Source organism: Elephas maximus, chromosome 16, assembly GCF_024166365.1.
Source record: "Elephas maximus indicus isolate mEleMax1 chromosome 16, mEleMax1 primary haplotype, whole genome shotgun sequence".
Lineage (NCBI taxonomy): Eukaryota > Metazoa > Chordata > Mammalia > Proboscidea > Elephantidae > Elephas > Elephas maximus.
The window spans coordinates 55,421,701-55,560,518 of record NC_064834.1 but is presented as its reverse complement, the minus strand read 5'-3'; the positions used below and the strand labels follow the sequence as shown (position 1 = coordinate 55,560,518).

At 42.1% G+C, this 138,818-nt stretch overlaps 2 protein-coding genes across 4 annotated transcripts; one reads left to right on the top strand and one right to left on the bottom strand.

The window, feature by feature from the left end:
- Window positions 1–28,703: 28,703 nt before the first annotated feature.
- Window positions 28,704–81,989, top strand: COL17A1 (collagen type XVII alpha 1 chain). Of its 2 annotated transcripts, XM_049855047.1 has the most exons (57): window positions 28,704–28,890; window positions 34,648–34,710; window positions 36,802–36,846; window positions 37,886–37,990; window positions 39,016–39,147; window positions 41,361–41,408; window positions 41,914–41,949; window positions 43,014–43,061; window positions 44,620–44,763; window positions 46,071–46,229; window positions 46,879–46,950; window positions 48,607–48,678; window positions 50,037–50,105; window positions 51,187–51,348; window positions 51,742–51,822; window positions 53,002–53,046; window positions 54,575–54,751; window positions 55,379–55,597; window positions 55,921–55,950; window positions 56,326–56,352; window positions 57,843–57,869; window positions 57,998–58,060; window positions 58,802–58,906; window positions 59,600–59,662; window positions 60,185–60,220; window positions 60,742–60,795; window positions 61,043–61,078; window positions 61,620–61,655; window positions 62,327–62,389; window positions 63,467–63,502; window positions 63,783–63,854; window positions 64,725–64,751; window positions 65,828–65,863; window positions 68,016–68,051; window positions 68,315–68,395; window positions 69,525–69,560; window positions 70,128–70,205; window positions 71,134–71,187; window positions 71,320–71,361; window positions 71,526–71,567; window positions 72,328–72,396; window positions 72,778–72,804; window positions 73,196–73,228; window positions 73,324–73,389; window positions 73,724–73,774; window positions 74,301–74,426; window positions 75,015–75,152; window positions 75,646–75,714; window positions 76,052–76,192; window positions 76,690–76,779; window positions 76,877–76,987; window positions 77,531–77,677; window positions 77,998–78,363; window positions 78,939–79,076; window positions 79,322–79,384; window positions 79,520–79,600; window positions 80,146–81,989. In XM_049855047.1, the coding sequence occupies exons 2-57, from the start codon at window positions 34,659–34,661 to the stop codon at window positions 80,196–80,198; spliced, it is 4,515 nt and encodes a 1,504-aa protein (XP_049711004.1). In that variant the 5' UTR covers window positions 28,704–28,890; window positions 34,648–34,658; the 3' UTR covers window positions 80,199–81,989. The 2 variants fall into 2 exon arrangements, with proteins under 2 accessions (XP_049711004.1, XP_049711005.1); XM_049855048.1 differs by lacking the exon at window positions 53,002–53,046.
- A 3,201-nt stretch (window positions 81,990–85,190) lies between these two features.
- Window positions 85,191–134,358, bottom strand: SLK (STE20 like kinase). 2 transcript variants are annotated; one of them, XM_049855049.1, is made up of 19 exons: window positions 134,024–134,358; window positions 123,330–123,494; window positions 121,566–121,614; window positions 121,079–121,228; window positions 115,735–115,807; window positions 115,379–115,573; window positions 114,757–114,838; window positions 112,486–112,614; window positions 110,271–111,623; window positions 106,607–106,737; window positions 106,317–106,440; window positions 104,717–104,896; window positions 102,232–102,324; window positions 94,607–94,736; window positions 93,847–93,971; window positions 93,124–93,312; window positions 92,430–92,555; window positions 91,451–91,564; window positions 85,191–87,117 (listed from the first exon to the last, which is right to left on the bottom strand). In XM_049855049.1, exons 1-19 carry the CDS (start codon window positions 134,171–134,173, stop codon window positions 86,971–86,973), a joined length of 3,705 nt encoding a protein of 1,234 aa, XP_049711006.1. In that variant the 5' UTR covers window positions 134,174–134,358; the 3' UTR covers window positions 85,191–86,970. The 2 variants fall into 2 exon arrangements, with proteins under 2 accessions (XP_049711006.1, XP_049711007.1); XM_049855050.1 differs by lacking the exon at window positions 102,232–102,324 and having other exon boundaries at window positions 85,194–87,117; window positions 134,024–134,357.
- Window positions 134,359–138,818: the final 4,460 nt, after the last annotated feature.

Genomic DNA, 138,818 nt, shown 5'->3' with positions numbered 1-138,818 from the left:
TCTCCCTTTCTCTCTTTCTTTCCACGTACACACACACTTTTCAGACACAGTGAAAATTTTTATTTCAGATTTTTTTTTTAATTTTTGGATTTAGTGTTATTTAAAAAATCATAACAGGAATACCAGGATAACCTAAATTTCATATAATTCATTGACTTTTCTGCATTGGCAAAAATTTTGGTTACATGTAGACATAGCTAGTATATGTATTATATACTATATGTTTTTTTTTTAATAAAGATATGAAAATATACTTTTAAAATTAGGATAAGGTCCCACTTGGGTGAGAAATTTTGTAAAATCCAAATGGTTGAGTTGATTTGTAATGCCATTAGGACAAATTAAACAAGCTAAATTTAATACAGTTTTATAATGCAAGATAATCTAAATTCTCTTAACTGGCTTTCAATAGTTCCTGTGATATTTGCATGTAAGTTGCAAATCACCTTCAAAAACTCTTCTCTAAGTTTCTTTTGTGGAAAATTCAAGTGGCATCTTGTAAGTAGTATCCATGGTAGAGCGGTGTTTTAAAGCTCTGTCAATTCATAAATTTCTCTCTCAGAATAATAAACTATTTCTACTTCTTTTCTATGTTACCTAAAAGTCTCATGTGGAATTCCACTTAATGTGTAATTGCTTCACTTGTAGAGACTGATAAAGACTTTCAGTGCCTCAATACCAAAGAAACGGCCTTTGTGGGTAAACTGTTTAATATTCTTTAGCCAAGATAAGCAAAAGAGCATTTTATTTTCAACCCCAAGATGAAAGAGCCCCTGATTTATCTATTAGGCGTGCCTGAGAGATTGCCTCAGTAAGTAGGATGATAACTTACAATATGAGTATGGTGGTCAATACTATTATACGTGTCGCCGATTCTGACTCCTAGTGACCCTATAGAACAGAGTAGAACTGCTCCATAGGGTTTTTAAGGAGAGGCCGATGGATTTGAGGAACTGTTGACCGTTTGGTTAGCAGCCGTAGCTCTTAACCACTCACCACCAGGGCTCCGAAAAAGTAATTGTGTCAGGACTGGGATTCGAATCCATGCCTCCAGGGAAGGCTGTGACCTGAATGCAGCACTTTAGACTGCTAAGCCATTCTGACAGTAGGTAGCATTGGTGGGATAAAATCTTTCTGTATCTGACAGATAGAATGTTTATCTGGTAACCAATATCCAGGATAGCACACTGAACAAGCCTAAAGAGAGCCCTTCACCTGAAGCGCCTATCCTTTTATTCCATGAGACCTGGCATTTTGTCAAGTCCGTTAGAGGCAGGAGAAGCAAGAGTGTCAATGATTCACTGCTATTTTTGGGTGTGTTCCTTGGGAGAAGAATAGAGTGATTCAGGATAGCTTAATCATGGTGAGGGTGGGGTTAGGTTGGGGCGTGGGGAGTGGTAAAGGAATGAGACAGTGGAAAGGGAATGGGAATGAAAATATTGCTCAGGGCCACATCCTTCCCAGATCCTTTATTTACTCAGAAATGTGCCCCCTGCGTTCATTTGGAGAAAAAAGGCATTAGATGTCAGCAAATCCTTAAGGAACAGAATGTCTTATAATCATCTTTAACCACATTGAACTTTGAGAGATAACAACCCCCAAGATAATTTCACAGGTTTGAAATCTGTTTGAAGTGCCGGCACAAAAAGTTAACTCAGTTTTCTACCCTTACCTCTCATTACTGTTTCAGCCCTGAGGGTATACGAGGTTTCTTCTTGATGTTTTTCAGATGGGAGAGGAAGGATGTCTAATGGTGCCGGTAAAATAAGGAGTGAGAGACCATTCTATGTTCCGGGACACTGCTGACATTTATCCTTCTTCTTTTTCACCCCTTGGCCAACTTTGATGATAAAGATAGCTGTAAAGAAAACCTGAGAATTAGCCTAACCAGGACTTTTTAGGACCAGTTCAGGATTGAAACACAGTCTCTTCCCCATCAGTCAGGGAAAAAAAAAACACTAGGTCTCCACTCCCGAAAGCAATGTAAAATGCCTTAGATCTTCATCATCAATCTTTACGGATAGTACAAACCCCACAGAATGCACAGACCCTGACCATGAGTCCCCAGTGAGGATCACTGGGAGAGGAATACTCCAAGATGTGGGGGATGGGCTTGAGCAAAGGCAGGCACCTCTTCCTTCATCTCCAACCCCCCTCCATCTTGGAGATTGTGACTAGTGCCAATATCTCCCATAATGTGTCTGAATTATTCCTCCGATCAGTGATATCAACATTCCCCAGTCATCTAGCTCCATCACACATCTGTGGCTACCAATAAATAATGCGTGAAGTTTAATGACGATGCCAGTGACCCTCAACTGGAAAATTATATCACTATTTTTCTTAGTGAAAATACATTTCCCATGGATAAGAAACTGGGGAAACATAGGATGCAACTAAATTCACCTTGGCATGGTCCTCAAGGACTTCACCAGCTATTTAGACTTTGTTAACATAAGATTAAGACAGGTAATAATACCTTTCCTTCAACAATGTAAATCTCTAACTCAAAGTATTCCCAACTCTCCCATCCCCCCAAATTTCCCCTCATTTGCAACTCTGGTTATAGCATCCGTCAAGTGCCCACATCATCTCAGTTATTTTGGATTTAATAAAAGTGACTACCTCTGAGTCAACTTGTCATTTTCTTACAGCCATTTTCAACTCTTTTCTTTCCTTTTTTAAACATTTCATCAAGGGTTACTTAAATAATCATTTCCAACATCCCATGTTGTTGTTGTTAGGTGTCATTGAGTCTATTCCAACTCACAGCGACACTATAGGACAAAGTTGAACTGCCCCGTAGGATTTCCTAGGCTGTAATCTTTACAGGAGCAGATGGTCAGGTCTTTTCTCCCACAGAGTTACTGGTGGGTTTGAACTGCTGACCTCTTGGTTAGCAGCTGAGTGCTTAACCATTGTGCCAGCGGGGCTCCTTCCAACACTCTGTATACCTGGAAATGATGCTTAATCTAGCTCCATTGCACTGTTTATCCTTTTCCTTACAATTCATTGTTGTTGTCAGGTGCTGTTGGGTCAGTTCTGACTCGTAGCAACCCTGTGAACAACAGAAGGAAACACTGCCTGGTCCTGCACTATCCTCATAATCATTGCTATGTTTGAGCCCATTTTTGCAGCCACTGGGTCAATCCATCTCACTGAGGGTCTTCCTTTTTTTTTTCGCTGACCCTCTACATTACCAAGCATGATGTCCTTTATCCAGGGACTAGTCCCTCCTGATAACATTTTCAAAGTACGGAAGACAAAGTCTTGGCATCCTTGCTTCTAAGGATGTACTTCTTCCAAGAAGTACTATATTTCTGGCTGTACTTCTTCCAAGACAACTTTGTTCATTCTTCTGGCAGTCCATGGTGTATTCAATATCATTCACCAACACCATAATGTAAAGGCATCAACTCTTCTCTGGTCTTCCTCATTCATTGTCTAGCTTTCACGTGTATATGAGGTGATCAAAAATACCAAGGCTTGGGTCAGGCACACCTTTGTCCTCAAAGTGACATCTTTGCTTTTTAACACTTAAAAAAGACCTTTTGCAGTAGATTCACCCATAAGTTGTTTGATTTCTCGACTGCTGCTTCCATGGGTGTGGATTGTGCATCCAAGTAAAATGAAATCTTTGACAACTTCAATATTTTCTCCATTTATCATGATGCTGCTTATTTGTCCAGCTGTGAGGATTTTTGTTTTCTTTATGTTGAGGGATAATCTGTACTGAAGGCTGAGGTCTTTGATTTTCATCAGTAAGTGCTTCAAGTCCTCTTCACTTTCAGCAAGCAAGGTTGTGTCATCTGCATGACACAGGTTGTTAAGGAGTCTTCCCCCAATCCTGATGCCCCGTTTTTCTTCATATAGTCCAGCTTCTCGAATTATTTGCTCAGCATACAGATTAAATAAGTATGGTGAAAGGATACAACCCTGATGCACACCTTTCCTGATTTTAAACCACACAGTATCCCCGTGTTCTGTTTGAACAACTGCCTTTTGGTCCATGTACAGGTTCCTCAGGAGCAAAATTAAGTGCTCTGGAATTCCCATTCTTTACAATGTTACCCATAATTTGTTATGATTCACACAGTCAAATGCCTTTGCATGGTCTATGATGACTTATAAATCTCTGCACTTCTATGAGTGCTGAATATTTAAAACTCGACCTCTATGTTGCCGAAGATCTGCTGTGAGTGGAATTCATACCAAGTGCAGGGCTAACACCCACCAGCAAAATGATCTTCTGAGGCTTTTGAAAGAAAGTCTTTCCATTTGGCAGACAGTGTCCCATGATTCCAAAGAACACAGGTTTGGTATTTGGAGCACAGGTAACTAATCACATTCATATTTGTTAAGCAATTCCTATGAAACTATAAATTATAAGCTGCTCATAGTTTTGTTTTGTTTTTTAAAGCAAGCATTACTACACGTCGGCACTGTCTGGAATGCTTCCTTAGCCCAACTGTTGGCCATAGAAAGAGAGTATTTTGAACCTGCACAGACAAGTTTAAAATTCTTGTAAAGCTGCAAAAATTTTAATATAACAATAATTAGCATAAAGCTTGTACAATTAAAATACCCTAAAAGGAATGAGTCTGAGCCTTTAGCAAGATATTCCTCTTTAAAAAAAAAAAAAAAAGCCATTTTCACCAGTGAATATTATTTTCAATCAAAGCTGTTTTCCACATGGTTTGAAGAGATGTAAAGCTGACTTTGTTTCATTCCAATAATTGTCTATAGGGCTAGCAATTTATTTTCAATTGCTAGTTTTCAGGGTGAATCAAACAATTTTACCCACCAATATCACCCTGTCTGCTATGAATATTTTCCTTTTTCACAGTTTGAAAGAATCAGACTTCCTATTCCTCTCAAACCAGATAGAATTCTTCTGCACTCAGTATGGGATGAAGCCCCCAAAACAAACACTAGGAAGAGAAGTCATGCCAGAAAAAATTCAGAGATATCAAACAGAAGATGTAGTGAGCCAAGAACCTGAAGTGACTTGATTTTGAGGAGTGAAAATAGCATGTTATCACAGGTTTGCCAGATTACAGGTAAGAATCATGTGGGCTAATGAGAGTATTTAACGATGCTGAAATTAAACATTTGCATACTAATTAGCAGCTCTCGAGGCAAGCCTTACAAGCCCATCGCCTTTCAATCAAGCTGAGATTACAAGAAGCTTCCTTGGACCACTACAGTCATGACTCCAGTCAGTCCTCATCAGTGTTTAAACATTCATGACCAAGGATTATGCAGAAGCAGGAGAAAGAGTAAATAGGGAAGGGAGGGGAGGGAAATGCCTTTGCTACATGTTTCTTATCCTAAAGCAGAAAAAAAAAAATTGTGTTTTAAAACATCCTTTTTCATAACAGATCACTGATTGCTAGGCTTGTTTACGGGAATTCCACAAGTTTAACCTGGGTTTTGAGGTCCAAGTAACAGATCAAGCAACATGATTCCTGTCGTTGTTAGGTGCCACCGAGTTGGTTCCAACTCATAGCAATCCCACGTACAACAGAACGCAATGTTGCCCAGTCCTGTGCCATCCTCACATTGTTGCAGCCACTGTGTCAATCCATCTCGTTGAGAGTCTACCTCTTTTTCCCTGACTCTCTGTTTTACCAAGCATGATGTCCTTCTCCAGGGACTGGTCCCTCATGATAACATGTCCAAAGTACGCGAGATGAAGTCTCGCCATCCTTGCTTCCAAAGAGCATTCTGGCTATACTTCTTCCAAGACAAATTTATTCGTTCTTCTGGTAGCCCATGGTATATTCAATATTCTTTGCCAATGCTGTAATTTAAAGGCACCGATTCTTCTTTGCTCTTCCTTATTCATTCTCTAGCTTTCACATGCATATGAAGTGATTGAAAATATTATGGCTTGGGTCAAATACACTTTAGTCCTCAAAGTGACACCTTTGCTTTTTAACACTTAAAACAGGTCTTTTGCTGCAAATTTGCCCAATGCAATATGTCATTTGGTTTCTTGACTGCTGATTCCATGGGCATTGATTGAGGATCCAAGTAAAATGAAATCCTTGACAGCTTCAATATTTTCTCCATTTATCATGATGTTGCTTACTGGTCCAGTTTTGTTTTCTTTATGTGAAGATGTAATCCATACTGAAGACTGTAGTCTTTGATCTTCATCAGTAAGTACTTCAGGTTGTCTTCACTTTGGGCAGGCAAGATTGTGTCAACTGCATAACACAGGTTGTTAATAAGACTTCCTCCAATCCTGATACTGCATTCTTCTTCATATAGTTCAGCTCAGCATACAGATTGAATAAGTATGGTGAAAAGATACAACTCCAGTGCACACCTTTTTGATTTTAAAACACATAGCATCCCCTTGTTCCGTTCAAACGACTACCTCTTGGTCTTTGTACGTGTTCTGCATTAGCACAATTAAGTGTTCTGGAAATCCTGTTATTCATAATTTGTTATGATCCACACAGCTGAATGTCTTTGCATAGCCAAGATCCATCCAACATTAGCAATGACATCCCTCGTTCCACGTCCTTTTCTAAATCCAGCTTAAATTTCTGGCAGTTCCCTGATGGTGACTGCTGAAACCGTTTTTGAATTCTCTTTAGCAAAATTTTACTTTCATACGATATTAGTGATACTGTTCAATAACTTCCACATTCCGTTGGATCACCTTTCCTTGGAATGGGCATGAATATGGATCTCTTCCAGTCAATTGGTCATGATTTCTTGGCTCATTTAATTTGGGATAAATTCTGAGAAAGTCATGATTTTCTTAATGAGAAATGTACACTTCATGTTGTTAAGGCCTTTTGATGCAATTGAATAAAAAGGATTATGGAAGTTCAAGTTTTTATGATTAAGAAGGAAAAACTGTAAACATGCATTACAGAAACATGTGTATGTTCTTGGGACTGATGGAATATTATAGTAAGCAGGTTAAACCTAATTATACCTTGTAAATTAGTCGAGCCATATTTTACAATAGGTAGAATTTTGAATGAGTAAGGATGCAAAGCCACAGACCTTACTTATTTGAGTTTTCTTTTTTATTCCAAAGCTTTTCTTTGTTGATTTTTGTTGTTGTATGAAGTGAATTGGGAATGAAATAGACTGTGGTCACAAATTGTGAAGGTGAGGTTGCTTAAATCTGTACTAAACATGAGATAATCATGGGCTGTCAGTTTAAATTGAGAAAAATGGGGAAACCATTTGGGATTTTTGTTTGAGTACAAGTTTTGACAAATACAAATGACACACATTGATGTTCACAGCTTTTTTTTTTTTCTCTGATTCATTTGTTCTCATGGAAATATGGATGCAACAGGGGATAGGACTGAATCAGAACATCTAAATGCTTTTCTGACCCTGCCTCTAACAATTAATGAGCTCATAACTTTGGCAAGTTCAAGGCTATGGCCTCAGTTTTCTTAACTGTGAATTCTGAAGAGAAGGGCGATCTTTTCCAGTTCTGAGTTTCTTTAATTCCAGCTTGGTACATTTTTGTACACTTGAAATTACTACTTTCCACTGTTCCTTAGTTTGCAGAGAGTTAAACAGTTACAGGTAAAATTCCCTATTGAAATAACTATTATGATGATACTGTGGAACATGTGCTAGGTGCTATAGATGGTAAATATATATATTCTAGAACTTTAAAAGGCAAATGTGACACAGGAATTTATCACCTAAATTCAATCGAGCCTGCCCTGTGCAATATTGTCAGATAGAGGATTTTTTTCCTTCAACGGCCTCTCTTTCTTGCTTCCAGCCCTCCCATATCTTTTCAGTCCCACCCTATCCAGCCCAGGGCTTCGAGTTACCTCCCATTAGCCACCACTTGGCAGTGCCCAAGCCTCCTAGTTGTGCTGTCTACTTTTACTGTCTTCTGGAACTCATGTCCTTGCCTTTATTTTCTCGCTAACACTTGATGCATACAGTAAGTGCTCACTAAATGGTTTTTTTAATGAATACATTTAAGAATGAATGGATTAATTATTTAATTGGTAACTTGAAAAGTGAGAATTCCAAACAAGTAAGAAGAACAAGTGACAGCATAGCAGTCTAACAGGGAGGAGGGGCTGGGGCAACATTACAAGCATGCAGAGCTCTTGGTGGGCCCTTCCAGTTACTTACAAAGCCTGTCCACTGAAGTCACCCTTCTTTAAACAAAAATAGGTGATCAAAAGGTAAACTAACTACCAATCAACACAGCCAAAAGGCTAATGAATTTAATGGCCTGGTAGGCAAATAGTGAGTTTAGGAAGATCAAATCTTATTTTTAAAAATCTCCAGGGGTGAATATTCCTCTACGTAACTGATACCAATATTTAACAAGCTCTCTGGGAGAAATCTGTTCCCTCACCTCTAATCTAAGCCTTTCATGCGTGCATGTCAAACCCATTGCTTCTATTGGACCAAGGAAGCACTGTCTTCACCACGGCAGAATTTTATCATAAAGCTGTGCTAGCTTTCTGGATGATACTCCCAGTCCTCTTTGGGTGCCTTTGAGTTGCTTTATTTACAATGGAATGTGTTTTAACAGGTTTGTCTTTTCTCTCCCTCCCTCACCCAATCTTCTTGGGAGAGGTAGTATAATTTGCAGTCTCTGTAGCCAGGGAGTGCAGTTAAGGTAAATCACGTTCATGAAAATCAGCTCATAATTCAGCTTCAGGAAAACAAATCAGATACTGCAGCATTAAGTAATACATGTCGGGTAAAATACAAAATATACCGATTTTATTTATTCTGCTAACTTGTGCTATTTGACGGTAGCACAACTTCCAAAAAAGTAGGAAACGTGAATCTCTTCAGGGATGACATAAAAAGATAAATACATTTTATTTATCTGGAAAAACTGACATTACTGCTTTACTTTGCCCCATTTGTTCATTCATTTTTTTTTTTTTTTTTTTTGCCTAAATATGTCCTGTCTCATATCCCTCCTCCTTGACTTCACTACTGCTGCCTGAGATCAGGCTCTAGTCTGAATGTCTGCAGTAGCCTCTATCTCCTGACTCATAGGCAGGCACCACTTCCTCCATCCCCAACCCTTCCTCCCACTCCCATCCTTTCTCCTCCTTGCTGCCAGGATGATCTTTCTAAAGATTAAACTATTTAACCCCCTTACTTAAAATCTTACAATAAATCCCTGCCATCTTCAGCATAAAATCCACTCTTTGCCAAATCACTCACGCATACCTCCTTCTTCATCTCATGCCGCTCTCCAGCACACACCCTGTACATCAAATTTACTTGCAATTCCCATAATAAGCCATACTCTTTTCCTTCTTATCATCTTGCTTGTTCCTCTGCCTGAAGACCACAGGCATGTACACACACACACACACACCTCCCCCACCTAACTCCTATTCCCACCTGTCTTAGTTATCTAGTGCTGCTATAACAGAATCACCACAAGTAGATGGCTTTAACAAACAGAAATTTATTTTCTCACAGTTTAGGAGGGTAGGAGTCTGAATTCGGGGTGCCAGCTCTTGGGGAAGCCTTTCTCTCTCTGCCGGCTCCAAAGGTAGGTCCTTGTCTTTTTGAGCTTTTTCTCCTGGATGATTTTCGTGTGGCTTGGCATCTCTACCCCATCTCTGCTTCTTAGCTTGGCTGTTTAATCTCTTTTATATCTCAAAAGAGATTGACTCAAAATACGCCCTATACTAATCCTGCATTATTAACATAAGAAAGACAACCCATTCCCAAAGGGATTATAACCATGGGCATAAAAATACCCGTTTCCATAGATAGGACAGAGTAGAACTGCCCCTGTAGGGTTTCCAAGGATGAAACTGGAACTGTCACCTTTTGATTAGCAACTGAGCTCTTAAGCACTATACCACCAGGGATCCTAACCACACACCTAGAGGTTAGGAATTGCAACAGATATTTTGGGGGGACACAATTCAATCCATAACACCACCTCAATACTAAGATCTAGAGTCAAAATTCTCACTCTCTCTCACCTTGATCCCAATGTTCTATGCCCTCCCTTCACTCCCCTTCGCTTCCCCTACCTTCTAGAGTTAGATGCCTTCCCTCTTCCACAGCGCCTGTGGGTAACATAACACATATTTTGTCATGAGTTATTTCAGAGCAGGGACTCTCTCAAATAACTATATGAATATGAAAATAGCTATATGAAAGCGGATGACAATATCTACTCCATTAAATGTGATGATGCAAGTGAAGCACTTAACGAGGAACATGGCGGGTAGTGACACTCAGTATAATGGTGATAGTGGTAAAGGTGATGGGGGTTACTTTAAAGCCAAGGAGGGAGGGAGGCGGGCAGGGGTAGTCAAGAGAGACGTTTGATGAGAGAAGTTTCCTTATTCCTTTCATTTAGCCAATTTTTCTCTTTATACTCCAATAAGAAGAATGGCATCCTGTGAAATGGTTCAATGTGTTTCACAGGTAAAAGGGTAATCCCAGTGATTAAGAGCTACAGCTGCTAACCAAAAGGCTGACAGTTTGAATCCACCAGCCGCTCCTTAGAAACCCTGTGGGGCAATTCTACTCTGTCCCATAGGGTTGCTATGGGTCAGAATCAACTCAATGGCAACGAATTTGGTTTGGTTTTGGTTGGCAGTTTGTAGAAAAAAACATTAAAATAAGGATTTTACTTTAAAATTTTTTTTTCGTGTGCACTTTTCTTAAAACTTTAGTGTCAGCTATTAGATGTTTGCAGGCAACAGAATGAATAGGCGGCAGAAGAAGATTAAGAAGAAAGATCAGTAAACTGATTTATTTAAAATATTTATTCAACAGTCAACAAATATTTGTTTTACACAAGGTTTTCTTTCTTTATGATAACTTTTCTTACTGGTGTTATTGCTTCTACCTGACAAAATTAAATCTGGCTTAATTTGGTCTTCTGCAAAGAGCACCATGGCTTTCCCACGCTCAGCCATCTGCAGAAGCACATGGGCTGCTGCTTCCATCATCTCATTGTCTGCAGCGTTGGTGTCCTGGTTTTTAGAGCATCCTTAAGACTTTACTAGAGTATCCACGGAGAGCTTAACCATTCCTCTCTTAACCCCTTCTCGTATTAGTAGGACCCCGCTTTATAAATGTAGAATTTTTTTTAAGAAAACAAAATCTTGGTTGATACATACTTTTGTTATTTGTGGTATATACTATGAATATAGGAGCACTGTATATGAGGAGTCACTGTTTATGAGGATATCTCAAAGAGTGAGAATAAGAAGAAATGGAAATGTGAAGAAAACACGTGCCACTTTTGCCTATGCCCTATACCAGTCATCCTCAAGAAAAAAGAACTGTGTTATTCACAGGTAATTAATGAAGAAGGTAGCTGCTGAAACTTTGGAAAATACAGAGGATTGAATCTTTGACTTATCTTCCTCTCAAAAATCCTCTGAGGCTCAGAGCAACTTATCTATTGCTTGTTCTCAATAAGTAGGTGAGTCCAACACATTTCTAGGTATTGACTGGCACAACTGATTTCTGAGGAGCCAATCTGCCAAATAGCCTTGAGCAGCCCTCATTGCATGGTGCGGCGCAGTGTTATTTCTTCCATGTTTATTCAGAGGTATAGAAGAAAAGGATTTGGAAATCTTGTTGTTGTTAGTTGCCATTGAGTTGGCTCTGACTCATGGTGATCTTATGTATAGCAGAATGAAATGTTGCCCATTTTGTGCCATCTTTGTGATCATTGGTAAATCTCATTATCCAGGCACAGATAGAATGGCTCAAAAGAATATGGCATGAATTTTGGGACCCAAGCCTAGGCTTTACCATGGGTTTCACCATGCTGAAGGCCTAATAATAAACAGTTTGAGCCAAGTCTCATTTTGCAAATAATGCTCTAGATTCAAGGAGCTATCATACTCAGAAACTTAATTATTTGTGCTTTTTTATTAGTTGATTGTCTCAACTGCTGGCTTTATTGCTGTGAAATGAATCTGACATGCTGACAAATATCAGGAGTAGTGCTGTGGCTTGAATTATGTGTGTCCCCTAAAAATGTGTGTCAACATTACTAGGCCATGATTTCAAGTATTGTGTGGTTGTCCTCCATTTTGTGATCTGATGTAATTACCTGTGTGTTGTAAATCCTAACCTCTATGATGTTAATGGGAGCCCTGGCGGCACAGTGGTTAAGAGCTCGGCTGCTAACCAAAAGGTTGGCAGTTCATATTCACTAGCCACTCCTTGGAAACACTATGGGGCAGTTCTACTTTGTCCTATAGAATTGCTATGAGTTGGAATCCACTAGATGGCACAGAGTTTGGTTGGTTTGGTTTTAGGATGTTAATAAAGTAGGATTAGAGGCAGTTATGTTAATAAGGTAGGACACAATCTACAGGATTAGGTTGTATCTTGAGTCAATCTCTTCTGAGACATAAACGAGAGAAACAAGTAGGGAGGTGAGGGACCTCATTACCACCAAGCAAGAAGAGCCACAAGTAGAGTGCATCCTTTGGACCTGGTGTTACTGTGCCAAGAAGCTCCTAGACAAGGGGAAGGTTGATGACAAAGGCTTTCCCCCAAAGCTGACAGAGAAAGCCTTCCCCTGGAGCTGGCACCCTGAATTCAGACTTCTAGCCTCTTAACTATGAGAAAATAAATTTCTTTTTGTTAAAGACAAACAAAAATACCTAGGAAAGATGTGAAAAACTCTACACAGAAAACTTAAAAAAGAAATACAATGTGTTTACAAACATATAGGCATATAAACTATAAAATACATAGAATATAAAATATTATTCTGAGAAATTATAGAAAACTTAAATAAATGGAGGAATATATAGGGTTTCATAAACTGAAAGGCTATATTTTAGAGATGTTGATTTTCCTCAAATTGATATATAGATCCAGTGCAATTTCAACATAAAGAAAAATCCTGGCCAGTATTTCTGTGCATGTGTGTGGAATTGACAGGCTGATTCTAAAGTTTAACTGGAAATGCAAAGTCCCAAGAACAGCCAAGATGTGTTGAAAAGAATTTTCTCTGCTAGGTATCTTGACATCTAGACAGTGTGGAATTGGAGCAAAGAGAGATGAATAGACAAATGGAACAAGTAGATTTCAGAAACATATCCATGCCTATGCAGACTGTTGATTTATAACAAAGGAGGTGGCCCTGCAGAATAGTGGGGAAACCAAACCAAACCCAACCCAACCCATTGCCGTCGAGTCGAGTCCGACTCATAGCGACTCTATGGGACAGAGTAGAACTGCCCCCATAGAGTTTCCAAGGAGCGCATGGTGGATTTGAACTGCTGACCTTCTGGTTAGCAGCCGTAGCACTTAACCACTACACCACCAGGGTTTCCGAATAGTGGGGAAGAGGATGGTTTTCTAAATTTTTTTTCTTTTAATTTTAAATAAAAAACCCTTTACCAAAGTTACCACTTATCTATTGTCTATTTAGTGTTTTTCCATCCCTATCCCTGACCTCCTTCATAACCATCAAAGATTATTTCTTTTTGTGTGTAAACATTTTCATGAGTTTTTAGAGTAGTGGCCTCATACAATATTTATCCTTTTGTGATTGACTTATTTCACTCACATAATGCCCTCCAGATTCACCCATATTGTGAGATGCTTCGCAGATTCATCATTGAACTATGGTCTTTTTACTAAATGAAGCTGAGCCAATTAGATACTCATATGAGAAAAATGAAATGACCTCTACCTCACACTACACACAAATATCAGGTCCAAGAGTATTACAGATCCAAATATGAAAGATTTAAAAAAAAAAAAAAAAAAGATTTGTTTAGGAGATTTATTGGAGATCTTGGAGAAGAAGCAAAAGGTTTTTTAAATAGGACATGAAAAACACTGGCCGTTAAGGAAATGATTAAGTGAACTGTGTTAAAATTAAGAATTCTGTTCATCAAAGACAGTTAAGAAAGTGAAAATGAGTACTAGACTGGGAGAATGATCTACAACACATAACTAACTGATAAAGGGCTCAGATCCAGAATATACATAAAGAACTCCTACAAATGAATAGAAAAAGACAAACGATCCCAATTAAAAAATGACCAAGAGACTGGAACAGGCACTTCACAGAAGGTGATATCCAAATGACCAATAAATATACAAAAAGTAGCAAACCTCATTAGTAATTTGGAACATTGTAATCAAAAAAGCACAACGAGATACCACTACCAAAACCAAACCAAACTCACTGCCATCGAGTCGACTTCAACTCATAGTGGCCCTATAGGACAGAGTAGAACTGCCCCATAGAGTTTCCAAAGAGTGCCTGGTGGATTCCAACTGCTGACCTTTTGGTTGGCAGCCGCAGCACTTAACCACTACGCCACCAGGGTTTCCGATACCACTACACACCCACCCAAATGGCAAAAATGAAAAGACTGATCGTACTAAGTGTTAGTGAGGTTGTAGAGCAACTGGAACTCTTATACACTGCTAGTGGGAATGTAAATCGGTTAAACCACAGATTTTCCGTGTTGAGATACATGTATGAGATAGATATATATATATATATGAGATATATATATCTCAACACGGAAAATCTGGTATCAGCTACTAAACATATATACCCTATGTTACCTTGCAAGCCCACCCCTAGGTATACATCCAGCAGGAATTTCTTGCGTATGTTCAACAAAAGACATGTACAAGAATGTTTGTAGCAGCATTATTCATAATGGCTAAAGTCTGGAAACAACTCAAATGCCATCAACGTAGAGTAGACAAATAAAATGTGGTATCTCCATAAGACAGAAAACTGTACTGCAATAAAAGTAAATTACAAACAATATGGATAAATCTGAGAAACATAAAATGTTGAGCAAAATAAGTCAGACACAAAAGATTATACACTATATGATTCTGTTATATTAATTTTGAAAAAAACAGGCAAAATTAATTTACAGAGTTAAAATTGTCCTACAAGTTGGTTTTCTGAGGTGCCGGTACTGTTCTGTTTCTTGCCCTAGGTAGTGGTTACATGGGCATGCTCATTTTGTGATTATTCATTGAACTCTACATTTATGATTTGTGCACCTTTCTGTATGTGTGTTATTCTTTCTTTAAAAAAGTAATAAAAACAACACAAGCAGCCCATCAACCAGTAGCTTTCTCTACATGGTTCATGTTTCACTCCTGTTTTGAATTTATGAGTTTTTGAGTTAGACAAGCTTCACTATATATTATATGTTAGTTACATTATTATATATATATTGGGTTTTTTTAATTTTGTTTTTAGTTTAAGTTGGAATTTGATTTCTTAGTTTCATATAGTTTCCTTAGTGATTATTCTTCCCCACTGCTGAATTTTTTTTTTTTCTTCTTGCAAATTTCCTCTTACCCAACAGCCAATGGCTTAAGGAACATCAAGATATGGAGGTAGGGCTAAGTGCCTGGGCAAAAGATGTCACTTCCCAGGCCTAAAATATCAGGGATACCCTACCTTTCATTTGTCTTTGGCAGTTAGAAGATGCGCCAACATTCTAGTGAAAGATTCCATTATAATGTTTCAGGAAAGACCTGCCATGGGTCATTCTGCCTTCAGCCCCTACACTGACAATTGCTGAATCACACTCTGAATCAGCACGAGACATGGGCCAGGAGGTGCAAATTCCTGTTGTTGGCACAGTCATCTCAAATAGCTTAAATCCACTGCCTTCGAGTCAATTCTGACTCAGTGATGCTGTAGGACAGGGTAGAACTGCCCCATAGGGTTCCCAAGGCTGTAAATCTTTACAGGAGCAGACTGCCATATCTTTCTCCCACCAGTACCTGGTGGGTTCGAACTGCCAATCTTTGGGTTAGTAGCTGAGTACTTAACCACTGTCCTACCGGGGCTCCTTTCCTCAAACGGCTCAGCAGACAACAACATGTGGATATTGACCATACCGAAAACCAAACCAAACCTGGTGCCATCGAGTCAATTCCGACTCATAGCAACCCTATAAGACAGAGTAGAACTGCCCCATAGAGTTTCCAAGGAGCGCCTGGTGGATTTGAACTGCCAACCCTTTGGTTAGCAGCTGTAGCACTTAACCACTATGCCACCAGGGTTTCCATATTGACCATACTCAACCAGAAAACGTCCTGGCAGCAGATTTCTTTTCTTGCTGCTCTGTCTGCATTCCTCAGTGCATCTCAGATGTGACTAACATTACACAGGAAAGGAGGGTAACGTTCTCATCTGCCTTCTTTTGGAAAGAGGAAGCAGGCAGTGGTGTCATCTAGTAAATACTTAGAACTAAAGGGATATCGAATAACTGTATTTTGGACTTAGAGTGAACTTTGTTGGATATGTAACTATGAGCACTGGATTAGCATTAAACCTCCTTTTAAGTCATTGAAAAGAACAAACAGGAAGTGTTTATTATACTTTGGAAGAAGATAAAACAGGTATACTCAAATGTGTTTAAAAACAACCCCCCCAAAAAGTGTTACATAAACACAATCTATAAATAGAACCGATGAAATCCGAAGTCTGGAGTAATAAAGGTAGATCAGTGTTGTGTCCTTTGCACAGGAGTTCTCAAAGGAGGCTGAATTATATTTTCTTCCTCTATCATCTACCTTTGTTGTTATTTAGAGATTTGTATCAGTTCATAAGTCTTCTTTAAAAATACCAAATATATAGAAGAATTATCCTTTTCTGAAACACTCTTACCTGATAGTATGTCATGATGTGTGAGTTCAGGTGTGACTGCAAAGGCCTTTGAGACACCAACAGGCCTCCCAGCCTGAGGTCAAGACAAGCCTATCCACTGATGATATCCTTAACGCTGTTTTGAAAGAAAAAAAAACACTGGCAATGGAATGCAAGGTTCATTTATCGAATTAGCATGTTTGAGGGAAGGATGATTTGTGGAATATTGTTGTTGTTTTTGTTAGGTGCCGTTGAGCTGCTTCTGACTCATAGCAACCCTGTGTACAAGAGAACAAAACACTACCTGGCCCTGCACCATCCTCTATGCAGCCACTGTGTCAATCCATCTCATTGAGGGTATTCCTCTTTTTTACTCACCCTCTACTTTTTTCTACTTTACCAAGCATGATTTCCTTCTTCAGGGACTGGCTCCTCCTGATAATGTGCCCAGGGTATGTGAGACAAAGTCTCGTCATCCTTGCTTTTAATGAGCATTCTGGCTGTACTTCTTCCAAGACAGATTTGTCCGTTCTTCTGGCAGTCCACGGTATATTCAATATTCTTTGCCAACAACATAATTTAAAGGCATCAGTTCTTCTTTGGTCTTCCTTGTTCATTGTCCAGATTTCACATGCCTATGAGGAGACTGAAAACACCATGGCTTGGTCAGGCAAACCTTAGTCCTCAAAGCGACATCTTCTTTTTTCAAGACTTTAAAGAGGCCTTTTGCAGCAGATTTGCTCAATGCTGCTTCCACGGGCGTTGATTGTGGATCCAAGTAAAAAGAAATCGTTGACAATATCAATCTTTTCTCCGTTTATCATGATGTTGCTTATTGGTCCAGTTGTGAGAATTTTTGTTTTCTTTAAGTTGAAGTGTAATCCATACTGAAAGCTGAAGCCTTTGATTTTATAGGTAAGTGCTTCAAGTTCTTTTCACTTTCAGCAAGGAAAGTTGTGTGTCATCTGTGTATCCCAAGTCATTAAAGAGTCTTCCTCCAATCCTGAAGTTACATTCCTCTTAATATATAGTCCAGTTTCTCAGATTATTTGCTCAGCATACAGATTAGATAAGTATGGTGAAACGATACAACCCTGACACACACCTTTCTTGACTTTAAACCACACATTTGAACAACTGCCTCTCAGTCTATGTACAGGTTCCACATGAGCACAATTAAGTGTTCTGGAATTGTGGAATGTTAGGACCAATCTAATAATGAGCTTGTGCTGTGGTGAATTTCTTTTGCTTTATTAAAAATGAATGTGTTGTTCTACATGAAAATGATTCTTGCCTCTGAACCCCCATTTTTTTAGGGCAATTCTTTGTGTTGTATAGGATTGTACTGAGCCCTAATTTATGCAATTGTCTAATTTCCTTGAGAGCACCATGCCTGAAGGCACCAAGCTGTGTTGTGTTTTAATACTCATTTTTATTAGAAACCTACAGAAAATCCTTAATAGAGTTAGCATGGTGTAAGTTATTTATTTCTATGAGTATTTTACTATTTTGTTCAAAAAGATTGGAACAAAGAATATGCTTCAAGTCTGTGGGCCATGTGTTTCAGCAGGAAAGGACCTCTTGCTGTTGGTTTTCACAACCTGCCTCACGTGCTGACTGAAGGAGTTAATCCACAAACTCTTTCAGTAAAACTCCTTTCTGGTGAAAAAAAAAAAAAAAAAAATCTCTCCCAGGGATGCCAGAAAGCCGGAGTGTATAGATGGATACTCAGCATGTAAAGACAACTGCCTTAGGGATAACATGTAAAAATCACAGGAGTCTTCTAAGCCTCTTTTTGGAACAAGAGCTGAAAAAAAACCATTTCACTAGAAAACACTCTTTTCATAGATCTAAGCACCCTTCAAAACTACCAGATGTCAGCGTGACTTTACCAACCCCTCAACAATGATGGAATAGTTCTTATACCTTCCCTGTGGGCTAGAATGTACCTCCCACAAATAAACTCAAGGAGTGGCTGTATCTTGCCTTTACCTGAAAATGTCTTGAGGTTGTATTTATGACATGTCATTATTCAGAAATCAGAGGTTCAAACTCAAAATGTGCTGGCAACAGAATCTCAAAAAGAAAACATACAATAATTTACAAGACTGTAAAAACTCCAGGACCAGAAGAACAAGCAAAACCTTGTCCCTTGGCTTACCTAAGGCAAGATAGGGAATGGTTCCACATGAGCAAAACAAATGAACCTCAACCCCAGACCGTCATTTCAGAGGCTTATCTCAAGAATTATGAAGTTAATAACGAGAAGTCTAATCACACTTTTTATTTTTGCCAACTGTTACACAAAATTATATTCCATAGCAGAAAATGGCCTAGCTGCTGACATTATCTGTGTGTGCAGGAATGGCTGAAAAGCCTTTCCCTTCATCAAATTCAGAAAACACTAACCCGAATTGAATGCAGTCAAGAAAATGCTTGAGTCCTGGACAGAGCTGGAGAAAAATGTAGAACAAAATTCTACAACTCACAAAAGAAGACCAGACTTCCTGGCCTGACAGAGACTGGAGAAAACCCAAGAACATGGCCAAAGGACACCCTTTTATCTCAGTAATGAAGTCACTCCTGAGGTTCACCCTTCAGTCAAAGATTAGACAGCCCCATAAAACAAAATGAGACTAAATGGGCACACCAGCGTAGGGGCAAGGGCTAGAAGGCAGGAGGGGACAGGAAATCTGGTAATAGGGAACCCAAGGTCAAGAAAGGGAGGGTGTTGACATGTTGTGGTGTTGGTAACCAATGTCACAAAACAATGTATGTACTATCTAACGAGAAGCTAGTTTGTTCTGTAAACCTTCACCTAAAGTACAATTTAAAAAAAAAAAAAAAGATGCCAAATTAAAAAAGGAAGAAAGAAAATGCTTGAAAGAAAATGGAATATGATGGAAAAGGGTGCTAGTTCTTCTTTGGAGCATTCTAAATTCATTCTATCCCTTCCTGATTTGGAGGGAAAAAAATCTGAAATATTCTTCTTATCCTCCTATTCATCTACCTGTTTCCTCTCCTCTTCTCATTTCCCCCTTCTCTTTCTTCTTTGTTTCCTTCATGGTTCCTTTTTAATTATTTGCTCTCATACTTCTTTTGTATTCTTTTTTCCTCACTTCTCTCCTCATACAACTTTCAATGGATATTTTCTGGATACTTATAGTGAACCAGATACTGACCAAGCCATGCAGGTACAAAGATGAATACAATGCCATCGTCATGGCAGAGAGGAGGGGGGTGGGAGGAGGAGAGAGAAATAATGGGTCAGATGCTTTCCATGTTGAGCTTGAAGTATCAGCAGGACATCATGTGATTCTAAAATTTATATAGAAAAACTAGGGAACTAGAATAGACAAAATAATTTTGGAAAAAAAAATAAACCAAAATTGGAGGACTCACACTTTCTGATTTCAAGACTTACTATACAGTTACAGAAATCAAGTCAGTGTGGTATTGGTGAAAGAGTAGACATATATATCGATACAACATAATGGAGAGGTCAGAAATAGACCCACACTTACATGGTCAATTGATTTTTGACAAATTTGCAAAGACAATTCAATGAAGAAAAGATGATCTTTCCAATAACTGGTGATGGAACAACTGAACATTCTCATGTTAAAAAACAGTCTTGATTGTCTGTGGGGACCATGGTCTCAGAGAATATCTAGCTCAATTGGCATAACAGAGTTTATAAAGAAAATGTTCTACATTCTACTTTGGTGAGTAGCATCTGGGGTCTTAAAGGCTTGCGAGTAGCTAGCTAAGATAATCCACTTGTCTAACCCCATTGAGAGCAAGGGAGAATGAAGAAAACCATAGACACAAGGAAAAGATTAGTCCAAAGGACTACTGGACCACAACTACCACAGCCTCTACCAGACTGAGTCCAGCACAACTAGACAGTGCCCGGCTACCACCACTGACTGCTCTGGCAGGGATCACAATAGAGGGTCCTGGACAGAGCTGGAGAAAAATGTAGAACAAAATTCTAACTCACAAAAAAAGACCAGACTTCCTGGCCTAACAGAGACTGGAGAAAACCCGAGAACATGGCCCCCAGACACACTTTTAGCTCAGTAATGAAGTCACTCCTGAGGTTCACCCTTCAGCCAAAGATTACACAGGCCCATAAAACAAAACAAGACTAAATGGGCACACCAGCCCAGGGGTAAGGACAAGAAGACAAGAGGGAACAGGAAAGCTGGTGATAGGAAACCCAAGGTCGAGAAAGGAGAGTACTGATGTGTTGTGGGGTGAGGTTGGTAACCAATGTCGTAAAACAGTATGTGCACTAATTGTTTAATGAGAAGCGAGTTTATTCTGTAAACCTTCATCTGAAGCATAATAATTGAAAAAATAATAATCTCGATCTAAACCTCACACTTTATTCAGAAATTAACCGAAATAGATCATAGACGTAAGTATAAAACTAAAGGTAATAAAACTTCTAGAAGAAAAACATAGGAGAAAATCTTTGTGACACTGGGTTAGGCAAAGATTCCTTAGAAATGACACCAATAGTATCAGCCACAATAAGATTTAAAAAAAAAAAAACCAAAAACGATAAATTGGACTTCCTCTTTGAAAATTTGCCTCCTGCATAAGGCAGAGTTGACTCAACAGCAACCAACAACAACAAAGCCATAGACTGGGATAAAACATTTGCAAAAGGCCTACTTAACAAAGAACTTCCATCCAGAATGTGGAGCCCTGGTGGTGCAGTGATTAAGAATTTGGCTGCTAACCAAGAGACTGGCAGTTCGAATCCACCAGCTGTTCCTTGGAAAACCTATGGAACAGTTCTACTCTGTTCTATAGGGTCACTACGAGTCTGATTTGACTTGACAGAAAAGGGAGTATCCAGAATATACAAAGAACTATCAAAACTCCACAATCAGAAAACAAAGCGATTTCAAAAATTGGCAAAAGAGTGAATAGATACTTCACCACAGTGGCAACTGAGCACATGAAGAGATGATCCTCGCCATTAGTCCCTACAGAAATGCAAAGTGAAGCCACATTGAAATACCACCGCACACTGATGAGAATGGCTAAAAGCAAGCAAACTGACAATACTGACATACCTGGCTGGTGGGAAGGCAAAATGGTGCAACCACTTTGGAAAACACTTCGTCAGTTTCTTATAAAGTTAAATATACACTTACTGAGCCACTCCTAGGTATGTAACCAAAAGAAATGAAAATTTATATTCACACAAAAATCTGTACGTGCGTGCTTATAGCAACTTTATTCATAATTGACAGAAACTGGAAACAATCCAAATGACCACTGATACTTGAATGTGTAAACAAATTGTGATCTAGCCAAACAATGGGATATTACTCATTAATAAAAAGGGACCAACAGTACATATAACAATGAGTCTCAAATGCTAAGTCAAAGAAGTCAAAATCAGAAGGCTACAGACTGAATGGTTCCATTCATATGATGTCTGTAGGGATAGAAAACAGATCAGACATTGCCAGGGGCTTGGGGATAGACTACAATGGAACACAAGGGAATTTGGGGGGGTGATGGAACTGTTCTATATCTTGAGCATGACGGTGTTTTCATGTCTGTATTTGTCAGCTCTTAGAACTGCATGCTAAAAAGGCTGAGTTTTACTGTATTTAAATTATATTTCAATAGACTTTAAAAACATTGACCCTAGCCCGAAGGAAAAAAAGTCACATCTAATTCTGGAAAGTGCTTAAAACACCAGGGTCCTCACTGTTGTTATTTTATGTGCCGTAGAGTCAATTCTGACTCATTGCAACCCTATGTACAACAGAACGAAACAATGCCTGATCCCACACCATCCTTGCAATCATTGCCATGTTTGAGCCCATTGTTGCAGCCACTGTATCAGTACATCTCATTGAGGGTCTTCTTTTTCAATGACCCTCTACTTTACCAAGCACGACGTCCTTCTCCAGGGACTGGTCCCTCCTGATAACATATCCAAAATACCTGAGACAGTCTTGCCATCCTCACTTCTAAGGAGCATTCTGGCTGTACTTCTTCCAAGACAGATTTGTTCTGTCTTCTAGCAGTCCAACGGTACATTCAGTATTCTTTGTCAACACCATAATTCAAGGTATCAGTTCTTCTGTTGTCTTCCTTATTTATTGTCCAGCTTTGCATGCATATGAGGCAATTGAAAATACCATGTCTTGGGGTCAGATGCACTTTAGTCCTCAAAGTGACATCTCTGCTTTTTAACACTTTAAAAACACGATAAAAAGAAATGGAGTCCTGATGCATGCCACAATATGGATGAGCCTTGAAAACATTATGTTAAGTGAAACAAGTCAGTCACAAAAGGACAAATGCTGTATGATCTCACCTATACGAGATAAGCAAATACATAGAAAACAAAGATCATTATTAGTGGTTACCAGGGATTGGAAGGAGGGTATCATGGACTGAATTATGTCCCCCCAAAAATGTGTATATCAATTTGGCTGGGCCATGATTCCTGGTATTGTGTGATTTTCATATATGTTGTAAATCCTGCCTCTATGATGTTAATGAGGGGGGATGGGTGGCAGTTGTGTTAGTGAGGCTGGACTCAATCTACAAGATTGGATTGTGTCTTGAGGCAATCTCTTGAGATATAAAAGAGAGGAGCCAGAAGAGAGAGGGGGGACCTCATACCACCAAGAAAGCAGTGCTGGGAACAGAGCACATCCTTTGGACCCGGGGTCCCTGCACAGAGAAGCTCCTAGTCTGGGGGAAGACTGATGAGACAACAGAAAGAAAGTCTTTCCCTGGAGCTGACACCCTGAATTTGGATTTACAGCCTGCTGTGAGAAAATAAACTTTGTTAAAGCCATCCCCTTGTGGCATTTCTGTTATAGCAGCACTAGATAACTAAGACAGAGGGGAAAAGGGAAAGTTTTCACTCAGGGAAGACTTTAATGGTAGTAGAATAATTCAGAAAAGGACAGTGATAATGGTTGTACAATATGAAAAAGTTATCAATGTCATTGAATTTTACATGTAGAAATTGTTGAATTGGCAAATGTTTTGGTGTGTATGTTTTTACTGAAATTAAACAAAACCCAAAATCCATAAAGTACCAGGGTCCTCAGCACACAGCTTGGCAACAACTGATACAACAGTAGTTCAGAAACTTTTTGGTGAGTATTATAACCAGTGGAATGTTAAGTCAAGGAGTATGTCAGGCAAAGAGGCCTGATTTTCAGCTTGAGTCTATGTGCTAGAGACATACCCACTAGGAAAATAGTAGCAACCACAGTCCAGATAATAGGGTGTGGTCTTCATTTCAACGAAGATAGTCCTTGTGTGGACATGCTTTGTGAAAACCGAGCCAGTCTTCTGAATCATAGCCTACAGTACGAAAGAATGCTCATCACCTGAAGCAGGCTTTTCACATCTTTGGGCTAAAAGCCTTAAAAATTCCAGTAATAAATCCATCTGTCACATGGCTGTTTTGTTGAATTGTTTTCCTTGCTTCCCAATAGGAAACAAACCTTACACAAATTTTAAACCACTGGTCTATTTATAGTAAATAATTCGCCTTTGAGACCACATCTTTTTCTGTGATAAGGATTGAGTTTTTCGTCTCCTTGATTCCCCTGGCATCTCTCCCATGTCATTTTTGAGAAGACCTCACGCAGATCATGTGGCTTGCCCCAGTTCATAGGGAGGCTTAACACTGCCAGGGTGGGCAGGTAAACGTTGCCAAATTTAAGACTGGAAATGACTCACCACACCGACAGTAGGGCTTTCATTTCTTCTATTAATAGGGCAAAATCTTTTGGAATCCAGGGAAAATTTTTTCTATAATTATGAAACAGTACCTACTACGGTACTAAGGCTAACATGTCACTTGTATTTCTTTGGCTCATTGTTGTCTCTTGATAAAACTAATCTATAAATGTTACATTGTTAGAAACAAGTTACAGATAATTTAGAAGGGCATGTGTTAGAAATGGAGCACTGGAGGCACAGTGGTTAAAGCATTCAGCTGCTAACCAAAAGGTCGCCGGTTTGAACTCACCAGCCTCTCTGCAGGAGAAAGGTGTGGCCATCTGCTTCCCTAAAGATTTACAGCCTTGGAAACCCTATGGGGCAGTTTTACTCTGTCCTACCAGGTTGCTATGAGTTGGAATCAACTCAATGGCACTGGGTTTGGTTTGCTTTTTGAATGTTAGAAAGAACACATGGTGGTTTTAAGCTAACTATACTTATCTCATATGAGTGCTATATCCTGATATCCTAATGCTTAAATGCTTCAAAACATAACTTTTTTTTTTAAACCTACCATGCATAATGTGTTAGGTAGTGAGTACTGGATAGGGGTAAGAGAGTGTGCAAACCGAAGGGAATCATCTTCTTCTTTCTTTTTTTCCCATGTTCTCCACCAGAATGTAAATTCTAACAGGTGGGGTTTTGAGGAAGGTAACTTGGCAAAGAGGAGAAGCCAGTGGTTTGCTTGGAAAAATCTCGGTATCATCCTAGGCCCACCCTTTCTTTCATCTTAGCAGCAAACAGTCACTAAATGTCATTGTCTCTGCCCACTCTCCCTGGAATTACCCTCTCATTCCCTTTTCCTTTTTCATCTTTGCCATGCTGTAGTTCAGGTCCTCGTTATCTTGCACCTGAGCTATTGCCACTGTGCCCTGATCAGCCTATCTACCTCATCTCTTTCTTTTCTAGTCTACTGTCTACATTGCCACCAAATTAAACTTTGATTGTCACAGCTCTCATCATTTCATTTTTTCTTCTTTCTATATTTCTCCCTCAGCCCTGGAATGACATAGCCACTCCCCAGATAGGCATTCCAGAATCCCCATGATCTGATGGACATATCCTATCCTTCCATCCTCTCCCCATCAACTCTCCTTCTTCACACCAAGTTTCGTCATTCACCAAGTCTTACTCTTCCTTATGTCTGTGCCTCTCGTACTGGATTCTGTGCTTGAATTTCCATCTCCACCTTCCACTTCTTAACACCACCCACCTTTTAAGGCCTATAGCTGGAAGTGAATTTCCATAGTTCTTAACTCTCTTATGGTTTACCACCTTCTTCCATATATTGTAATTATTTGTGTATGTGGTGAATATATTAGTATCTTTTTTTTTTTACATTGTGCATTCCCTAAAGCCAAGTTTTACATCTCATCCTCACTTGTATCTCTATACCCAATACATTCTCATGTAGACACTCAATAGAGAGTTGTTTATGGATATGGATAACTGAATGAATAGATCTGAAGCCGGAAATGGAAGAAAGGAAACCAGGCCATTTTGTTATTAAAATAAAGGCAGCAAACAACACAGTTGCAAGACAATTCAAGAAGCAATATAGACAGGAAAAGCAGGAGACCTTAAAATCACATCTGAAGGGCAGGAGTTGGCTAGTTCTCAGCTCCATCTTTCCAAAAGTCAAACTGCTGCATAAACAGTAACGCTCTGCAGTCATTTACAGGGAAGTCTTATTATCCAGGAGCACATACTAGCTAAAGAGAAAGCCAGGCACAAATATGGTTTTCTAGCCTTAGAACTATGACAAATAATTATTGTACTATGTTTATATTAATATGTAACGATTATTATTTTTTTTTAACAGTGGATTTCCTGTCTAACAAAAGAGATGAATCAACAATTTTAGAAACTGGAATTACCTTTTTAAACATAAAATTTTTTTTCGTGCCTCCTTTTCAGTAAATTTGACTTTTTATTGCCTCTTAGGAAATGAAGACATATGTCCCAAAGCTTTCAGTTTCCTGCATTAAAGTGTCATAAGTATGTTATATCATTATCATGTGATGTCACTTTATGAGGGTCACAGAATAGGTAGAAATCCGTTTATAGGGTTTAAAATAAACAAAAAAAGAAAAATCTGCAACTGCAAAAGTTAATACACTCACCCTGATCACCAAAAACTGGCTCCGCACATTACTTTTCAGAAACACATCAGTCACATAAAGTGGGGTCCGCCTGTACTCATGCTTCTCAGCAAGTGATGAGAGTCTGGTCATTTGGTGCCAATCTGTGCTACACGTGAACAGACATCCTTTCTTTCTCCCCAACCTATTTAAAAGTCAATAGATGATTTTGCAAGCATGAATACTTTTCCGGTTGCCTTTTAAGAAAATTTTGTGTCTAGTCAATCCAAAATTGATTATGTGACTCATTAATACACCTCCATTCAGACAGGAAGCAAGAAACACCTTTCCGGTGTCTTAGTCACTGCTATCCCCTAAATCTGTCTCTTTGCTTCTTCATTTTGGTGAGAATTTGACTGTTTTCTGGCTTATTTAAAGCATTAAAAGACAATTGCTTTAGTACCAGGCACATGGTAAGAATTTAATACATAAATGTTGAATGAGCATAAGGTTTCTTTCACTCCATATACCAAAATACCAGGTTAAGTCTTATTCAGAGTTTTGTCAAGCCCACTGAACTATAAACACCTAGTAACTAGAATGTAAGCATTTGAATTCTTTCTATTTTCTTTTCCCCCAAAACGCCTAGCACAGGCTCTGTAAAATACTCACGTATGCATGTATCAACATGCAAGAGCATGCACACACATGCATTATTAGCTATTGAGTTCACTTAGAGGGTCCAGGATTAGTTAACTTCAGGGTTTTATCTACCAATATACTTTTCCATTGTACTTGGAAGAATACCAATATGGAATCTAGGAGGAGAGAAAAACACCCATGCTGGTTCTGAGTAAATGCTGATCAGCACGTTTGGTTTTACATAGTAGTTAAATAATTGATTGGTCTATGGTTTCTGAGTCATAGTGGACAAATTTCTATCTAAAATTATCAATAAATTATTCCAATACCACGGTGCTATTGACTGAAACCATCCCCATTGTTCAGATGGTTTTAGTTCTTAGTTAAATTTTCATTTGCCCTCAGCCTGATTTTATTTTAATATCGCCTATTTTCTTTAGTTCAAGCTATGGACATGCTTAATTTTTAATAATACACAAGGCAATGGGAAATGAGGGCTCAAGGGTCAAGTGGAACATAGACTCTGCAGCTTATTAGATGTAACACTTTGGCCTGGCTCTTAAGCTCTCTGAACTTCACTTTCTTTAGCTATAAAATGAACATAACAGTAGCACACACCTCTTAGAGTTACTGTAGGGATTACATGAGATAACGTATGTAAAACTTCTGGCACATAATAAACCTTAAGAAGTGTTAGTTCCAGTCCCCTTTCTTTCCTAGGATCAATAATCCAAACACACAATGCCTCTTTAGAGTTGCTCCCTAATGTCAATTAAAGAACAAAAATACTTCTCTACCATGACCCACAAGGCCTTGCATGATCTAGCCCCTACCTACCTCTCCAGCCTCTCTTCCATACCACCCTCCCCTCTCTTGATGCATTTAAACATATTGGTGTCGTCACTGTTCCTCAAGCTCACCATACTTCTTCCACCTCAGAGCCTTCTCAAATACTCTTTCCTCTGTCGAGACTCTAGAACAATCTTGATCTCTCCCTTCACCTGTGTAAGTCAACCTTCATCTATGGGCCAGCATTACTACATCCAGTTATCTCTTTTAAAAACTGAACCTTACCTTACCAATTGTTCAACATTTTCTGTCATTAACATTTTATTACGAATTAGTTCATCAACTGTTTTTTCCAGATGGCCTTGTTCTATTATGGGTCAGAATGGGGGAAAGAAGGCATGTATAGGGGAAACAGTTCTTAAATATAAGTCCTGCCAATTTCACAGTATTTCTAGGACTCGAGCAGAGGTCCTCCAAGTGCCTAGATACATCATAAAGCATGGACACTGGGACTTTGAGTATCCCATGATACTAAGAAAGGGGAATAGTACTTTATGGCAGTTCTGCAGCTATAGAAGATAAGAGATAATAAAGTCCTTTACACTGAACCTTTGTTCCCTTTTCTGCTTCCATAAGTGGTTAATCTACCTAGCCTGGCAGGAGAAGCTTTCTGTCTCCTGTAAAGTTTGATTCCTGGAGGTAGATTTTTTTTTTGATCCAGCAAGTGTCAGATAATTGGAAGGGTGGAGTAACGCTGTAAACCATGACACACCTTTGTCAAGACTTGTTTGGCTGCAAAGAACTGAAAGAAACAAGGGGAAGAGAAGGAGAAGTGAACATTTTTGAAAGATCACTCAGCTTTAACACACCTTGGCTGGGTCTGGATAAAAAAAGTGTGAGCCGAAAAACTTCTGGAGAAGAGAGAGGAGGGATTTATCCAAAGTTGCTTCTCATTCCTTCAAAATCTCAAGCTAGGTAAGTAACAGGAGACTTTGACCTTTCTCTTTCTTTCCTGGACTTTGATTTGTGGTTTGCCATTTAGAACTTAAAATGTTTGTTGGAGAAAATAAGAAGAAAGTTCTGTTGTTTCAAGTGTTCTGGTTTTCGTGGTTAATTGGTCCTAAATGATTACTTTGGTTTATGCGTTCTGTTTAGGGTACGTCTTTTAAGGGAACAACAAGAAAGGGCCCATTAGGGGGAAATACAGAGCCAATTAAGAGATACTGGGCTATAGTGGCAAGATTTTTTTTTTTTTTGTATTGTTTACAGTATTGTAAAATGACTTGTGTTAGCTGGTTTTGTTTAGAGTATTAAAAGATCTTATGATTCCTTCTCTCTCAATGTCAGTCTCTCTCTCCTTCTCCTTTAGTCTCCCCTTCTCTCTCCTTCTCCCTTAGTCTCCCCTTCTCTCTCCTTCTCCCTTAGTCTCCCCTTCTCTCTCCTTCTCCCTTAGTCTCCCCTTCTCTCTCCTTCTCCCTTAGTCTCCCCTTCTCTCTCCTTCTCCCTTAGTCTCCCCTTCTCTCTCCTTCTCCCTTAGTCTCCCCTTCTCTCTCCTTCTCCCTTAGCCTCCCCTTCTCTCTCCTTCTCCCTACGTGAAAGCAGAGAACAGCTGAGAGGTGAAGTTACAGTAGATCCTAGGCTAGGGCAAGCCTCTCAGAAACTGCCCCTGCGTGACGAGAAGAGGGGCAGTGCAGCCGGACCTCTGTGCTGACAGGCTCCATTGAGCTGCAGGGCTGGGCAAGCGCTGCTGTTTATCGCTCTCTAAAATTACTGTTCCATAAAGTTGAATCTTCTGAATAATTAGTCCAGAAATTTCCTGAAGTCAAACATGGAAGAGAAAGAAAATTTTGTCTGTGTACACACTCTGACTGGCCATCTTGGGCCCAAAGAAATCCCTTTGGGGTAAGAATCACCAACTGAGGTATCTAACTGGACCATATCCGCTGCTAACTGGCAAAACACCCCTGCACTTTAGGCAAAGCCTCAGGCACATCACTTCTTTCGACAAAACAGCTAATCGGTAGTAACCTAATAGTTGGATTTATGTCTATAAAAAGTAGTGAAATTTTAAAAAGGCATTCGTTTGCAGAGCAGAAATATTTCTTCTCCCCTGTATGTTTTCTCTTAGAGCTAAGGCACAAACCTAAGAGGAAAAATCTAAGTCAGAACTAAACTAAAAGAGATGTCCAGCCTCTGATGGACACCCTTCAGAGATTCAGAGGGGACCAACTCCTCTCGGCCCCTGTGATCAGAGTTTACATGAGGACAATTAGGGTGAACAGAACGGCTTCAGACATGGGTAGAAACTCCTTGGATCAGCGAAACTGATCAGACCTAAGAACCAACCACGTTTTTAGATCATGCCTGACCAAAAAAGTCAATGTCTACATCGTTAGGGTCATTTGCCATTATTAACGAGAGCGGGGCTTAACCAAAACCATTATAAACAAGCCAGCATAATCACAAAGCTAGTCACCTATTCCCAATCAGTCATGAAAATCAAGGGTGCTAAATGCAGCAAGTGGGTAAAGCCATTTCTGGGATGTCATAGAGACAAAAGCCTCTGAGGCAACCAACCCTAGAGTACTGGCTTTGCTGGTGGTCAGACTGCTTGGCCCTCAGTGTTACCTAGTTAATCACCAGTGAGTGGTTTACTCACATTCTGGCAATTTTGTTGCTGGTTTGTTTTAAAACGCAAAAGGGTACAGAGACTGACATGGTAATACCCTGTTGCTATTGAGTCGATTCCAACTTATAGCGACCCTATAAGAGAGTAGAACTGCCCCATAAAGTCTCCAAGGAGCGCCTGGTGGATTCGAACTGCCGACCTTTTGCTTAGTAGCCATAGCTCTTAACCACTGTGCCACCAAGGCAAGAGCTATAAAAATATATTTGTGATTCCTTAGCAGAGTATAAGAACATTTGTTCTTAAACTAGAAAATAGAAAAGCAACCTCTTCATTCTCTTCTCTGTATCAAGAACCAGGTGTTTTATGAATCACTGGAATAAGATAAGACCAATGTGATGGTTTAATATTGACGGCAATGGTTTGTCTTTGTTTTCATGTGTGTAAAACCACATTATCATCATCTGAAGAGCTATAGGTAGATTAACATCATTTAAATGAAGTGGAAAGGGAAAAAAAACTTATAAAAATAGAAAAATGGTTTCAATGTGTGGGATTTTGTTTGTTTTTTGCATAAAAAATGGGATTATTTTTAAATCTTAAAAAGACCGCTACATATGAAATAAACGTGAAGCAGCCCATTAGAACCATAGCTGGGAATTTGTATGTGTTTAAAATTGAGAACTTGAATGATCTGCTCACCCTGTTTCTAGTGAAGTGGCCCAAACATTCAAGAAGTTGATGTCTTTTAATTTCAGTTATGATATTTGATGGTGCTTCCATTAAATAATACTTTTGGAAGATGAGCATGTGGTGACTACTATTAGGAGAGGCAGGCTCAGGCACATACCTGGGCATGGAACTTTCCCCTCCCTAACGCCAGTGCAGAGCCAGTCACACTTTTTAAAACTTCCAGCGCTTAAAATGCTTAAAAAGGGAGTCCGTAGGTCCGTGGAATGAGCCTAGCCCAGGCTTGTGTCTCAATGACAACTCGCTTATGAAAAGTTTTCTCTTTTGTTTGGTTTAAAGGAATTCCCCCAACACATCACTGCCACCTCAGGCTATCAGTCTAGCAGAGGACTTTGGCAAAGCCAACCAAGGCTGATCTGTATACTTTAAAAGGCATGGGAAATAATTTTGCATGGCTGTGGGACATACAGCCATTTGAGTGGCTTCCGGCCCATAAGAAGGCAAGAGGCCCATCTACCTGTACCCACAGGGCAGGTTCATCTGTAGGGTGCCTTCCAGTGAGAAGCCCAAGAGCCCTGGAGGAGCTCATATGATTTCCTAATGGGCTGTCTCTTCCTACCCTCTGGAAATTGAGAAACCCTTCGCTTTTTGCTGCAACCCTGTTGCCGGGACTTAGAGAAAAAATGGGTGCCTAGAAATGCCTATTATTTTTCCCGAGACCAGAGAGAACAAGAACCCAGTTGTCGTGTTTGCTGCCCGGGGATCAAGAAACTTATCTAACGGAGCTCTTATCAGTCAGCCTTACTGGTTACAACTGGAATAAACTCAGCCAGTGGCCAGTCCCAAATTTACAGCTGCCAACAGAAACCTTCAATGAAGGTTCAGAATAGGTGATAACCTGTGGGAATTTCAAGCGCCTATGGACATTCATAAGCAGTTCTTTTCAGGGTAATACTTCATATAAGTTTAGGTGCCATCCTAGAGAGCCAGAGGCCAGGTGCATTTAAATGTTTACTCTTTGAAATGCCTTCTGGTCCACAGCTAATGCCCAATTTTTTTTTTTTTTTTTTAAGGCAGAAAAAAGAAGGGGAGGGGGCAGAAGGGGTCTTTAAAGGAACCAAAGACAATTAATACTTAAAAGATTTCAAAGAGAGTGTCCAGTTGCACATTAGTTTGTGTGACATAAGTCATACCAGTTATACCTGGAAAGCAGATATAGTCACAGGCAAGGGTGACCTTCTAATGAGACTGGACCCCCTTGTTAAACTGTTTGTGGAGCCCCTCCTCTTGGTTCTGCGAAACATGCCTGTAAAGACAATCTGTGGTTCCTCAGATCCAGTCAGAATTTTTTCCATGATGTCTCATTCCTTGCCTAGAGCTGCTTTTAAGAAACAGCAATGAGCAATAAGTTGGCACACTCGACCAGGCCCTGAAGCTAACTGTGCCAGTCTTAGTTAATTCCACCAGTAGTTGACCGGCTTGTTGTATTGTGGTCTTGGTTTTTGGTGGGGAAGACACCCACAGCCACAATATGACTTTTGTGGGTGCTAGACATTTTTGCCTTTGTGGGCCCCTTCCTCTTAAATGTTTTTAAAAAAAATTTTTTTATAACTGCACTGATAAAAAAAAAAAAAAGAAGAAGAATATAATCCAAGTTGGTTTATATTTATCATTTTTCCTTCTGAATTTAAAAGAAATTAAAACATTTTTGTGGGTCCCTAAAAGAATCGTGGACCTACATACTGCACCCACTGTGCCTAATGGGCGAATTGGCCCTGAAGTCACCAGGCAGGGGAAGAAGACTAGAAGAGAGATCTTCAAGCAAGGGATTTCCTGGGCAGAAGTAGCTGACCCCTGAATCTCGAATCCAATTTCAGTTGCCACCAAAAGACAAACTAGGAGGATAGAAATTTAGTGGAGGAGAGAGAACCACAGCAAAAGCCAGGTTTCAAGTCCTTCTGGGACTAGGCACCACAGCAAAAAAGATCCCAACTGGGACAGAGATCCTTGTTGTGCTTTCAGGTGTATTTAAGTCTTAACACCCCTCCACCACCACTACTTCCTCGTACCCACCATGCTAAAGGACATGCTTAAGATCTTGATTATTTTCCTTTTCAGAAGGGGAGCAAGCATGAATGGAGAACACAGACAACACATATGAATATGTATTAACCTATGTATATCTATAGACCTTATACATATTGTCTTCATATATTTTTCCTACTTTTTTCTGTATATAAGCGTATTAGAGCAGATTTGTTATAAAGTGAAACATTCACACCTTGAAACGCATAAAGTTTTGTACCCACGTAGGATATGACAATTATCATGATTTTTATCCTGATTTAAATCCATCAAACATCATTATCACACCCAAACTCTAAATAATGAAACATGAATTTCTTGTATTTATAGAATTCCATACAAAACAGTGAACATTATGGGATACATCAAAATGAATTAAGTGATAACACTAAGCGTCTTGACAGATATGCTTCAGCTATTTATTACCTTGGGAAAAGAATGGAGGTTTTATAGTCAAACAAAGATCAGAGCACTACATCTTCTATGTAAAACCCTTGATGCTTAGCAGGGGGCAGTTTGATCAATTTTATCCTGGCGGGGGGCGGGAGGGGGGGTGGTAAGATTCCAGTACCAAGGACTAGAATCCAAAGTGAAACTATTACATTATTCTCTATTATAACTGATGACAAGAAATGTGTGTCATGGATTGAATTGTGTCACCCCAAAATATGTGTCAACTTGGTTAGGCCATGATTCCCAGTATTGTGTTGTTGTCCTCCATTTTGTGATTGTTATAATTTTCCTATGTGTTGTAAATCCTAATCTCTGCCTGTGGTTAATGAGGCAAGATTAGTTACGTTAAAGAGGATTACGGTGGGATGTAACACCCTTACTCAGGCCACATCTCTGATCAATCCAATGTAAAGAGAGTTTCCCTGGGGTGAGGCCTGCATCACCTTTTATCTCACAAGAGACAAAATGAAAGGGAGGCGAGCAGAGAGTTGGGGACTAAATACAACCAAGAAACAAGAACCAGGAGAACAGCGTGTCCTTTGGACCTGGGGTTCCTGAGTGGAGAAGCGCCTAGTCCAGGGGAAGATTGATGACAAGGACCTTCCTCCAGAGCTGACAGAGAAGGGAAGCCTTCCCCAGGAGCTGGCGTCCTGAAGTCAGACTTTTAGACTAATAAACTGTGACAGAATAAACACCTGTTTGTTAAAACCATCCACTTGTGGCATTTGTTATAGTAGCACTGTATGATTGGGACAACGGGTATGACTCAATTCTAGGCATCAAGTTCCTGAGCCTTGGCTAGAACAATAGGGACACATACTTATTAAAAGCTCCAGTAAGAGGCATAGCTCTTTACGGTTTCTGGGTTTTTCCCACAGGAGGCTATGGTATGGAAGTAACCAAGAAAAACAAACGAGATGGCACTGAAGTCACTGAAAGACGTAAGAGCATCAATATTCTTTTAAATTTACAATTGTTTCATTACAAAATTAATAAAATATTTGGAAACGGTAAATAAATCACCCATAATTTCATCATAACCACTGTATCGCTTTTTAGTGTTTCCCTAAATGGTCTCTTCCCTCCCATAAAATGGATTTTATTGATTTTTACTTTACTATACTGTGATCAAAATCTGTCCTACTTTTTCTTCTAAGATAAAAATTGGCTGCCATTTTGATGGGTAGTTTTCATAACCAGCATTTTTAATGGCTGTATTATATTCCATTGAATGACTTAACTGTTTCCTTATTTAGGGATACAGGAAAACAGAAATCTAAAAGTATAATATTCCAGTTATTGCAGGGGCAAAGTTGGAATGACACCAATGTCATAGTCAAAATCTAAACTAAAAATTGAAAACAGACACACTTCTTTTGTGAAACTGTCAGAGTAATAAATTCTGGGACATTTAAACTGTCCCTCTAGCAACTCCAAGTTAAACCTGTAAAACCAAATCTGTTGCCATCCAGTCGATTCCAACTCATAGCCACCCTATAGGACAGAGTAGAACTGCCCTATAGGGTTTCCAAGAAGTGACTGGTGGATTCGAACTGCCAGTCTTTTGGTTAGCAGCTGAGCTCTTAATCACTACACCACCAGGGTTTTCTAACTCTTAAGTTAGGGAATTTCTTTCACTTACTCTAGGACTTTCATATATCTCTAATAAAAACTCCTGACTCCACAGACTCGGAACTCTCGGTTAGGAAATAATCTATTTTTATGTGTCAAAGAATCTCAAAGGTCTCCGCAATGGGAAGTTTAGTTAAAGCACAGGACTATTTTTCAAATCAAGCTGCCACTTTAGTTTAAAGAACTATTCCCTTTAACGCACTGCGTGCTGTTTCTGCTGTGTTCATAACCCCACGTCCCTGCTCGAACAACCAAACTAACTAGAAAACTGCAATATGAAGAAGGAAAGAGCAGTAGACTAGTATGTGACGGAGCAGCGGCGAGCAGCAGAGCTTAAAGTGACCCAAGATGATCCTGCACCATCTTCTTCCACCCTCTTTACCTTCCATCACCCCTACCAACACTGATGTGTGTGTGCCCACCACACATACAAATACAAGCGGGGAAACACACACAGTACACACACACACACACACACACACACACACACACACACACGGGAGGTCTACTTTTAAGACCGGCGACATCAGCTAGATAAGTACTCCTTTATGTCCAACATGGAGGCAGGGAAGTCACAGCACAAAACTGGCCCCTATGGCTTTGGGAATCTACCCACATCCCCATGCTGCTGCAGCGCAGATGAGAGAGTGACTCAGGAAGAGCCTTTCAACTGGTGTTTTAAAAACACCTGATTCTTTTGTTGCCTCCATAGAGACTTACCATCCCCAAAGTCTAGAGAAACTCAACTTTGAAAGCAAAAGGAACTGGTTCTTCAAGGCTGTCTTTAATGCCCATCTATTGTTGATTTTACCAAGTATCAAGTGTGACTTATCCAGACCTCCCTTCCCTACGCATACGTCTGTTCACATCTCCCCACACTCAGGGGTGGCCCTCAAGATTTTATAATGAATTATGATGTCCTTGAATTGCCCCCAGATGCATGAAGAAGCACAAGGTAATTATCCACTTCACAGTGAGATCAGACAGGATCGTGTGTATGGGTCCTGGCTCGGCTGGGTGACCATTTGGAAGGAGCAGTGCAGAGAAACAGAGGGCCTCAAACAGAAGGGCCTGGTCGCCCTTTGAGGTCAAACCAGACTGGATACAATTGTTGGATGAAAGGCACTGACACCAAGCCAAGAAAACTCACTTTTCAAATCAGGGGGTAGCTACTTCTGGTTCTAAAGGATATAAACTTATTTTCCAGGTACATTAATACCCATTGCTATTGCACAAATTTTACGTAAAGTGGGTCACAGCACATATCTTAAAGCACAAGTATACAAAAATTTATGTTCAGTCTAATTTTATGTGCTTAGCTAATAGATATTAGACCTAGCCAAAACATAGGGATTTCAGTGCATTACATAAGATCTCACCTTTTCTTTGTCTTTTTCTAGTTATCACTGAAACAGTAACTACAAGACTTACATCCTTACCACCAAGTAAGTGACTCTGTCAACAGTTTTCTTCTCAGTAGGTCATGTGTGAAGGACTCCACACATATCACCTTCTCCCTGGCACTCACTCTCCAGTCAAGCAAATCTAAAATATCTGAAATCTTTTTTTTTAAAACAGGTATATTAAGAAATAATTTATATACCATAATATCTACCAGTTTTCCATGTACAATTCAATGATTTTAGTATATTTATAAAGTTATGCAACTAGTACTACAAACTAATTTTAGAACATTCCATCACCCTGAAAAGAAACCTCATGGCCGTTAGCAGCTACTGTGCATTTCCCCTTTCTCTCCCCTCGCTTCCTACCCAGTAAACCCAGTGCCTCACTTCCTAGACACCACAAATCTATCTACTATCAGTAGGTCTGCCTGTTCTGGACACTAAAATATCCGGAATCTTATCCAACCTGAAAATGAGCAGAGGGAAGTGGGGAGAGAACAACCAGACAGGGCTCTGTTTGAGTCCCCCCTTTTCCAGGATGGTCCTGAGATTAAATGGATTCTGTAATTAAGAGATCTGGCCCCTAAGGCTCCGCCCAGGGAGCCTGGCTCAAAGGTGGTACAGGGAGACCGCCCATCAGCAGGTGAGGTTAGAGAAATGATGGGCTGCCAGCAATCCAGAGCTGTCTCTGGTCCCTGTCTTGGGCTGTGTCTGGAGCACTGACCAAGCATTTGAAAAAAGCAAGCTCAGCCTAGGTCCTGGCCTAAAGGAGCTTTTCATCACTCAGCTGCCTTTCCTAATATTTAAACTTTCCTATTGAGGAACTTACTATGCTCTATCCAGAAGACTTTTTTAAACATGGTAGAGTAGTCGCTCTTGACATTTATATTAAAAACAAAGGAAACTGGAGCCTGGCAGGTTGCACCTTGCAGTATAGGACAAACAACCCTGGGAAAAAGACCCCAGACCGAGAGAGTCCTTGGTGAGAAGTGAGGGAAGACTTCCCTGGGCCAGGGACAAGTTGTTCCACTGGCCTGACTCCATCCTTAAATTGACACTTGCTTCTCATTTCTGGCAGAAGGGGGGACCAGCAATGGCTATACTAAGACGAGCTCTCTTGGTGGAGGGAGCCGAATGGAGAAACAAAGCCTGATACACGGCAGCAGTGGCTACATAAACTCAAGTAAGTGCCTGTTGGTGAAAGGGGATACAGACAAGGAGAGAGCAAGTCCTGCAAAGGAGGGGGGGTAGGCAGTGCCCTGAAACAGTGTCAGGAGAGGGACTATCACAGCAGCTTATCATCCATTTCTGTAAGCCTCCAAACGAAGAACAACCCAGGGAGGGTGCGACTTTTACACCATCAGTGTTGGAAGCCTGCTTAAAATGTGATCAACTTCCACTAAGTCCCTAATAGAAATAACAATAATGAATTAAGAAGGCTTCATGGGGGTGACTGTTTTCCCACTGAATTGCTCACTTTAAGTCATCTCTATAGAGAAGTGTGTGCATGTCTGAGGGTTTACAATTTGAATTAACAACGACCAACAACAAAAGAAACTTGATTGGGCTACTGTTCTAAGGGAGTCAGTGTGCAAGTTTCCACTGGGCAAGCATCCAGCACAGGTCCATTGTTCTCAATACAACACATTCTTTCATGGTAGCTTTCAAACTAAAACAAAACAAAGCGATGCAAAGCAAAACAAAAAACAAGCACACACACAAACGCAATCCCTGAAGCCATTTTTAAAACCTTTAGTGTGAAACTAATGGAGAAGACCCAAGACATAAACGGCCAGATTGACCAAAAGAAGCACCTGCCCTTACCTATTGTGGAAAGCTTCCACGTTTGGTTATAGTCTAGTCCACCCGAGCAGTAGTCTACAATTAAATGCTGGGTCCTCAAGAAAAACCCTGCCAACTCCTCTCCATTCCCACACACTGTAACCAACTACATAAAGGACATCCTGCCTTTCAGTGGTCTGTTGGGGCAGGGCAATAGCAATAATGCTACCTGTCCATGCCTGAGCAGCCATGGCAACCTTGACCCTTTCAGTTGTGCTCTTCTGACCTCCTTTGGCCCCTCCTATAGGGCCCTCATATAGTCATGGGCTGCCTGCCTGTACTTGATTAACATAAATGAATTTCAATAGCCATTTGATTCATCTCTGATGAAGTACTATGAGGATTTACGCTTTTCCCCACTTGTAGGTGGAAGCACAAGAGGCAATTCCTCCACGTCCAGTTACAGGAGAGCTCATTCACCTGCCTCAACTCTGCCCAACTCACCAGGCTCAACCTTTGAAAGGAAAACTCACGTCACCCGCCATGCAACATACGAAGGTATCAATCCCACAGACCTTAGAAGAGACCCATTCTCTTCCCCAAGTAACTTCACTCATCCTTTGAAGACTCAAGTATTGGCTACTTGTATTCACCTGTGTCTGCCCCTTTACCTTTCTTTCCACTCTTCCTTTATTTATTTTATGGACTTACTTTACTTGGAGATTTTCAGTCATTCATCCATCCCTTTATTCATTCTTCATCCAACTAGTATTTTGTCAAGTATCTACTATGTGCTTAATACTGTGTGGAATGTCTTGATGGATGCTTAAATGAATCAGACATGGATCTTGCCTTCAAGGCACCTATAGTCTGATAGACAAGTTAAAGTGATAAATATAAAACTGTAATGCAAAGTAGAAGGGGGTTATTATTTTCAGCTGAGGAAATCAGGAAATACTCTGTGGAGGAGGTGGCATTTGAGCTGAGCTGTCATGATGTGTAAGATTTTGACACTCAGATGGAGGGATGGGTAGGTCAGGCTGAGGGAGCAGCAGCAGAGCAAGAACTGGCAGGGCTTGAACAGGGAGCAGCAGCAGGTACTTACGTGGACAGGAATTAAATGCCAGGCTAGGATGTTTAGGCTTTATTCCGTAAACAATGGAGAGCAAAAGAGCCAATCATATTTAAGGTGCAGGACTAGAACTCTGGAAGCCATGTACAGGATGGACTGGTAGGAAAGAGACTAAACACAGAGTGACAAGTTAGAACACACTGTACAACAGCCCAAGAGAGAGAAAATTTGGCCGGGACTAGAGTGGTGTGGTAGCAGAAGCCCTGGTGGCAAAGTTGTTAAGAGCTCAGGCTGCTAACCAAAGGGTCAGCAGTTCGAATCCACCAGCCACTCACTCCTTGGAAACCCTATGGGGCAGTTCTACTCCGTCCTATTGGGTTGCTATAAGTTGTAATCGACACGACAGCACACAACAACAACAACTGAGTGGTAGCAGTGGGAGTGGAGAGAAGGAGCTGGAGATTGAAGGTATGGTTAGGTAGAATTGACATGTTTGGCAATTGATTAAATTTGGGGGAAAGGGAGCAAATTGAGCCAGGTATTCCACTAAGGTTTCAAACACAGGTGGTTGGGCTCATGGTAGTGCCATCAATTGAAACAGCAGACTCCACATGGGTGAGTGAGCTATTTTATCCTGAAGTAGAGCGGAGGTGACAAGCAGGTGGTGGGATGTGTAGGACTTGAGCTCTGGGAAGAAGTCAGGGCCAAGATGCCCAGTTGGGAATCATCCATAAAGAAATTAGCAGAAGCCCAGGGAATGAAGGCGTTTCCAAGGACAAGAGTATAAAAGCAGAAGGGAGCAAAAAAAGATAAAGCTGGGGAAAGGAGAAAGATGAGCCAGAGACTCCAACGGGAAAAAAGAGTGAGTGATGGTCTGGGGAGACCAGAAACATGACTCCTTGTTGAAGCCACCGCAGGAAGTACTCAGGGTCAGGAAGGAGGGCTTTTGGGTTCTGTTGCTACGATTCCTGGGGTTCCTAGTAATCTGCAGGAGCCATTTTAATGGAAAACTGAGAAGCCAGGTGGCAAATGGGGTTTAATAGTCAGCAGAGATGAGTATGTCCTGTGAGGGAGAGCTCCCAGTAAATTACTTAGGTGAGTTGGAACCCCAGACCCAGGGATGCTGGCCTGCTATTTCAGGAGGAGAGCTGCCAAAGGGTGTTTGGAGCCTAAAATCCAGGCAAGTTGACACTGGCCATGCAGTGTCACCACAGTGCTTTCTGATGGTTCGTCCTGAATGGGGGCTTGAACTTCATTTTAACGAGGTCCATGTTCAGGATGACCATCCCAAGGTCAGGGGTGTCCCTCAAAGTTTATTTGATGGGGAAAGTCACCTGACTAGCTTCAGTACAGGCCAAACGCAGTTGAAGAAGCAGAGGGGAAAAAAAGGAAGAAAAGAATGAAGGGAGGGCAGGTGGGAGGGAGAAAGAAACCTCTGGCTTTCCTTTGTTCGTACCTTGTCCCACTGGAAATAGACCAGTGAACATAATAATGAAGTTACAAATGAATCCAAATAGGCAAGTCATGTTTTAAATCATGCCCTGGTTCATTTGAAATGTCTGCTGATGAGCACCTCTCATTTTCCTCCTAAAACACCGAGGGCTGTGGAGGTTAAGAAAGAAGCAATCGGCCACTACCCAGCCTCTTGAAAGCCTTATAGGCCTAGGTGTTCATTTGTACTGTCTTATCCTCTCTCCAGGGAGCTCCAGCGGAAACTCTTCTCCCGAGTACCCTCGGAAGGAATTTGGTATGTCCTTTCCTTATCTTGTGAAGAAATGGTCAGATGAGGCCCTGGGAAAATGCCTAGGGGGTTAGTGGACATCATGAGTTAAATGGATTCTACTAAAAGAGTTTGACCTCTGCTGAACTCTTTTCCTTTGCTTTTTATCCTGAAACATCTTAAGGGAACTGTCAGCCACATTAACTTGCTGTCATAAGCTGGTGACACTACTGAGATAGCAAGTTATTTATGCAAAGCTCAGGCTTAGACAGATATGCCCCTACAGCCAAACAAACAATGCTTGTGGGGATTTTTCCTTCCACAGGATTCACAGAGTCCTCCCAGCCATGAGGACCAGTGTTAGAACACACATTTATTATTTATTAAGCACCCACTACATAAAGGCTGCTATCTGGATATAAACATACCGTGAAAACAACCCTCCCAAATATTTCTACCTCCATGCCCAAAATACTCAGCATGCCACCTCTTACATATGCCTAAGATTATTTTTTGTTTGTTTGTTTCTCAGCATCTTCTTCAACCAGAGGACGGAGCCAAACACGAGGTAAGCTCCATCTCTGGGTTCAGTTCAGCTCATTCAACAAGTATTTTCTGAGCAGATGCTCACATGTCTAACCTTGAGCTAGGAAGTGTGAGGAGGACAGGAGAACAAATATGGCATGGTTTCTACCCTCAAGGAGCCTACAGTATCCTGGGAATATTTTGCTGACTCTATCAGGATGGAAAGGGTAGTATTTGATAGTGATCTAAACATGTGGACACAGGACTCAAAGCCCATGGCAAATGATCTGGGAAATAGCTTGTTGTGCTATGGATTATCTAGAGATGAGTACCATGTCTAGTTTCACTTCTAGTCTCCTGGTTGACTTTAATGAGATGTGCTTTAATTGCCCTTATGCAACAAAACTTGAACAAAACCCCTTCTTTTTCAAACTATTCCATGAGACAGACAAAGGTCTCCATGACAGTTTCACAATTTCCCCATCTGTCTGTAGACAGGGACACAGCAGAGAAATGCAGTCCTGGGAAAAGCTGCCCTGATGAACTCGAGTGAGGGTGGCGAGGAGCAGCATGTGAGGCTGTGCTAAAGAGCTTGGGGATTTCTCGGATGACCAGCCCATACTTTCTGCGGCCTTCTTCTCATCAGTAACTTGATAGTTAGGAAAATACCAAACACCCACGTTTTAGGCTGAAAGTTCAAAGATACCGATTCTCCAACTAAAGCTAACTAATAACATTAAACTATTAACTCCCAGCCCTTCCCATTTCTCAGAAGTCCAAAATGGGTAATTAAATGCTCTAGATTTTCTAATTCTGTCTCCAGTGCCAGAGACACCAGGAGGCAGGACAGAAACTTGTTTCTGCCAACAGTGAAATGCCTAGTGGGGAGAAGGGTTGGTCATTGTTGATTGAAATGGCGCCTCCTTGGGATTTCATTAGAATGTCTCCATGCGGCTGGGAGGTCTGGGATTGGCAGCACTCTTTCTGGGCACACAGAGGTGTCCTGTTCTCAGAGCAGCCCAAAGACTTGTCTGCACTCACCTCAGTGCTGGGGCTGTGATCCAAGCTCCTTCATTCACAGTCTTCTCCACCTCTTCCCTTGTACAGAGAGCGAAATCCGAGTTCGACTGCAGAGTGCGTCCCCATCTACACGATGTAAGTGGTCATTATCCTGCTGAAAGGAAAGACTCCAGGGCTACCACCTAAATGCTAAAGCTGTGTGTGTGTGTGTGTGTGTGTGTGTGTGTACACGTAAGCGTGCACGTGCCCATACGTGTGCATATTCACGCCATCATAAAACATTCTTTAAGGGCCTTTTGTGAATCAGACCCTGTGCTGTGGGTAAGGAGCTGAGTAGGTCACAGTCCCTGTTGCCTAGTAGTTCACAGACTGATGGGGAGACAGTAAATCAACCACCCATCACAGCACAGCATGACAGAGGTCAGCTCAGCATGGGAAGGGAGTACTGAGGAGTGGCTCTAAAGCAGCCTGGGAGATGGGAACTAGTGCAGGGGGCCGGAGAAACCTTCCTGAGATGGGTGTCACTTGAGTAGAGGCAGAAGGGCAGATCAGGGTTAGGTGCAGGGGAATGAGCCAGCTTGAGGCATCTGAGGAACAGGGAGTTTGGTGTGGCTGAAGGGAAAGGAGCATGAGGGGACACGATAGGATACTTCAGATCAGAGATGGGTCAGAAGCCAGAACATGAGAGGTGCTGTGCCCTAAATATAAAGAGTTTGAACTTTATCACAAATGTCAGGGATTCCCCAGTCTCAGTCCGTTAAATATGTTAGACACCTGTTGTTCTTGTTTGAGGCTATTTGACAACATTTTGAAATGAACCAAATTTTAGGGCAGGAGCCAAGTACAAGGAGTAGGAGAAAGAACTCGGTCAGGCAGCTCACGAAACAGACTTGGGCTTGTCCAGAAAGCTCAGGGCCGGGGGTCCTGGGAGTTGACTCCAGGCCTGAAGTTTTCTCACCTGAGTCCTTCCAGGCTTGGGGGTGCTGAGCCCAAGGGAGGGAGTGTTCAGTGGGGGGACTTACACAGCACATGTTGCCTGTAAATCTGTTCGTCCCATGTTACCCTCTGCCCTTGCTCAGTGGCACTCTACTCTCAAGTCAGCCCTGCTTTGGGAGCTTGTCCTTCCACTCCACCCAGCCATACGTAATATTGGCCAGATGGACTTCAACTTAAATCCCGTGAAATCAGCATACTGTTTAAGAATTATGGGCCACAAATTCCTCTGACACTCCCAGGCATACAAGGTCAGGGACCTGCCACTGGAGAGGTCCTGTGCAGGGGGTGAGAGATTATTTTTGAATCATTCATTTCAAGGGACCTGGTTATTTAACTGCCCTGGATATAAATCTCCATCTTCCTCTCCTCCTCCAATGCAGAATGACAGTGTCTTCCAGCCACGGAATCATCCTTGTGATGTCTGATAAGGTCTAATTAGGAAATAGCTACTAAATACTTTGACCTCCTTATGAAAGGCCTGTATTTACGGGCCATTAATATTACAAATTGCCAGGTTGATAAGTGCTAGAAATTGGCAAAATGCAAAGAGTATAAGGCTAGCCAAAAATGTCTCAGGGCGTCAAGCAGATGGCGTCCTCCCTAATATTCACAGTGTCATAAATTTGCCCCCCACCTCTTGCAGGTACACTCAGGAAGGGATCCTAGGCCTAGTGGAAAAGTCTGGGTTCTTTTACAGGGACAGAATTGGATGATGTTAAGCGTTTGCTCAAGGGGAGCCGATCAGCAAGCACGAGCCCCACACGGAACTGCTCCAACACACTCCCCATCCCCAAGAAGGGCACTGTGGAGACCAAAACAGTGACAGCAAGCTCCCAATCAGGTAAGTCCAACAGCCTGGGCTGCAACGGAGGGAGGGAAGGGAGCAAGGTGGCAGGTTTGCCCTGGCCTGGGAATTCAACTGTGCCCTGGCAGGCCTTTCAGGCTGTGGCAGAGACTTCACAAAGCTCTGAGCATCTCCTTTTCAAGCAGCATGAAGACGCAGCCCGTGCCTTTCTTACCTCTGGTCAACCATCCCATCTGCACTCTGTGACTTGCCTCTAGATTCTAGGGATTTCTATACTAGGAGATCCTTGACAGTAGAATGTGTTGACCAGGTTCCCCAAATGAAGAATTTGGGCGAAAGTTGTAGTATGTCTATTCGTCCATTCATTCATTCAACAAATATTTATTGCATGCCTACTGTGTGCCAAGCACCAGCACTGAGGAAAAGCCATGAACGAGATAGACACAGTCGCTGCCCTCGTGGAGACGAGAGTCTCTGAGGGAGGACGAACAGTTAACCAAGGGATCACAGTCAAGTAGGATGAATGTTGCTCGGCACAGATATCAAGGGCATACCAAGTGCAAGGTGGGTTCTGTGGGAGGCACATCTCCTTGGAGGGAGATGAGGAGAGAAGCCAGGTTTGCTTCCCATTCATGGCTGGAAAAATGTGATAGACCATCATTGTCCATTTGTTTTTTAATATAAAACCAAAACCTTGGGGCACTTTATGACCTGCATGGCTAGCTCTCTCTCAAATAATGAATAGGCAGAGCTGGCTTCAGATATGAAGAAGTGTGAAACTCCCTCACAGGTACAGAGTGCCCCTTGTGTCTGGTTGGCACACAGGAATATTAAGGTGCCATCCCTGTCGTGTGGCCTCAGAGCTGAGGGCAGGACATACATCCTGCACTTGCCACAGTGCCTAGAATTCTACTGTAAGTGATTTGCCCCTGGGGTCTCATTCACTGGTCCTGAGAGAGGTGCTCCTTGGCAACTTTGAAGGTGGGGGAGTCAGCAATGGGTTAAGAGTAAGACCATGCGTGGCAACAGCACACCAGGAGGTGGGAGAGGCCCTCAGAAAGAGAAATGGGTGGACCCCAGGGCAAAACTTAGCTACCTCAAATCTCACCAAGAGCCAGCAAGAATTTCTAATTCAAGAGATCAAGTTTTCACCAGCTCTGAGAATTCAGGCAGAAGTGGGATGACCAACTGCATGGTTTGCCAGGGACTGAGGGGCTTCCCGGGACATGAAACCTTCAGGGCTAAAACCAGGAAAGTCCCTGAAAACTGGGACAAGTTGAACCCCCCGAGTGCAGAAATGTTGGTTTTCATTTCACTGCCAGTGTGCATGTGTCTGTTTCCAGTGTCAGGCACCTACGAAGCAACAGTCCTGGATGCCAGCCTTCCCTCTCATGTGTGGTCCTCCACCTTGCCTGCGGGGTCCTCCATGGGAGCCTATCACAACAACATGACAACCCAGAGCTCATCGCTCCTCAACACCAATGCCTATTCTGCAGGATCGGGTAAGTGGCGCTGCACACCTCCTCCCATCCCTGAGACTTTGACACCTTTTCCCCTGGAACTGAATGACCCCTCCATACTATAGCATCCCCAGGGCTTACTAGAGAAGCTTTTTGTAGCCAGACTGTCCCAAGATTCTTCCCCTGTAACTTCAATTCAATTCAACTCAATCCAATCTATAAAATGTTTCTACTGGTAGGTCCCCTATGGAAAGGAATATATAATATACCACAGTGTATCGGAAAAAATGTAGTAGAAAAGAACACTGAAATTGAAAGCAGAAAACCTAGTTTTACTCCACATGAATCAACTGTGTGGCCCTGAACAAGTCATTTCACTTCTCTGGGCTTCAGGTGCCTTCTCTGTAAAATGACAACACTAACAACCAATAGCATTTGGCGGGACCCAACATCCACATGAGGTCTTACCATTCCAAGATCACTCCTTGGCTGTGATTCAAAGTCCACCACAACTAATGTTTGGCTCTCCGTTATAAGGCAAGAGACTAAGTTTATCCCGAAATCGAAAATTTTACAAAATGTAAAAAATCAATCCTGGCGTCTGTTCTGGCTCTCCCATGGTATCTCCCATGGTTTTTGTCCCTGCTCTGGGCCGGACATCCCTCTCACCACTCTTTCTTCTCCCCTGCAGTCTTTGGAGTTCCAAATAACATGGCGTCTTACTCTTCCACGCTCCACCCCGGACTCAGCACCTGCTCCTCAGGTCAGTGCTCACCACCACAAGTCGCCCTTTCTAGGCTATTGGCTTAAAAATAAAGGCTGCTGTCTCCTGGTGAGGAAAGGAAGTGATTTCTAGAGAAGTCATCCTTTCTGCCCAGTAGCATGCATGACTTTCCTCCACGCACACTGCAGTGCAGAAGCAGAGGCCATGGGCTGCATTTAGAGAGCAGAAAGCATAGATTCTGCCTGTGGTCATAGATAGATCTCAGTACCTCAAGGGAAAGCTCTAAGGAGGTGGACAGAGGGAAGGGGGCCCAGAGACCAGACTTCCATACTTATTATGGGCTGGTACCTTTAGTTTCTGTGAGAGTTGGAGAAATAGAAGCAAAAGGCCTAAGTGAGTAATGTCTCAGGACACTTTCAGGTGAAAAACATTGTTAATTTAGAAGGATTTTGTGTCTTTTAAACTGAAATAACCAGTTACAAATATAGCAGTTATAAATATAGCTTAGCTTCTTTTTCCAATGCAAACATACGCCCCTTTAACAGAAATATTTATTCACTGTGTTTCCACACACATTGTAATGGACTGTGAATAAATAACTTACCAGCCCTCATCTTTTTTAAAGGAATCTTCCTTCTTCCTGTGATATCATGGCTAATAAATATAACGATGTGGGCCTTCTTTATTTATTTGGATGGCATATTTGCAAGTATAAGTTTAGCATTCTGATCTTCAACACCTTCAATTGACTGGAGCCCCACTAAACTCAGAACACACCAGGCTCACGCCTGATTCCTGCTACCTTTGCTTCTTTTTGCTTTGCAAAGTCCTAGCTGAACCAGGTCCTAAGAAAGAGTGGGCTGATATTGGATCCATGGTCCTGTGCCCCAAATGCTAGATAGGCTGGAAAAATGGAAGCTGTTGAATAAGGAGGAATGAGCTTATGCAAATCATTATAAATATATAAAACCACTAGTCCTTAAAACCATAGTGGGGACGAGTTGTGTTTTGTATGTTTAAGAATCAAGGGACTCATTGCCATCTAGTGGATTCATAGCAACTATAGGACAGAGTAGAAATGCCCCATAGGCTTTCCAAGGCTATAATCTTTATGGAAGCAGACTGCCATGTTTTTCTCCCACAGATGAGCTGGTGGGTTCGAACTGCCAACCTTTTGGTTAGCAGCCGAGTGCTTAACTAACTGCATCATCAGGGCTCCTAAGAGTCAAGGAAAGGAAGAGTTAAAGAAAAAACTAGGTTGGCCAAGTCGGTGCCACTCTAGCCCCCCACATGTCTATCTCATATGCCCACCATTCCCAGACTACCATGCACCAAGACTTCCCAGAGTGCCACACTGAATGGAGGTCCCCTGGGATGTTTTAAAATTTTGAGGGATACAGCAACATCTGTTAGACACTGCACAAACTACGTATACTGCTATGAACTTGTGTGGACCCATCTACTCAGTAAACAGAACTGGTCGTAACGTCTTTTGGCCTGGGGTAGAGAGGTGAGGATGTGCAAAAAAATGACTGAGACATAATGGTACCAGAAACTGAGAAAGTTTGGGAACCTCTGTCAGATAGGAAGGCTTTTATCATGAAGGTGATTTGGGAGCTCCAGGAAAGCCTGCTCCTGAGGGGCCTCCCCTGTGTGTTACACCCTGTATTCGTCCATCTTCTGCTTCTTTCACAGTGTTCGGCATGCAGAACAATCTGGCCCCCAGCTCAACCACCCTGTCCCATGGCACAGCCACCACTTCCACAGGTCAGTAGTCTGGATTTAGAGTTTAGGGGCGGGGGAGTAGCACCTCTTTACGGCTATAACGCACAATATCCCTTTTCAGCAGCTGAATTAGAGAGACCAAAGTGTTCCTTCAAAACAATTGACCTTTCCCATCAAAGAAACATGTTCCCCTCCAACCTAGAAATGCCAGCCTTGATCATTTGCTGGCTCAGACATGAGTTAAATGCAGAGGGGAGTCTGCACTTTGAACAGCATCTACACCTTGTGGGCTGTCAACCGTATATCCCTTTGTTCTCTCACAGCCAAACTGATTGGCTGGTGGTCTCATCAGCTCACTGCTGTCCTTGGCAGCCCATTGTCACTGAAAATCAGTGACTGGTTGATTTTATGGTGAACTCCAAGGCTGCTGCTCCTGTGCAGACTTGGGGTTTTGGGGCAGGGAGCGCAATTCAGAAGAAATGTGAGGCTCAGCATCTGCCCTCAACTTGCTTACTGTTTAGTTGGGACAGAAAGTCTAAAGTAATGAAACGATTACCCCGTACCCATCGTCGTCGAGTCAATTCCGACTCATAGCAACCCTATAGGAGAGAGTAGAACTGCCCCATAGAGTTTCCGCAGAGCACCTGGTGCATTGAAACTGCTGACCTTTTGGTTAGCAGCCATAGTACTTAACCACTGCACCACCTGGGTTCCCTGAAACAATTAGGGGATCCTATAAAGGGCTGCTAACCAAAAGATCGGCAGTTCGAATCCACCAAGCACTCCTTGGAAACTCTACGGGGCAGTTCTACTCTGTCCTATAGGGTCGCTATGAGTCAGAATTGACTCGACAGCAGTAGGAATAAGACAACCAAGGAACCCTACTGGCACAGTGGTTAAGCGCTTGGCTGCTAACCAAAAGGTGGGTAGTTTGAACCCACGAGCCACTCCGTGGAAGAAGAGATCTGGTGACTAGTTCCCATAAAGATTACAGCCTAGGAAATGCTATGGGGCAGTTCTACCCTGTCCCGTGGGGTCGCTATGATGGAATGGACTCAGCAGCAGTGGGTTTTGGTATAAGACAACATAAATGAAGTGATAGAGTGTGCAGAGCAGGTGTTAAGAGATGTAGGCGTTCAGAGAGAAAGGAGATGTGTGAGGGTCTAGAAGAACATGGAGGGAGTGGCCTTTGGGCTGGGCCTAGAAGGATGAGGAGTGTTGTACCAAAGAAGGATCAATCTAAGTCCTCATCTCTGCTCACCTGGCTAGAGAGAGTTGATGTCATCTTCTGTTTCTCAACTGGGGCAGCGGCCTCTGTGCCAGGGCTGAACAGGCTGCTTCTAACTTCATGGAACTGCCCCGGCACTGGCAGAGCTTACTCACTGGTTCCTTTCTTGCAGCATATAGTGTGAAGAAAAACACACCCCAGAACCCTGCTGCAGTGAGCACCGGAGTGTCCACATCTGCTGGTGAGTGTGCTACTCCAGCTCCTGGGGGTCAGGCTGCACATGGGAGAATTGCTCCACAGTGGACATATGGCATATTGGAGAAGGGGACATAACCCCACTGGTGGTCTGAGGTTGGCAACTGCAACTTACTCCAAGAGCCTCTTAGATGTTTCTGTGAGTGAGCCAAGATGAGAATCCACCTGACCTTACCTTGGCCTCCCTGTCTGAGGGGGCGGGGGGCTCTACCCTCCACACCTGCCTAGATCGGCCACCACCCTTGTCTGGTAGCCCCTGGCCTTCTCCTGCTACATGTAACCATTGCAAAGGCCAGGAAGCCCCTCAGAAGCTGCCAGTCACTCTCCCTGCTTTCTGTAGACTATCTTCTTGAGCTCACAACTTTATGGTGGGCTATTTCCTTGATTACTCTGATCCTAGTGTGCCTCCTTCCACTCAAGAATTCATTCAAAAAATATTGACTGAGCACCTACTTTGTGTCAGACAGACGCTGTTCTATGTGCTGGAAGTACCGGGATGAACAAGACAGGCTAAAGTCCTGCCCTCACCAAGCTAACAATTCCAGTGGAGGAGGCAGATGATAAACAAGTAGACAAATCCATACGCAAAATAACTACAGAAAATGATCAATGCTTTTAAGTGTGCGTATGAGATGGAGTGCTTTAAATGGGGCAGCAGGAAAGGCCTCCATGAGCGTGTAACATTTAAGATCCGAAAGATAAACTTGAACCTGCCAAGTTAATAAAAGAAAGGCCTGCCTGGCAAGGAAGACTTTTGCCCATTCGCTAAAGATCCTGTAAATCTCTAGGTTGGAGGCAGCCCCACAGGCCGGTACCCAGTGCTCTGACACTTAGCCAGCTGCCTGATGGCCAGGCCCAGCCACGCAGGGGAGGGGTGTCTGTGGTCGTAGTTACCACTGTCAGTGACAGCAGGAGGCCCCTCATATGCACCTGCTAATCTCTCCCTTTCCCTCCCCCTCCTACTCTTTCTTCCTATTCTGTTCAATTCTTCCCTCTCCCCTCTCTTTCCCCACCATCCACATCCTGGTACCTTTCCCTTCCTCCTTGCCCACTTCTTTCCTCTCCAGCCAGCACAACAATTGCCCAGAATGATGACCTTTCGCCCAAGGACTGTAAGTTCCTGATCCTGGAGAAAGACAACGTGCCCGCCAAGAAGGATATAGAGCTGCTGATCATGACCAAGGACAGCGGGAAGGTCTTCACTGCCTCCCCAGCAAGCATCGCTACGAGTAAGGTCCTATAGGAATCAGGCTGCAGAAGAAAGGCGAATAACGTAGAAGACCAAATGTCTTAGCAAGGTGGTTTGCAACATTTTCCTAATGAAACCACAGTCATCCCATTCCAATGGAGAATGCCTGCCCGAATCAGGTGTCCCAGGATCTGCCTTGAATGCAGATAACCCAAGAACATTGAGGCTAAGTGCTCGCCAAGGGGCCTTTGGGCCACAGCAAGTGTCCAACCACACTCAATGGTGGGAGGATTAACCCCAGGAAAACTGTGCTTTCTTCTTCCTAGGTTAACCTCAACCTCTCAAAGCAGGAGAGGATATGGGGCAGGGCTCGGGGAGGGGGGAGAGGGGGTTGGGAGAGAACAGACTGGATTATCATTGGTTTGGTACACAGCTTCTTTTTCAGAGGATACCCTAAAAAAGGAAAAGCAAGCCACCTACACTGCTGACACCACCCTGAAGTCTGAAGCTAATGGTAAGAACAGATTTGATAGTTGTCCACCTTGACTTCAGCCAATCCACAGTTCATTCATTTGTCCACTGAGACCTTGATACTCAGAGTGGTTGTGGATGAGCAGCCTTGGAAGCACCTGTTAGCATGCGGGCTCCCAGTCCCTACCCTAGACCTACTGAATCTGAGTCTGAATTTTAACAGCTCCCAGGTAATCCATGTGCACAATATTGAGGCAAAAGCCTTCCTCTGGTATGTTTAAAGTCTATGGTGGTATTTTTTTCTTTTTCACCTCACTAGCCAGCCCATAATTTTCAGAACTAATAGAAAAAATCTTTTGCAAAGCACTTGCTTGCTTTATTTATTTATTTTTCTTCCAAAATATCTGGATTCTTTCCTGGATAAATGCATTTCCTCAGGGCTCTGAGTCCTATAGTATCTTCCCAAACCACCGATTACAGGGAGGTCAGTAAAGTAAGAGAAAGGGTTAGTCACAGAACACTGTCAAATAAATGCAAAATTAATTACAATTACAATTATGAGAAGGCAGGGAAGATTGGAGCCCGACTATAAAGATCTTCCAAATTAGTGTTCTTTATATTTTATATTTTAGGGATGGAGTTGGGGCTGTGGAGTCAAAAGACCCTTTTCAGAATCTGATGGGAGCTATAGACAATTTTTCTAGAAAATTCCCCCACATGCCCATGAACACTCAACTTTTAAGTAGCTTTTTTTTGTTTTTCAGGGACTCAAGCACATCTCCTACCAAGCCCATTCATGCCCTCTGGTTCCCTCTACCCCAGGTTAGGAACCTGTGTTCAAAGGGCCCGTAACCAAGGAATCATTCATTTCTCACGTTTATTGTTTGAATGCAAATGTAACCCCTAACAGTCCTCGGAAAATGTTTTGTGCTGTAAGAATTTAAGATCTCAAGAAGCATAAAACACTGCTTTTTTCACACCATTAGTTGTTTGCTAAACCGTGTCTTGGTTGAAGTGATTAGTGCAAATATCTGATTAGTGAGAACTGAATTAATGGAGCTCCTGTACTTAGCTGCTTTGCAAGATGCCTGGAGGACATATTTACCTAAAAAAAAAAAAAAAAACCTAAAGCCCTCCCCAAATCAAGAAGCAGGCAGTCTTGAGGGCTCCTCCCGTTTGAATACTCCAGGGAAAACCTGTGTCCTCGGCATTTGTGTTTCAGGAGACCTGAAGACAGCATCCACCAAGGGCAAGGCCACCTATGCAGGTGGGTGAGAATGATGGGTTTGGCAGTGACAGGAACCAAGGGGGCTGGTTATGGTTAATGGAACCAATAACAACCTCCTAGCCTGGAAACTGCACAAATGAGCCACCCATCGTTAGCCCTGGTGGTTAAGAGCTCAGCTGCTAATCAAAAGGTTGACAGTTCAAATCCACTAGCTGCTCCTTGGAAACCCTATGGAATTTGAATCTTTAGAGAGTTTGCTGAAGGCTCAGAGGGAGCTGGAGGGTAGGGGTGGGAGGGAATGGGCAGACTAGACTGTGTCCTTGGTTTAGGTGATGGTGCTTCAGGGACGCTGCAGCCCCCTGCTCAACATCCACTACACACCCTTAGGTACAGGGTCTCCCAACAGGGCAGGAGAAACACAATATGAATGGTTGTGTGTCTTTACAGAACCTCCCAATATAGGCTTCAAGATGACACTAAGAGTTTCCTCAAAAAATTAAATAGAGAATTACCATATGACCCAACAATTCCACTCTTAGGAATATACCCAAGAGACTTTAAAGCAGAGATTCAAACTAACACTTGTACCCCAATGTTCATTGCAGCATAATTCACAATAGCCAAAAAGTGGAAACAACCCAAATGTCCATCAACACATGAATGGATAAACAAATTGTGGTATACACACACAAAAAGAAAATGACACTAAAGCCAGACACATCTCCAGCTCTTTATGCTTTGAAGAGGTGTTAGTTCCTTCCCTCTTCCCTCAGTGTTGTGGTTGAGGAGGGGTCAAGAGATACAATCCCATTTTAGAGAACTAAAGCCCTTTTCATTTAAAAAAAAAAAAAAAGTTTATTGTGAGTCCCTTATGTGCTGAGTGTATTTTTAGGTGTGTGGGGGTTACAAAGAAAGGGTTGTGTGAAGTGAGACATGGAGATGGGCCGTTAGGTTTGGGTTTAATAGCATGCAGGGGGCTGTGGCCAATCAATATAATAATAATAAAGCCTTTAAACTAGTACTATGTGCTCCATCCTCTGCTAATTACTTCATATTCTTCATCTCATTGGAAACCCTGGTGGCATAGTGGTTAAATGCTACGGCTGCTAACCAAAAGGTTGGCAGTTCAAATCCACCAGGCGCTCCTTGGAAACTCAATGGGGCAGTTCTACTCTGTCCTTTAGGATCGCTATGAGTCAGAATCAACTCGACAGCAAAGGGTTCGGTTTTTTGGTTTGGTTATGTGCTCCATCCCCTACTAATTATTTTGTGTTCTTCATCTAATTTAACTCAACAACCACCCTACGGAATAGGTAATCCTTTAACCTCATTTTCTAAAAAACGAAACCAAGAGCATCACACAGCTGGAGCCCAGGATTGTCTTCACCAGCCATGGCCCTGTGTTCATTCCAGGAGCCAGCCCCATCCTTCCTGGTTACACAGGAACTTTAAAGCCCTGACTCATTCACTCAGACCCACAGGAAGTCACCAACAGCCAGAGCATCTAGAGGGAAAAAGGCAGGAGGAGCTGCCTGGATCCCCCTCACCTTTCTCGTCTCTTCCACAGAAATCCAGGGCTACGACCGCAGTGGTGGAGGCAGTGGTGCTGGTGGCAAAGGCCCCTGGGGGGCAGCGCCAACCTGGTACCCCTGTGGCTCCGGCTGCAGCTGGTGGAAGTGGCTGCTGGGCCTGCTGCTCACCTGGCTGCTCCTCCTGGGGCTGCTCTTCGGCCTCATCGCTCTGGGTACGAGGCGAGGGTGGCTGGATGGCCGATGCATCAGCAGAAGGCCAGAAAGCAGGGATCTGGGAGTGGTCTCAAGCATCAGAGGGGCCTGGAGATCTCAGGGCAAACTGCTGTTGCTCCAAATGAGGAAGCTGAGGTTCTGGGAGGCACCTGGCCAAGGACAATCAGCTGCTTAGTGGTGGAGTTGGGATTCAAATCCACCTCCTGACTCCCAGCCCTGCCCTCTCTCTCCTGTAGCAACCTGCTCTAAGCATTTGTTAATAAGGCCATGCCTTTTCATAGCTTTTTTTTTTTTTTTTTAACCTTTCAAAGCACCCATATCTGTCTGTCTGTCGGCTCTCACTCCATGTTTCAGGGAGTAAGGAGGAGCTTTGTTACCCATCTCAGAGAAGGAGACTGACTCCCAGGCCAGGCTTCTGTCCCCAAGGCTCTGTTACTCTTTATGATTCTGAGTAACCAATCCCGCTGGCGACTACAACAGATTGTCTCATCGTAAACGTTCCATCAAAATGAAGAAGAGGCCAGAAACCCCAGTGTCCCCCATCAGGTCTCCAGAGGAGTAGTGTTTTGAAAGGCACTGGATAGAGGCACCTCTGGGTGACATTGCCTCTTACCTGTCCATTTCAGCGGAGGAGGTGAGAAAACTGAAAGCGCGAGTGGATGAACTGGAGAAAATCAAGACCGGTGTGATAAATTTTGAGAAGATAGAGAGCGCCAACAAGGAACGTCTCCTGGGTGTCACACCCGGGGTGGGAACGGACCTGGGCACAGGCAGGCTGGACGGCCAAAGTCAGGAGGCACTCTGGGTATTCGTGAAGAGCAAGCTAATGACTGAACAAGAAAATGGTGAGTCTGAATTGATGGGCCCTTTGCATCTGTGAGGAGCAGTACACTGTTCAGGGTCCCCAAACTTCTCACCTCCTTTATTTAATCCTCTCAACAGCCCTGTTAGGAAGGAATGACTGGTATTGTGATCCCATTTTACTGCTGGGAAAATTGAAACCTGGAGAGGTGACTTCTCCAAGATCTTATAACTAGAACAGTTTAGAATCTGAGCCCTAATCCTAATCTTGGTTTTCCCCCCACAGTATCACACTGGGGCCCTTCTTGTGTGTGCAAGAGGGACACAGAAGGTGTGAAACTAATCTAGGTTCCACTGTCTTTCATAGGGAATCTCCGAGGAAGCCCTGGCCCTAAAGGTATTGTGGTACAGTAGGTCCTTCCTTCTTTCATTTCTGTAACTGGAGCTTGGTTTCCTGGGAGGATTAGAAAACACTTTTTTTTTTTTTCTTTTTCTTTTTTTCCAAATTGAAGGATGAGAAACTGAACGATCTTACTGTATCTGTGGAGAGGGCTGGGAATTGGCTTCACAGTCAGATTCTTTCAGAACAGGACGTACCTAAGGGATCATCTGAGAGGGGTGCAGGGTGGTGCCCGTGTGGTGCAGAGGGGCCTGAGGGGACCACGCCACACATCTCCTCACACTGGAATCTTGTTAAATGGTTTGAAGATACTAGGGAGGGAATGGCCCTTGGGTACCTCATCTCATAGTTTCTATCTCTTTCTGATTTTAGGTGACATGGGAAGTCAAGGCCCTAAAGGTAAATACAACATGGAAATTAATGCCTTAAATGGGAGTGAGGGTTGATGGTTTAAAGCAGTCAGTCAGAGTCAGGAAACCCACCTCACATTCTTCCTGACCATTGCCTCTCTGTGGTAGGACCCAAGAGTAGCTGGGCAGCCCCAGACCCTTGGGGTTTTTTGAGGCGAGTGAAGTAGGAGGAGGACTTCATGACAGAGCCCTTCTGAGGGCTCCAGGGACACTCCCAGAATCAAGGGCCCTGAGGTGGCCTCCATCAAGGGCCCTCACCTACCTGAGGCTCCAAAGGGCAGCCTGAGGACCTGCTACATCACAGCCACCTGGGGAGATTTCTAAGCATGCAGATTGCTAAGCCCTACCTCAGGCCCCCTGAATCAGACTTTCTGGGGCTGGATTCCCCAGATTAATTCTGAGGAACCAGGCCAGGAACCACCACTCCAGTGATCAGCCTGCGCCCAGAGGTGTTAGGTGTGGGAGGCCGGGGGGTAACGTCATCTGGGCAATCCAGTCTGAGCAACGAGACCTGCCTTTAGAGGACTTGCAGTGTAGCTGGAACCGTAAGACATACTCATAGGAAAGGTACTCCACAGAGTAAGGCAGGGGACAGTCATCTGCTAAATTGGGTGGCACACTCTCGTGTGCTGTAGGAAACTGATATCTTTCCTCAGAAAAGTGATCGGGCCATTGATGGAACAGGTGCATGGGGTGGGGGGTGAGGATTCCAGTCTCAGTGACCCTTGGCTGGCCACAGAGCAGCAGGTTCTCATTCATCTAGCTGTCTGGGGCTCACAAACTTCAGTGTGAATGGGAGTCACCAGAAGATTCTGGGCCCCACTTGGAGCCTCTGATGCAGCAGGTGTGCGTGGGGCCAGGAGTCTGTGTTCTTAGTCACCCAGGTGCATAGTCCATACTGAGAACCTCACTGCCCTCGGTGATAAGATTGCCCCTCTTTCTCCTCAGCTCCACTGTCTTTCCCAAGCAGCCCCAGTGCAGGAACGGGAGTTCTACGTTGGCCTTGCACCTTGCTTTATTCTCTTCATGATTTCTCAGCCTCCCCCGTCCCATGTACACACCCCTGTCCTAGCACCCCTTCCCCAAGGCACCAGCTTGGAGGCCACGCCCCTCCTGACCATGCTGGGAGAGGGGGACTGATAGTTCCAGGTGGTTCCAGAGCCCCTGAATCTAGTTAGAGTTGTCAGATAAAATACAGGACGTCCAGTTAAATTTGCCTTGCAGATAAACAATGAATAATTGTTTGGTATCAGCATGTCTCATACAATATTTTCTAGTATAAATAGTCTATGCACTCTTTGGGGTATACTTATACTAAAAACGCATTTGCTATTTATCTGCAAGGCATATTTAACTGGGCATCCTATGTATTTTATTTGCTAAATTTGGCAACCCTACCTGAATTCCACCCACGGTTCCTTTAGGGAATCAGGCTTTGGTCCTTTGGCTGACTTCTCTTTTTGATTTCTGCCCCCACAGGTGATCGAGGACTCCCTGGGACTCCAGGTGTGTAGCCACTGATGGCCTGCTGACTCAGTTTACGAAATGTTGCTGCTGGTGTTGTGGGCCACTCAGTCCTAGCTGCCAGCTTCTGGAAGGCAACTAGGGGCTGAGGTATTCTTCTGTATCCACAGGTATCCCTGGGCTCTTGGGCCATCCAGGTCCAGAAGGACCAAAGGGACAAAAAGGCAGCGTGGGTAAGAACCGTTTTTTTCCATTCATTCATTTATTCAATAAACATTTATTAAGTGCCTGCTATGTGCCTGTTTCAGGCACCGGGAAGATATCAGTGAACAAAACAGACAAACCCCTGTTGTTGTGAAGCTTACATTTTTGCGGGGGAGAAAGACAATAAACAGAATAAGTACATGAAGTACTTGATGGCATGTGAGGAGGTGATCCCTGAAATGGGAAGGACAGAGCCTGGCAGTGACGCTGGGAGTGCTGAAGGGGATGTTTACTGGGAGTAGGGAGACCAAGGAAGCCCTCACCAAGAAGGCATCATTTGTGCAAAGACTTGAAGAGAGTGAGGGAGGAGGCCCTGAATGTTCTGGGGGAACATTCCAGGCAGATGGAGCAGCCTAGACAAGAGTGTGCCCAGCAGGCTCAAGGAACAGCGAGGGGGCTTCCCTGGCTGGAGCAGAGGAGGGAGGCAAGTCACATAGGGACTCAGAGGGCATCGTAAGGACCTTGGTTTATACTGCAATGAGTCAATAAGTCATTTGCAGGTTTAGGGCAGAACTGGCACATGATCTACTTACATTTAAAGGATCACTTTGGCTTCTTGGTTGAGCCCAGGCTACAAGGGCAAGAATAGAAGCAAGGAGATCAGTGAAGAGGCTCTAGGCAAGCATTCTGCCAACGAGATGCTGCTGGTGAAGCCCTTAGCTGGTTCTGGGATCAGGATCACAACTCTGAGGTTGGCTGTTCTTCTTTAGGAGAGCCTGGCATGGAGGGACCAATGGGCCTGAGAGGGCGAGAAGGTCCCCCAGGACACCGCGGTGACCCAGGGCCTCCTGGGTTTGGTGAGAAAGGAGACAGAGGTAAGACAAAAATTCCTTCACCAAGAGGGTTAGCTATGTCCTTCCTTCTTTTCATTTCTCTCTCCCTTCTTCCTTCAATAACCTTTACTGAGCACCCGCCTTGAGCCAGGGTCTATGCTAGGCCCTTGGGAGACAGTGGGCTATTGACAGGGTCCAAGCCTGGCTGCAGCTTCAGCCTGGGGCTGAAAGCCAGTCAGCCTTGCTCTGAATCTGTGGAGAAAGTGGTCACAGGGAGAAAACCTTCTGCCCAGAGTCGGGTGATGAGGAGAAGGAGAAGTCAGGGCTAAGATGGAGAATGAAGGGTGGGCAGGGCTGGATATCAGGGCTGAGTGGGGCTGGCCTTAGAGCCTCTCATGGCTGGAACCCTACAGGGAGGAAGGAGAAGCCCCAGAGACACAGACCCAGCACTGGAGAGGGTTGTGGAGCTTTTGAAATTAGCTTCTTACCCATGCCTCTATCAGGGGAAACGAAGCACAGACACCAGGAAGTCTTTCAATGCCAAAAGATTGTCCAGAAACCTGCTTAACCAGGCAACAAATCATTTATTGAGTGCCTACTAGGTGCCAGACTCCATGTAATATAAAATCAGAGACCACTAGCAGGAAAACACCACTTCCAAAAGGCACAGCCGGGCTGGAAGGGTAACCAAACTGTGGACTCTCCTAAAGGGCTCACTCTACCATTTCTCCTCAGGGCCTGCTGGTGAGCCAGGACCTCAGGGCCCACCTGGTGTCCCAGGTTCTGTGGGCCCCAAAGGTAAGTCAAGCACCCAGGACAGTATCCAAGTTTCCCAGGGAGGGGGCCTCAGGCCTGTGCAGGAGCAGTGGTTCCTAAGTGGGTAGTTGGATCATTCAGGAAATCAGAAGTCAGACAATTTCCTCAACAGACTGGGACCCAGATGAACATATTTGAAAGCAACGCATCCAGACAGCCCAGGGAGAATGAGCTCTTCTCATGGCTTGATGCCAACCAGGTCACCTCTCCTTCCTAACCCCTATGTCTTACTCTGATGAGGAAGGAGCAAGGAGTTTCTTGATCCAGTCCAACTGCAGCGTCCTCCCTAAGGAGGATTTTGCAATGGGGTCACTCCTGGACCTACTGATTTCTGGAGTCCTGGCAAGAACCCACACCATGTGGACAACACACACATACATAGTCCTCACCTGGAAGTAGGCTTCCCATTCCCCTTCCGACCTGCCCTTCAGAGCTCACCTGGTTTCAGGTGTCCCTGGCCTGTGCCTGACCCTTGGCTAATCATTGATGCATTCTCCTTCTCAGGTTCCAGTGGTTCTCCTGGCCCACAGGGCCCCCCAGGTGAGTGTACCTCTGCTTGTAAATGCATACAATTTATGGGGCAAAGAAAATGAATTTAAAGGAAAACTTTTTTAAAGCAACATAAAAAGCAATTATAAACAGCTTCCTAGAGACATAAACTCCAGTTCACCTGGATGAGAGCAATAGGAAGCTCTCACCCTGCCTTAGTCTGAGCAAAGTGTTCGCCTCTGCCTCATTCCCTATGGGCCAAAGAGCTCATCTGCTGTCTTGAGAACTTCAGCCCCAGCCCACACTGTAATGCAGGCCAAAGTCTCTGCCAGAGTACTACAAGGTATTCTCATGCCCAGGGCCTAGTCGTCGGCAGGGGCGCAAGTTACCTGGGCCAGGATGCTTTAGCAGGGCTGTGAGGAAGAGGGAAAGCAGCCCTTCAACTTTTTACTCCAGGGGTGTGTGTGTGGGTGGGTGGGTGTGTGTGCACGCATGTGCACACACGTGTGCATGTTCAGTCCTTTCAAAACTACTGACACTCATCCACCTGCGTGGTTTCCTCTGCTTGGCAGGTGCTATAGGCCTCCAAGGGCTCCAAGGTGAAGTGGGACTCCCTGGTGTCAAAGGTAAGCTGGCAGGGAGGGCTTGTGGGGAAGGGGATGCCACCTTACATATGCCTCTTACTCAAGAAGGAGGTCTGAGGGGACAGGGAGGGTCTGATAGACATGACCAGCAGCCCATGCAGACCAACAGGTGAGTGAAGTGAAGGTGAGGCTAGGATGGAGTGGGAGCCCATCTTCAGAGACAGACACCACCCCTCCCACGTCCTCCCCTCCAAGGCCATTTACGCAGAGGTGTCCATTTCCTTTTCAGGTGATAAAGGACCTATGGGACCGCCAGGACCCAAAGGTATGTTGCTCCCTGCTGCTGCTCAGTCATCACTGTAGTCTGCTCAGCTCTTGAGATCCCCGGTGTGAGCCCTGCCCCAGCTTCAGAGAACCCCAATGTGAGGCCTGCCCCAGTGTCAGAGAACATAGATAACTCTGGTTCCAACACCCTGGAGCTGAGAGGGATCTGACAGCTCATTCTAGTCCAGCCTCACCAACAGGGTAACTGAGACACAAAGAGGGAGTGCGATGTGCCCAACATCATGGTTGGGTGGTCCTTGCAGTGCTGAAAAGGCAGCAGGTTATGGCACCTGACCTCTGGTCTGGTCCTCCTTGTGCCCACAGCTCCCATGTGTGCAACAGCAGGGTTTGGTGGACAGTTGGTGGCAGAACCTGGCCCTGGGAGAGATCCAGCCTGCTCCTTTGGCTTCGTTAGTGCTGTGCTCTTGCCAACATTGTGCTAACCCACCCAACATCAATTTCCCACCTATTGCTGGGTGAGATTATTTTCTTGCTCCCAAATGACATTTCCTCCCTCCCTTTCCCCACCACGTTTGTTTTAGGTGACCATGGCGAGAAAGGATCCCGAGGCCTCACAGGTCAGTCCTACATAGGAATCTACTGAATTCAATAATGACTTTTTGTAAGTCCATTCGGTACAAGAAGTGGGAGAAAAACACAGATATATGAGTCAGAGTCTTTGTCTAAAAACCTTCAGGGAGCTTGCAATCTAGAAAAAAACACAAGACAAGATAAAATAAAGCACTGAATGAATATAAGATCAAAACGTATGGTGCAGAGAGTAAATGTTTGGGACGGAAAAGGAAGTTCGTGACTATCCCTGATTCTTGTGGGTAATCCGGTTGAGAAAATTAAACACTTTCCAAAATAGCAGAAAATTTGTACCACTTGTGCCTTCTCAGCCACTTACCGTCAGCCAACTTGTTCAATTAAAAGGGAAATTAATGGTACTAATACTTTGGCTGCAAGGGGCACCTTTCTGCTGCCAAGGAAATAAGAAAAATACACTTGCCCATTCAGACCAGGCATGACTTCTGGGTAGCCCATGCCCACTGCCGGGGGAATCAGGTGGCCCTGAGCATGGAATGAAAGCAGAAGCTGCTTCCCCAGCCTCTGGTTGGCACCCAGCCTCCTCTGATTGGGGAAGTGGCAGGTTCTGGAGGCAGTGGAGGTAGCTGGGAACATTCTACCACTATTGAAGCACTCAAAGCTAAAAGCCTCTGACCAGCTGCTCCCTTTTCCTTTGCAGGCGAGCCTGGCTTGAGAGGTTTGCCTGGTGCTGTGGGTGAGCCTGGGGCTAAAGGAGCAATGGGTAAGTGCCCCACAGGAGCACGCTGAGTCTACCTGATTTGAGCGGTCATCATGGCCCTAGTGAGTTTAAGATCCGTCTTCTCATAACTGCCTCTTCCTCTTCTTGTTCTCTAACCTGCCACCTCCTAGGACAGGCTGAGTTTACAGGTCTTTTCTGTGGTCGGGCATCCTCCTTGGGGCTCAGGGTGCTGCAGATGTCTCTGTCAGTTTCTCGCTGCTCCAGGGAGGGTTTGGTGGGGCACTGGTCCTTCCACCCTGGTTCCTGACTCTAGGCTTCCCTGTAACCTGGGGAGGACAGAGAAGTGTTGAGGTCTTTGGAATCCCTAGTGTCCGAGACACAGCGCTGGTACCCCCGAGCTAGTCTCACAGCCAGATCCAAGTTATAACCCTTTTGCTGACATTTACTGAGGTACCTGTCCGCTAGGATATGGAAGGCTTGCCAAAAACCCTCAGAGGGCCAGGTGTTTAGCATCATGTCCCAGCTGGGAGTTGGGCAAGTATTCGTGTGCTCATTCATTTAACAGGCAGTTACTAAGCACTAACTGTATTCAGGACATTGTGTTGGACCAGTAGGATACTTTACCTCCCTTTTAGGGGGATAAAGCTTGTATGAAGCCAAAGGTGACAAGTGCTATGGAAGGTACAGAGTGTCTAAGGATACAGTGGAGGGAGAGATTTCTTCCAGCGAGGATGACAGGCAGCATCATGAGCAGTGAAGACAAGAACTGGAAAGACCTTGAGTGCTGGGCAGAGGACTGTCATAGTTCACAGATATTTCTGGAGCATCTGGTATGTGCTGAGCCCCACCATAGGCACTGGAGAAGCGATGGGGACTCACTGAACAATGCTAAGCAGGAAAATAGAAAATTGCCATTGTAGGAGAAGAGCACAGGGAGAAAGCTACACCCAAAGGGTGTAACAAAGACAGGACTCCCTCCATGGTTGATGGTATTAGGAAGGGCTGCCATGGGCTTCCCACCTGGGAGAAAACTTACTTCCAAACTGTTGGGACAGAAGAGGGAAGGAGGCACAGAAATAGCTCCAGGAGTGACTGGTGGCTTTGGTTCTTCTTTTCCAGGTCCCGCTGGCCCTGACGGACAACAAGGCCCAAGAGGTTAGTCACTGATCTGCTCGCTTCACTCTCACTACCTCCTCCTGCCCACCAATCTGTGTCCTGCCCATGTCCCAGGGTATTGCCCCTGCCCCCTTAGCTATAATGCAGAGAGACCTACATTGTGTGGAAACATACAGGGTCCAGTTCTTGTTCCCGCTTCTCCTTCCCACCTGCCAGCAAGTCAGTCAGTAAAACCCCAGAAAACCATCAACTCAGGTTTGTTGATCAGTTCAGCTTCCCTAAATAGAAAGCATTTCCATGTTGGTCATGCTCTGTCTAGGTGAACAAGGTCTCACAGGGATGCCTGGAATCCGTGGCTTACCAGGACCTTCTGGAGACCCAGGAAAGCCAGGTAAGAGAGCAGAAAGAAAAAGCCACAGCTCTGCTGTGGGGTGTGTGTGTGTGGGTGTGTGTGTGGGTGTGGGTGTGGGTGTCTTATCCCATTTTCTTCCAGCAGCTCAGTAGGGAACTGCCACAACCAAGGGGCTGGATGTTAGGTCTCGTGTTGTGTGCAGTGACCATGAGACCTGGCACCTCTGTGTCACCAAGCCTGAGAATTTGGAAGAGAGAGATTAATAGCCGAAAGCAAGGAGTTCTAGAAAGGGGCAAGGACTCAGTTAAAAATGGCAGAGTTGAAAATCACCTCAGTATCTCCTGCTCTGAACTCTTCTCCTCAGCCCACCTCTCCTTGGCCCGCACCTGGCTCCTCACCGGTACCCACTAGACTTAGAGCCTCCATTGAAGGCAAAGCAAGAGCAAGTTCTCAGGGTGGCAGGAATAACAAGTCAAAGCAAGTGCAGAAATGGTGGCTCTGAGGAATGGGGAGAGCCATTTGTCTCCTCTGACTGGTACAGAGATGGGAAGTGCTAAGACAGGGGCTCTTCCTCAGGGGAGCGTGGGGGGGCGCTGGGGGTCTCTGAGTGTGTGAGTTTTTTGGGTTCATGGCTCTCCAGTTTCCAAAAGGATCTGAGGCCACACATAGGTAAGAGCCATCTTCTAGTGGAGCAGCCAGTCACTTCACTGCAAAGCCCAAAGAAATGCTCCTTATCCAGTGCTGGGACGACACTGAAGTCTGGCTGCCGCAGCCCCAGGGGGTGTCCTCCTGCACCCCCAGCCCCTTTCACTGCTGTGTGTGTGTCCTCCTGCCCCTGCCTTTGGGAGTGTGGCTCTTTAAGGACATCTCCAATCTGTCATCTCTGTCTCATGTGCTTATTTTCTATAGGTCTCACGGGACCCCAAGGACCTCAGGGTGAGTCATCAGTCACTCCCATCTCTAAATGCCACCTGAGAGGCCTCCCACTTCCTCCTGGGACAGCCAATGCAGCAAAGGCTTTTCCTCCAGCCACCTTAGAGTTCCTTCTCCCTTCCCACCCTCCACACCACCCCCACCCCCAGCAAACCTAGGCTCAGATCCTTTTCCTGGCAGTCTTGAGAAACACCTTGAGAAGAAAAAAGTGTGCATGCACAGGACATTCAAAAGCCATTCTGGTAGAAATGAGTTCAGATCACCTACTGAATCTCTCCCTCTGCCCCGTTGTCACTGGTGCAGGAATTCCCAGAAGAGGGTCCCAGGCCTGTGGAGATGAGCAGGCCCTTTGACCCCACAGAGGCCCACTCTCCACTGGCCTGGCAAGGAGTGGACACTCCCCTGGTTCAGAAGGGCCATTTCTCTGGAACAGCGTCTGTGTTAAAGCCTGTCCTATAGTTGGACCAGTGTGCACTCATTTGGATTTGGGAAATTGTCACTACACCAGCCCCAAATCCTAAAGGAAACTGGGCAAAGATGCAAAATGAAATCAAGCAGAGACCCCCCAAAATGGAATACATGGTGACATACTTCAAATGTTTCTGGCAAGGAGTAAATTCTGCAGGCCGAGCCTGGCTCCAGGACATGTACTGAACTCCAAAACAAATAAGTTGCCATCGAGTGGATTCTAACTCATGGCAGCCTAGGGGTAGATAAGGCAAGGAGAGGGGTGCTGGATTAGATAGAGGGAGCCCAGCCACTACTCTATGGGAGAGCTTTGCAGGCTATGAGGTGGCTCACAGAACAGAAAGACTGGAATCCCCAGAGCTAAGCCTGTGGGCCTCTGCCTTCCTCAAGCCCAGTTGTTGCCCCTTTTCCTGGAGAAGGAGAAGGAATCAGAGCAAGAGGCTCCCAGACGGGCCACTTGGACTGAAGCAGAAGGCTAAGCCCAGATGAGACTCAGGGTTTCAGTAGATGACTGTGGTTGTGCTGAGTGACCAGGGCTCTCGCTGAAGCTGGAAGGTGTCTGGACTTGCTGGCACTCATCATTCTGACTTACCTGTTTTTAACCACATCAGGACTTCCTGGTAGCCCCGGCCAACCAGGGCTTAAAGGTAAGTGATCTTCCAAATTAGATAGTCTTTTCACTAAACATTTTCATGGCAGGGAAGGGGATTTGCAAGAGGGAGGCATCACTCTGGCCGAGCCTGGATCAACAGTGGCATCTAGTGGCTCCAGCGGAAGGCTGTGAGGTTGGGGAGTCCAGAGATTTGTTCTGAGCAGCTAAGCCTTGAGTTCTCAAGGCCCACCCACTCAACTCACCTACCCGTCCCACAAAGCAGAACCTTGCTTTAAAAGGCTGTTATTGCAGGAGCATCTAGGAGGGATGCTGTTCTCTGAAATGTCCCCGTTGTTGCTTTATCCCCCTAGCTTAGGCTTGGTTCCCTACTAACAGGATAGTTCCCCTGGGTGGGGAATCACCTTTGGCCTTCTCAGTCACATATGTCTGGGGCAACTGGGTAGCAGAGCCTTTCTGAGAGGCAACTTCAGTGCAGGCAGAGAGGAGTGTGGAAGATGTTACCACGGGGGCAAAAGTCACAGTGTCAAGGGGGGAATTTATCCTCAGTGGTTTCACTGGGGCCAGTGTGGCAGCACCTACATGCACAGGGACTCTCTTGTCCTGTTCTGCTCCTCTGGTCATTGCCTAGTTTGTACCCTCAGCCCCCAATCCTGAGCTAGTCCACAGATAAGTAGTGCTCAGGGGTGGCCCTTCTTCTGTTCCTGTGACACCATGTTCCTGAAAACTGTCATTCTGTGGCACTGTGCTCTGTCATGAGCAGTCACTGTCACCCTTGGTGGGACCCAAGGGATAAAAAAAACTGCTTTCCAGAGATTACTTCTTGAATTATAGGTTGAGCCAAAGAGTTTTTCTTGGGGATGAATAAATGTAGTTTCAAGATAATGACAACAGAGTTCACGCATTCCAGGAAGACAAATCTCTGGGCCCATAGATCTGTTCATGGACTGACGGTTTCCTCAGTAAGAGACCAGCAGGGTTTGGGATTCCCAAGGATACCAGAAGCCCTACACTTCTCAAGGGCCTGTGCTTCACACCCTCCCTAGATAATGTACACAAGAGGGGACACTTAACCTAATGTTGGGTTGTGGGCCAACAAAACAAACTCAAGTGCTTCCTCCTCTCTTGGCCTGGACTCCCAACTGGAGGACAGCGAGTAGAAACCATCCTTCTACTTCCCCTTAAGAGGTAAATCAATATCATCCTTTCATTGTGTGAATCATTTAATTGCTCACAGACCTTGTGGAATGAGAAACAAGGTCCCTGAAGTATCCCCCACTGAAGAGTTTTGCCATCCTCTACTCCTCTTGCTTGGTTTCCCCCAGCAAGTTCATGGATCTCCAGCCCCAAGAGACACTTCACTGAAAGGCACCCAGTGATCGATCATTTTGGGAATACATGAATGCACTGTTCTCTTCTTGGAAATCCTCTACTCACATTTCATTTTCAACTCTGAGACACAAGGCAGAAAAGAGATCTGTTAACCTTTATTTAATCAGGATTCCCCAAACTTACCAGCCCCATGAACCCGTTGCCGGAGAGTCAATTCCAACTCACAGCAACCTTTAGACAGAGAAAAACTGCCTCATAGAGTTTCCAAGGAGCAGCTGGTGGATTAGAACTGCAGACCTTTTGGTTAGTAGCCAAGCTCTTAACCACTACAGCACCAGGACTCTTTTTAAATTCTGCCTCTACTGCTGTCCCAGGAAACTAGACTGCTGTGGAGTTCCTTAGGGACCCACTCTACCCTGGGCTCCCTGTCTCTGTCCTCTGAGCATTTGGTAATTTTCCCCACAGAAGACAGTCCCTAGTAAGACTCCTGTGTGGCTCACTGTGGGAGAAGATACAGTTTGAAAGTTCAAATGGAACTCAAGCCGGGCCTTTTCTGGCCTCACTGAGTGGCAAACTCTCCAAACTGTCAAATGAGTGAAGTCCCTTCTCTGAATCCCAGTCTCTTCCAAAGCTAATGTGGACAAGAAGACGGATGCTCCAGCCTCCAGGTCTCCAGCTGAGAGACTGGCACTTAATGCGTCCTGGACACTCCCCTCCCGTTCATTCAAATGCCTTTAACCTGAGGGCGAAAGGCCCAGAAGTGGGTCTCAAATGCAATCAGAAGCCTTGAAAATGACTTATTGAGCCACTCTTAGGTCCTCAAAATAACAGCTCCCCTTCCTTCCCTCCCCTCCCAGGTGAACCGGGAGCTCCAGGCAAGATCGTGACTGCAGGTAGGCCGCAGGGAGGGATCTTCCTCCACAAGGTTTGGGCCATCTGTCCTGTCTCTGCCTAATGCCGGTCAAGAAGCACCCACTGCGGGCACAGTGCTTTGGGTGTGATGAAGTGGCGATTTCTTTGGGTCAGCAGTGAGGGAGGTTTATCTTCCCCCACCACTGAGCTGAGAAGAGAAAGTGCCACTGGGATGATGGCTATGCTTGGGCCCTAGAGCCTCTGAAGAAGGTGGCTCAGTCTTCCACGTGCCTTCTGTTTTCAGAGGGGTCATCGACTGTCACTGTCCCAGGCCCCCCGGGACCTCCTGGAGCTATGGGACCCCCAGGACCTGCAGGCTCCCCAGGTCAGTCCAAGTTTTCTTGTTTCCTCCCAAATCAGCAGCAGGTCTTGGTTGCATTTGACTATAGAGGTGTTTGTCCAAATCTTGAAACTCAGGGCAGGAACTCAGGGGAGAGTAAGGAGAACTGAGAAAGCCAAACTCTCTTTTAGTCTTGGACAATGAGGTAGATCAGTTACCCTTCCCCGAAAACTGCCTGAGCCTTGCTTTGCACAGAAAGGTCTCAAAGCACTGCGCAGGCACTGCTTCACTAAGCCCGCTCAGCGCCGCAGGAGGCTCATGCTGCTGTCTGCATTTACATATGGGGAAGCTGAGGCTCCAGCAGGTAAACGACTGGCCTAAGGTCACCCAGCTGATAGCAGCAGAGCCAGGATTTGACCCAGGTGATTCTGCTTTGGGCAATCAGGACATTTGGCCCTCAAGCCCTTTGTTTTCTTTTGGAAAACAGCTTGACAATATGCATCACGGGCAACCACATGCTTGAAGAAGATATTCCAAAATTGCCCAATAACAATGAACTGGCTAAAAAAATATGAAGGCTTTTGAAGAAAGTTCCTAGGAAATATCAGTGTTATTTTAAAAAGTAGGATGCTCAATAATACGTGCTCTGTGATTGCAACTCTATTTTTACAAGATACAACAACAAAAAAAAAAGCTGGAAAGAAATAACACGAAAGGCTCGCACATTGAAGAATTATGAGTAATATTTTTCCAAAATGCCCGTTATTTTCTTGTATGTATTTTTTAATGATTTAAAAATGTGCATGTATAAATGAAGTATACAACTTAGCATGACCAAGACAGCCTTCCCTTCTGGTAAGCTCCAGTGAGAGGAGGGCACTGGGGACATTTAGAAGAAGCCCCTGAACATTGAAGGACAGGGTCAGCAAGAGCAGTCCTGCCTGCCCAGGGCTCTGGAGCCTGTCAGAAGTATTCTCACCAAGGTGGACCAAGGGCTAGTCCTTACTGCTCATTGCTCTCAAATAAGCAAGTTGATCTCCTTGGGCCACTGTCCCATCCATGCCTTGTGCGGAAGGCATGTGTATACCCTGGTGCCTGCCGTTTTTTCAGTTCTTTCCAGAACTGTGACCCTAGAGGTGTGATTTAGCCTTTTCCTCCCCAACCACCTTTCCAGGTCCTGCCGGCCCTGCTGGTCTCCCAGGACAGCAAGGTAGGCCATACCCTAAAAGAACGCACCTGTGTTCTGTCAGGAGGACCTCCTGCTGAGACTGGTCTTGGGCCTATGTTCTTTAGAGGAGGGAAGGATGTGTATCTGGGAAAGGGAGGAGAGGGGACAACATGGTTCTTCACCAAGGGCCTTGCAAGGTCTCAGCTGCTAGGGAAGACGCCTTCTCTCTGCCCCTTCCTAAGGAGGTGGGACTCTCCAGAAGACATTCTGTTAGCTAAACTCCAGCAGGGAGACTAAGGCTCTGTGGCACCCTGGTCATGGTTGAGCTGGGCTACTCTCATGGGCCTCCAGCCTCTCATGACCAGTCCCTGATCATTATGCCACTGCCCAGCGATTTATGCAAATACCAACAAACAATAAGGCTCAGGAAACCTGGTCCACTCCCTCCTGGACTGCCCGCAGCCAACTCCTTGGCCCTGCCCACCTTCAGCTAGGTCCTACCCTGCACCTGGGTCCCCATACACTTGGGCCCACTCCAGGCCCTCTCCAGAGGAAAAGCACAAAGGGGCTGCAGTGAACAGTGCCCACCCTAACTCTGTGTCCCTACAGGCCCACGCGGGGAGCGAGGGCTTGCTGGTGAATCATTTCTGGGGAGCAGCAGCTCCATCTCTGAGTTCCTCTCTACACGTGAGTACCACCCTGCTCTGCGGGGCAGGTGACGCTAGGGACTGGAGGGGGAGTGGTGGTGGCCCCCGTGGCAGCTGCACCAGTGAGTCATCCCAAATGTCCTGATGTAAGGATGACCAGTTCCTCTGAATGCAATAAAAGCTGAGAAGAAACAGCGGGGGTTTTGTCTGGTGTGGGAGGGTGAGTCACTGGCACTGGGGCTGGGGCAGCTGTCAGAGCAGTTCTTGGGATTCAAAGAAGACCAGGGCCACGCGGGGCCTCCGAAGTGAGCTGGGAATGTCAGTACTGCATCCCCCACTCAAAGAAAGCAATGAGAAGGGTCCATGGTTCTCAGCCACAGCCTGGCAGGGGAGGGTTGACTCCCGGGTTTTTCTGTTCACAAAGTATTAACAAGCCCAAGAAGAGATGTGCAGGCCACCTGGACAGCTGAACAGCCATGACAATAGCCAACCCCTGTCAGGCACTGACTGTGTGCCAGACACTGTGCTAAGCCCTTAGTGTTCACCAGCATCTCACTGAGTCCTCACAACACCCTAACGATGTAGGTCTGATTGCTTCTGGTTTGCAAGGAGGAAGCTGAAGATGAAAGAGGCTGAGAACTTACCCAAATCACCAGCTAGAAGAGGTGGAGCAGGGATTTGAACTCAGGCTATCTGACACTGAAGCCCAAGTTCTTACCCATTACTACATATACCCACATCAGATATCAGACAGTTTGAGTGCAGCCCCACCCTGCCTCTGAATGAGGGGTGCCCCTAGAAGACGGGGAACTGAAGGGTCCTGTGCCAATGACTGAGGGCCTGGTGTCTAGGGTATGGGTGCAGCTGAGGTGCCTGGGACTGATGATCCTGGTGAGGGGTAAGGAGCATAGCAAAGAATAAACAGCCTTGTATAACTTTTGCTCATTTTTGCTGTCTTTTCTCTACAGAAGGTATTGATTTACGAGGTCCCCCAGGTCCACCTGGGCCACATGGTCCACCAGGTAAGCACTTCTGGGATCTTTTAAAGGTGGGGAGTCTTTGAGGGACAGAGAATTCCAGGCACTTAGTGAGGCAGCAGGAACAGGGTCGGCTCACTGAGTTCAGCATCGCCTCCTCTTTGCTCTCTTCTGCAGGACCTTCTATTCCAGGCCCTCCAGGACCCCGAGGCCCAGCAGGTGAGAGCTGAGCTCCCCGATGGGAGGTAGTTGATAATGAGACCCAAAGCTCAGCCTCCTTCTGGGCCATCTTTCAGGAAAGAGCTTCCCTGCCACGTCTCCTGGGCAGAGGGTCCCAGGCCCACCTTTTAACCCTAATAAGTCATGGGGTTTCTCTTATCTAGGGGAAGGATTGCCAGGCCCACCAGGCCCGCCAGGATCTTCAGGTAATGTTGCAAGTTGAGTCACACCTGTTCTACACCTCAGCCCCAGTCCTGGTACATATTGTGGTCACAGGTTATGGGCTTCCTACCCTACTCACCAGGCTTTCTCCTTCTGACCTTCACACCAAGAGTGTGTTTATATAAACACTCTGCTACCTGCGGCATATGAGGAGAATGAAAGATGCCCGCCTAGCCACCCTGGTAACCCGGCCTGAGGGAGGGACTCAGTTCTGCCATCAGGAAGGCTTTGGACTGACTGGGGAGACATGGTTCCTATCCTCAAAGAACCTGGGGTCTGATAAAATAGGCAGGATACATGCACATGAAATGAGATAAAGGCCGACAGTACAATGTAGAAACATATAGAAATGACTTTAGAGCAAACAAATATTAGCCCAGAGCTTGTCCCTAGTGAAAAATCCGTCCATCCATCTATCCTTCCATTTATTTTTCATTTGTTCATTTTTCTATCCAACCATCTAATTATTCAGCCATTCATTCAATCATCTATCCATGCATCCTTCCATCTTTCCTTCTATTTGTTTCATTCATTCATTTTCTATTCAACCACCCAACCACTTAAACACCCATCCATCCATCCACTTAGTTGACCATTCATCCAACCATCTATCCATGCATCCATCCTCCATCTATCCATTTGGTAAGTGGTTATTGAGCATCTACAGTATTCCAGGCTGTGCTAAGTACTGCCCTCTCACAAGTGTTACTTGGTTCTTACTCAAACTATTTCTTTCCTTTACAGAAACCTTATTCTCTGGGCCCCCAGGCCCACCTGGCCCCCCAGGCCCCCCAGGCCCCAAGGGAGACCATGGTAAGAATAGCGACTGAGGGAGCACTGGAGCCTATATGTGCCCCTGCATACCCAACTGTTGACTGGGAGAGTTTGGGTGAGGCTCAGTGTGCTGGGGCATTTCTTCATCCCTTTCCCATATCCCATTAGGAGCTTAGCATCCAGGAGTGCAGGGAATTTGGAGGAGTAGGTTAAGTGGAGTAAGGGAGAAGAGTGGCATATAGGCAGAAGTGCTACAGAAAATTCCCACTCCTACCTTGGCCTGGCGGAAAGACAGACACGAAGGGCCCCAGACTCTGTGTCTTCTCCATCACTGAAGCCTCCATTCCCTCACCCATGGATCCCTTGAAGCCCTAGCACCTGGTTGGTACAGGTTCACAGCTCTCTGCCTCCTTCCCACAGGGCCCCCAGGTCCCCGAGGACACCAAGGTACAGTAGAGCTGGCATCAAACAAACCTTGGGGTGGAGGTGGGGTGGTGAAAGATGACCTCGTAAGAGCCTTGAGCTTCTTGGAAATGAGTTTGGTCCCAAAGAGCCCAAGTAGACAAGAGAGTGTGTCTCTGAATGGCCGAGTGTTTCTGTGTGTGTGTAATGCAAGTATGTGCATCTGCTTTTCTACAATGGGTGTATATGTGTGTGTGTGAGTGTGCACAGGCACGTGTGTGCACAGCAACAGCTCTAGGTACTGCCCAAAGGGCGACACAGCCCCAGTAATCACAGGTCTTGGGGATCCTCTGGAAGAGAGGTGGTGTCCAGGGGTGGGGCACGGGTAGGGGGAGGGAAGCGTGACTAACTGTCTCACTCTCATGTTGCTCCTCAGGCGAGCAAGGCCCCCCAGGGTTCTCAATATCAGGTAAGTACTGGCTCCCCCAGCCCTCGCACCCCTTCGCTGCTCTAGCCAGAGCCTCCCTGCCCTGGCTGACTGCACTGTCTTGTGTTGGCTTCCAGATTCCGGTTCTCTTGGATTCAACCTGCAGGGACCCCCAGGCCCTCAGGGGCCCAAGGGTGACAAAGGTCAGTGAGGGAGGAGCCAAGAAGGGGGTGGGAGGGGGAACAAGGCTGGCTCCTAGAGCCCAAATCTGAATAGAGGGCAGGCAAGCAGGCAGCAACGACTCTCCCTGCTAAAGGTTTGGGAGAAAGAGGAGGCTGAAGGGAGGCTGGAATGAGAAAGGGATGAGAAGTTGGAGACAGTCTTTGCCCAAAGGCAGCTTGTGATGTTACTGGAGAAAAGAGACTAGGAGCCGTGGGATAATTGTTGAGCCACAAGAAAATAAGTGTGGTTAGGATCAACCAGGTAAGACTTCCTGGAAGAGGTGATGCAAACAGGGCTTCTCGTTTTGGATTCCAGGTGATCCTGGTGTTCCAGGGGCTCCTGGCATTCCTGGCGGTCCCTCTCAAGGTAAGAACCTAAGGTGACCAAAGTTCCTCTCTCCTTCTTCAAGTGAGGCTAGTCATTCCAAGGAGGGTATTCTTTCATTCATTCCATGATTCAGTATTGATTAGGTACTTTTCTCCACGTGCTAAGATCTAGGGGATGCCTTTAAGGAGGTCAGTGGGGGTGGGAGGGGTGAACCCATGCATGTATGGGATAGCAATACCAGGTAACAGATGGTGGAGAACAGGAGATCAGATCCTGGGTGCTTTAGGTGTTTGGAGAAGAGGGAGGCTGTGTGGGGTGGTAAGCAAGTTGCTGAAGGACAGGGACAGTTTGGCCTTGGAGAGTCCTCCCATCCCTGTGCCCCTCAGACAGTGACTACCATAGGCACTGCTTTCCTCTTCGGGGTCCTCTTTTTGCCACTGTCTCATTTCCCCCACGGAGTAAGGACAAGGCCCTCGCTCCTCAGACTGTGGAGGCAATGCCTGGGCACTTTTTTGTCTGACCCCTGGGCTGAGAAATCAGCTCAGAAATTTTCTCTTTCCTGCAGGGGGATCGTCCGGTGCCACGTACATACCAGGCCCACCAGGCCCGCCGGGGCCTCCTGGGCCACCAGGCTCCATCATCAGCACCTCTGGCCACGAGATTCGCCAGTACATCTCCGAGTACATGCAGAGTGAGTGCCGACACTCATGGTCCTGGGGTCAGAGTGAGGCAGCGAGTGTGTGCTGGGGGAGCTGGGGGCAATCTCTACAGCAAGGCCCCTGTCCTTGAACCCAGGAGCAAGGCCCAGGTCCATGAGCTCCCCTGGGTGCATGTTCACACGAAGGACCCGCCTTCTTAGACCTGCCCACACACATATCCTTACCCTTACCCCACATAGAGGTTCACACACTCACATGTTTGTCCGCCTGCAACACATGCTGGACACACACCTTTCACGCCCTAACCTCACCCCTGTGTCCCTGTGGACATGATGTATGATCCTTACAAATGTGGGCCCTAGGGGTGTGTCAAATGGGTGACGTCCGGCTGACTGCAGTCTTGTGGGCCGAAGCCCCTCAGGTACTGCCAGACCCAGCAGCGGTCTCTGCCTCAGTTTCTCCACCTATAACAAGGGGAGTCTGGGCTCCCTGCTGGCTGGCCCTGCCTTGGGCCTGTGTCGGGGATGGGGTAGGTATGTCATCCTGTGCTTCAGGGCAACTCCACAGGAAGGACACGCCGTCTCAGGGACAGGAATGATTTTGCTTTCTTTTGGTGGCAGGTGACAGTATTAGGTCTTACCTATCTGGAGTTCAGGGTCCCCCAGGCCCACCTGGTCCCCCAGGGCCTGTCACCACCATCACAGGAGAGACCTTTGACTACTCAGAGCTGGCGAGCAGTGTCGTGAGCTACTTACAGAGTAAGCCTGTCCCCATACCCAAATGTGAACACCCCTCCTGAGGCCCCACTTTTGTCCACAGTCTCAGCTCTTCCTGAAGGTGGCTGTAAATTCTGGATGCAGGGCACTCAGGCCCTGGGCCACGTCTTCACAAAACGGTTGTTCAGATCAGGAATCAGGGCCACACTGAGGCACTGGCCAGTAAGCCTTCTCATATCTGCTTAGCATAATCCTACTTAGAGGCCCTCCTTCTCTGTTCTAGAAAGCAGATCCATCAGGCTGGCAGTATCTGGGAGGAGTTGGGCTAACATATTTGTGAAGAGAAGTGCATTTCCTAACAAAAAGCAAAACAAACTTTTGACTGTTTCCTGCTCTCATAGCCACCTCCTTATGCCCCCATTCATTCATTCTCCCAAATGGAAACCACCACTTGGCCAGGCCTTTCAGACTCCGGAACACCGAGGTGTTTCTGCAGACCAGACAAGCAGATAACCTGATGTTTTCTTCCCAACAGCCTCAGGGTACAGCATTGGTACAGCCTCCGCCTCCATCTCCTCTGAAGACATCCTGGCTGTGCTACAGCGTGAGTCTGCCGGGTCGGCCAGAGGGTGGGACCTCTTTGCCCTCTCCTGGCATCGCTTGTCAGGAACACCTTGTCCGGGTCTGAGCCTGGTGAGGGCTGCCAGTGGGAGGCGGTCTCTCGGGCCTGGAAGCCACCCTCTTGCAAACTGACTGGACGGGGGCAGCAGCTCCTCCCACCACCACCAGTGCCAGGCAACCCAACAGGTACCCCTGCAGGTACCTGGAAGCCTGCTGATTGCTTGCTGACCAGAACTCAAGAATGTCACTCCAGAGCCAGCGGCACGGCCGGCCACGCTATGGCCTGAGAGGGTCCATGCTAACGGGCCTCTCTTCTCCAGGGGATGATGTACGTCAGTATCTACAGCAGTACCTGATGGGCCCTCGGGGGCCACCAGGGCCACCAGGGGCCAGTGGAGATGTGTCCCTCCTGTCTCTGGACTACGCAGAGCTGAGTAGCCGCATTCTCAGCTACATGTCAAGTGAGTGTCACAGGCAAGGGTGGCCTGGGCTGGGGACTTAGGTCCTGAACTCCCCTGAAATGGCCCCAGTGACTCCCTTCTACCAGGCTACACCAGCCCTGCAGGGATGGTTAGTATTCAGAGCAATTCAAACCTGTAACCCCAGAGCAGGTCAAAGAACATGAAGAGGGATGCCAAAATGAGTGTCCTGAGCAGCGTCCCATATATGCAGTGTTGGCACACAACTTACACTCACACACTCCTAGGCACAGAAGGATGTGGGCAGTTCTCCACCTGTTCTCTTCTTAAAACTGGAAAGCCCTGGCCTTGGCGTCCTTCCACAGAACTCTCCGTCTCTCACCCTTCTCTTCCTGTCTCTTCCTGTCAACCCTCTCTTCCCTTTCTCAGCTCCCACTGCTGTCCGAACTGCTTTGGTGTCTGCCCTCCTCTCTGTGTCCCCACCCGCCTTTCCATCCTGCCTGACCAGAATCATCACCACTTGGGATTTTATTCTCCAGGTTCTGGGATCAGCATTGGGCTTCCTGGCCCCCCGGGCCCCCCTGGCTTGCCGGGAACATCCTATGAGGAGCTGTTCTCCTTGCTGCGAGGTAAGGCTGAGCAGGGGACATCTGTCCACATGGTTCAGGATGGAAGGTGGCACTCCTGGGCCTAAGCCATGACTCCTTGTTTTTCTTGGTGTCTCAGGATCTGAATTTGGAGGCATTGTTGGACCCCCAGGCCCCCCAGGGCCACCAGGGATCCCAGGCAACGTGTGGTCCAGCATCAGCATGGAGGACCTCTCATCTTACTTGCAGAGTAAGGCGTGGGGGAGCAGGGCAGAGGGCAGAGAACCACAGGCTAGCCCCGGGGCTCTCATAGGTTTCAGCAAGGGTGGAATCTCCTTCACCAAGTTCCCTGGAGTGCCTACAGGGCGGGCACTCGGGGCCTTCGGGAGACACACATGGCTCTTGCTTTTGAGGTGCTTCCAGCCTTGGCAGGGGGAGAAGCGGGGAGACCATGCTCCCAAGTGCAGCACGGAGAAAGCTCATGAGCCAGCGTGTGACCAGGGGCCATGGGGGAGGGGGAGCTCTGGCTCCCAGTGGCTGGAGGCTTTGGGTGGAGGGGATATGATCTGGGCTGAATGAGGCTCAGAACTGGGAGTGGGATGGCCAGCCAGGAGTAGTCTCTCCCCAGTGGTGTTAGGGAAATGGGCTTGGCCAGGGCCTCCCAGGCTCCTGTGGCCCCCTTCTCCGCTCACCTAGGAGGCCCAGCCTTGTCCCCTCCGTTCCGAGGGGGGCCCAAACTGGGCATTCGGCTTTCTCACCAGAGTGAGGCCTCTCTCTCTTCTCTCCTTTTCAGCGGCCGGCTTCACATCCATCCCAGGCCCTCCAGGCCCTCCTGGTCCCCCAGGTCCTCGAGGGCCCCCGGGTGTCTCAGAAGCTCTGGCGACCTATGCAACTGAAAACACTGACAGCTTCCGGAGTGAACTGATTAGCTACCTCACAAGTGGGTGCCCCTGGCATTGGTGTCCCCTCCATGCCCCCACCCCAGACGTTGCTTTTCCCTGTAAGGGGGTCAGCAAGGTGTGTGAAAGAACTTGAGACCCCAAATACATGTGAGCCACTAGGAGGGCTCGGCCCAGCGTCTCTCCACGCCAGCCTTCTTCTGCCAGGGTACATGGACCCAGGTCTCCTGCTAGGGTACATGGACCCAGAAGTTCACATTCATTGCTAAGGGGCTTAGAGACCCTGGGAGAGACCCCGTAAGTCCCACTTCTTTCTCTCCACCAACATCTGAGTCCCATTAATGCAGCTTCCTACCCTCAGGTCCTGACGTGCGGAGCTTCATTGTCGGCCCCCCAGGCCCTCCAGGACCTCAGGGACCACCTGGAGACAGCCGCCTCCTGTCAGGGGAAAGCTCCTACAGTGGGGGTAGCAGCTCCTCCTCAGGAAGTTCATCATTCCGACCGGGTACCTCCCACAGCTCTTCAGCTGCCATAGGAGGAGCCAGCAGGGGCTCCCTGGGCGAAGGAGACGGAGGCCCCTATGGCACTGACTTCGGCCTGGGCGGAGGCTATGGGGCAGCAGCAGAAGGTGGCATGTATGGTGCTGATGGTGGATCATTCGGGGCTGGCTTTGCCGGAGGCCTGGATTATAATGAGCTGGCTGTTCGGGTGTCGGAGAGCCTGCAGCGTAAGTGGGGGGACTCAGGCCTCAGCGAAGCATGTGAGCCCCTAAATATCTGGGTTCCAGAGACTCACCATCTCGTTTCTGAGCTCCCAGGCTGTGAAGACATCAGTGCTGGAACCAGATAGGCAGGGGCTGAAAACAGGTGGCCCCAAACTAATTCTTCTCAGCCAGCTCACGGGGGTCCACGTAATGGGGCCTAAGCTGCAGGGAACAGAGCAAGTTAGCTTCTTTGCACTAAGTTCTGGGTCAGAAGAGTGATTATGACCATGATGGTTTTCTGGCGGGGCTGGGGGAAGGTTGTTGGTTAAGAACTCCTTTCTCCCTGTAGCCTATCAACACAGTTAATACAGCCCAAGAGCCTTTGGTGAATGCCCACTGCAAACACAGACCTGTGCCAAACACACAGGGAGTACAAAGGAAGCGGGCAGGGCTTTGCCCTTGCTGCAGCTTGATCTAGGGTAACTGCCTGGGGAGTGAGACGGCCAGTGGGCACTGCACTCCCGCTGTGTAGTGGGTATGGATTGAGCCCTGCAGAGCTCAGGCCCTACTTCCTGTGCCCACACTCTGGTGCTTGACAGGTCAGGGTCTGCTTCAAGGGATGGCCTACACTGTGCAGGGCCCACCAGGCCGGCCAGGCCCTCAGGGGCCCCCCGGAATCAGCAAGGTCTTCTCTGCCTACAGCAATGTGACTGCGGACCTCATGGACTTCTTCCGAAGTAAGGGCACCCCCCCACCTGCCATTGCTTTCCTAACACCCAACTGCCGCCTGTGTGGGGCCTACTCCATAGAAACGATCTCTTGAAAAGCCTCCAATTAACTTGAGATAATGAAAATCTGATAAATTCTAAACTTTATTTTCCTCTTACCACTCCAAACTCTACCACCACCTACCCATGTTACTTTGATCACTTTACCTCCCAAACTTTGGGATCTAAAGCCAGCTTTTTTCCACCCCTTGCAGTTTATGGCACCATTCCAGGACCCCCTGGACAGAAGGGAGAGGTGGGCACCCCAGGACCCAAAGGTAAGTGGTTGCAGGGAAGTAACCACCAGGATCTTAACTAGCAAGCTCCCTTGCCAGTGCTAAACTGGGTATCTCTGCCACTCCTTTGGGCCTCACATTTGTACATTTAGTCACCATCTCTGTCTGTCCTTCTAGGTGAGATGGGCCCTGCGGGACCACCAGGACGGCCTGGCCCACCCGGCCCTCATGGGCACAAGGGAGAAAAAGGAGACAAAGGTAAGCCTTGGCTGCCACAGGAGCCCTGGTGGCATAGTGGCTGAGCTCTCGTCTGCTAAGCCAAAGATCAGTGGTTAGAACCCACCAGCTGCTCCATGGGAGAAAGAAGCAGCAGTCTGCTTCCTTAAAAACTTACAGCCTTAGAAACCCTATAGGGTCACTATGAGTTGCAGTGGGTTTGGTTTGGTTTTTCGCTTTGGCTGCCAGTTTCCAGAGTGCTGAGAAGCTGGTGCTCCACAGAAGCAGGTGATTTCTTCCAGGGCAAGCCTGAAAAAGGAAGGCAAATGCCAATTACTAAAGGCAGATGCTGCCATGAACATAATTTGCAGAACAATCAAATTAACAGCTGGGGAGAAGGAAAGAGAGTGCCTGTGCAGGGAGGAAAGGGGACCAATCTGATAACAAAAGAGAGTTAATGACTTAAATTCACTGATTAAAAGATATACCCTTTCAAGTCATCTTTGCAGTTGACATAGTTGCCATAATTGCCTGAGTAAATTTTTTAAAACAAAGATTTTTTTAACTTCCTACTCCTCCTCTTTCAGGTGACCACGTCCACGCTGGGCGGAGAAGGCGAAGTATTGCCACCAAGCCATGAGCCACCTTTGTGGAACAGCCCCCCCTGGACCAGTTCTTGCAATGGCTCATGGTGCTTCTGTTGAATTCCCTCCAGAGAGTGAGAGCTGGAGTCTGTCAACTTCCTACCGAGACAACATAGCCAAATAGGCAACTAGCGACACTTGTTTTAGCCTGGAACAATATACACATATATAAATCAGTCAAAGATAGACAATTTCAAACAGTTTCACTGCGTGGACTTTAAGAGTAGGTGCAGTGTTTTAGAATGAGACTGACTTCTCTGCTATCTAGATCTCAGCTCCTTGGGTTTCTTAACACTTGGCTCAAGCCCCAGCCTAGGAAAGCCATTTATATAAAGTTGGCTCAGGAGTCATTACACTTTGTCTAAAAATGAGCCCAGAAACTGGCAGTGGGGGAGGAGGGTGCTTTCCTTGAGTTGATACTTGATAGGGGTGGGTCTGCTTAATGTTTCAAGGCCGTGCTCATAGGGCCTTCCTCTCCCATTCACTGTGTATTCTCCAGTCACAGAAAATAGTTGGCTAAGAAGTCACTCTTGGAATTGAAAAAGTTAAGAAATTCACTTCCCCTGTAGGAGGTGACAGGGTTTCTTATTACTTCTCTCTACATATTCCCACTTGCTTAGAAATTTACGTTTGTAGCTATGCTCTGTATCTATCGGTCCATGCTTGAGTTTATAGATTTGTTATATTGAGCTAGACTGCATGCAGCAAATAGAAGGGCCATGGGCAAGGGAGACTTGGAAGGAAGAGGGGAAAATAGAATGAATACCTGATGCCAGGAAGGATGGCTTCAGCTGGAGATGTCACCCTCTGTCTGCACGTAGGAAATGGCATGGGAGGCTGGGGACAGTTGGTTTTTAAGCACTTTTCAATGTTTAAAAACATTTGTATCTGATCTATAAGATGAAAAGTCATTTCAAGTGTAAAATTTCCTATTAAAAATTTTTTCTCTTTTTTAATATCATGTTTAATGTGATCCACCTGACCAAAGTTGAAATATATATAACATATATATATATATTTTTTTTTGGTTTGGTTTGGTTATATATGTTAATTGGGGCTGACTGCAACATTTTTTATCACAAACACAAGAAAGCAGAAATTGCTGTATTTTGGAACAGTCTCTGGCATTTTGTTTAATCAGACCTTTTTCTGCAAGGGCTAACTCAATCTGGGCATTTTACAAAGCATCTGAAGGTTTCCCCTAAGCGTGTTACTTGAAATAAACATATACACAACAAAAGAGCAATTTATTTACAATTACTGTAGTGATTTATTCTAGGACAAAGCAATTATAATTGTAAGGCAAGTAATAAAAAATGGAATATCAAAACTCCTATTAAGGAGAAATGGCACAGAGAAACACATAGCACAATCAGACACTCAAATCCAGAAGAGGCAATACTTGGTCCATTTGTAAAATTGTTATAATCTGTGACTCTCAATTTCTGAGCAGTTAAAAATGGGGTTAAAGTACATCTACTTCTACACCTCTTAAGAGACTGAATTGTTTTTCTTATTTTCTCACGTATTATCCTGGAAAACACACACCAGACACTTTACATGGCCTATTTGCTTCCTTTACTAAATACCCATGTGGCTATTAAGCTATGAACCAATCTGGAATTTTTTTAAATGAGCTCATGAATTTTGCAGAATTTCAGAAAACTTAAGCTTTACTACAAATGAACAACTTCAGCTTTACTGTCTAATGAAAACTTACCCTTGTATATAATGAATGCGCCATGCCTTTTTATGATTTGTTTTTTCAAATAAAAGTCATCAGTTTTACCCAAAGTTGGAATCTGTTTACTTTGGTAATGGGCTCACATATCTGCTTTAATAACGATTCTTATCTGCATTAATCAGATTTATGAGTTCTTCCCTAGTTACTGGGTTTACCTTACTAGGATATCCGAAAGTCTCCACCTGGTTTTATGCCCGAGTGAAATAGCGCAGAAGTCCAAACCTGCTACCTTCTCTGGACAGAACCCAGAAAAAGGACAAGGGCTGGTATGTCCTCAGTGGGACAGTAATGATCTGAGTCTTTGTTCCAGTAAAAAAAAAAAAAAAAAAGCCACAAAAGAAGTCAATAGCTTGCAAGGCTCCTGGAAAACAGCGTGCCATGTCTCCCTTCAGCAGAGCTGAACACTTGCCAGATGATGCAGCCTAGTGTCTACTGAATCTTGCATGAGCGTATCAATGACAAAACGAGGTTACTTTAGCAGAAGTGAGGTCAAAAGGTTTGTGAACTGCTTGGTGAGAAAAACAATCCATCCCAAGGGAAAAACAGGAAATAAAGTATGTACATCAAATTGTCACGGCTCTAGACTTTTTGGAGCCACGGAGGGTGGATGAACCCCTGAAACTACTGGCCTGAGGTAATCTTTAAACCTTAAACCAAATATATCCCCTGAAGTCATCTTAAAACTGAACAACCATTTAGCTTAACTAGTGAAAAATGTCTGCCTTGAGCATTATGCTCTTCTAAGAACTATCTCTATAGGATCAAATTGACAACAGTAACTCAATAAACAGGAACCTTACTGGGCAGTGAATTTATGTTAATGAGGGAGGAACAACTCAGAAAAGGAGGGTGAGAATGGCTGCATAACTCGAAGAATGTAATCAGTGTCACTAAATTCTACATGTAGAAACTGCCAAACTGGTGTGTTTTGCTGTGCGTAGTTGCAAAAACAAAATAATTTAGGGAAAAAAAGGTATGTACATATTTATGTTGATGGAAATGTTTTAAACACCTCCCAAAGAAGGGGTTTGCATGCTGAAAGACACCCCCCTTTACTAGAAAACATCTGTGTGTGTGTGTGTGTGTGTGTGTGTATGTGTGGTGTTGACAACAGGAGGCTACGAATACTAGTAAGTTTGGTAGGATTGAAAGATCTGAGGGACTGCACTCAACTACTAGCCAAAAACTTGGTGGTTTGAACCCAAACAGAGGTGCCTCGGAAGACACGCCTGGTGACGTTTCCAAAAGGTCACAGCCTTAAAAGCCCTATGGAGCAGTTCTACTCTGCACACATGGGGTGGCCATGAGTCGGAATCGACTCCACAGCTACTAACAACAACAGGATCAAAAAAGCTGCCAAGTATTCTCACGAAGCACAACCTCATTTCAAAGATTCACAATAAAAGACCGCTTCCCGAAACAGATTAAGAGATAACTTTATTTTTCATTTGTCAATCCCATGATTGAAAAGACATGTTTGCTCCCAAAGAGACAAGAGGCACAATATGAAACAAAATTCTGAAAATTTAGCTTGTGAAGTTATTACACTGCAAATCAGAGGAGGATCACAAAAAGCTGCAGCCAGTGTTCAGAACTGGTGTAACACTCGACCTCAAGCTTAGGAGCAGAAATTTTCAAGCTGTATCAAAAACACGTCAGCCACAGAAGAGCAACAATACAGGCATTACTGTTGTGCCTTCAACTTATGAAAAGCATTTAAAATATCATCGCATTTCATTTCAAAGATCATTTTCCAGAAAAGAACTGATTTATTTACTCAAAAGGCTATTAGAAGGAACTTAGTCTCCTCTCCCACCTCAGTTCCAGGTTTTTCTTTAATCAACAAGATCTCTAGGTAATAATTGGACAGAATTTGGCTTCTCAGAAGAGCCTTTGTCGTTTAAGCACAGTGTGGAATGGGGAAAAAAGTGTGTAGTTCTAAGGAAACTAAAAGAGTACAAAAGACAGTAACTTCTGAAACTCGCTGATGCTCAAGGAATCAGAGACCCTCTGTTAAAGTGGGTCCCCTTGCCTGAGAGCTTTGTGCTTGAGGAAACACTACTTAGAGGTAGCTCTGGTTCTGGTTTATACTGAATTATAATTTGCTTTATCCTGTTACAGGAAGGTTCTAATATTATCAGCAAAGGTAAGCACTCTAAATTTCCTCCTTACCCATCCTACAGGTTCTCCATAGAAAAGGGTAAGAAGCAGCTTAATTGTGACTCTATATGAGAATAGCAGCTAATTCGGCAATTCACACCCAACTCTAGACTGACAGGACAGGAGAGGCACGCTGGTGCGAGGAGCTCTAGGAGCTAGACCTGCGAAGTGTAGAGGTCCGCTGTGTTCACTGCACTCGGGGCAGGAGAGACACTGAGTCATTAGGGTACACACACACGGAGAATTTCTTTTTAGAAATTTCATAGCACATGCTGCCACAGCAACAAAAACCAAATCAGGAATGAATTGATCTATGTTCTTAGATTTCAAAGAAGCCTGTGACTCTCCCCCACTCCCACCTATACTTGTGCAAGAAAGATGGCTAGTATCTACCTGAAGAGCAGGCAGAGCAAGGGGTCGGCAGGTATGGGGACGAACAGCATATTCTATAACAAAACGCTTCTTGAAAAGATTTCCGTAACTTTAAGTATTAAAGTGAGGGTCTCGCCTCTACATGTGAGTCATTTTACAGGCCCTCACCCACATGAGTACGCCACACCGGGAAGGGAATTCCTATGTGAACACTGAATCCAAAGGGCAGTTCTAAGGGAGACTCAAGAGTTGTTAATAAACTTCCCCAGAGTGTCAACCGTGCCACTCTGAGCCTTTCTACTTGATTCAATAATCTGAATGCCAAGTTGAGAAGAATAGAGAGATTTAAATATTCAGACCAAATTATTTACCACAAGCTATTTAGCACACAGGATATCACCTAAATGATCCGGAAAAAATGTCTAAAACCAGGAAAAAACATCTACTGCCCGAAATATATTTAATTTTTAAAAAGTCAATAACTGAAATTTTCAAAGGAGAAAGCAGTATAAGAATCTTCCTCCCCTCTCTCTAATCAAATAAATCATTAAATATACTGGGCAACATTATACCATCATTTTTATCATAACAATATAAACAATTTCCATCATCATCCTGAATATTACTTTATAAAGATATATATTTAAAAGGCTTTCAAAAAACATTTTTTCAACCCAGCATTAGAGAATAAAGCATTAAGAGTTTTGTATACAGTAACACACTTGTGTCATAAGTGCATGAATTTACAACCATACATTTTATATATATATATATATATATACATATATGTGTGTGTATACATATGTAGGTATGTATATATGTATATACGAAAAACAAACTTGGCCAGAAATTAAGGCTAGCTACAAGCTGTCCAAGTAAATTATGCTTATCAAAAACTATTACAAAACTAAAATCACACGTGCATTTTCAAGTCATCTAAACCACTGACGAAATAAGCTTCAGCATTCAAAGTTTTAAAATTAACTGCAAGAAAGTGCTATAGACATTTACATTTTCTTAATACAAATCACTGTTCCCACAAAGTTACGTTTAAATTTTTGATCAGCCTCCAATGTAACATAACTAAAAACTGAAAGGTTTACAATGTAGCAAAGGACAGACAGCCTGTGTCATCTACAAATGTGTCACCTCACGTACCAAAGTACAGTTGGTGCTAATACTGTCTGAGCTGACACGTGGTTGAGATTCTAAGCCTCCAGAGGACAAAGAGTGAACATTTCATCAATAATTACACATATCAGCAACCCTAAGATAAACGTTTCCGACTTTTCCCACTCAAAGTAAATAATTTAAACTTGGAACAAAATAAAACCAAAATATAAGTGACCTCATTTCAAAACAACAAAAAATGACATTTCTAACATTTGTCTAAATATTTAAATACTTCCTTAAAAAGTATTCTCAATAAATGCTTCTTTTAAGATTAATTTCAGAACATACATTTATAAATACAAGCTCAGAGCCTCTAGGCCTCTGAAAAAGTTCTAAACAGACAGAATTGGCTATGATGGGGAGAAGTCATTTAACCAACTCATGTAATTTTAGGAAATAAACTGGGACAGCTAAATCACCTAAATGATCCAGAAAAAACATCACTTTTAATTTGCTGAGTTTTACATTTCCTACTTGGACATCTACAAGTTGCCCTTTTTTTTTACTACTCTTGTTCATATTTCCAAGCTTTGTACAACATATATTGTAGGGTGAAAATTTCTATCAAATGTAATAAGAGCAAGATTTTAAAAAACAGTAATGTTCGATGCTAAGGGTATTTTGTCCCTGTTGAACCAGAAAAGAAAATCCTACTTTAAACTTGATTGAAATTTAGTGTTTTAGGCATTATATTAACAAAACTAGCACCCTTAATTATTAGCTCACACCTATACAGGTAATTATTTTAGACAAATTAATGAAATAAATCTTCTCTTTTATAAGAGTTTGTTTCCATGTTTACAGATAAAATATATTTACTTACTGAGTCAATTGCATATTTTGAGCAACTCATAGCTTTCTCATGAGAACTGATTCACCAAAAGAAAATTATTCCAACTCTTGACCGCAGAGTTTCAGCTAGAGAATTTAGGCATCATGGAGACATTAGGTCGGGTAAAAAGATATTTATTGATACTAAGTGATGTAACAGTTGTTTTTTTGTTTTTTAATAATCTTAAACATTATTTCTCTAACAGTTTCTCAAGTAACAGTATCTAAAGAACAAAAATGTTTAGATTAATATACAAAATCACCTTAGGGAATTACTGCAAGATGCCACTTTGCCAACACGGCCCAGCATCTGTCTTAGTTCTTTTCCCCTTCATCTTTGCTTTAAAACAAACAAATGAAAAAACACCTAGAAGGTGAGGCAGGTGATTGTCTCCATGAACTATGTGACACAGACTGTGGCAGAAGATGAAGAGAATAGAATGACATATTTAAAAAAGCCAAACCCAATCAGAGAATGCTTCCCATTGTTACGATCCGGTGGAATGCAAGCTAGGAATAGGATAGAATTTGGAAATCCGGCTCTGTGTTGAAGGGTTAAGGCATTCAGACTCCCCGGTCATTTTAAAGAACACTTCCTGTTCCTGTAGTTTCCTGGCAAACTCTTCTTCCAGTGTCTTAAAAAGGAAGGGAAAAAGAAGTTATTATGTGCTGGTATTACAAATTGAATTTATCCTGACAGCCAAGACTAAACTACTTGCTCAAAACTTTGTATCACCCTAAGGAAGATAGGACTGATCAATAGTTAAGATCATAGGCTTTGCACAGCCCTAGCTTCAAGTCTCACCTCAGCCATAAGAATGAATAAACCAAAAAACCCATTATCATCAAATTAACTCATAGTGACCAAAGGAAAGAGTAAAAACTACTCCATAGGATTTCCAAGGCTGTACTCTTTACAGAAGCAGACTGTTACCTCTTTGACTCTCAGACCAGCTGATGGGTTTGGACCACCAACCATTTGATTAGCAGCTGCTGAGTGCTTAACCACTGGGCAACCAAGGCTCTTTTACAAATGGATGGTATAAGCCAATTACTTAACTTTTCTATATCACAAAATCATTGACCACATAACCTTTGACCTCACTGGGTTACTATATGCAGGTTAAACGTGAAAATGATGTGCTTACCACACAGGAGGCGCTCAATAGGTGGCACCTATTAACACGGCACATACCACTTTTTGTTTTGGTTACTGATATACACGTCTCTATTTCCCACACTAGACTGTAAGTTGCTTGAAGGTAAGACCTAAACCAGATTCATGTTTACATCCCCCAATACAGGGCAAATACAAGGGCTTGATAAATATTTGAGTTTTCAATAACTTCATGGACAAGTGATTTAGGGACAAGTATTTTTTTTATTGCTATAGAGGTACGAAGTATGGAAGAAGATGGAAGGATACAGGAAGATTTCTCAGAAGAAGTACAACAAGCTCAGCTTTGAAAGAAAGAATTTGATAGGCAGGATGTGGATGGCATGCCAGAGAGAGGGAACAGCTGGAACAATGGCACAGGTCAGGAGAGCATGGGGTTGGTGTGAGGAATGGTGACTATGTTTAATGCTGGAACATGGACAGAGAACAGAGAAAGTGGGAAAGTGGCTAATGAAAGACGAAGCTGGAAAGGCTCACCGTGGCCAAAGTGTGGTACTATGAAGGCTTCAAAGACAAGCTGAGGCCTTTATATTTTATTCTGATGGAAATGAAGATTTAGCAACACCACTATGACACTATCAAGATGTTCTTGAGTATAAGTACTTGGGAGATGCACGAAAGTAGGATGAAAGAGAGTATACTATAGCCCATTAGTGGACAATTTACATTTACATAGAACATTAGTGAACAATTTACACAACTAGTTGAAGATAACAACAGGAAAGAGAATGAGAAATATTATGAAAGAGTCAAGATGCATTGGCATCTGATTGAATGTGGAGTGTGACAGAAATAAAAAATAATAGTTTCTAGCCTAGATGTCAATTAAGAGAACAGAAATGATGGGAAGATCATCTGATGGTGGATGGAAATGGAGGGAGGGGGAAAGTAAGATGGAGATGAAGGAATAAGGATGTTGAGTTTGGTCTTCTCTCTGCCATGGATTGAATTTGTGTCCCCCAAAAATACTGTCGACCTGGCTAGGCTATGAGTCCCAGTATTGTGTGGCTGTCCTTCATTTTGTGATCTAATGTAGTTATCCTCCATTTTATAGTATGTTGTAAATCCTAACCTCTATATGTTAGTGAGGCAGGATCAGCCTGGGGTGCATCTTGAATCACGGCCTCACTCAAGTCACACCCTTACATAAGTCACACCTTTACCTGAGTCATAACTTTTATCTTATAAGAGATAAAAGGAGAGAGAAGTAAACAGACAGTAAACTAAACCCGTTGCCATCAAGTTGATTCCGACTCATAACAACCCTATAGGACAGAGAAGAACTGCCCCATAGGGTTTCCAAGGAGTGGCTGGTGGATTCAAACTCCTGACCTTTCGGTTAGCAGCTGTAGCCCTTAATCAATGCACCACCAGGGCTCCTGAGCAGAGAGTAGAGGGGCCTCACTACCACCAAGAATGAAGAGCTGGGAATGAAGCACATCCTTTGGACCCATGGTCCCTGTGCTGAGAGCCTCCTAGACCCAGGGGAAAATTGATACCAAGACACATGGAGATGAGGGCCCACAGACGTTGAAAGGAAACAATGACCCTCCTCTAGAGCTGAAAGAGAGGGAAAGCCCTCTCTGTCTTCCCCTAGAGCTGGCACCCTGAATTTGGACTTCTAACCTACTAACCGGGAGGGAATAAATTTCTGTTAAAGCCATCCACTTGGGGTATTTCTGTTATACCAACATTAGATAACTAAGAAAATACTCAAGAATTGAGTTTTCATTCTTCAGTCAACATTCAACAAGTATGTAATGATCAGTATGCCAGGAGCTGTTCCAAAAGTTGGCTACACATCAGTGAACACAGGTAACAGCCTACTTCCAGGGAGTTTACATTCTCTGAAAGAAGACAAACAATAAACAAATACATCTGATGGAGATGACTATTATGAAGAAAAATAAACAAGTGTGAGGAGAAAGGGAATGTTTAGGTGGGAGTAGGGACTATTTTATAGATAGTGGTCAAAAAAAGGAACTTTTGAGAGATACTTGAACAGAAGCCTGAATGAAACAATAAGGAGTGGAACATGCAGATGGAAAATACGAGCTCAGAGCTTGGACTGATAATAATAAAAACAATCAATAATAAAGCAATAGCAATAATTCAATGAACCCTGACTATGGCTCGGGTAGTGGAATAAACATAACTTGTTTTAACTCTCTTAGCCCCAGTTAGGTAGGTAGTATCATCCTTGTTTTACAAATGAGGAAAACTGGGCTTAGAAATGTTAAGTAACGAAATTAATCAGTAAGTGGCAACAAGGAGATGTAAACCCAGATCTGACTCTAGAGCTTGTGCTCTATACAACCCTTAGTATACAGGCTTTGGAACTGTCCTTAAATATGCAACAGTTGAAACCATGACTAGCTACAAGATCACCAAGATAGAGAATTCAGAGAAAGAATAGAGCTACGGACATAAAATTGGGAAATGTCCACATTTCAGGTGACTAGAAGACAAAGAGAAGGTGATAAAGAGCACAGAAAAAGAAAAGTTATATCACAAAAGCCAGGCAAGAGGAGAATTTTAAGAAACAAGATTTTTAACAGTGCCTCTGATACTAAACTGATCGTCACTAGGGCCTATACAGGAAGACGATAGGATTTGGTTATCACCAACTCACTTGGAACCATCGTCAACAAGTTCAATTGGGGAGTTTGAGGTGAAAGTTAGGCTGCAAGGAGTTAAATGAGAAACTGGAGGGAGGGACTTTTCACTATTTACCCTTTTGTACCTTTTGAATTCTGAACCATGTGAATGTATCACCTATCCAAAAAAGTTTTAAATAAATGAAATTTAAATCAAAAAGCCATACTATCATCTGATTTAGTCATTTCATTTCCTTTAGAAACTCTTAGCACTTGGTCCCAGGGGCTACATACGTATTTTCTTGATTGGTCGATTAGATGAATGAAAAGAAAGAATAGTTGAAACATACAGCAGGGAGGAACCCAAGAGAAAACAAGGGCTTAAGGGTTAGCAAGGAGATAGGGATCATATGGTGATAGCAAAAACAGTTGAAATGGTTGCCCAATAGGACCAGGCTAGCAGGTAGTCAAGTACAAACAGGGAAAATGCAGGGAGGAAAGGATGAAGGAGGGAAGGAAGGGAGTTGTCCTGATTTTAACCCAGACCAGTGCCCTCGAGTCGATTCTGAATCATAGCGACCCTACAGGACAGAGTAGAACTGCCCCACAGAGTTTCCAAAGAGCGCCTGGCAGATTCGAACTGCCGATTTTACTGGACTGTAAATTTAATTAGTATACAGGATCCTTGTAATCTGGCTCCAGTCCATCTGTCATTATTTCCTTTACTCTTTCTCTCCCTTCCTAATGCCTACATACAGGCACACACACCTCTAAGGAACTATCTACAATTCTCTGTACACATCACTTGCATTCATGCTCTTCCCTCTACTTAAAATGCCTCCACCACCCCAACCTGTCCATCTGCCTAGAAAGCTCTTACTCATCCTTCAAGCCTCACTTGGCTTACAAGGCACTTCCTTGCTAAAGCTTTTCCTGACTTCCCTGGGCAGATTTAAGCACTCCTCCTCCTTTGCTTGTACATTCTGCTCTTTTCCCCCGTATCTTATGCTTACCTCTTCAGGGCAGATCCTACAGATTTGTAATTGCTCATCATTAGATTCCAAACCCTTCGGGGACTTTGTCTTTTCATCCCTGTTCTCCTATACCTGACACACATGCCGTCAAGAACCAATGGCTGGGTGTATGGGTGGATGAATGCAAGCATAGAATTTTAATCAAAGCTTTTAAAATTACCTTTTTCCGAGGTCTCAATTTCTCTCTCCACTCCTTTAATTCTTGGCTGTGCTCCTCATCTAACTCCTTTAGTTTCTGAGTCTCGTGCTCAACTAATAGATGACATTTTTCATTCTGAAAATAAAGTTTGGATTAAAAAAAATTCAGATCAACTAAGCAACTTTTCATAATCTTCCAAAATAATTACTCATCAAGCTATTACTGAGATTCAAGTTCCCCCCTGAAAACCAAGGGCCAAGAATTATGAAATTAGTCATAACTTCATTTTCGCAAGTTTAGAAGCTGCATCTATTACTCACCATATAAAAAAACTTAACAAAGAATTAGTTTGAACCTTTGTTTATCCTTTCCAAGAAGGTCTGCTCATAAAACTGACACTTTAGAAGGCAGCTTGCATGCATTTTATCCAATGGTACCAGAAAGTAGAATTAGTAAATTAAGCAAATATGTAAAATACCACAATGCCTTCACAGTACACAACTTCACTACTCTTGAAATCTGAAACGTTTTAGGCTAGATACTAAGGAGGCTAGAGGCCAAAGAGTTCTCTCTTAAAGTAACCTTTAAAAATTCCCAGTCTAGTTCATCACATTGTTCAAAAACCTAAAAGAAAATGAACTATTTCTCTTTAAATGCAAAGAAATTTTTAATGCAGAATCTGAAAACAAAACTGCCTATTTTGAAAACATTGTATATCGTTTTTGCTAAATATGCTAAAAACAATACACAATACTGCTTTTGAAAGACTCAACTTCTTAGATTTAATTTGGCTGCACGTTTATATTAATCACGGTTATATAAAACCTAAACGGGTGCCCCTGATACTAAACTGATCACTTGGGTCTACACAGGAAACTCAGTCTTATATCCCAGCATTTTTATGAGTGATGTGCAGTTTACTATGGCTAGCCACTGTTTTCCGAAACCAGTCGCCGAGCGGCCCGTCCATGAGCTCTGCTTGCTTGCTGCCCTATCTAACCTGCAGCTGGTGCAGCTCTCGGACATTGGCGTCACACTGCAACTGAAGATCCCGCATTTGGTTTTCGTGTTTTTGATGCTGAGCCATTCTCTCATTTTTCTGCCTTTTTTCTTCTTGAGTAGCAAACTAAAAACAAGAAAAACAAAAGACAAATTATGGTTTAATGAGCATTGTAAGCTGTGCATTTTCCAAATGTATAATTAAGGAATTTAACAAAACTTAAAGAAGTACAAGAAACTGAAGCTGCAAGGAATGACACGCTGTCACTTAAAGCTGGAGTCTGTATCTTTCTTGGCTTTAGGGAGGACTTCTGATTAAAACCTAGATCCTCCTATCTGCTTGGTGACAACAGGTTGTTTGTATATGGGACCTATGACTGCAGAACTGTCATAATAAGGCCATCTATTTACTTAAAAATCTGTCCAAGTCATCTCATTCCCAGGGTTGGTCTTAGGACCAGTCTAGCCAAGAACATGGTGTAGGGCACAGGAAGGAGGGCTTTGGCCCTTGTGGTCACCATCATAGCAAGACTATGTTGGTATGTGCTGTATACCTAGCCCCGGTATGCAGAGTTGAACCGAATGTCCACAAGCGCTAGGTGGCTCTAAATATTTACAACATGATTACGCAGCATTTCTAAAAGTCATTTAAAATTTTAAAACCTGAAAGAGAAGAGAGCAATCTACTTATTTACCTGTTTAATTTTTTCACGGTCCTGATCTGGTGTGGCTGTTGAGTTAATTCTCAAGCTTTTCTTAAACATGGCCATTCGAGTCTTGGCTTCACTGCGCTGAATCTTGGGCAGTCTTGCTCTTTCCTGAGTCTGTCTGTTTCTCAATTCCTCAATGAGTCGCTGATTGTAACGCTGCATTTGTTCTGTTTCCTAAGAGAGTTTTAAACAGAATCCAGTGACGCTGATGTAATTTAATACTCAGGTCACACATGTGCTCAAACACGTCATTTTTTGTTGTTGTTTCCCAAAATGACCCTCTCTTCTGTTGCGTAGTGACCATCAAAACATCAAGCAAAACAGAATTTACAAGGAAAATAAAAGTTACTACTGATAAGAGTCTTGTATTAGAACTCTCTTTTACTAAGCACAGAGAGTCCACACTTTTTAGTTAACCATAAATGGAGCCAAAATAGCTATCTTTGAGAGACAAGATGAAGATCACAATGTATAAGAGAACTTTAAACACTGTAATTAGTTATCTTCCTTATAATTTATAGAAAAGAAGTTTGCAGTCATGATCAAGATATAGTTTATTATTCCAAACTTCATCACAGAAATATTAGGATAAAAGAAAGCCAGAAAAGGACTTTGAAGTTCATTTTCTAAGAAATATAAACGGCAAAACTGAATAATTTTGCAACCTTTAAAAAGAACAAAAGAGTGAACAAGTTTCGTTTCATTAACCTTCTCGTGGCGCTTAAGTAGCTGATGTCTTTGCATGAAATACTGATCTTTAAGTTGCTGTTTGAGCATCTGGTGTTTTTCTTGTAAGTGTCTTTCTTCAAGCTCCCAAATTGCAGCTTCTCGAGCTAGAAGAAGAAAGCAGTCTTCAGAATGTCACTTTGCTCTTTTCACTAATGTACTTTTGGACTTTGATATTTACATAAAAGTATTCTATATATACTAATTTATACACACACTGACATCCTAAGCTATAAATGAAATGCTACCAATGTAAAGGTATTAGTATCTACTATCACTTTCCACTCTGCTCTAATTTCCTATAAACAGTGAACGCCCCATCCCCCACACCAAGATTCCACTTAATCATCTTAATGAGAAAGAAAATTATCCCAGCTAAATTGTCAGGGGACATGAGTGCTTAGAATTCCATTCCATCATGGAACCATTAAGTATGCCAACCATTACAAGGCATAATGAGCCCACAGAATTACTCCAGTATATTTCTAGCCTTAACTGGACAAGAAGGTGTTTTAAAGGTTACATGTTTATGTTCACTTCTACTGTCATAAAAATAATTCTACATCTTGCATAAAAAAATTCTATTTAAGTTTTTTCTCTTATTTGCCACAACTTACTTTATCCTCTTTCTCTACCGCCCTAGCAAAGGAAAGCATTCTTTGTATCATTTCCAAGTAATATCTTAGCAACAGTTTCGAGACATCATCTTACATATGTGCACGTGCTGCGTAATTCTATATACCTCTCATTAGCTGCTGTTTGTTATTCAGGCACTCTCTTTCAATATTGGCTAACTCTGCCTTCTGTTGTTGGATGATCTTTTTCAAAGAGCCATCTAATTCTTGCTGTTGCTTCTGAACAAACTCTTGTTCCTATTAGATACAGTTAACCATAAGTTAGTAGTATGCTTAAACAACCACTTATCTGTATGAATGCATATATTAGTGGTTAATAAGACTTCCACACCAAGTTTGCAAAGTTCACTGGATTTAGAAATCATCAAAATTATATAGTAGATACGTAACATAAATGTATTAGTCACCCAGTTCAAGCCCAGAAATGTAAAGACTTATAGTACATAATATTCTAAACTTACTGTTAAGAATGATATACACAAAAGAAACCTATATTCCACTCATAAATAAAATGCCCAATTACACTGGCATCTTTGGGAAAATAATATGTTTACAGCTTCTAAAATTGGCTATTTCACTATGATTTGGCTAGAATAAAAGCCAACAGCAAATGCCTTTTAAGAAGAAAGGCAATAAATAGCTAGTAAGTAAAGCAGGTATTTCTCTATGAAGAATAAGGAGGAAATAGCATGGTTACACTAACAGAGGAAGATAGTTTCTGTATCTACAATTGTGTCTAAAAAGGAAAACAATGGTTTGAGGACTTAATGAGAAATAATGCATTGCGAGAGACATGTGAACTAGGAATAAGACAAGAAAGTTACATATTATAAATCCTTGAACAAATTCCTGCGTTTCTACTAACACGTTTTGTTTGGGATTCACTTGTTCATCCAAGTATCTGAGTACATATTATTTGCCCAAGTGCCAATTTTATGCTTTAAAAAAACCCTCCAATTACTGTATAAGAAAAGGAAATGTAAAAGTGCTAGATCCTATATTTATAGAACAATATTCAAATTAAAGATGTAAATTTTGCCAGTAAATATTTGAATCCCCACTCCCCTTGCCAGCAGTTATACCAGTCTGTGATTAGCTCAAGGGATAGTCAACTCAATCTGGATTTGGATATTTATGACTGAAGCACCACTCCCCCCCATAGGCCCTCTTAAGGCACATCCGGAAGAGAAAACCCAAGGTTCATTTTAGATACTATCCTTAAACCTTGGACAGCCTGCCACGATCTGGATCACTACTGACGAAGTCTTTGGAACACAAGGGAGTGAGCCTAGCTATGTTCCTCAGGGTGTTTGCCTTATTACAGTGTTTCTGGAGTCCCTGGGTGGCATAAACAGTTAACTGCTGGTCTACTAACCAAAAGGTTTGTGGTTCGAGCCCACTCAGAGGCATCTTAGAAGAAAGACCTGGCGATCAGCTTCCAAAAGGTCACAGCCTTGAAAACTCTATGGGATACAGTTCTACTCTGCACACATGGGGTCTCCATGAGTCAGAATCAACTCTATGGCTACTGATTTTGATTTGTACCAAATCAAAACACTCTACCAGTGTTTCTGGAGGTCAGAATCAGTTCCTTACAGTTCCTGCCATCCTGTTAAAGTAATGCTGTGTCACCTGTATCATCAGTGATATCTCAGCATAAATACAAACAGGTAACACTACAAAAGACTAATAAATTCCCTCTTTAAAATAACCAGCTTGACTAGTCACCTAACTAACTTTATCAGAGCCAAAGAAACTCAATGAATATTTAAATTCGACTACCTAGAATAAAGGCTTTTGGGTTTCATTTAAAGGGATACAAAATCTCCATGCCTATCTTTTAAGCCATTATAATAAATCGTTCAGCTTCTCTATATTATATTTTCCTGCAGTAATTATTATTTGTAATAAAAATTATTTTTCTAAGTTTCTTGAAAATTTCTATATGTAAACTTATTTAATAAACTCACTATAACCTGCATAAATATCAAAGGACTCTCCTTTGTTCAATATTTTTACCACTGCATAAAACCAAACCAAACCCAGTGCCGTCGAGTCGATTCCGACTCATAGCGGCCCTACAGGACAGAGTAGAACTGCCCCATAGAGTTTCCAAGGAGTGCCTGGTAGATTCGAACTGCCAATCCTTTGGCTGGCAGCCGTAGCACTTAACCACTAAGCCACCAGGGTTTCTACCACTGCATAAAGGGCTTTAAAAATATATCTGTGTAGACAGAAACAGTGGGTCCAAATTAACTACTGTAAATGTAAATTTTACATTTAGACTCAAAAAAATCAAGTGCAAAAGTATAGAGTGGGATGAATAAATACATTATTTATGTTAAAACAAAAAAGACAATATATGTCATTGTCCCCACATAAGTGAATGCAATTTGTCATCAGTCCACTTTTGATCATATTACTATAATACACCCACTCCTCACTTATCGACAGGGTTAGTTCCAAAACCCAGGTTGTTATGTGAAGATAGGCATTATGTGAAAATGGAGGATTTTTTTTTTCCAGACCATCCATTTGATTTTATTTAGAAAATATGATCACAGAAATAATAACAGCTAAGATTTACTGATGTGCTCATCACTCTGATGAGTCTACTTCTGGATTATTCCTCTGCAGAGAAGGAGGCCTGGGGGAGTTGAAGCTGGATAAAGCCAGGCTGTGTGACTGGAGGGCCACGGCTTAACCACTTCACGTTCCTCCTGTGCTGGGTCAGCGCTTCCCTAGCGGAGCCCCCTCCAGGGCTCCACTCCAATCCCTGCAAGCTCTGCATTCACCATCACGGAGCCTGCTCTGTCCTCTGAGCCTGGCAAGTCACCAAGGCTGAGGCTTCCTGCAGGGGCTTCCTGCAAGGGAACTGAGAGCCTGGTAGTGCACCTGGCCCACCAAGGCGGAAGCTTCGGGCCCAGTTTGGCTCACTGTGGGATGTCATTACACTCAAACGCATTCTTCCAAACACCCTCTCTGATGCCTTTCTTTCCTCCCTTCCCACCCCACAGCAATTTTGAGCTGCAGGGCCTCAGGCCACATAGGTGCTGGGAACCCAGAACAGGGACCCGCTAGCTCAGTGCTGCCTGCGGGTCCACCCAGAGGCCCATAGTCAAGGAGGAGAACAGCCCCCCGCAGCCTCCCCATCCAGCAGGAGGGAGCAGAGGGCACAGGGTAGCCATTGCCACTATGCCTGACACCTCATTAATACACATTAGAATTAGATTTTTTGCTATTGTTGTAAATGTGAAATGTCAGACGACAAGGTAGTCCATAAGTGAGGAGCAGGAGTACCTTTATGTCTAGACCAAGCAAAGTAAGAGTTCAGTTCAAAGAAAACCGTTATTAAGCACCTAGCAAATGTTGGGCACTGTACTAAGTACAAGGTTACTACAATTAATGTACTTTTTGCCTTTAAGGAGCTTCTACTTTATTTGCCCCAAGTACTTTTTTGTCTGTTAGACCACATAAAGAGTAGTCGGTCCCTTAGTATCACATTTTAACAAGTTCAAAAATAAAGCACAGCAAACGGAAAACTGGGACTAAAGGGTCCAGAAACCATGTCTCACAATGCATGACTAGTACCAGGGACTCATGCTCTGAAGCAGCTAACATACAGGGGGAAAAGAACAGCTAAGACTTACACAGAAGCAGGTAGAACTAGTACTGTACTGCTCCAGGGGTAAAATAAGGATCAACACGTAAGATTCAAGGTAGGCAGACAGAACCCCAACATATGAAGAACTTTCTAACAGTCAGGGCTAGCAAAGAAACTAGCTGCTTTGTAGAGCTCTGGACTTGAACAGCTAAGCAGAGTCTGAATGACTATGTAGTCAGGGATACAACATAGGGAATTTTTATATTACATCTAAAAATAACCTGGAAGGTCTCTTTCATACTAATATATTTTATTAACACAAAATAAATTAAATTTTAATATTGAGTTTCCATTAAATTTCTTAACTTCAGAACTCAAGTATACGTTCACAATGGAATCTGTACTTAGAAATTACTCTTAGAAGTAATTAAAAGAAAAGAGATCTCACATTTCAAAAAGACTGAACAAATACCGTTCACCTTAAAAAAAAAAAAAAAAAAAACCAGTAACAGATGGACTTGGTCACTAGGAGGAATAAATAAAAGACAACAACAAAAGAACTGAAACTATCAAAGCCAAAAGTCATTTTTAAAAATGGACACATAGAACTGTAAAATGAGTGCCCTTTAAATGTACAAGTATAAAGAATTTTATATTAATTAGGTAACTATAAATTTAAAAATACAACTTTGGGTTCTAAAAGCCTATAAGAAAGGGTTATGACATATGGGCTATTTGCACAGAATTTGATCATTTTAATGCAAAAGAATGGCTAAAAATGGTAATGATCAGAAAAGTGATCGTAATTCATAACTTCTCCCTCTCTTAAAAAAAATCAGTATTTTGCTTACTCTTTTAGAAAACTGTAAGAGTCCAACAGCTGCCAATAATAAAAATATATATGTATCTAATTTCAGGAGAGGGGAAATGAGGGATTGAAATCAAGCTGTATTCTGTCTACTCCAGTTGTGTATACCAAACACCAAAAACAAAAATTACAGTGTTAACTTAGCTAGTCAATTCCCTATGCAAACTGTGAAAAAGAATACAGCCTAGAATTCCAGACTTAATTTAAAACTACAGTAAGGAGAACAGCAACTCACTATTCATTATAGAGAATTTTAACAAATGAGAACTAGAGTGAAATGGAACTAAAATCACCACTTTTAATATGGCTTTTCTGACCATATCCATAATTAAAACATCTACATAAACACATATGCAATCAAAGTGTCACTTCACACAGAGATAAAAATCTAATCACAGCATTCAGTTTCTCACATGTGCAGAATTTATAAAATACTATTGGGAATGTATTTTACTTTTCTTGAGAAAGATAATAACCACAAATTAAAATTATGTGGAAGGGGGAGATAGAAAAGAGAACACTGTATTAGCAGTGTTCTAGTTCCAGCTCTACCATTAACTTCTCGTGTAACTTTAGAGAGATCACTTAGTCTCCTGTGTCTCCATTTCTTCCTTGGTAAAATGAAAATACACTCCATCCCTATATTAGGGTGGTAGCAGTAACAATCAAATGTGAAAACTCTTTGAAGAATACTGTACTATAAAGTTAGTGTCGGCTTATTACTATTTCTGTCATTTCTGACATCATCATCTACCAATCTTCTAGATTTTAGCAAATGAAGTAAACAATACAAAGGCACATGTGAGTCAAAGAAAAAGACAAAACAGAAGACAGCATCCTCCTAAAGGCATGTGGGACTTACGTCCTGCATTTGGGGGGCGCTGAAGACTGCACAAGATGACAACTGAAAGGACTGAATCATGACCTGAGCAACACCCTGTGGGGCAGAATACAATGCACCTCCCAGGTGAGAATATATCTGCATGACTTTTTGTAAATGGAAAGAATAATTATACAAGTGTTGAGTTTCTTGTGGCCTGGAACAAGTCACGTAACAGAGGGGCCTCCTTCTCATCTGTAAAACGAAGGATTTGAACTAGATCAACAGTTTCCAAACTAATTTGCTCTATTGTTTTTCAACCAGTAGAACCCCCTTTTAAAAACTCACCAAAAAATCTGAGTTTTTAAAACACAAAAAGTAGTGCTTCTTTGATTGAAGTAGAAGCAGCAACTGAGAGCCCCACAGCCCTCTCATTTTTGCCAAACTCAAGAGCTCCTTCCTGGGAGTACAGTTTGAAAAACCACTGGACTAGATGATCAAATACCTTCTAGCTCCCTGACTATACAGCTGTTATTTATGAATTACAGTTATCCAAGAGTTAGCAAGTAGAGTCATCAAGTTTTAGCACCTTCATCAAAAGCAGCAACCAAACAGAAATACTTTTGAAATTTGTTAGCTATTAAATTCCTCATCAAATTTACATAAAGGAATTTAGTTGGAAAATGCAGGCCACAACCAAAAATTATATGAAAAATCACCGACAAAGTCTTATTAAATTATAAGATCATTAATTCATTCAAAACTAAATTCTCAGTTCCAACTTTTGAGTTTGATATATTAACTTCTGGAATAAAAAAAAAAAAGAAAGAAAGTCTACATATATTTCTCTAAAAGTCAGAACCATATTCCTATTATCTGGTTTGAAACCCAAAATATCCAAAAGTAGGTGGGTGGTCAGCAAGAATTTCTTTCTTCGTCCCTTATTAACAAGACACTGCCACCAACCACTGGGTCAAGCTGGTAAGAGTTTAGAGTTGGCCCAAAGAAGGTAATTTAAATATCAGGAAAGTCAGGCAGTAAGGTGTGGTGGGGTCTAGAGTATGAACTGCGGACCCAATTTGCCTGGATGCAAATCCTGGTTCTACCAGAGGTGTGACTTTGGGAGAGTTGCTCAACCTTCCTGGGCTTTAGTCCCTTCACCTGTAAAATGGGGGTAATACCAGTAACTGCCTCATATCTTTGTCATGAGGTTACTGAGTTCAGACACGAAAAGCATCTAGAACAGTGCTTGACACATAATGTGGTATTTGCTATTATCACCTTGAAGTAACAATCCTCATACTGGGTCAAGATAAAAATTTTTACTGGTTCATGGCAAGAAAAATAAAAGCTACATTTATTCAAATAAACTATTTTATTAAAATTTTGAAATTACATTTTCCATAGTGTTAAAAATATTCTCCCATTTGAAATGATGGTGACAAGCAAATGGCAGTTTAAAAATATCCTGACTTGGAAAAAAAAAATTTTTTTTAATGGCAATCCATATGTCATGATTCCCAATGGTTTTTGTTCTTGTTTTAATCGTTTTTCTAAAAGTCTAGGAACCACTTTTTAAACCACGTGATACCATATTATAAAGCTAATTCAAAGCAAAAATACATAACCCATGTCTCTTCTTCCTTTCATTGACACATTAATGAAAAATTGAGCTTATTTCTCTTTGATTTCAGACTAAGTGCAAACTTATTTAAAAGATTCACTCTTCTCAGTATGAAAATGTGAAATAGTTCTGGAAAATTTTGTTTAAAATACTAATTTTATCTAGTTTTATAAATAATTTACCCATCTTAATCAGTCTTATCATAACCTAGAATCAAGTTTACTTAATCCTACATTGGTAAAAATAGTCTGTTAACTGCTAGATTATTTATATTTCTGAGTCAAAAAGAAAAACATTTAAAACTCAGCTTTAGAGTTTTTTTATATAATCAAGTTTAAAAGTAAAAAAATATTTGATCTACCATTTAAGGTTACCTTTTACCATTTTTCTTCTAATTTTGAACTTAGTAGAAATAATGACCTTTTAATAGGTATTCCTGTCATATGCACAAAGCTTATATATTCACCCTCTATTCTTCTGGCCTAAAAGCCTTCTTTCAAACACTGGCATTACTACTTAAAAATATAATCTTCCACGATATTAATATCAGATAACAGTAGATTACACATTAAAGTACGTTTATTTCACCTGGAGTCAGCTCTCCAAACATTCCACTTAATTTCCTATTAGCAATTTAAATGTCACCATTAATGTGAATTTAGTACTACATAAAGAATACCCTAGGCTCCTCTGAATGGGAAGAAGCCACTATCACATAATAACTGCAGTTAAAATTTCCCCTCTCAACCAAGGTTTATTGAGTTGTGAGAATAATGCTGCTTTCTGTTTTTAGTAGCATTAAGCTGCTGCTGTTACCTGAGCATGCTGGCTTTGTGCAAGCTCCTCTTTCCTGCGTTTCATGAGCTCTTTTCTCAGCTCTTTGGGTGCTTTCTCCACTTCATTTATAACCTACAGTGTACAAGCATGCAGGAGGTGGGGAAATAATATTTTCTCCACAGCAAGCGTTTATGTGAGCAGACAAGCTACAAGTCAAATATTAAAGTGGTTAAAAAGTTCTTTCAACATGCAGTAGCATAGGTGTTAGTTTGGTGAAAAAGAATGAAAGGGCAGAACATGCTTAATCTCAGCACAGAAAGAGACGCGACACCATATAAAGGTTAATTAGTTGCTTAATTATCCCTGTACAGCATATCCTCTCTTAAAGGTCCAATCGGAGAAGAATTACTGGCAGTACTGATGCCGAACTAAATGTGGTAAACTCAAGTGATCTTCTTGAAAGATCATAAAATAACACACATATCTATTGACATTGTTTGAGATATTAAACATAAGGAAAGCTAATGCCATTTACAAAAGTGCAAAAATTTCATAAATGGTTTGATAATACCAGAAATATTTCTTTGGTATTATCAAGCCATTTATGAAATTTTTGCACTTAATGAGGCCAAAAAAAAAAAGAGAGAGAAAACAAGCCTTAAGATACACAAAGGAGAAATAAAGGGGCACTAAGTATTATTTTTTCGTAAACCACACCATTTTTTATACGGTGTGAAAAAATGAAGATAGATGATTTTGTGTAGGACATTTTCCTTTGTTGACAAGTTAAGTCAAGTTTAGTTGTCAATTTTTAACTTGGTAATATAAGTGCTCTTAAAATAAGTTTAGTAAACTATGACTTATTATACCAGACGAAGTATAAGATAAGGGATATTTTAGAGCTCCTTCTTTTAATCATTTCAAAATCCCAGATGTATACTCTGTCCAACAATGGATCTGCAATTCAACTATGAAAAACAATCACGTTTACCAGTAGAAGCACCGAAAGAAACCAGATTCCAAATCACCGCATGCTACCGATGGTCCGTGAGAGAGACTGATTTTGATTTAACAGTATATTTAAAATTTCCCACAAGTAACCCCTCATGAAACCAAATCACCATTAAAAGGAAGAAACTCCCCAAATGCAAGAAGTTTAGTGATAAGAAAAAACAACAATTATTTAAAATATGCACATCATGATCTCAAGTACATTTGCTGGCTAAAACTCTCCTACCCCGAAAGAGAAACAATAACTAGAGACTTTTATACAGTTAGGATTAAATCACTTATTTACCCATAAATTTTGTTTAATTTAATCTGATATAAAGAATAATCTCTTAAAAAAACTATCCATGGTTTTAAGAAAATTAACATGGAGTCCCAGTAAAGTCACAGATCACAGTACATTTTGCATTTCTATATAAAACATAATAAACAAAACAATAAATTTTAGAAATGGTAGCCACATCAAACAAAATGACATGCCATTCATTCCTCTCTACATGAAGAAGCTAGAAAACGCACTGTATTTATTAATATTAAGCAGCTCCTTAAGGTTCAGCAATATATTAAATTTTCTTCATAGTTTAAAAGTTAAAAGTCAATAAATCTGGGTATCTGAGATGTGTAACAGAAGTGAGAATGCATTTATTAGTTCAGTTGAGATTTTCGTTTGTTTGTTTCAACCCTAACAGAATTGATCATTATGGTCCCTGGGGTCTTACGTATCATGAAAAGGTAAATCCTCCTCCGACGCTCATGGTACAGAATAAATCATTAAATTACTTCTAAAAATCGCTTCCATGTAAAGCTCTCTTATTTTTAATTTAGAGACAAAAAGACACACTAATATGTAATATCCTCCTCTCAATGACGATCTTTTATAGTAAATAACGCTATAAATAGGTTCAGTAACAATGTGGTATAGTTTCAGGAAAAATGACTTTACAGATATTTTCTACTTGTGACTCTTCAGAGCACCTCAGAATTTGATAAACTTATGGACATTATTTCAAACTTCAAGTTACTCAGCTTTTGTTTTGGCAAAACAAGAAAAGCAATCAAGCTAATCAAGAGGAAAAAACTTAAAATTCTGAATTAAAGATGACGAAAAAAATGAATTCGTGCTGCCACCTTCAAACACAGCATAGCACGTTTTCTTTGAAAAAATATTTCTATATAAGGCTTTAACTATTGCGTTAACAAAGGAGAAATGGTAGCATGGCAGAAAGAGGGACTAGACCCAACTTAAAGACTTGGCTCAAGGTTTTGCTGAGCACTTACTGGTAGCGGTAGCTTTGTGAACCAGAACAAGCCCCTTAAAACTCTTTTATTCCAGTTTTCTTGGCAATAAAATGGGGATAACACCTGGCCTTACTGCGATCCTATATGACAGTTGGGAAGACCGAATGAGAGAATGAATGAGTTCTATTTAACTATCAAGTATTAGTACTGGTTCCTTAGATAATCCTAAGCCTACATGAAAAAAGCTCTAGTAATTAAAATCAGTAGTTACACTTACCTCCTTCTTTCGGTTCTTTAGCATATTCTGAAATTTGGACAGCTCTTTCTCTTGCTCTCCTTTAATGCGTTTGGCTTCATCTCGCAAGCGATTTGTATGTTCTTGTTCTAGACGTTCAATGGTCTGTTTCTGCTGTTTTTCTAGATTCTCAATTTCTTGGTCATATTGTCGCTTTTTACTCTGTAAAACAATGTAGCTCAAGATCATCTGACTTTCTATCACACATATTAATTCATTATACTAAAGATAGTCACTAAAACACACGCAACTAGCATTTAAATTTAGAGATGTGATATAACCTTTGCAATACTGAATAAGTCAAATGTAACTCCTCACTACACAGGTCAAGATGCACTAAAATACCTTACAAAATTTTTCAAAAAGATAAGCGGTTCATTTTTTTCTAACATGAAAAAATTTTTTTTCTATTATGCAAGTAATAGAACCTCAAATATTTTATGCAATTCAGGAAGATATCCAGTTGCTATGAAGTACTAAAGTCCATGAGAAAAATGCCAATATTTAGCCAATAAAAATTTTGATTAAGCAAGACCATACTTTAAGTCTATTTTAATAATATTACTTGTCATTTTCAGGTCTACTTTTACTCGTTAAGATTCTTAAAATAAACATCCCATTACTTCGAAAACAAATCTTTTTGAATTATAAATCTACTCTTTCAACAAAAAATTCCTGCTTACATAATAGTAACGGTGGAATTTTGGATATAAAAAAACAAAACCTGTTACCGTCGAGTCGATTTCAACTCATAGCAACCCTAGAGTAGAACTGCTCCATAGGGTTTCCAAGGAGCGCCTGGTGGATTCAAACTGCTGACCTTTTGGTTAGCAGTCGTAGCTCTTAACCAATATGCCACCAGGGTTTCCAACTTTGGATATATGTATAATTAAATATTTGGAAAGGGCAATTTCTTAAAAAAATAAAGATTAAAAAATATATATTTTAAAACACTTTCGGAGGGAAAAGGGAACACAGTGTTAATAAGGTTCTGGAAAATAGACTTAAGTATTGTGCAAATACTCAATGAGAACAAAGTATTTTCTTAGGAATTTTGAGTTATGATGTAACAAATGTAATAAACAATGCCACACTTAGCTCAAACGAGACTTACTACTTTTAATTTCAAGTACAGCAAAAGGACTATATTCAAAACATAAACACTGTTAACATTTCAAATTATCTTTTTTTCTAACCTACATTAAGCCAGATGTTCGACACATTATCAGAATTTTAAATCACAATCTTACTCCTTTTCTAACTCTGGACAAAACAAAAATTGATGCGGTTCAGTGACAATCACCCCTTACTAGTCAGCACTATTTTCTCTAGCAGCTGTCAGTAGGGAAGTGATTCATGATAAGAAGACTAGGATGGAAGATTCTTTCAAGTGAAGAGGACCAAAAAAAAAAAAAAAAAGGCATCCAGACCACCAAAGAAAGACCAGAAATACGTCACAAAGCAGAGAAGCCCTGGGAATCAGAAGAAGTTCTAAAACCTACTACTGTTTTTTTGTTTCATTTTACTTTTTAAGCACTAAAATTGATTATTAACAAAATGGTACAAAAATCTAAGACTATACCATCATTTCTTGCTCAAAGCGCCGGAAAATTTGTTCTCGTTGTTGCTGCAGTTTACTATTGAGCTGCTGCTGTGCTCTTTGCTCTTCTTTTTGAAGAAATCTTAATTCCCGAAGTTCCTGGCGTCTGTTAAAAGGCAATGGTAAAGGGAGATGGCAAATATTACCTTTGATGTCACGCTTAAAAAACGCTCACAAAATAATTTTTTTTTTAAATGGTTTCTCTATTCCTCAGGCTTTGCAGAGGCTGAAAGAAGCCACAAATGCAGTTAATTATGCTGTTTTCGACCCACCTCAGAAACCGCAATTCTTCAGTTTTAGAATCGCTATCTGTAACTATCTTTGACGTTGTCACACTCACTTCTACACCATCAACAACAAATTTGCGTGTCTTCTTCAATGTTTTCTTTTGCCTTCTTGTCTCCTGGGTGAGATTTTATTTTAGTTAGTCTTTGTATAGGGAATACTGAAAGTAGAAAACATATTTTTTAGAAAAACTGAAGAGCCACAAAGACTATGAATGTGACATGTATAAAGTATAAATAAAAACCAAAAAACCAAACCCAGTGCCGTCGAGTCGATTCCAACTCATAGTGACCCTAAAGGACAGAGTAGAACTGCCCCATAGAGTTTCCAAGGAGCACCTGGAAGATTCGAACTGCCGACCGTTTGGTTAGCAGCTGTAGCACTTAACCACTGTGTCACCAGGGTTTCCACATTAAAGTATAAATATAAAGCAATAATTACTCAACTGTGGAGGAGCCCTGGTGGCACAATGGTTAAGCACTCAGCTGCTAACCTAAAGGTTGGTGGTTCAAACCCACCCAGAGGCTTCACAGGAGTAAGATCTGGTGATCTGCTTCCACAAAGATTGCAGCCAAGAAAGCCCTATGGAACAGTTTTTTTCTGTCACTTGGGTTTGCTGAGTTGGAACTGACTCAACAGCACAACGGCAACAACTCATCTGTGGAACCAGTTATGTCACCTTAAACCTTGTCTCTCTTACGTGATTTTATAAATGAAATCAAATAAAACTTTTAAAAAGTGAAATTATCCTCTTTGATGATGTGCACACGTAACTTTTACTGTACGACATGATGATCATGCACAGGGGTAACGAGCAGTTCACATAAACGACTTATTAGGATAATTTTTACAAGATAACCATTTTTTCTTCCTCCTTTCACTTTGTAAGTTCTTAGGTACCTCTGCTTTTCAGTTTTCTAGTCACTAATAAAAACACCTCAAATGAATTCCTGGGACTCAACCCTTAGCCTAAATCAGTAAATCTGTAGGTGTCTGGAAATCTGGAATTTGAAAAGCATGCCCAAGTAATTTCTAAACAGTGCCAGGACTAGGAATCAATAATCTATCTGACCAGCAATAACAGTATCAACAGCCTTCCTTCATCTCTAGTAACTTTAAAGTTATGAGAAAGATAGTGTCTCTACGGTACTCCAAAAATACCAGACCCCCACCAGCTAATGACTAAAATTTTTTATCAGGGCCACAACTCTTCATTCTTCAACTGCTATCCAAAAGCTTTTAAATACAAAAGAAGTATAAGACTCCTTCAAATATATCTTGGTATACAGGTAAGTATTGAGAATAATTGTTTGTTTTGATATGTGTGAAGAAGCTAGAAAAAAAGGAAAAAAACAAAAGGGGGTGCAAAAATGGAAAGTGATGGGGGACATCTAGGTCATTAGACATAACAACCTTTGGTGGCTGTTGTCTGGGGTCTTAAAAGCTAGCACGTGGCCATCTAAGATGCCTCAATTGGTCCCAACCCCCCTGGAGTAAAGGAGAATGAAGAACACCAAAGACCCAAGGAAAATACTAGCCCAAGAGACAAAAAGGGCCACATAAACCAGAGATTCCATCAGCCTGAGAACAGAGGAACTAGACGGTGCCTGGCTATCACCAATGACCATCCTGACAGGGAACACAACAGAGTCCCTGGCAGAGGAGGAGAAAAGTGGGGTGCAGAATGCAAAATTCTAGTAAAAAGATCAGACTTAATAGTCTGACTGAGGCTAGAGGGACCCCAGAAGACATGGCCCCTGGACTCTCTGTTAACCCAGAACTAAAACCATTCCCAAAGCCAACTCTTCAGACAAAGAATAGGAGTGTAAGACACAAAATGATACTCATGAAGAGTATGCTTCTTAGTCCAAGTAGATGCATGAGACTACATGGGCAGCTCCTGTTCGGAGGCAGGATGAGAAGGCAGAAAGGGACTGGAGCAGGCTGAATAAGGACACAGGAAATTCCGGGTGGAAAGGGGTAGTATGCTGTCATGTTAGAGGGATAGTAACTAGGGTCACATAACAATGTGTGTATAAATTTTTGTATGAGACATGAACTTCAGCTATAAAGTTTCACCTAAAGCACAGTAAATTTATTAAAAAATGGAAAGTGAAAACACTAAACTCAAAATGCACTAGAATTTTATAGTTTGGCTTTGACACTTTCCAGCCACCTTTCTGCAACCTCTTATTGTTCTATTTTCCAGGGTTTCAGCATCCTCATGTTCTCTCCCTAAGCCCTGTGGTACCCTATACAGGTCTAAAATCTACAGCTGGCATGTTCCAAAAAATAAATCTACCTCCCCTTACCTTGCAAACTTTCCGTTTCTTCAGTAAAAATACCCACAATTAGTATCTCCTTAATTCTCATAGAAGCACTTGCATTTTTAAAAGAGGCTGACTAAGTCAAATGAATCAATTTTAGATTGGTGGAATTTCAGTCAGTGAAACAAAGTAGACCAATGAAAGAAGAAAATTCAGGGAATACATGTAATAATTTGGGGCAGATAGGCAGGTTGATCAGTCATGCCCTGGAGTCCTGCCCCGAAGGTTGATTTTCCTTGGTTATTTCTGTTTTTTCACAGTCTTCTCGTCTACTACTTATCAACTCATAGTCTCTAAGAGGTACTTTTTCAAAGGGTAGTTCACAGTTCACCTGTATCAAAATTCCATGGGATCTGTTGTTACAAAAAATCCTTGGGCCCTACCCCACACTTACATATAGCTCCCCCTGGTAATTCTTAAGGAGCCCTAGTGGATCAGTGGTTAAAGCACTGGACTGCTAACTGAAGGGTCAATGGTTCTAAACCACTAGTGGGTCCGCAGGAGAAAGGTGTGGCAGTCTGCTGACACAGAGATTTGTAGCCTTGAAAACCATATGGGGTCTCTGAGTCAGAATTGACTCGACGGCAGCTGGTCTGGTAATTCTTATACACACTCATATTTGAGAATTTTGCTCTAAAAGCTCTAAGTGCTCTGAGCTTTAGTTTTTGGTTTTGTTTGTTTCCCCCATAATGGTTCTTATGGTGGTAGCAACGGCTGTGACTGAGGCAGCAAAAGTGGTGATTATATGGGCCAGTGGCAAATCAAGTGCTGTTTACACCCTAAAGTTCTGAAAAAGAGATCATTTTTTCAATTTCTCAGTTCTTTCATATATTATTAATTTTTATTAAAATAGTCTCCAAATGTATGCAGTAATAGAACCCGTATCAGCCATCTAAGGGACAATTTTGTACTGTTTATCTATACCAGGTTGGCAAAAATAGGTACCAGTACCAGTTGCCACCAAGTCAATTTGACTCACGGTGACCCCATGTGTGTCAGAATAGAATTGCACTCCACAAGGCTTTCAATGGCTTATTTTTCAGGATCAGATCACCAACCCTTCTTCTGAGCCTCCTCTGGGTAGACTCAAACTGTCAACCTTTTGGTTGGCAGCTAAGCACACAAAAAATTTAAAGATTACATCTAGAATCTCTCTCCTTAGTTCTTTTTAATTCATTGTCTCCACATGCCTTAAGAATTTTGTAAAGTTTAATACTACACTGATTTAGTGCCATTTTATTTTCAAGACATCAGTTCACATAAACTCTAAATTGACAAAATGACAAAGCATAAACGGCCCAAACAAGGACCCACGTACACTTACTTGTAAAGATATTGATCCACTGTCTTTAGTTTTGCTTAGGAAACTAGAGATGGATAAATTCAAGTCAATGCTGCTATTATCAGCAGTGGAACCAGTGCCTGAATCTGCATCGTTTTCCTTTTGATTCTCAGACTCTGGAAGCAACGTGGTTTCAGTTTTTGATAAAGCACCTATTTCTCCTTTATCTTCTGTATCTTCGGAGTTGATACTAATACTGGGTATTGGGATAGACTGAGGTTCATTGGACTGTGAAGATACAGTAGCTTGAGGTTCTGTTTTAATTGGCACTTTACATGGAATTTCTTTTTGCTTTGTTTCTATCTGAGTAGTGGCTTTCTGAGCATCCCCAGTTTCACTTCCTAAAGTCTTCTGATCAGTATGAATCACTACACTTCTGACCTCTATTTCTTCAGTGCTACTTGATTCAACTTCATTTGCCCCTGGTTCCTCATTGGTCTCCAGTATGTCCCCTGAACTGCTGACTAATTGTTCCTTCCTTTTACTTTGATCTATCTCATTAGTTTCAACCACTTCTTTAATAGGAACCTCCTCAGTGCTGCCAGTCTCAGGAGCCTCCTTGGGCTTATTTATCAATTCCTGGTTTACTTCGACTACTTCTTTCCCATCATTTCTCTGAGCATTCTCGGCTTTGTCTTCAACTGTCTTCTGACCAACACCGACCACCTCACTTGTCCCTACCACATTGCTTACATCGCTGCTCACGTCTTTCTGAGTTTGGTCGTCTTCTCCCGGTTTCTCTTGTGTGTCTTCCTTCGTGAGCTTAGCTCCACTGCCAACTGCTTGAGTATCTGCCTCTTTTTCTCCAGTCTCTTGAGAAACTAAATCCACTGTCTGAATAACAGTATCTTTAATTTCTTCAGATTTTATAAGCTTATTTTCAAATACTGGTTGCTTTTCCTGATCCCTTTCTTCCTCAGGTTTCAGATTATGTTCAGTATCTGTTTCTAAAGTTACTACTATATTATTTTCTTTTCCTTCATCGACTGAATTGATATCCACTGTTTCTTGGTCTTCTGTGTCAGGTAGATTCTCAAGCTTAGGGCCCTTTTCTTCTCTCCCATTCTCTTCAGTTAGTGTTGTTCTATTTTGGAGTTCAGTTGTAGCTTCTGAATGAGCATCAGTAACAGGTTCGTTAATACCCTCCACTGCTTTTTCAGGCTCATCAGTGGTGGGTTTTTCATCAAGAACTTTGCTGCTAAATTTATCTTCAGAAGTATTACTCTCTGTTTTTTCTGAGACAGATTCCAAAATACAAGCATTCTGTGAAAGCTTATCTTCTTCAGAGCTGGCAATACTAAGGTCCGATGAGGCACGCTTACTTGCAGGTATTGGCTAAAAGAGATGTTAAAAAAAAAAAAAAATCAATAATCATTGGATGACAATTACATATACATATATACGTTTTTTAGTGTGACACTGGGACCTCAAGATGATGAACAAAACAATGTTTATATATTATGTATACATAAATTAATGACTTAATATCTTTATTCTAAAATATATATATATATTTTTTTAACTTTATTCAGTAAAAGTTGCTGAAGTTATAAAAATAAAGAACTGAAGAATCTGCCTATATAATAAATAAGGTGAAAACAGGTAGCAACAAGCAACCTTGCTATTAATCTTTGTCTCTGAAATTAAAGGTTTTGTACTGTCATATATCAATTAATCCTTAGAGATGGGTGCAACCACTCTGCCCTGTAGGGTCACTGTAAGTTGAAATCAGCTTGATGGCAATGAGTTTAAAGGCTCCACTTCCACTAAAGAACAGCAGGTTCTAGTTAGCAACTAATAGCAACAAAAGGCTCATAAATTATGCCTTGTTTCCACATTAAATTATTTAAATGACAAATTGCTTGCAAAGACATTCATAAGCATGTTTATATACATGTCTATAGTTCAAGCCATTTAATAACTAAGATATATATTTTTGACAGGTCACAACGAATGTTTAAATATGTGTAGAAGAGTTTTTAAATTTTCCCTTGGTAAAAATTCCTTTTATTATAAATATTAATTTTAATTAATTAATAGTTTTAGATGGCACATATAATTTATCTTATGTTTAAATAAACTTTAAAAGTAAATGGTATTTTATATTAAAAATACAGTAGACAGAGCATGAATTTAAACAATCCTTTAAGCAACTCCAAAAAAATACCTAAATAAAATTTCCTTTCTAAATACTGACCAGAGAATTTTCTGTTTCCTCATCATCATCATCATCTTTGCCATCTTCAACTTCTTCTGTTACTTCAGCCTTTGCCTCTGCGATCAGTTCTCGAATTGGTTTGTTGGAATCGACAGTAACAAAGGGGTGCTGTTGATCATTAAAAAGCGAATACTCAAGTAAGTTTCAAAGACATAGAATACACACTCTTAATGTGGAAACCCTATGGGGACAGTTCTGCTCTGACCTACAGGGTCGCTGTGAGTTAGAATCAACTTGAGTTCTACAGGGTTGCTGTGAGTTGGAATGGGTTTGGTTTTGAATGTGGTGCAAATGTAAACATGTGGATAGTGAAAATATGAACAACTTCAGATAATGTTTCCTCTGGGAAGGGAAGGAGGGGAAGGGGGTTGAGCAGGGATAGGGACTGCCTGTAACTATATCTGTACCTATTTTTTTTTTTTTTTAAGAATCTGAAGCAAATACATCAAAATGGTAACACTTGTTAAATCTGGGTAGTAGGTATATATACTTTTATATATGTTTGAAAATTTCATAATCTACTCTTGAAATTAAACAAGTTTCAAGTCCGTATACTCGTAGTTCTTAGAAAGTAACAATGATCTATATAAATCCTACCAAAGCCTCAATAAATGAATTACAAAAAACTTTAGAGCTCTGTTTAAAAGTGTCCACAAACACCTGCTTATTTGACATGGTTATAATAATTTTGAGAGTAAGAAGACACTTTATTCATCTCTGAATCCTCAGTACTTAACAATTTCTGTCACAGACTAAGGCCTTCAAATGTGGAGGGAGTAAATGAATAATACGAAGTGTGTTGCAGGGATACACTCGTTCCACACGGCAAACCAAGTTTTCCTGCTTTTTCACCAGAAAAACCGGTCCATCTAAAACACAATAATGCAGGAGTTATACAACTACTCAATCTAATAATAAGTGCCTCAAGTTTTGCCATTCTATTTGTCCACCTGTAATATTATTTGACAAATTTTTATTTCAAATATTATAAATAGATCCTGCTATAAAACAAAATTAAACTTATCCAATCACACACTGTTTTTCAAAAATCGACAATGTTCAGAAAGGGCTACATGAACTAGAGACTACATCATCCTGAAACCAGAAGAACTAGATGGTGCCCAGCCATAACCGATGACTGCCTTGACAGGGAACACAATAGAGAACCCCTGAGGGAGCAGGAGAACAGTGGGATGCAGACCCCAAATTCTCATAAAAAGACCAGACTTAATGGTCTGACTGAGACTAGAAGGACCCCGGCAGTCATGGTCCCCAATCCTTCTGTTGGCTCAGGACAGGAACCACTCCCGAAGCCAACTCATCAGACACGGCTTGGACTGGACAGTGGGTTGGAGAGAGATGCTGATGAGGAGTGAGCTTTAGACTACGTTGGCATTTCCTGTCTGGAGGGCAGATGGGAGGGTAGAGGGGGTTAGAAACTGGTGAAATGGTCACAAAAGGAGAGACTGGAAGGAGGGAGCAGGCTGACTCATTAGGGGGAGAGTAAATGGGAGTACGTAGTAAGGTGTATAAAAGTTTATACGCGAGAGACTGACTTGATTTGTAAACTTTCACTTAAAGCACAATAAAAATTATTTAAAAAAAAATAAAATGGAAAAGGGAGGCAGAAGATAAGGAGAACCAGAGGGCTAGCAGCATGAGGACTTGATCCAAAGTTGCTGGCTTTGAAGATGAAGGAAGGACTCATGAGCTGAGGAATGTGAGTGGCCTCTACTAGAAGCTGGAAAAGACAAGTGACTGGATTCTCTCCAGAGAAGAGAAGGAACCCAGAAGGAACCCAGCCCTGCTGATACCTTGATTTTACCCCAGTGAGACCCATTTTGAACTCTGACTTCCAGAGTTGTAAGAGAATAAATGTGTGTTGTTCTAAAGCTAAAAAAATAAAAATCAACGTTTTACTGAATACTTAACCTCACTAAAAGAGACACAGAAAATATAATTACGCACCTGCCCTTAAGAGGCTCCTTTTTAGTAACTGGAGAGACAAGATGGAAATAACTAACAGTATGAAAAAAACATAATTAAACTGAATCAAAAAAAGCACAGGAGGAATGACTTACAAGCTGAATGTTTTTCAGTAATGGCAACACGTTTGTAAGGCAAGTGTTAACAACTACAATGTACTTTGAGTTTCCATGGAGCACACTGAATGAACCTGACATCTTATTTGTCTTACAGAGACGTTAAACAGTCACATGATTTGCTGCTGTCACAGTGGTCTCATCTTACCTGCAATAGCTGAGATGTATTCCACCTGGCATCCACATTCTTCTCCAAGCATTTCTTTAGAAAGTCCTTAAAATTTGAAGACCTTTAAAATAAAGTTTTAAGAAAGACATTCTATTTTACTTTCTTGTTATTAAAAACAAAAATTATTGATAAATTATGCTTATTTTCTTAATTATATAATAGTATTACTTCAACATATGAAAATGAAGTAATGGGAATATTAAGATCTTATAATACTTATTCACCTGTAAATACATGTTGGACATACATGTAAGTAGGTATATAATTAGTCATTGAGATATAGCTACACCGTCACAGGAATGCCAAAACCACAATAATTCTTTTATATTAAATTCCACAAATATAGGTCAACCACATAATGCTGCCCTTTCTGAGTACAGAAAATGCCCTTTGCATGCAGAACTCAAATCACTCATATTTTCAAAAATATGGGAAAAGTTAGTTACAAAAGTTTGTATGGTCTATAAGTCTTGAAAACATATCAAGAATCAGTTTTCTAATTCACACAGTCTTTGTACCATGTACTTAAATTTAAATACCCTTGGAAATGTAGAATAAAGTAAGTTCTGCTGCCTAAAAAGCTTTGTTTAGAATATTTTACCATCTTGAAGGCTGTGCTAAAGCAGGGGGCTCAGACTTTGCTATTTTTAGCAGCACTCGCATTGGATTTAACTCATGATGAGGTGGTTCTATCTCAGCCATTTCTATTAAAGTGATACCCAGGGACCAAACGTCAGCTTTGTAGTCGTAGGGTCTGTCCTTAGACGTTTCACACATGACTACCTCAGGAGCCATCCTATGAAGACAGGGAGATGAAGGTTAAGATGGTTAACTTAGGATCAGCAATTGCAAACCACATCACAGATTAACGGTATATTCAATTACATAGTCAAAATGAACGAGTAATAATAACTGCTGAGATGACTAATACTGTGATTCATAAAATTGAACACTTACCAATATGGTGTACCAATAAAGGAATCTCTTCTCTGAATTGTTCTCGTGTTCTTAGCTGATACTCCAAAATCCGCTTGAAATAAATAATCATACAAAAACATTAATGATAGTTTTCAAGCACAGTTCACCGTATTCCACAAGGGGGGTGGGGAACATTTCAAGACTTTAGTAAGGCCACTCTTAAGAAACGAGAAGCAAAATAAGTAATTTCTCTACCATCCTAACTTTGACCACCTTCTGTCAATGTGCCCTCCCCCAAAAAAATCTGCCAAAGAAAAGGTCCCATCATCAATACACCTTCTTCACACATCTTTAGATCACAAATTCTCCAGAATTTAAAAAAAAAAAAAAAAGCGGTAACTTAAAAGAGAAAATAATCTATCCACTCCAAAACAAATGCCAACTGGTGCTACATGTTTCAATTAACAGACATAAACATTTTTTTCTGTAGCATGAAAAACAGAAATCATACCAAAGCAGCCTTTCTGGCTTAACATATGCCTTGTTAACTTCCTCATAAAATTATTTTACAAAGAAAAAAATCGGGAACCATACGTTTTCAGATTTAAATCATAGAAAACAGCAACACTACAGCCATCTCAGTTGTTAACCCTACCTTCTCAGCTTGGAGCTCAGATAACCACTGATAGCAACATATAGTGCTATTGTTGTTATTTGTTGCATCCTGTAATACAACTCACAGCAACCCAATGTGACAGTGCGGAACTGCCCCATAGGGTTTCCTAGGCTGTAATCTTTACGGGAGCAGATGACCAGGTCTTTGCTGGTGGATTCAAACCACTGATCTTTCGGTTAGCAGCCAAAAGCTTAACCATTTTGCCACCAGGGTTCCTTAAAGTGCTACTGCGGCATAAATTTACTCATCCCATCTATACATGAACTTCTATAGTTTCATGTTTGACATGCCACGAAGAATTCTCGGAATTGAATAAATACCAAAAATCCTGTATTTAGTGCTCTAGCCCCAAGACCTAGTACAGCATACACTCAATAAATGTTAACTACTATTATTAATCATATTCAATATTTTAACCTTTGTCATATTTTATTGTAAAACTCTTAAAGCATTCATTAAATCCTGCCTTAAATACTAATGGAATGTGTCTATTTTATGATTCTTGAGGGATGTTGTTGTCTTTGAATCAATTCTGACTCATGGTGACCCTTCTTGATGGTAGGATGGTTTTATACATTTGTATACACCTAACAGGGTGTCACAGAAACGGAAGGTTCTCTGTAAGTATTTGTGAACTAATAAAGCAGAAACTGCAACTGTCTTTAATGTTAGCAACTCAAAACTATCTTGGTACTCTGAAATCTTCAATGATATATTCATCTTTGCTGGTCTGACAGAGACTGGAGAAACCCCAAGAGTGTGGCCCCTGGATACCCTTTTAACTCAGTACTGAGTCACTCCTGAGCTTCACCCTTCATAGACAGGTCTGTAGGGCCATCGATAACACACATGAGGGATGTGCTTCACAGTTCAATCATGTATGTGAGACTAATGTGCACACCAGCCCAAAAGCAAAAACGAGACAGCAGGAAAGGACAGGAAAACTGGACGAATGGAAACAGGGAACATGGGGTGGGGAAGGGAAGAGTGTTGACATACGCAGGGTTGGCAACCAATATCACAAGACAATTTGCATACCGGCTGTTTAATGAGAAACTAATTTGCTCCCTAAACTTTCATCTAAATCACAAAAAATAGTAATAATGTATTTATTTTTAAGGGTATACATTGTTTTACACAAAAGTATGTTCCTGTATTCAAGGTAAATTTTAATATTTACAATTAATTAAAGCTACCAGAAAAACATGTCTCCCAAAATAAAACTATAACCTATTATTTCAAAATGAGGTATAAAACTTAAGTAAATGACACAGGACATAAAAGAATAACATAAGTCAGAATTAGAAAAACTCAGAAATGAGAGAGCTCAAGAAAAAATTAGAAATAAAAGAGAAAATCATTTTACAGATGGTAGTTACAAAGGTATTTGCCTCAAAATACTTTGCTAAACTATATTATGTGGTTTTCTTTATCTGTGGTTATTTCACAATAAAAAGGTTAAAATTTAGTACACCAGATTATAAATCATATGTAGTAAAAAACCTATTTAGATGTCATGACAAAGTGAAGCGAGAGGCCATAATCACCGGTACCACCATGCTTTTGAATATATTTTTTCCTTTTTAATATCCTTCCAAAATATACAGTCAGGTACTATCAGTAGTTTTTTTCAATATTCATATATTTGGTGTACTTAAAGAGGACTATAACTTCCATTTGCATGTGTACATATAAAATTAATTAATTTCCAACCCAAAATCTGTATCTAATTCTTATGAAGTTATCGTTTATTCCCTCAGTATTATAAACAAAATTAAAAATTCCAGTCCTTAGGTTTATTTAAAGTTACTTTGCTAGTTTAGTAAATGTACCATACCAGTGCAGTCCCTGGGTAGTAGAGTTAACATGCTCAGCTGCTAAGCAAAAGGTTAGAGGTTCGAGTCCACCCAGAACTGCCTCTGAAGAAAGGTCTAGTGATCTACTACTGAAAAATCACCCACTGAAGACCCGATGAACACTGTTCTGCTCTGACACACACGGGGTCGCCGTGAGTCAGGACCGACTCGATGGCAACCGTGAAACCGCACCTACAGAGTATAAACCAGACACGGAGCGGGGAAACACATTAGGCACGAGTTTTAGAAATGAAGATAGATTCTGTAAACTGAGCTGGCTTTTATATATTCTAAATGTATTATATTTAGAAGTATTAAGCCTACGTACAAAAATTTAAGGAAAAAAATTATAACCACTCTTTAAAATGGAAGCCTTTTTGAAAATAAAAATCCATCCTTTTCTTTAAAAAATATCTTACTGTGTTTTAGGTGAAAGTTTACACAGCAAATTAGGTTCCCATTTAACAATTTTTACACAACTTGTTCCATGAAATTGGTTACATTTTCCATAATATTTCAATATTCTCGTTATTTCCATTCTTTTTGTTTACATTTCCATTAATCTAGCTTCCCTACCCCTCCTTGGCTTCTCAGCTTTGGTTTAGGGTAAATGTTGACCATTTGGTCTCATACACTTGATTATTTAAAGGAGCACAGGATTCACAAATGCTACTGTTTATTTTATAATCCAGTCTATTACTTGGCTGAAAGGTAACTGTCAGGAGTGGCTTTAGTTCCAAATGCAAAGGATATTTTAGGGCGATAGTCTCAGGGCTTCCTCTAGGCTCTATTGGTCAGATAAGACTGGCCTTTTTTAGGAAGTTGAGTTTTGTTCTACATTTTTCTCCCTTTCTGCCCAGGACCTTCTATTGTGTCCCTGGTCAGAACGGTTGGGTAATGGCAGCTGGGCACCATCTAGTTCTGGTCTGTTTGGATGACGTCCTGGTTCATGTGGGCTATTAGGTCTGTGGACTAGTCTCTTCTTTAAGTCTTTGGTTTCCTTTATTCTTAGTTCCAGATGAGCAGAGACCAATAGTTGTATCTTAGATGGCTGCTTACAAGCTTTTAAGACTCCAGATGCTAATCGCCAACCTAGAGTGTAGAACATTATCTTTATGAACTGTGTTATGCCAATTGACTGAGTTATCTCATGAGACTATGGTCCCAAGCCCTCAAACTCAGTAAACCTGTCCTGTGAGGTGTCTGGCTATACGTACAACTGTAGATACAACCATATCCACAACTGTACCCCCATATGGCTTATTATATATAAACACATATGTGGTGCACATAAGCATGTATATACATATGATAGATATACCTGTACATGCACACCCATATACTCACATGTGCCTTCCTATGTACATATATGCATACACATCTGCCTATACAGCTGAGCAACGAGTAAGAAGATCGAAGATGAACTGATGCCTTTGAATTATGGTGTTGGCAGAGAGCACTGAATATACCACTGACTGCCAGAAGAACAAACAAATCTGTCTTGGAAGAAGTACAGCCAGAACGCCCTTAGAAATGAGGATGGCAAGACCTCGTCTCACGTACTTTGGACATTTTATCAGGAAAAACCAGTTGCTGGAGAAAGACATCAAAATGGACTGATACACTGGCTGCAACAACAGGCTCAAGATAGCAACAATTGTGAGGGTGACACGGGACCAGGCAGTGCTCCTTTCCATTGTTCACAGCATCACTATGAACTGGAACCAATTCATGGCACCTAATAACCTACCTATGTAACCACACACATATTTTTTTGGTTGTTATTACTGTTGTTGCAAAAGTGTATTTATAGCATTTACTGAAATTGCCCCTTATTCTTGCATATTCCTTAGTGTCTTCATTTATGTCAGACAGGTTGTGCAGACTTCACCCGTAAGGGGTATTGCCTTTCCCCTCACCAAAAACAACTAGTGTCTCCTATCTGGAAAGTGATTCCCCCTCCCATCCCTGGTAACCATCAAAGAACATTGCTTTCTGTGTGTATACCTACTCTAGACTTTTTATAGAAGTGAGACCATAAAATATGTGTCCTTTCGTGATGGATTTATTTCACTCATTATAATGTCATCCAGATTCATTCATGTTATCAGATGTATCAGATTATTCTTTATAGTTGCGTAGTATTCCATTGTGTGTACGTACCACGATTTACCTATTCATCTGTTGATGGGCACTTAGGTTGTTTCCATCTTTTTGCTATCGTGAATAATGCCAGCGAACATGGGTGCGCATTTTTCTGCATATGGATATTCAGTTTTGCCAGCACTATTTGTTAAAGAGACCATTTCTTCCCTATGAATGGACTTTGACACTTTGTCAAGGTCAGCTGCCCACAGATGGATGGGTTTACTTCTGGGTTCTCAATTCTATTCCATTGGTCTATGTGTCTATCCTTGTACCAGTCAGGCTGTACTGATTACCATGGCTGTACTGTAAGTTTTGAAATCGGGAAATAAGATGCCTCCCACTTCATTCTTCTTCAATATTGCTTTAGCTATTTGAGGCTTCCTTTCTTTCCATATAAAGCCAGAGATTAGTTTTTCCATTTCATTAAAGAATGTTACGGGGACCTGGATTGGGACTGCATTGTAGCTACAGAATACTTTTGGTAGTTTCTCACTTTCTTTTTAAAGTACCTTTATATTAGGTGCCTGTACTTAGAAATCTTAGAAGTTAATGAATAATTTACCCACTGGAGTGTTTTAAAATGAAGTAATTCTTCATGTTTCACATATCTGAATATTAATGGCAATAGTAAATCACATACACATGAGGGGAGGGAGGTCTCAGAGCATAAATTCGAATGTTTTATTTAAGTGAATAAACTTACCCAATTTAATATCTCCATCTAAGGTAAAAAGAATGTTGCCCGCCTTTAGATCTCTGTGGATGATTTTATTATCATGTAAGTAGTTTAATGCCTCTAAAGTCTGTTTGCAAACGACTTGTATTTGCGACTCAGTTAACGGTCTCTCAAGTTCTATAAGAAAAAAGTAAACACATCTGCATTTTTATACAATCAAAACATATTACTAGGCTATATACCTTTATTATCACTGTCAAGGATCATATATATAAAAAAAGGATCACATATAGTGAATGTATTTTTGAAGAACTAAATATCTACCAAGATTACTTCCCTGCCATGTTATATTCAGTATTTCATTTTAGAATTTCATTACAATTATCCAAGAATATAAAAATTAAATTGATTTAATTTATTGAATTTCACTTAACAGTAAGACATGGTGAATGTTTTAAATCCTTTTATTAACTACATTTTAAAATATAAACATAAAAAACAAAAAGGTATTTACCAAGCATCACTGCATCCACTGCTCCACCTGCACAAAATTCAATGAGGATCTGCGTGCAAATAAAAGAACATGTGTCTAAAACCACACTGAGTTTGAGTATTTTTCTTCTTCAATTTAGCAATAAAGATAAAGGAATAACTATCAAATTATCTAAACTATGGAAATATTATTGAGCATGAGCATTTTCTTTGTCAAGAGTTATGAGTCTCAAATGATACAGGTTCAAGAAACCACAGAGAACACACTGTGGAAGTATGTGCATTTTGTTAAAGACCATTTTTAGTGTCCCTGCTTCTTGAAAATTTCCAGGTACTGATCTCTTATTCAGTACAGCATTACATATCAATTCCACCACTAAAGATTTTATTATCTTGTTTAAAAGGTAATTATTGTGATTTAAGTGATCAAATATATTTAACTTTATTAATAGAATTAAGTCCTAATATACACATGTACATACAAATACGCACAGTTTAGTTTAAGAAAAACAGAAAATACATATATACACATATATACACAAAATCGTCAGATCCCAGATCAGTTACCACATCCTAATGAATGCCTTCCTTGACCTCTCTTGCAAGATATAATAGCACCATGTAGCTCTCCTTCTTAGCCTTTACCGCAGTTGTAATTTTGTATTTATTTTGATTCTTTGATTAATGTCTATCTCTCCCACTAGAATGTGCTTCACAGCTTTCATATTTATTTTACAATGGCTCAAAATAAAGATCTTATCTGTTTATTAAACTATCTAGAAGCTCATTTTCATTATAATCTCTGGAATCATTCTGCTGGAACCCTGGACAACTATATGAGAAGGCACCATACTAATAATAATTATAGATAATTTTTAAAGTAACATTTTAACAAGATGTATAGCTTTCTGTTCTTTTTCCTCTTTGTATAACAATACTGTTATTATAGGTGCTTGCTAATTAAAAATTGTTTTTTGATTCATTGTTAGAAAAAGAATTTGGGAGGTAGATCATTACTCATCCTATAGGTAAGTTAACAGGCTCATAAAGTGAGTTATCCAAACTGATAGCTGGCAAAGCCAAGATCCAAAAAATCGGCATTTTGGTTCCTTGTAAGACTTACTCTTCTGTAATATCACTTTGTTCCTTCCAAGAGAAAAACTAAGACTATGTTTTTAAAAGCCCTCTTGATTAAATTAGAGCAAGTGACTCTTATATTGATTATTAATATTTGATTGCTATGTCTATTTGTACCTAATATTTTCCCAAAATGAAAATTTTTACATACAGCCTCAGCTACTGCATTATGTACTCAAGGTGGAACTGATAATATATGACACATATTTAACATTTCCAGCAAGTATTTTATAGTTTATTACATGAGTTACAAAAAGTTTAGGGTAAAAAATTATATTAAAAATTTGTAGGAAGACTAACTTCAGAAAGTGTAAAAGTAAATGCTTAAATTTAAATTACAAACAAGAAAAGGCCATCTAATTTCATGTTTTAGGAAATTTAAATATTCTTAAGCAAGTTCTTCCATTTGGATCAAATGTCAAACAATCATGATGAAACTGGTACTACCTGAAAAACAGATCTGAATATCTACTGAAGCTGAGGATAATTATGCTATTAATGACCCTCGTCAGCACATCAATTCTCATTCAAGTAACATTAGTAACTAATAGAAGAAGTAATACATAAAACTGTCTTTCATAACTCATAAAACTCTTTACGACAAATAACAAATTTTGGCTACTCCTACGGATCAATAGAAAATGCTTACCCAAAGATTGTTCTCATAATAGAAAGCATCTAGGAGCTTGACTATATTTGGGTGATCACAAGATGCTAATATATCAATCTCAACCATGTAATCTTCAAGCTCTTCTTCAGATTTGGTGTCAATCACCTTTGCAGCAGCTAAAACACTGGTCTCTTTATTCTGAGCCTAAAAATGAAAATATCAAAGTGTCGCACTTAAAACGCATACTTTTTTTTTAAGTGTAAACATAAAAAATACTAAACACATATTAACTAATGCATGCTATCACTGTGCTAAGTGTGTGACATGCACATAGTATACATTTCAAATCACAGGCTCTAGAGCGTTAGAGCTGTCCCTGGGTGTGCACGTGGCTAAGTGCTGGAATAATAACCAAAAGGTTGGCAGTTCAAACCCACCCAGATCCAGCTACCTTATAAATCCCATAATATACCAATTGGAAATAAAATATTATCTGCTTTATAAGTAAAAATAAAAAATGATATCCTGATTTCGGATGTATTTCTTTAAAACTGAGACACTAAAAAAAGAGCATATAAAGAAATTTATCAACTTTGCTCAGACTCTTCGAGTCATCGTGATATAAATAACAAAAGAAAATGATTCAAATACTTTCACTTCTAAGGTAAGCACTCAAAATAACTAGTATTTCAACACTAATTTACAAGAAGTATGAGCTGGTAAACTGCTGAAGTGGAAAAGTTGAACATCTTAAAAAACAGAAAAATATGAGACACGAAATGTTCTGCTTTTACTCTCCATATGTATGTTCAGTGGATACATCTTTACAGATAGAAACTGAAGGCTGCTAAGAAACACAAGGATGTAAAGCAATTGTAAGTATCGGTCTGGACATTTTTCCCCATAGCCTGAGATGAGATTATCCACTTTAAAAACTACTTCTGAAAACGATTCATCTTCAGCAAAAAGGAAAATTACTCACTGAAATTCAGACTAGTATCTTCCATTAAAATTTGCTTTAAAGTATCAAAACAATCTCGGTTCTCATTTCAGTGCTAAAAAATGACAGATTTTTATATTAAAGGTGCGACATTTTATACAGCAATAGCATTTTATATTCGAGCAGAGCTGTATGTTGGCATACAGACTATATTGTGGCAAAATAAGAATGAACTGCTTCTGTTATGATATTGGTAAAAGATTTGTGTAAACTTAAACACAGATTTATAAAGAAATGAAATGGGAATACAGTAATACTTCACTGATCTGGAAATCAGCACATAGATAATTACTCTCTGGTTCAAAACAGAAAACACAGAAGGAAAGCTTAAAAGACTTTTATTCTGCCACAAAGTTTATTAACAAAATTCACTAAAATCTCAAACATTTCCATTATCAGACTATTTAAAATTGCTCAGAAAAGGTTCATTGACATAATTAGACAAGTGAAAGAAACTAGGTGTGTAAGTATTTGAAAGAAGGGAAGAACTTCAAGAGAACAGAAGGAAAAACAGAATCAAGATGATGGATAAATGGACATCTAGATCCATCCAAACCAAACCACTGCCATCAAGTTGATTCTGACTCATAGTGACCCTCTAGGGTTTCCAAGGCTGTAAATCTCTATGAAAGCAGACTGCCACATCTTTCTCCTTCAGAGCTGTTGGTGGTTTTGAACCACAGGCCTTTCAGTTAGCAAGCGGTCACTATAGCCCCTGCACCACCAGGGCTCCTTTCTAGGTGGCCAGACATGTAATAAAGCAAATACAGCAAAATATTAACAACTGTAGAATCTAGGTAGTTGATACATGGATGTGCACTGCAAAATTCTTTCAATTTATGTATAGGGTTGAAAAACTTCATAATGAAATGTTGGGGGAAAAATTAGAGAATTCAGTAAGGTTAAGAAACTGCAGTAATAACAACAGCCTTCCTATATTCTAGCAATAATTTCAAGACATAATGTGAGAAATATGTCATTCAAAATAGCAACAAAACAGACAAAACATCAAGACAAAATTTTAACAAGAAAATTCAGAACTTATATGGGAAAATATTAAAACTCCTGAAAGATAATAGTTTTTATTGGGGCTTTGGAGTAAGCAAAAATAAATGTCTGTTCAGTCTGCCATATGTACCTGAAGTCCCTCGTTTCGTTTATTTTCAGCCTTTGTTTCCTAGTAAAATGATTTTTATTTTAAAAAATGTCTAAAAGTTAGAAAATTGAATTAAATAAATGAAAAACTGTGGACATAGGACTTATACCCTACAAATCATTAAGAAAAAGATAAGTAACCCATTGTTTTTAAATGGCCAAAACAATAAGATAGATGAACACCATAAACATTGTGCTTAACCAGTGATTCCCAGCCAGGGTCAATTTTGCCTCCCAGGGGACATGTGACAATGTCTGGAGGCATTTTTCATTGTCACCTGGGGGAGGGTCTACTGGCTTCCAGTGGGTAGAGCCCAAGGTTGTTGTTAAACATCCTACAATGCACAGACAGACCTCCACCAAAAAAAAAAAAAAAAAAAGTGGAGATCTCTAATAGATAGTTGGATGTGTAGGTCTGGAGTTCAAAAGGGAAGTCTGGGGTGAGTCATAAATTTCCATTTAGATGGTAATTGAAGCCATGGCAGAAGATGGGCTCTCCTAGAAAAAAAAAGAGAAAGAGTAGATGGCCTACACCTAAGCCTTTTGGAGTATCGACACTTACAAGTCAGAAAGAGGAAGAAGAGTTAGCAAAGGAGACTGAAGAGTGGACACAGAGATGGGAGGAAAATCAAGAGTATGTCGATCTAAAAGTCAAAAGATGAGCTTTTTAAAGAAGAGCCAAGTGTCTCAAATGCTCATGAAAGGTAAAATAAGACAATAAGCAGCCAAGAATCCTGAGATCATGGGAAGAGCCGTTAACAGGAAGTATCAAATAAATAACACAAGAAAAATGTCACAGAACTGAAGGACATGAGTCTTTGGATTGAAAGGGATAACCAAGAGACCAACAAAATGAATAGAGGGGGAAAAAAAGACTCACATTTAAAGTACACCATATGACCAGCAAATAAAAAGATCCTAAACCAAGAGAAAAAGATCACAAAGGATCAGAAAACAATATAGCATCACACTTCCTATAGCATTACTTGACACCAAAACACAATGAATAGAACAAAGTCTTAGAAATTCTAAGAAAAAACTTATTTTTGTATATTAAGAATATTTGCTTATTATAAAAATATATATAACACATTTGCCAAGTCAACATTTTTATGTATACAATTTAATGATATCAGTTACATTAATCACACTGTGCAACCCTCACCAATAATTCCTGCCAAATACAAAAACTCATTTTTGACCTAGAATTCTATAATCAAACCATACATCAAGTATGACATTATAATAATAACATGTAGAGTCTCAAAACAACGCACCTTCCATGGACCCTTTCTCAGAAGGCTACTAAATGCTGTTCACAATCAAAACGAGGAGTAAATTCCAGTAGAAAAAAATGTGCTCCCAGAAAATTATAACCCGTTATTGGCAGACAAAGGCCTAAATACCAGCGTAGCAGGGGCAGGGGTTTGGGGACCGTGGTTTCCGGGGACATCTAAGTCAACTGGCATAATAAAATCTATTAAGAAAACATTCTGCATCCCACTTTGGAGAGTGGCGTCTGGGGTCTTAAACGCTAGCAAGCAGCCATCTAAGATGCATCAATTGGTCTCAACCCACCTGGATCAAAGGAGAATGAAGAACACCAAGGACACAAGGTAATTACGAGACCCAGAGACAGAAAGGGGCACATAAACCAGAGACTACTTCAGCCTGAGATCAGAAGAACTAGAGGGTGCCCAGCTACAACTGATGACTGCCCTGACAGGGAACACAACAGGGAACCCCTGAGGGAGCAGGAAAGCAGTGGGATGCAGACCCCCAAATTCTTGTGAAAAGACCAGACTTAATGGTCTGACTGAGACTAGGACCCTGATAGTCATGGCCCCTAGGCCTTCTGTTGGCCCAGGACAGGAACCACTCCCAAAGCAAACTCTTCAGACAGGGATTGGAGTGGACAATGGGTTGGAGCGGGATGCTGATGAGGAGTGAGCTTCTTGGATCAGGTAGACACTTGAGACTATGTTGGCATTTCCTGCCTGGAGGGGAGGTGAGACGGTAGAGGCGGTTAGAAGCTCACAAAATGGACACGAAAAGAGAGAGTGGAGGGAGGGAGCGGGCTGTCTCATTAGGGCGAGAGCAATTGGGAGTATGTAGCAAGGTGTATATAAGTTTTTGTGTGAGAGACTGACTTGATTTGTAAACTTTCACTTAAAGCACAACAAATTTTTTTTTAAAAAAGATGCTCACCTTCACTAGCCATTTAAAAAAAAAAATCAAACCCACTGCCCTCAGTCAATTCCAACGCAGAGCACTCTACAGGACAGAGCAGAACTGCCCCACTGGGTTTCCAAGGAGCGGCTGGTGGATTCGAACTGCCAGCCTTTTGGTAAGCATATGAGCTCTTAACCACTATGCCACCAGGGCTCCTCACTGACCATTAAAACCTGCTGCCATCGAGTCAATTCCGACTCACAGGGATGGTTTCCAAGGAGCAGCTGGTGGTTAGGAACTGCTGACCTTTTGGCTAGCAGTCAAGCTCTTAACCACTGTGCCACCAGGGCTCCAGCTAACCTCTAAAAACGCAAATCAAAACTACAATGAGATACCACCTCACCCCTATTAGAATGGCAATAATTTAAAAAAAAAAAAAAAAGGACAACAGGCATTGGGGAGGTTATGGAGAAACTGGAATCCTCATTCATTGGGAATATAAAATGGTACAGCCATGGTGGAAAAGAGTTTGGCGGTTCCTCAAAAAGTTCAAAGTATCTTCAAAAAGTGCAACGCAGAACTACCACGTGGCCCAGCAATCCCATTCCTCCTAGGTATGTACCCAGAAGAAGTGAGGACAGAAACACAGAAACCTGCACAGCAATGTTCATTGCAGAATTATTCACACAAGCCAAAAGGTGGAAACAACCAAAATGTCCATCGACAGATGAACGGATAAACAAAATATGGTATATATATTTAAAAAAAAAAAAAAAAAAGAAACCAAACCCACTGCCATCAAATCAATTCTGACCCATAGCAACCCTACAGAAGCAGAATAGAACTGCCCCATGGAGTTCCCAAGGAGCGCCTGGCAGATTCAAACTGCCGACCCCTTGGTTAGCAGCCGTAATACTTAACCAAAGTACGCCACCAAGGTTTCCACGGTATATATACACAATGAAATAGTACTTAGCCACAGAGAGATATGAAGTCCTGATGCATGCCACAACACAGATAAATGATGAAAACTTGACAACATCTTCCTGAGTGAAATGTCAGTCACAAAAGGATAGTGTATGATCTCATTTACGTGAAATAAGCAAATATATAGAAACCAAAGATTATTAGTGGTTACCAGGGGTGAAAGGGAGGGAAAAGCCGGGAGTTTTTGCTTGAGTTTATGTTAATGGTAGTGGAATGGTTTGGAAAAGGATAACAAGAATGGTTGCACAACACGAAGAATGTAATCAATATCACTGAATTATACATGTAGAAATTGTTGAGATGGCACGTTTTGTTATATATATTTTTACCACAATAAAATTTTTTTATAAAGAAACAAGCCTTAGAATGAGAGATTTGCAATAACCGTAACTAGGAAATGGTTAAAATCCAAAATATGTATACATACATTCTACAAACAAGAAAAACAGCATTCAACAGAAAAATGGACAAGAGACCTGAACACAAAAGAAATCCAAATTTAAAAAAACATGAAAAATTCCGCTAATACCAAGTGTTGGCAGATACAGAGCAAGGAAAAGTCTCATACACTGGAGGTGCAAGTGCAAGTTGGTATAATTAGTTTGGCACCATCTAGTAAAATTAAAGACACACACACCCCATAACTTGACAGTTCCACCCCTGGAATAAGTCTTAGAGAAACTCATGCACACATGCACGAGCACTGTCTATACTAGCAAACTCTGGGAACAATTGTCCATTAACAATACGATGGTAAATAACTGGTGATATAATCATATAATGGGATACTATGCAACTATGATAATGAACTAACTATAAGCTATAGGTAATAAAGATGAACCTCACAAACATAATGCTAATTTTGAAAGAAACCAGACATAAAGGAATACACTCAATGTGATTCCATTCACATGAAGTTTGAGTGCATACACAATTAAATGTATAAAGTTTAGGGGTACATATCTAGATGGTATGTGGTAAAATGTAAAGAAAAGCAAAGAATAAAATAAAGACAGGAAAGTGGCTTCTTTTAGGGTGAGAGAAGGAATTGATTCAGAAAGGAGGGGGAAGGAATTCTGGGGTGCTGGCAGAATTTCTTGACCCCAAGGGTTGTTAATCCGAGTTCACTTTATTATTACCTGTTAAATGCATATGTACGTTTTCTGTACATTTCAATACAACGATTATATGTCTCACTAAAGGAAAAAAAAGTTGTCACACCATTGGTTGTCATAAAAAGAATCACTTTTTTCCAGCTCACAGTCAAAAGTTCAGCTTCAATTAGCTTAATGTACAAAACACCTTTCTAAAAATGCAATTCAATACACAATTTCATGTTGTTTTCCTTTTTTTCTTGTTAAAAACAATAGAAATCCAAAGGTAAAAAATTGTGAGGGATATTATATACCTTTATTTATTATGTCAAATAAACCAGAAACCAAAACCAAGCCCATGCCATCGAGTCAATGCCGACTCATAGCGACCCTATATGACAGAGTAGAACTGCCCCACAGGGTTTCCAAGGAGTGGCTGATGGATTTGAACTGCCAACCTTTTGGTCAGCAGTCTGAGCACTGTACCACCAGGGCCCCAGAGACATATATACTACTATATTAAAAAAAGAAAACAAATTTGAAACAGTGAAGATTTATCAGGCAAGAATGTAACTTTGTTACAGAGTTGTACAGTTGCATTGAGTGGAAAGAATACAACTATATGATGGAAAAAATGTTTCAAATAAATTAAACATACAATGATTGCCTATTTATAATTTAATCTTCATAACAGTTACTAATTTCCGTAAGTAAATGATAGTTAGACTCAAGCTTGGAAAGTTTTCTACTACATACCACTATATACAATGTTAACCTTTGATAGCTTTTTTCCTCCATGTAGAAGGAAGTTTATAAATTTAAAATTTCTAGGGAATCTAAAAAAAAAAAAACTTTTAGGAAAAAGACAAAACAGATCAGAAATAAATTTAAAAGTTCTTTTGAAAAATCTCTTAGCTTGTTCATTGGAAGCATGGGGTAGTGAAATGATAAAGAGTCAAAGAACCCATGCTCTTCAAATATCACACTAAAACACAGTCATCGAGTCCACAGAAATTAACCTTGACACAATTTTATAGTACTCAACAATACGCAGTCTCTTACTTTTCAGTAAATTCTCAATTGATGTCTCATTATAGGAAGGTAACTTATACTTTTTAGAAAGAGTCCTAAAGAATTAAACTACAGTGCATTAATATGGCCACACAATCTGCCTTGCCATGGGAAACCAAGAAGAAAAAAAAAGGTTTACTATCTTCTCAGTCCCTTCCCTGATCCATCCAATATCTTGCTTCTGTGAGCTCTAAATGCAATCACAATAATTTCTCTCATTTACTGAGCCCTTTCAACATACCTTATATTTATTATCTCCTCTAAGCCTCACACAACTGAAGAGTGGGTCTCAATGATGAGGAAAGTGAAGCACTGAACAAGTAACTTGCCCAAGGTCACATGCTGCTAGTAAGGGAGGGAGCCAGAATGTGTTCAGATGCCAGATCCAGAGTTCTTAACATTAGTTTCTACTGGGCTGAGGGCTGTGGGGACCAGGGTCTCGGGGAACATCTAACTCAACTGGCATAACATAGTTTACGAAGAAAATGTCCTACATTCTACTTTGGTGAGTAGTGTCTAGGATCTTAAAAGCCTGTGAGCAGCCATCTAAGAGAGTCCACTGGTCTCACCCCTCCGGGAGCAAGGGAGACTTAAGAAAACTAAAGACTCAAGGGAAAGATTAGTCCAAAGGACTAACGGACCACAACTACAACAGCCACCACCAGACTGAGTCCAGTAAAACTAGATGGTGCCTGGCTACTGCCACTGACTGCTCTGATGGGGATTATAATAGAGGGTCCCAGAGAGAGCTGGAGAAAAATGTAGAACAAAATTCTAACTCACAGAAAAAGACCAGACTTACTGGCCTGACAGAGACTGAAGAAACCCTGAAGGTATGACCCCCCAGACACCCTTTCAGCTCAGTAATGAAGTCACTCCTGAGGTACACCCATCATCCAGATATTAGACAGGCCCATAAAACAAAACGAGACTAAAGGGACACACTGGCCCAGGGGCGAAGACTAGAAGGCAGGAGGGGACAGGAAAGCTGGTAATAGGGAACCCAGGGTAGAGAAGGGAGAGTGTTGACACATCGTGGGGTTGTTAACCAATGTCATAAAACAAAATGTGTACTGTTTAATGAGAAGCTAGTTTGCTCTATAAAATTTCATCTAAAGTACAATAAAATATTAGTCTCTAGTCCATAAAAGGGAGCCCTACTGGCTCAATGGATAAAGCGCTCGGCTGTAACCGAAAGGTCTGCAGATTGAGCCCACCAGGCACTCCATGGGAGAAAGAGGTGGCAATCTGCTTCCTTTAAGATTGCAGCCTTGGAAACCCTATGGGGCAGTTCTGCTCTGTCCTACGGGGTCGCTATGAGTCGGAATCGACTCCATGGCAATGGGTTTAGTTAACTGCATACTCATAGAATGTTCAAGGATGAAGGAAACTAAACAAACATTTATGGAAATCTACGATTTTAACAGCTAAGAAAAATTAATCCAAAGAAGTGTTTTGTCCAAGACCACAAAGCTGGTTTGTGACAGCCAGGACTCAAACACAAGGCTTGGCTCCCAGGACTGATCTTCCCACTACATTAAAAGAATATTCCTACCATACAGCTATATGGTAAGTGCTTGCTGAGACACATGACTCTATCCGCCACACAAACACTAAAGTTTACTTTGCCAACTTTTGCATCATACAATGGCTTCAGTAACATTTACATGTAATAATAAACACGCATTATTTCATTTCAGTAAATTCACAGAGATGCACCATCTGCTAAGGCAGTCTATGTGGCCACACGTGTATGACTGTGTTGGCCCCTGGCCTTACCACAGAAACATAAACACGCTAACGACAATATGGGACAAGGGCTATACTAGCTACATGAAAGATGTGTTAGAAAGAACATAGGACTGGATATGTCTGCCTGGAGGAATCGGAGATGATAGGTAAGTACAGCTCTAAAGAATGAGAAGGACCAGGGTGGGAGAAGATGCATCTGAGGCAGGGCAGGGGCAAAAAGAAGTGTGACAGTGCTTAGAAAGCAGGGGAAATGCTATTATTTCTACCCATGGACATGAAATTAAAAAAAAAAAAAAGTACTAATTACAGGGTCAGAAGACCTGAGTTCAAATCCAGGCTCTGACTGGTGTGACTGACCAGTTTGAGTCTCAGTGTCCTCCTCCTCTGTGAGATGTTGACACTGCTACTGACCTGCCCACCTCACAGGATTTTTGTGAGGCCCCATTAGGTGAGAGCGCTTGAAAAACTGCACAAGTTATTTATGTTTTCCTTCTAGGCAACCCCTATGGCCCGTTCCCCTAAACTGTGTCTCATGAAAAACCTCACCCTTTCAGGGTGAAAATATTTCTATGACATCATTCCTATGCTTCTTAGACGACAGTAAATAGGTAACAGGTTGAAACCCCAAACAGCTTTTTATTAAAATAAATATGTAGAAATGTATGTATGTGTGTGTGTGTTTCATTTCTTAGGCATCAGCATTGACTCCCAGTCAAAGCTTATTATGTTTAGAAACTCGTACCACTTGCAGATTTTCTTCTGGAAATCTTCTATCCGAAATTCCATTCCATTAAAGTATGTTGTCAAGCAACCAACTCAAAAAAAGTCTGCCAGTAGCAATAATTTTGCTCTCATCGGAAGACAGCCAGGCAGTATCAGCTACACCCGTCGCCGTCGAGTCGATTCCGACTCACAGCGACTGTACAGGACAGAGTAGAACTACCCCACAGGGTTTCCAGGCAGCGGCTGGTGGATTTGAACTGCCGAACTGGTGGTTAGCACGAGAGCTCTTAACCACTGAGCCACCACGGCTCCGTATCAGCTATAGATACGACCAAATATATGGCCTGGACCCTAAAAAAGGGAACTATTTTAGTATAAGCACGCGTATTAATTCAAACAGTAAACGAACATTACAAAATCCAATGAAAAGTATGAGTCTCAGATGTTAAACTATTTAAGAGACACAACGCAGATGCCTCTCTTTAATTGAAGAACGCCCTCGCTTCCTTCAAAGTTTGACAAAGTAGACCGTATAATCTGGCCTCCCTTTTGCAACCACTCTTGAAAAATATTCAGACCCCACCTTGTTTAACCTTAACCTCCACTGTCTAGGCTACTCCTTGGATAACACCCTAGACACAGTTCCAGTGCACGTTTACAAAGTCAAATGAAGGGGCAAGACACAGAAAAGGGACAAGGACAGCGAGCAGCTCCCGAGCCACCGCGGACCAGTGGCCGTTTCATCCACCAAGTGCAACTTCCCGTTCCCTCCTTCTTACCTTGTACACTTTCCCAAAGGCTCCGTCGCCCAATTCGCCTATGATTTCCCAAAAGTCCTCGGGGTTCAGGTCCCTCTTCACATGCTCGTACTGCTTTTTCTTCCTCTCGCTCCCCAACTTGAAGATCTTACGGAAATTGAAGAAGGACATTCTTCCCACAGAGTTCCTGGCACTTCAGGACTACACACAACAATAAAAGGCAAAGTTTCTCCTCCCTCCGGTCTCGCGCGAGCCGCCGGGCGCTGGGGCTCCGGCTCCCGCCGCTCGGGTCGGGCCGCCGCCGGGGAAGGCGGGGCGGCGGCTGGGCTCGGGCTCCGGCTCGCGGGGGGGGCTGCGAGGGCGGCCCCTCCCGCCGAGCCCGGCCGCGCGCGAGCAGCGCGGTGGGCGCCTCGGCCCGGGCCGCCCTGGGGGGCCGCACCTGCGCGGCCGCGCGTTCCCCCCGGCCCGGCCTGGCCCGGCCCGGCCCGACGGGGGCAGGGGTCCCAGCGGCCCGGACGCCCGCGGCGGCCGCGGCTTAGGCCCGTGTCACGGCGAGTCTCCAGGGGCGGCGGCCGCTCCAGGCGAGGGAAGCGCACGGCGACCTCTGAGGTGGGCGGTCGAGAGGCCGAGCTCTCCCGCCTCGGGCCCCGAGCCCGGGGTCTCCTCCGCGGCCGTCTGCTCCTGCGGCGCGAGGCCGGCGCGTCCCCTCGGCTCTGGGGCGCCGCCGCCGCTGCCTCGCTCCCTCCCCAGCCCACACTGCTGCGACCCGGAGCGCGCGCTGCCGACGCCGACGCCGCCGAGGCTCGCCCCGGCCGCGCGCTCACCGGGCCGCGCGCCCCGCTCACCGCGCGCCCGCGCAGGGGCGTCCCCTCTGGCCCCGCGCACGCGCGTTTGGCCCCGCGCTGGAGGCTCGGATGGGGTCGCTGCCTGGAGTTTACCCATCAAGATACAAATCCATGTCAGTCCGCGGTTTTGGTGGAGTTGCACCAGTGGGCATGACCCTGTTGGTTGTGCCAGCAGTTGTTAAATCTGCATCTGGAAAATTTTGAGATTGAAGAGCGAAAACTGAGCAGTCTGGCTGGGGTCCGGAAGTGGACTTTTTCCTCCCTGAAAGGGCCCCAGAGTACAATGAAGGGGAGTGTATGTGGTGGCTGGAGCTTAGGCGTTGAAGAGCCTAAGCTTTCCAGCTCTGTGACCTCTGGCAGGTAACCTCTCAGTCTCAGTTTTCTCATTTGTGAAAAAAAGTAGCAGAGTCCCTGCCTGAGGGGTCGTGGTGGGGAGTAAATGAGACAATGGATGTAAGCCCTTTGCTGAGTAAACCAGAAACGATCAACCTTAGTTCTTAACGTTATAAATGTGTGAGTAAGATAAATAGATTTAGATACATAAAAATTCTTTAAGCTCACTTCTCAAGTGATGAAAGCCCTGGTGGCATAGTGGTTAAGTGCTACTGCTGTTAACCAAGAGGTAGGCAGTTCGAATCCACCAGGCGCTCTTTGGAAACTCTATGGGCAGTTCTACTCTGTCCTATGAAGTCGCTATGAGTCCAATCGACTCTAGGGCAGTGGGTTTCTCAAGTGATAACCCTGATACTCTTTTGAGAGTAACCTACCTTCTGGCCACTTTCACGGCCATAATCATGGTATCATTTATTCTTGACCACCTGAACTACTTACTAAGGCCCTTGCTTTCTGACCTGCTCTGGTCCCTTAGGGCAGCACAGGGGTCAAGGTCTGCTTGGCAGTGATGTGGGCGTTGTCTGGAATCTGTCAGATGGTGACCTACCTTCCCCCTCCTCCAACCAGATTGGAACTTTTCTGAGAGCAGTGGTTTGTTCATCATGGTATACAAATACCTGATAACATTTCTGGTGTGTAGTAGGAAGGCAGGTCCTTTGAATGAATCAATCAATCCATCAGTGAAGGTATCTGGCCACCAAGACAGCAGTGCTGAGAGCAGAGCCCGTCCTTTGGACCCGGGGTTCCTATGCAGAGAATTTCCTAGTCCAGGGGAAGATTGATGACAAGAACCTTCCTCCAGAACAGACAGAGAAAGCCTTCCCCTGGAGCTGACGCCCTGAATTTGGACATGAAGCCTACTGGACTGTGAGACAATACATTTCTCTTTGTTGAAGCCAAAAAAAATGAAAGCATCTGGGGCAGAGGTAGTATTGCTATTTAGAGGATGTCGATCAACTCCTTCCCAACCTTTATGCCCTACTCCAGCCCGAAAATGGTGTAATAGAAATAAAATCCCTCTTCCAGTAAAAGAGTTATGAAGATTAAGCAATCTCCAATTTTTTTAACAGCTTTATTCAGGTGTAATTAATATATAATACCAGTTGCCATCCATTGGACTCCAACTCATAGTGACCCTGTAGGACAAAGTGGTATTGCCCCATAGGGTTTCCAAGGAATGGCTGGTGGATTCCAACTGCTGACCTTTTGGTTAGCAGCTGAGCTCTTAACCGCTGAGCCACCAGAGCTCCATAATTAATATATAATAAAAAAATAGGCTGTAAATATTTAAAATCTACAATTTTATACATTTTGACAAATGTATACACCTGTAAAAACAATACCATAATTAACCTCTCTATTTTTAATTGATAACATTTATGGAAATGAGACTAAATATAAAGAAAATGCACGCTCATTGTGGAAAATGCAGAAACGCACAAAGATATTGTAATTCTGCCGTTCAAAGATAACCGTCAGTAAGATTTCATTATATTTCCAAACAAGTTTTTTTTTTTGGGGGGGGGATATACGTTAATTTTTTTTTTTACATGATGAGGTCATACTGCATATAAAAGTTTTTACCCAGAACTTTTTACATTCCAGTATCATTAATAATTCTTCTGTTCCATCATGAGGCAGATTACTTAACAATTTTTTTTGTTTTATGTAAAACGTTGATAAATGTCTTTGATATTTATTTATACACAAATTCTTTTCCATATACTTGATCATTTCCTTAGAATAAATATGAGAAGTAGATTTTGGGTTCTTTTCAAAATGGAGAACTCTCCTGTTTTCTCAAATTAAAAGGTAGTATACACTTGTTGCTGAGCCCTGGTTGCACAGTGGTTAAGCATTAGGCTACTAGCCAAAAGGCTGATGGTTTAACTCTACCAGCCGCTCCTTGGAAACCCTATGGGGCAGTTCTACTCTGTCCTGTAGGGTCACTATGAGTCAGAATCAACTCAATGGCAATGAGTTTTTTGGGATTTTTATACACTTGTAAATAATTCAAGCAATACAGAAATAATAAACTAGAAAACTGTCTATAATTCTCCTTTCCTTCCATCCCACCACCAACTCCACCCCTAACCTAACCACTGTTAAAAATTAAGCCTATGACAATGACAGCAGCAGAGAACGTCCTTTAGACCAGAGGTTCCTGTGCTGAGAATCTTCTTGACCAGAGGAAGATTGATGACAAGGACCTTCCTCCAGGGCCGACAGAGAAAGAAAGCCTCCCCTGGAGCAGACACCCTGAATTTGGACACCTAGCCTAAAAGACGGTGAGAGAATAAACTTCTCTTTGTTAAAGCCAAAAAATTAAGCCTATAAGCATGAGGGAACTTTTTGGGGTGATAAGAAGGTTCTAAAACTGGATTGTGATAATGGTTGCATAACTGTATAAATTCACTAAAAATCAGTGAGTTGTACATTTACAATGGGTGAATTTTATAATATGTAAATTATACCTCAATAAACCTTTTAAAAATAGATACCCAGTAAAACCCAGTGCTGTTGAGTCGATTCCAACTCATAGCGACCCTATAGGACAGAGTAGAACTGCCCCATAAAGTTTCCAAGGAGCGCCTGGCGGATTCCAACTGCTGACCCTTTGGTTGGCAGCCATAGCACTTAACCACTCCGCCGCCAGGGTTTCCAAAAATAGATAGATCTACTTATATACCTTACTAGATTTTTTTCTACATACTTTGTTTTTTTTTAATATTCAAATAATATCGCCTGACAACTACTTTTATCTGAACTGTTTTTCCACTTTCAATGAATCGTGGACATCTTTCCTTGCCAGTACAAATATGCCTACCTAATCTTTTTTAATTGCTGCATGGAGCCCCAGTATATAGTGTACCATAATTTATTTAACTATTTCTCTATTGGTCCGTGTTTAAGATATTTCCAATTTTTTGCAATCATAAACAACACTACAGTGAGCATGCATATGCAAGCATCTTTGTATATTTGTCTGATTATACTTCCTTAAGATAAATTTCAAGAAGTGAAACTGCTGAGTCAAAGAGTATTTAAATTTTTTTTTACCTATGTTGCCAAACTGGCCTCTAGAAAGGTTGTACCAATTTGCACTCCTACCAACAAAGTTGTCAAGGATTTCGTTTTACTTGGATCCATAATCAACACCCACAGAAGCAGCAGTCAAGAAATCAAAAGACTCATTGCATTGGGCAAATCTGCTGCAAAAGACCTCTTTAAAGTGTTCAAAAGCAAAGATGTCACCTTGAAGACTAAGGTGCACCAGACCCAAACCATGGTGTTTTCAATTGCCTCATATGCATGTGACAGCTGGGCCATGAATGTGGAGGACTGAAGAAGAATTGAGGCCTTTGAATTGTGGTGTTGGAGAAGAATATTGAATATACCGTGGACTACCAGAAGAATGAACGAATCTGTCTTGGAAGAAGTACAACCAGAATGCTCCTTAGAATCAAGTGTGGCAAGACTACGTCTTAGATACTTTGGACACGTTATCAGGAGGGATCAGTCCCTGGAGAAGGACATCATGCTTAATAAAGTAGAGGGCCAGCAAAAATAAGAAGACC

What these genes read in the sequence shown, in the direction of transcription:
- SLK (XM_049855049.1), bottom strand. Translation starts at nt 134,173, where the DNA reads ATGTCCTTCTTCAATTTCCGTAAGATCTTCAAGTTGGGGAGCGAGAGG. An exon ending in CACAAAGCCAGCATGCTCAG is followed by an intron (nt 94,737 to 102,231) that starts GTAACAGCAGCA and finishes TGTATCTAATAG; the next exon opens with GAACAAGAGTTTGTTCAGAA. An exon ending in GAGAGCTGCACCAGCTGCAG is followed by an intron (nt 91,565 to 92,429) that starts GTTAGATAGGGC and finishes CTTTATTTTCAG; the next exon opens with AATGAAAAATGTCATCTATT.
- COL17A1 (XM_049855047.1), top strand. Translation starts at nt 34,659, where the DNA reads ATGGAAGTAACCAAGAAAAACAAACGAGATGGCACTGAAGTCACTGAA. An exon ending in TGCGTCCCCATCTACACGAT is followed by an intron (nt 43,062 to 44,619) that starts GTAAGTGGTCAT and finishes GTTCTTTTACAG; the next exon opens with GGACAGAATTGGATGATGTT. An exon ending in CATTCTCAGCTACATGTCAA is followed by an intron (nt 76,193 to 76,689) that starts GTGAGTGTCACA and finishes TTTATTCTCCAG; the next exon opens with GTTCTGGGATCAGCATTGGG.